The 122,431-nt window shown below is 51.3% G+C and overlaps 4 protein-coding genes and 1 non-coding gene across 18 annotated transcripts; 1 reads left to right on the forward strand and 4 right to left on the reverse strand.

Moving 5' to 3' along the window:
• Positions 1-7,900: 7,900 nt before the first annotated feature.
• On the reverse strand, positions 7,901-8,007 carry LOC115831110. Its single transcript, XR_004026644.1, has one exon. It is a non-coding gene; the product is annotated as a U6 spliceosomal RNA (small nuclear RNA).
• Positions 8,008-17,211: 9,204 nt separating this feature from the next.
• On the reverse strand, positions 17,212-60,722 carry C17H19orf47 (chromosome 17 C19orf47 homolog). Of its 7 annotated transcripts, XR_004026538.1 has the most exons (11): positions 60,545-60,624; positions 53,743-53,794; positions 48,302-48,389; positions 48,092-48,206; positions 45,918-45,996; positions 40,532-40,669; positions 38,601-38,753; positions 36,262-36,332; positions 33,910-34,664; positions 19,214-19,217; positions 17,212-17,222 (listed from the first exon to the last, which is right to left on the reverse strand). XR_004026538.1 is itself a non-coding variant. In XM_030797427.1 (10 exons), the coding sequence occupies exons 2-10, from the start codon at positions 53,759-53,761 to the stop codon at positions 33,550-33,552; spliced, it is 1,101 nt and encodes a 366-aa protein (XP_030653287.1). In that variant the 5' UTR covers positions 53,762-53,794; positions 60,545-60,624; the 3' UTR covers positions 33,349-33,549. The 7 variants fall into 7 exon arrangements, 6 of the variants coding, with proteins under 6 accessions (XP_030653287.1, XP_030653285.1, XP_030653286.1 ...); XM_030797427.1 differs by lacking the exons at positions 17,212-17,222; positions 19,214-19,217 and adding an exon at positions 33,349-33,638 and having other exon boundaries at positions 34,316-34,664; XM_030797425.1 differs by lacking the exons at positions 17,212-17,222; positions 19,214-19,217; positions 60,545-60,624 and adding an exon at positions 60,678-60,722 and having other exon boundaries at positions 33,349-34,664.
• Positions 60,723-60,758: 36 nt separating this feature from the next.
• On the forward strand, positions 60,759-88,341 carry PLD3 (phospholipase D family member 3). Of its 8 annotated transcripts, none has more exons than XM_030797420.1 (13): positions 60,759-60,990; positions 75,800-76,176; positions 76,666-76,757; positions 76,857-76,931; positions 77,019-77,161; positions 77,945-78,128; positions 80,137-80,257; positions 80,339-80,466; positions 81,872-82,072; positions 84,668-84,807; positions 86,466-86,631; positions 87,640-87,739; positions 87,840-88,341. In XM_030797420.1, exons 3-13 carry the CDS (start codon positions 76,731-76,733, stop codon positions 88,025-88,027), a joined length of 1,473 nt encoding a protein of 490 aa, XP_030653280.1. In that variant the 5' UTR covers positions 60,759-60,990; positions 75,800-76,176; positions 76,666-76,730; the 3' UTR covers positions 88,028-88,341. The 8 variants fall into 8 exon arrangements, with proteins under 8 accessions (XP_030653280.1, XP_030653275.1, XP_030653276.1 ...); XM_030797415.1 differs by having other exon boundaries at positions 76,626-76,757; positions 87,840-88,339; XM_030797416.1 differs by having other exon boundaries at positions 76,631-76,757; positions 87,840-88,339.
• A 783-nt stretch (positions 88,342-89,124) lies between these two features.
• HIPK4 (homeodomain interacting protein kinase 4) lies at positions 89,125-100,253 on the reverse strand. The gene is made up of 4 exons (XM_030797428.1): positions 99,475-100,253; positions 93,818-94,174; positions 90,323-91,165; positions 89,125-89,623 (listed from the first exon to the last, which is right to left on the reverse strand). The coding sequence occupies exons 1-4, from the start codon at positions 100,192-100,194 to the stop codon at positions 89,441-89,443; spliced, it is 2,103 nt and encodes a 700-aa protein (XP_030653288.1). The 5' UTR covers positions 100,195-100,253; the 3' UTR covers positions 89,125-89,440.
• Positions 100,254-103,344: 3,091 nt separating this feature from the next.
• Positions 103,345-120,996, reverse strand: PRX (periaxin). Its single transcript, XM_030796897.1, has 7 exons — positions 120,962-120,996; positions 115,999-116,042; positions 115,817-115,915; positions 115,565-115,690; positions 111,358-111,514; positions 108,200-108,396; positions 103,345-107,544 (listed from the first exon to the last, which is right to left on the reverse strand). The coding sequence occupies exons 4-7, from the start codon at positions 115,589-115,591 to the stop codon at positions 103,546-103,548; spliced, it is 4,380 nt and encodes a 1,459-aa protein (XP_030652757.1). The 5' UTR covers positions 115,592-115,690; positions 115,817-115,915; positions 115,999-116,042; positions 120,962-120,996; the 3' UTR covers positions 103,345-103,545.
• Positions 120,997-122,431: the final 1,435 nt, after the last annotated feature.

Genomic DNA, 122,431 nt, shown 5'->3' on the forward strand with positions numbered 1-122,431 from the left:
CCGGCCAACATGGTGAAACAAAAAAATACAAAAATTTTTTGTAGCTGTCTCTACAAAAAAATACAAAAATTAGCTAGGCATAATGGTGGGTGCCTGTAATACCAGCTACTTGGGAGGCTGAAGTGGGAGAATCGCTTCAACCCGGGAGGCAGAGGTTGCACTGAGCTGAAATGGTGCCACTGCATTCCAGCCTGGGCAACTGAGCAAGACTCCGTCTGAAAAAAGAAAGAAACAAACAAAAAACCCAAATCTCACCTCCTTAGTGCTTTCCTTGGCCACTCCGAGTCTAAAAGGGCCATGCTGTCATTATCTTTGTAAGCATATTTGAATCCTCTACCTAGGACTTAACACTAAAATATTTTTGTTGTTTATTTTGTGTCCTCCTCCAAGCCAGAATATATATTTGCTCATGAGGACAAGGACTATTGGGTACCACTGTATTCCCAGCCCATGGAAGAATGCCTGTGAAAGAGTTCAGGACACACCACCCCAATATATGCCCATTTGATATGCTGATTACTTCAAATGGAGGGAATTCAGGGGAACAGTAAGTGCAGCGATTTTCTCTGACCTTCCCTTACCTGTCTGTACACAGATCCTCCAAAAGGAACTCCATTGTCATGAATCCCCTCTCCAGGAATCTTCTCAATCAGAGAAGATGAGCTCAGATCACAGGAGAGGAGACTGGAGGTTGACATGATGCCCAGACTGTCACCTATTCTTCTGGGAAAACTTTTCTTAACTCATAGACAATCTGCATAACAACTTTTATTTACCATATACTTCCTCCCTGCACCCTCCCATAACTTATGTCACCACCACCCCCCAGAAGACCCAAGCCCCTCTTCTTTTCTGCAGGTCAGGATGCCGTATAATAAGCTTCAATCCTCTGACACTTCTTTGAATCTTATATTTTGTGGGACTCTCATGTCTAAGTATGTAATTTTTTTTTCTTGAGATGGAGTCTCACTCTGTTGCCCAAGCTGGAGTACAGTGGTGCGATCTCGGCTCACTGCAACCTCTGCCTCCCAGGTTCAAGCAATTCTCCTGCCTCAGCCTTCCGAGTAGCTGGGATTACAGGTGCCCACCATGCCACCACACCTGGCCAATTTTTTTATTTTTAGTAGAGATGAGATTTCGCTATGTTGGTCAGGCTAGTCTCGAACTCCTGACCTCAAGTGATCCACCCGCCTCAGCCTCCCAAAGTGCTGGGATTACAGGCATGAGCCACTGTGCCCAGCAATTTTTTGCTACTGTTTTTTGTTTGTTTGTTTGTTTGTTTGTTTTCTGAGACAGAGTCTCACTCTGTCGCCCAGGCTGGAGTGCAATGATGCGATCTTGGCTCACTGCAACCTCCACTTCCCGGGTTCAAGCGATTCTCCTGCCTCAGCCTCCTGAGTAGCTGGGATTACAGGCAAGCGCCACCACGCCAGGCTAATTTTTGTATTTTTAGTAGAGACAGGGTTTCACCATGTTGGCGAGGCTGGTCTCGAGCTCCTGACCTCATGATCCGCTTGCCTCAGCCTCCCAAAGTGCTGGGATTTACAGGTGTGAGCCACCATGCTCGGCCTTTTGCTACTGTTAATCTGCCTTATATTGGTTTAATGTGTAAGCCAGCCAAAGAACTTAGAAGCATAGCAGGAGGGGCCAGGCACAGCGGCTCATGCCTATAATCCTAGCATTTTGGGTGGCCAAGGCGGGCAGATCACGAGATCAGAAGTTAGTAGACCAGCCTAATTAACATGGTAAAACCCCGTCTCTATTAAAAATACAAAAATTAGTAAAGCGTGGTGGCGCGTGCTTAAGAGGCTACTTAAGAGGCTGAGGCAGGAGAATCATTTGAACCTGTGAGGCGGAGGTTGCAGTGAACCGAGATGGCGCCACTGCACTCCAGCCTGGGCGACAGAGCAATAATCCGTCTCCAAAAAAAAAAAGAAAAGAAAAAAAACGGGTAGCGAGAAGCCATTTTTCACTCCCTTCCAGTTTCTGGTGCCCAATGTGGGGCATCTTTCACTTTCTACTCTAGGACTGCTTCAGCAGCAGGCTCCTGGCATGCCTGACCAAACACTGGCCACAGATAAGATTTCCTACCACATTAGCCCCCCAGATCTCTGCCTGTAGAGTCCAGCGGAAGCAAGACAGGTAAGTGTCTCTTTGTCTTTTTCCCTTTTCTAAGTTTGGATTAGCAGGAGAAAATGTGTGCGAACTAGTTCTTGTATAATAACTCTGGTTTTTTTGTTTGGTTATTTTTTTTGGTGGTGAGGGGTGGTATTCTTGTTTTCTGATTCCTCCCCTCCCAGAGATGGTCATTATTTTCCCATGTCTGTGTCTTTTGTGTCGTGTCATACAGAAGAGAATCACAGGGCAAGAACACAGGCCTCAAAGACTGGTGAGTTCACAGTTCTCAGCAGACCAATGTCTGTTCAGACTAATTTTGCTGTGGGTCCCCAAGACAAAAACCAGATGAGGTGCTCCTTGGGTCTTGTTTTATGTCTTGAGAGCTTGGCTTTTCCATCAGTGAGAACACTCTGGCCTCTGCCAGCTGAGGGTGCAAGTGTCGGCTTGTGTCAGCCAGCCAGTCAAATAGGCTGGAAGCCCACGATGCAGTGACAGCGGCATTCTCTTTGTCCACTTGTGCCAGCTCTCAGGAGAGTTTGGTCCCAATAACCGTCCCAGTCCATAAGGGCTTTGTTGTCTCAACCTTCAATTGGACAGTGCTGGGAAAGTCCAATCCCAGTAGTGCTTGCCTGGTGTCACAGATTAGCGGGTCAGTGAGTGTCGTGGGAGACCGGAGACACCATTTACACAAACTATCCTTAATGCCTGTGGCAACAAAGGTCTTTGCTTTCTTTTTTTCTTTTTTGAGACGGAGTCTCGCCCTGTCGCCCAGGCTGGAGTGCAGTGGCTTAATCTTGCCTCACTGCAACCTCCGCCTCCTGGGTTCAAATGATTCTACTGCCTCAGCCTCCCGAGTAGCTGGGATTACAGGTGCCTGCTACTATGCCCAGCTAATTTTTGTATTTTTAGTAGAGACAGGGTTTTACCATGTTGGCCAGGCTGGTCTTGAACTCCTGACCTCATGATCCGCCTGCCTCAGTCTCCCAAAGTGCTGGGATTACAGGCGTGAGCCACCATGCCTGGCCTAAATGGCTGTCTTATCGGTACCTATGGAAAGATCAAGAAAAGAGGACAGAAAGGGGTATAACAGCTAGTCTTAGAGACTCCTCTAGCAAGATTAAAAAGCAGAAATCAGATTACTTTTTTTGTTTGTTTGAGACTGAGTCTCTGTTGCCCAGGCTGGAGTGCATTAACATGATCTCAGCTCACTGCAACCTCCGCCTCCCAGGTTCAAGCGACTGTCCCTGCCTCAGCCTCCTGAGTAGCTGACATTACAGGCGCCCGCCACCGTACCCGGATAATTTTTGTATTTTTAGTAGAGATAAGGTTTCGCCATGTTTGTCAGGCTGGTCTCGAACTCCTGACCTCAGGTGATCTGCCCGCCTCAGCCTCCCAAAGTGCTGGGATTACATGCATGAGCCACCGCGCCTGGCCCAGATTACTTATTTACGTATTTATTTATTGAGACAGGGTCTCACTCTGTCACCCAGGCTGGAGTGCAGCGTCACAATCACCACTCACTGCAGCCTCTGCCTCCTGGACTCAAGTGATCCTCCCACCTCAACCTCCCGAGTAGCTGGGACTACAGGCATGTGCCACCACTCCTGGCTAATATTTTTAGTTTTGTAGAGACAGGGTCTTGCCATGTTGCCCAGGCTGCTCTTAAACTCCTGGTCTCAAGTGATCCTCCTGCCCTGGCCTCCCAAAGTGCTGGGATTACAGGCATGAACCAACATGCCTGACCCACTCATGTAAATTAAATACAGTCACGTGTCACTTAATGATGAGAATATGTTCTGAGAAATTCCTTCATTAGGCAATTTTGTCATTATGTGAACATCATAGAGTGTATTTAAGCAAAGCTAGATCATATAGCCTACTATATACCTAGGCTATAAGTTATAGTCTATTGCTATAAACTTGTACCGCATGTTATTGTACTGAATACTGAAGGCAATTGCCGTTTGTTTGTTTTTATTTTTTTTGAGACCAAGTTTTGCTCTGTCGCCCAGGCTGGAGTGAGTGGCACCATTTTGGCTCACTGCAACCTCTGCCTCCTGGATTCAAGCAATTCTCCTGCCTCAGCCTCCCGAGTAGCTGGGATTACAGGTGCACACCAGCATGCCTGGCTAATTTTTTGTATTTTTAGTAGAGATGGGGTTTCGCCACATTGACCAGGCTGGTCTCGAACTCCTGACCTCAAGCAATCTGCCTGCCTCGGCCTCCCAAAATGCTAGGATCACAGGCATGAGCCGTTGTGCCTGGCCAAGTGTTCGTATATCTAAACATAGAAAAGGTACAATAAAAGATAAAAGTGGGCCAGCCGCAGTGGCTCACACCTGTAATCCCAGCACTTCGGGAGGCTGAGACAGGTGAATCACCTGAGGTCAGGAGTTCAAGATCAGCCTGGCCAACATGGTGAAACCCCATCTCTACTAAAAATACAAAAATTAGCTGGGCATGGTGGCGGGCATTTGTAATCCCAGCTACTTGGGAGGCTGAGGCAAGAGAATTGCTTGAACCCAGGAGGCAGAGGTTGCAGTGAGCTGAGATCGCACCATTGCACTCCAGCCTGGGCCACAGAGCGAGACCCTGTCTCCAAAAAAAAAAAAAAAAAAAAAGATAAAAGTGGTGCACTTGCAGAGGGCATCTCCATTATAACCTTATGGGACCACCATTATCTATGTGGTGCATTGCTCATTAAACATCATTATGCAGGAGATGACTATATGCCTAAAACTGCTAGAAATATAGGAAGTAATCCAAATGCTTTCCAAGTTCACATGACTTGGGTACATCTTTGGTAAATAAAACTAGTTTAATATTGTTGGTTTAATGAAAAACAGCTCTGTCTTCTGACTTACAAAAACAAAACCCAAAAAACCTTATATATGTATTTCACATTATGGTCCTTGCTTAGATGATGGCTGCCTGACACGCATTTGATGTAAAAATGGTGAATAGTGGGGACAGGCACAGTGGCTCATGCCTGTAATCCCAGCACTTTGGGAGGCCGTGGGCAGATTACTTGAAGTCAGGAGTACAGGACCAGCCCGGCTAACATAGTGAAACCCAGTCTCTACTAAAAATACAAAAAAAATTAGCTGGGTGCGGTGGCTCACGCCTATAATCCCAACACTTTGGGAGGCCGAGGTGAGTGGATCACAAGGTCAGGAGTTCAAGATCAGCCTGGCCAAGATGGTGAAAACCCGTCTTTACTAAAAATACAAAAATTGGTTGGGCGTGGTGGCGGGCATCTGTAATCCCAGCTACTCTGGAGGCTGAGGCAGAGAATTGCTTGAACCCAGGAGGCAGAGGTTGCAGTGAGGCGAGATTGCACCACTGCACGCCAGCCTGGGCAACAGAGCGAGACTCTGTCTCAAAAAACAAACAAACAAACAAAAAAATTAGCTGGGCATGGTGGCGGGCACCTGTAGTCCCAGCTACTCAGAAGAGGTGGGAGAATCGCTTGAACCTGAGAGGCGGAGGTTGCAGTGAGCTGAGATCGTGCCACTGCATTCAGGCCGAGCAACAGAGGTGACTCCATCTCAAAAAAAAAAAAAAAAAAAATAGCTGGGTTTGGTGGTACACACCTGTAATCCCAGCTACTTGGGAGGCTGAGGCAGGAGAATGGCTTGAACCCAGAGGCAGAGGTTGCAGTGAGCCGAGATAGAGTCACTACACTCCAGCTTGGGTGACAGAGTGAGACTCTGTCTCAAAAAAAAAAAAAAAAAGTGGCGAATAGGGAAATGACTTGGGAGAGCTGACTTTGTCTAATGTCTCATGAAACTTCCATGACTAATCTAAGCATAATTGTTAAGAACATGTGAAATAAATAAAAGTAGGATAGAAGTTTATAAATGAACTTTTCAACAACAATCGTGCTTTATGCTTTAACCTGGGAGGCGGAGGTTGCAGTGAGCCGAGATCATGCCATTGCACTCCAGCCTCGGCTATAAGAGTGAAACGCTGTCTCAAAAAAAAATAAATAAATAAAAATAAAAATAATTGTGGTTTATAAATAGCTCTTTTTTTTTTTTTTTTTTTTTTTGAGACGGAGTCTCGCTCTGTCGCCCAGGCTGGAGTGCAGTGGCACAATCTCAGCTCACTGCAAGCTCCGCCTCCTGGGTTCACACCATTCTCCTGCCTCAGCCTCTCCGAGTAGCTGGGACTACAGGCGCCCGCCACCACGCCCGGCTAATTTTTTGTATTTTTAGTAGAGACGGGGTTTCACCGTGGTCTCGATCTCCTGACCTCATGATCCGCCCGCCTCGGCCTCCCAAAGTGCTGGGATTACAAGCGTGAGCCACCGCGCCCGGCCTATAAATAGCTCTTTAAAAAGGTTTCCCAACCTCTTTGGTAACTACACCCTTGGATGGTGGATATTCATTAAATATCCAGGTCATTTCCAAATAAAACAAAATACTAAAGCATTCATTGCTGAACACAGGCACAAGTTTATTTACCTTTGGCTTCTTAAAATTTATAGAAAGAAATAATATATTTGGGTCCATAGGTAAACATGTCCTGTTTCATACTGAAAAACTATTCTGCGAGAAAACACGTTTCTAGAAATTATGTGTCTTCACAAAATGTTAGCACATGACAGTTCAAAATCGCTTACTTCCTAGGTTTTCACTATAGAGTTGCTAAGACTTAAAATTCTAATATGTAATTATATAACTACTATAAGTGACTCTGTATGCAAAGTGTACAAGGAAAGTAAGACGTTATGAGGTATGAAGATGTGGGAGGGTTTTGTTGAGGAAAAATCACTTAGTCTAGTTTATAAGTTGTTGCAGAATGAAGGAAGGAAGAAAAGATACAGGTAAAACTGAATGCATGTAAAAGTTGGAAAGAGAGAATCTTTTGTGGTCAAACTGACCAAAATTGACTGAATTTATTATGTCTTAAAAATGAGCCTTAGCCAGGCGCGGTGGCTCACGCCTGTAATCCCAGCACTTTGGGAGGCTGAGGCGGGTGGATCACGAGGTCAGGAGATCGAGACCATCCTGGCTAACACAGTGAAACCCTGTCTCTACTAAAAATACAAAAAAAAAATTAGCCGGGCGTAGTGGTGGGCGCCTGTAGTCCCAGCTACTCGGGAGGCTGAGGCAGGAGAATGGTGTGAATCCGGGAGGCGGAGCTTGCAGTGAGCCGAGATCGTGCCACTGCACTCCAGCCTGGGTGACAAAGCGAGACTCCGTCTCAAAACAAACAAACAAACAAACAAAAAAAAGTAGTTTAAAAAAAAAAAAGAGCCTTAATATCAAGGGTACATTGATGCAAAACTAGAATTTGGCATTATCTTTTAAAATGCAAGATTTTCTTGTAGTATTGATAAGAAAGAGTGAAAGATTTTCTTTTTCACCTTTTAAGTAATCTGCCTTAAAAAAATTATGTCTTATCAAAATAATTTTCTGTTTATGTTATCTTTTATCAGGCCTTCAATTACTTTCCAAGAAAATAAAATCCTCTCTATTAAGAGAGCTAATATATATATTTTTACAACTATGTAACTTTCTCTATTTGCCTTCGAAGCCTTTTAATAATTACCCTGGTGATTATGAAATGAATATTAATAAATATTAAATGCTCATTAAATACTTAAATTATAAAATATTAAATGATTATAAAATGAACAGTTGATTAAATAGGATCCCAGATCACTATATAACTCAATAATCACTCTGGTAACCAGACTCATTATTAGCGACCTAAATTAATAGTTACCTGAGATCCTATTTAATCAAATTTTTCCTTTTTTCTTTTCTTAATTTCAAAAAATATGGAAGGCCGCATGAATTTGTGAGTTATCCTTGCACAGGGGCCATGCAAATCTTCTCTGTATCGTTCCAGCTTTAGTATATGTGCTGCCAAAGCAAGCACTAATTAAGTGTTTTAAACCTTTTTTTTTTTTAGTTTTAATATTTAAATTTATTTTATTTTTTTTGCACACAAAACAATAAACATTTTCTAAAAGTACATACGAACAAAAAGATGCATATCAAACATATTAGGAAGGTTGCACATGGGAAGACGGGGAATAGAAATGGGGGGTGGGAATTAAAGAAAATAAATGAGAGAGGGACTTTGTATGGATCAATGATAATAACTCAATCCTCTATTTGACAAAGAAGAAGAAGGAAGAGGAAGAAAAAGGAAGTGGGATAAAGGATCAGAAAGGGAGGAAAATAGAAAAAATTAGAGTATGACTCCAGGGTAGACCTGTTTTGTTGTCGCTTGGTTGGTTGGTTTGTCAGTTGTATTTTTCATATGTTTCGCCATGTTGGCCAGGCTGGTCTCGAACTCCTAGCCTCAAGTGATCAACCCGCCTCGGCCTCCCAGAGTGCTGAGACTACAGACTACAGGCGTGAGCCACCACGTCCAGCCCCCACAGGCTTCTGGCCTCTGTGGTAGACCTCCCAGACGGCGGCCGGGCAGAGGCGCTCCTCACATCCCAGACGATGGGTGGCCAGGCAGAGGCGCTCCTCACTTCCCAGACGGGGCGGCCGGGCAGAGGCGCTCCTCACTTCCCAGACGGGGCGGCCGGGCAGAGGCGCTCCTCACTTCCCAGACGGGGCGGCCGGGCCGAGGCGCTCCTCACTTCCCAGAAGGGGCGGCCGGGCAGAGGCGCTCCTCACTTCCCAGAAGGGGCGGCCGGGCAGAGACGGTCCTCACTTCCTAGACGGGGTGGCGGCTGGGCAGAGGTGCTCCTCACCTCCCAGACGGGGCGGCCAGGAAAAGGAGCTCCTCATAACCCAGACGATGGGCGGCCAGACAGAGACGCTCCCCACCTCCCAGACGGGGCGGCGGCCGGGCAGAGGCTGCAATCCCAGCACCCTGGGAGGCCAAGGCAGGCAGCTGGGAGGCGGAGGCTGCAGCGAGCCAAGACCACGCCACCGCACTCCAGCCCGGGCAACACCGAGCACCGAGTGAGCGAGCCTCCGTCTGCAGTCCCAGCACCTCGGGAGGCTGAGGCGGGCAGAGCACTCGGGGTCAGGAGCTGGAGACCAGCCTGGCCGACATGGCGAAACCGCGCCTTCAGCCAAAGGAGAAAAACCAGGGAGGGGTGGTGGCGCGCGCCGGCAATGCCAGGCAGCCCGCAGGCCAGGGCAGGAGAATCACGGGAGCCGGACGCAGGGAGTGTGCAGCAAGTCGAGTATACTCCAGTCTGGGCCACAGAGGGAAGAACGAAAGAGAGAGAGAGAGAGAGAGAAAGAGAGAGAGAGAGAGAGAGAGAGAGAGAGAAAGAAAGAAAGAAAGAAAGAAAGAGAAAGAGAGAAAGAAAAAGAGAGAGAGGGAGGGAGGGAAGGAAGGAGTTTTAAACCATTTTTTACATTTTTGACAAACTTCCTAAAATCAAATTCTAAATTCAGTCTTTTGATCTTGAATTAACTTTGGAATTTGCCAGTTGAGCCCCTGGGAAAGCTCAAAAGATGTGTTTCTCACCTTGAAAAAGAGAGACATTAGCCAGGCACGGTGGCTCACGTCTGTAATCCCAGTACTTTGGGAGGCTGAGGCAGGTGGATCACCTGAAGTCAGGAGTTTAAGACCAGCCTGGCCGACATGGCGAAACCCTGTCTCTACTAAAAAACAAACAAAAAAGCCAGGCGTGGTGATGGGCACCTATAATCCCAGCTACTTGGGAAGCTGAGGCAGGAGAATCGCTTGAACCCGGCGGTCGGAGGTTGCAGAGAGCCGAGATCACACCATTGCACTCCAGCCTGGGTAACAGAGCAAAACTCCATCTCAAAAAAAAAGAGAGACATGGCTGGGCGCGGTGGCTCACGCTTGTAATCCCAGCACTTTGGGAGGCCGAGGCGGGTGAATCACGAGGTCAGGAGATCGAGACCACGGTGAAACCCCGTCTCTACTAAAAATACAAAAAATTTAGCCGGGCGTGGTGGCGGGCGCCTGTAGTCCCAGCTACTCGGCGACGCTGAGGCAGGAGAATGGCATGAACCCGGGAGGTGGAGCTTGCAGTGAGCCGAGATCGCGCCACTGCACTCCAGCCTGGGCGACAGAGCGAGACTCCGTCTCAAAAAAAAAAAAAAAAAAAAGAGACATTAGACTAATTAGGCTTATTTGAAATGTTAAATTAAATGGGAAACATTGTCACATAACAAGTGATGCTAAATGTTAAGTTATATTTATGAACCCAGGGTAGGAGGTGATTAGGGTGATAAAAAACATTTTTTTAAATAAGTTATATGGCTGGGTGCAATGGCTCATGCTTGTAATCCCAGCACTTTGGGAGGCCATGGTGGGCGGATCACGAGGTCAGGACTTCGAGACCAGCCTAGACAACACGGTGAAACCCCGCCTCTACTAAAAATACAAAAATTAGCTGGGTGTGGTGGTGGGCACCTGTAATCCCAGCTACTTGGGAGGGTGAGGCAGGAAAATTGCTTGAACCCGGGAGGCGGAGGTTGCAGTGAGCCAAGATCGCACCACTGCATTCCAGCCTGGCTGACACAGCTAGACACCATCTCAAAAAAAAAAAAAAGTTATATTTCTGGATATGTTACTGATATGAATGTTCTAAAAATCATGAGATTCCTAGAAATCTAATGTTATAAGTCATAATTTTGTTACTATGTTAACATGATATATGCCACAGAAATAACCAGGTTTCCTTGTCAATTGCTGGTTATAATGAACTCTCATCAGATTTTTTAACCATGGCCATTCTGTCTTGCTCATCAATAGTGTCTTGGTTCTTCTCTAAAAGCATTTGCAATCAGCTATTGCCCCAAATTGCTTCTTCAAGATTCATGGAAATGACTCTGACAAGTAGTCTGAAATAGAAGGTCCTAATAAACTTAAGATTATAACATTGGACTGGGTAAGAATTTCCAAAACTCTAGTGGAAAAACTGGACTCAGAAAACTGCTGACTCGGCTAGGTGTGGTGGCTCATGCCTGTAATACCAGCACTTTGGGAGGCCCAGGCAGGCGGTTCATTTGAGGCCAGGAGTTCGAGACCAGCCTGGCCAACGTAGAGAAACCTGGTCTCTACTAAAAAACAACAACAAAAAAATTAGTTGAGTGTGGTGGTGCACACCTGTAATCCCAGCTACTCCAGAGGCTGAAGCACGAGAATCGCTTGAACCCAGGAGGTGGAGGTTACACTGAGCCGAGGCACTCCAGCCTGAGTAACAGAGGGAGACTCTGTCTCAGAAAGAAAAAAAGAAAAAGAAACCCTGCTAACAACATCAGGAAGAATAAGAATTGCATGGGACTGAGCTGACGGATTGTAATTTTTTTTAATACCTACAGTATTATAGTGCCATAGGCATAGTTTGATGGCAAGTCCCTGGCTTCATAACCTTGAGAGGCATTTATTTATTTATTTATTTATTTATTTATTTATTTATTTATTTTTGAGACAGAGTCTCGCTCTGTCACCCAGGCTGGAGTGCAGTGGCGCAATCTCGGCTCACTGCAACCTCCGCCTCCCAGGTTCAAGAGATTCTCCCTGCCTCAGCCTCCCGAGTAGCTAGGATTACAGGCACCCACCACCATGCCTGGCTAATTTTTGTATTTTTGGTAGAGACGAGGTTTCGCCATGTTGGTCAGGCTGGTCTTGAACTCCTGACCTCGTGATCCACCTGCCTCGGCCTCCCAAAGTGCTGGGGTTGCAGGTGTGAGCCACCGCGCCTAGCCTGAGAGGCTTTGCCTGGTCAACATAGAGAAACCCATCTCTACTAAAAATACAAAAATTAGCTGGGCATGGTGGCGCACGCCTGTCGTCCCAGCTACTTGGGAGGCTGAGACAGGAGAATCACTCGAACCTGGGAGGCAGAGGTTGCAGTGAGCCGAGATCGCTCCACTGCACTCCAGCCTGGGTGACAGAGCGAGACTCTGTCTAGGAAAAAAAGGAAAAAAAAAGGTCCAATCTGGGCCAGGCACAGTGGCTCACGCCTATAATCCCAGCACTTTGGAAGGCCAAGGCAGGTGGATCACTTGAGGTCAGGAGTTGGAAAACAGCCTGGTCAACATGGAGAAACCCCATCTCTACTAAAAATACAAAACATTAGCCGGGTATGGTGGTGGGCCCCTGTAATCCCAGCTACTCAGGAGGCTGAGGCAGGAGAATCGCTTGAACCCGGGAGGCAGAGGTTGCAGTGAGCCAAGAATGCGCCACTGCACTCCAGCCTAGGCGACAGAGCAAGACTCCATCTCCAAAAAAATAAAAAAGAACCTTTACAATCAATCATTATTCTTACTGCTCTTACATAAATAATCAGGCCAAGTTTAATAAGAGACCAACCTTATTTTGCAACAAATTGATATTTTTTTCTTTGAAACAGGGTCTTGCTCTATCACCCAGGCTGGAGTACAGTGGTAGGATCACGGCTCACTGTAGCCTCCACCTCCCAGGCTCAGATGATCCTTCTGAGGTCAGCCTCCTGAGTAGTCGGGACTACAGGCATGCACCAACATGTCTAATTTTTTTGTATTTCGTGTGCCACCACGTCTGATTTTTTTTGTATTTTTTGTAGAGATGGGGTTTTGCCATGTTGCCCAGGCTGGTCTCCTAGACTAAAGCAATCTGCTCCTGCCTCAACTCTCAAAGTGCTGGGATTACAGGCATGAGCCACCACTCCTGGCAACAAATTGATCTCACTGTGATTGTGTTTGGCAGAAATGGGGGTGAATGTACAAAGAAAAATTATGTTTCAGAAGAAAACTATAGTGTATCCATTATTAGATTCTAGTTCATTGTTGTGGAGGGTTTGTTATTTACCTGGAAACTTGAGTGGATCCTGAATTCTTCCAGTTTCCTCAAATGTCTGGCTATGACTCTCCAAACTAACATTTCCAGTTTTTCTCCCTTCTGACTTGGAGTTACTGAAATTAAGACTTCCTTTCCTGAAGCCCTGCAAGCTAAAACTAGAAGACTTGATAGAGACTTCAGATAAATCACCACAAACACTTAGGTATACACCACCTTCATGCCTACCGATATACAAACTAATCAGAAAGTTCACTGGGCTCACACCTGTAATCCCAGCATTTTGGGAGGCCGGGGTGGGAAGACCACCTGAGGTCAGGAGTTCAAGCCCAGCAACATGGTGAAACCCCATACAAAAATTAGCCGGGTTGGGTGGCGGGCACCTGTAATCCCAGCTACTTGGGAGGCTGAGGCAGCAGAATTGCTTGAACCCAGGAGGCGGAGGCTGCAGTGAGCCAAGATTGTGCCATTGCACTCCAGCCTGGGCAACGAGAGCAAAACTCCATCTAAAAAAAAAAAAAAAAGGCCAGGCACAGTAGCTCACACCTGTAATCCCAGCACTTTGGGAGGCCGAGGCGGGTGGATCACGAGGTCAGGAGATTGAGACCATCCTGGCTAACACAGTGAAACCCCGTCTCTACTAAAAATACAAAAAATTAGCTGGGCGTGGTGGTGGGCACCTGTAGTCCCAGCTACTCGGAAGGCTGAGGCAGGAGAATGGCATGAACCCGGAGGCGGAGCTTGCAGTGAGCGGAGGTCATGCCACTGACTCCAGCCTGGGCAACACAGCGAGACTCCGTCTGAAAAAAAAAAAAAAAAAAAAAGCCAGCACAGTGGCTCATGCCTGTAATCCCAGCACTTTGGGAGGCCGAGGCAGGTGGATCACAAGGTCATCAAGACCATCCTGGCTAACATGGTGAAACCCCGTCTCTACTAAAATACAAAAAATTAGCTGGGCGTGGTGGCATGTGCCTGTAGTCCCAGCTACTCGGGAGGCTGAGGCAGGAGAATCGCTTGAACCTGGCAGGCAGAGGTTGCAATGAGCCGAGATCGCATCACTGCACTCCAGCCTGGGCGACAGAACGAGACTTTGTCTGAGAAAAAAAAAAAAAGTTCACTGGAACCTCTGATGCAAATTGCAACCAGGAAAATCTGTGTCAAATTATCACTGCCTGCCCCTGCTCCAACTGAAGATGCTTTGACCCAACATCTAGAAATCATGTCAATTGGCTGCCCTCCAGGCTCAGAAACTAGTTTACAGATTGCTCCAAACATTAACCTTATTCTTTTGTTTCCTCTTATTAAATACCTGTTTGCTTGTGCCATACAGAGGCCTGACCTTGATGGGAGGCCACCTGCCACACCACCTCCTGGAATGAGACAGAACTGATTAATTGGACTGACCTAGTCCCAGGTCTCATACTGTTCAAACACTAATCTGATTTTTCTGTCATCCACCACCAAATCAACTTTTAGCATGTGGAACTTCTAGAGAAGTTTCAGATAGGAGAAATGAAGAAGTTCGAGAAATGCCAATCCCAAAATACGCCCCTTTGATTCACTGATTACTTCAAATGGAGGGAACCTGGGGAACAGCAAGGGCAGGGAGGACTTTCTTTGACCTTCCCTTATCTACCTAAACACGGATCCTCCAAAGGGAACTCCAGTGTCATGAATCCCTTCCCCACGAATCTTCTCAATCAGGGAAGATGAGCTCAGATCACAGGAGATGAGACTGGAGGTTGGCACCACGCCCAGATCTATTCTTCTGGGACAACTTTTCTTAACTAAGAGACTTATAATCTGCATAACAAGACAACTTTTATTCACCATACACTTCCTCCCGCACCCTCCCATAATTTAGGTCACCACCACCTCCCAGAAGCCGCAAGCCCCTCTTCTTTTCTGTAGCTCAGGATGCTATATAAGCTTCAATCATCTGGCCCTTCTTTGAATCTCATATATTGTGGGGCTCCTGTGCATACTTACATAATTAAAATGAGTTTTTTCTCCTGTTAATCTGCCTTATGTCAATTTAATATGTAGCCCAGTCAAAGAACCTAGAAGGGTAGAGGGAAGCCATTTTTTGCTCCCCTACACCAGGCACATAGTTGGGACTTGGGGATCAAAAAAGATTTGTTTACCAAATGCGGTTTTGATTAGGAAGGTTAAAGCTCTGTACTAGGCTGATTTTTATTCCACGTCTGAACGTGCCTATTTACTGAGTTGGCCAGGCGCAGTGGCTCATGCCTGTCATCCCAGCACTTTGGAAAGCTGAGGCGGGCGGATCACTTGAAGCCAGGAGTTCAAGACCAGCCTGCTACTAAAAATATAAAAAATTAGGTCAGGCGTGGTGGTTCATGCCTGTAATCCTAGCACTTTGGGAGGCCGAGGAGAGCAGATCACCTGAGGTCAGGAGTTCAAGACCAGCCTGGCCAACATGGCGAAACCCCGTCTCTACTAAAAATACAAAAATTAGCCGGGCATAGTGGTGGGCACCTGTAATCCCAGCTAATCAGGAGGCTGAGAGAGGAGAATCGCTTGAACCTGGGAGGCAGAGGTTCCAGTGAGCCAAGATCGTGCCACTGTACTCCAGCCTGGGCAACACAGTCAGACTCTGTCTCAAAAAAAAAAAAGGTAGATTTGAAATAGCAAAATCCTTACAACACAGCCTCCCACATTATTAAGAAAAACTGAAATAATATTAACACCACCTGATCTTTTTTTAGGTCATCAAGAAAAGAAAAATTTCACAGCTGCCCAGTGGATTTATAAACTCTATTCACACTTGCCACAAGATGGCGGCACATGAGCTGGCCATCCCTGCAGAAACCCAGCTATGTCCTGCAGGCATCAAGTCTTCCTAGAGCAATTTGGGGGTCCATTCTATTTGAACATTCACTGTCTAAAAGGAAGCTCTTACACGACCCCTAAATGCAACATGTTAAGTCACCAGGGTGTCTCGGAAAAGCTAAATAAATAAATGCAACGTGTGATCCTGAATTGGTTCCAAGCCAGGAGAAAAAACAGCAATAAGGAACGTTATTGGGACAATTGATGAAATTGGAACATGAATTGTGCATTAGATAAAAGTATCATGTCCATGTTAAATTTCTTGATTTCGATAGTTGTACTGTGCTTATGAAAGAGAATATTCGGGCCGGGCGCGGTGGCTCACGCTTGTAATCCCAGCACTTTGGGAGGCCGAGGCGGGCGGATCACGAGGTCAGGAGATCGAGACCACGGTGAAACCTCGTCTCTACTAAAAATACACAAAAAAAATTAGCCGGGCGTGGTGGCGGGCGCCTGTAGTCCCAGCTACTCGGAGAGGTTGAGGCAGGAGAATGGCGTGAACCCGGAGGCGGAGCTTGCAGTGAGCCGAGATTGCGCCACTGCACTCCACCTGGGCGAAAGAGCGAGACTCCGTCTCAAAAAAAAAAAAAAAAACAGCCGGGCGCGGTGGCTCACGCCTGTAATCCAGCACTTGGGAGGCCGAGCGGACGGATCACGTGGTCAGGAGATCGAGACCATCCTGGCTAACACGGTGAAACCCCGTCTCCACTAAAAAAAAATACAAAAAATTAGCCGGGCGAGGTGGCGGGCGCCTGTAGTCCAGCTACGCGGGAGGCTGAGGCAGGAGAATGGCGTGAACCCTGGGGCGGAGCCTGCAGTGAGCCGAGATCGCGCCACTGCACTCCAGCCTGGGTGAAAGAGCGAGAGACTCCGTCTCAAAAAAAAAAAAAAAAAAAAAAAAAAAAAAGAGAATATTCGGCCAGGCATGGTGACCCGCGCCTGGAATCCCAGCACTTTGGGAGGCTGAGGCAGGTGGATCACCTGAGGTCAGGAGTTCAAAGACCAGCCAGCCCAACATGGTGAAACCCCATCTCTACTAAAGAATACAAAAATTAGCCGGACGTGGTGGTGGGCGCCTGTAATCCCAGCTACTGGGGAAGCTGAGGCAGGAGAATCGCTTGAACCCAGGTGAAGGAGGTTGCAGTGAGCCAAGATCACGCCATTGCACTCCAGCCTGGGCGACAAGAGCAAAACTCTGTCTCAAAAAAAAAAAAAAAGGAAAGAGAATGTTCTTGATCTTAGGAACTACACACAAGTGTCCTGAGGTAAAGAAAGACACATGATGTTCTCCAACCTAATTCTCAAATGGCTCATAACACAATAGATATAGATGATGCATGTATCCTTATGGAGGGGAGAAGAGGGAACAGTAAGACAGAGGGAACAGTAAGACAAATGGAACAAATTGTAAACAATTGGCAAATCTGGGTAAAGCCTATACAGAAATCCTTTGTACTCTTCTTGTTACTTTTTTTTTTTTTCTGAGACCAAGTCTCACTCTGCTGCCCAGGCTGGAGCGCAGTGGCAAGATCTCAGCTTACTGCAACCTCCGCCTCCCGGGTTCAAGCGATTCTCCTGCCTCAGCCTCCTGAGTAGCTGGGACTACAGGCACCCACCATCACGCCCAGCTGATTTTTGTATTTTTAATAGAGACGGGATTTCACCATGTTGGTCAGGCTGGTCTTGAACTCCTGACCTCAGGTGATCCACCTGCCTCGGCCTTCCAAAGTGCTGGGATTACAGGTGTGAGCCACTGCACCAGGCTTCTTGTTACTTTTCTAAAAGTTTACAATTATACTAAAATAAAGCATTACCAAAAAAGTTATTTTATAGCCTGTAAGAATGTCATTAAAGTTTTTTGTTTTTTTGTTTTTTTGTTTTTTTTTTTTTGAGACGAAGTCCTGCTCTGTCACAGGCTACAGCCCAGTGGTGCAATCCTGGCTCACTGCAACCTCTGCCTCCCCAGTTCAAGCGATTCTCGTGCCTCAGCCTCCTGAGTAGCTGGGATTACAGGTGCATGCCACCATGCCCAGCTAACTTTTGTATTTAAGTAGACTCCGTGTTTCATCATGTTGGCCAGACTGGTCTCAAACTCTTGTTTTCAAGTGATCCACCCACCTCTGCCTCCCAAAGTGCTGGGATTACAGGCATAAGCCACCATACCCGAGCAGGTGTGTTTGTTTGTTTGTTTGGAGACAGGGTCTCGTTCTGTCACCCAGACTGGAATGCAGTGGCACGATCTCGGCTCACTGCAACCCCTGCCTCCTGGGCTCAAGGGATCCTCTTGCCTTAGCCTCCCTAGTAGCTGCCATACCTGGCTAATTTTTGTAATTTTTGTAGAGACAGGGTTTTGCCATGTTGCCCAGGCTGGTATTGAACTCCTGAGCTCAAGCAATCCACCTGCCTCTGCCTCCCAAAGTACTGGGATTACAGGAAATTTCAGAGATAAAATTAGGTATCAACACTGTATGCCAGGTACTGTTTTAAGCCTTTCACACTAATCGACTCATTTAATCCCCAAAACCATTCCATGGGATAGGTGCTATTATTACTCTCATCTTGGTTTTTTTGTTTTTGTGGTTTTTTTTTTTTTTTTTTTTTTTTTGAGACAGTGTCTTGCTCTATCACCCAGGCTGGAGTGCAGTGATGCGATTTTAGCTCACTGCAACTCCACCTCCCAAGTTCAAGCAATTCTCCTGCCTCAGCCTCCCAGGCAGCTGGGATTACAGTCACCCGCCACCATGCCCGGCCCATTATTACTCTCATCTTAGTGAAGAGGAAACTGGAGAGAGGTTGAGTAACCTGTGGATCACACAGCTGTTAAGATCAAGCTCTTCATAATAACACACAATCAAGAAGGTTTAAGGATGGCCAGGATATGCTCTACTGATAATGTAGGACCAAGTACTCTGTAAAATGTCCGGGGGGAGGAAAGGCAACTTTATTTATTTATTTATTTATTTATTTAGAGACGAAGTCTCACTCTGTCGCCAGGCTGGAGTGCAGTGGTGCAATCTCGGCTCACAGCAACCTCCGCCTCCCAGGTTCAAGCAATTCTCCTGCCTCAGCCTCCCAAATAGCTGGGATTACAGGCGCGTGCCACCACACCCGGCTAATTTTTTGTATTTTTAGTAGAGATGGGGTTTCACCATGTTAGCCAGGATGGTCTCGCTCTCCTGACCTCGTGATCTGCCTGCCTCAGCCTCCCAAAGTGCTGGGATTACAGGTGTGAGCCACCGCACCCAGCCAGAAAGTCAACTTTTTTTTTTTTTTTTTTGAGATAGAGTCTTGCTCTGTCACCCAGGCTGGAGTGCAGTGGCGCAATCTTGGCTCACTGCAAACTCCGCCTCCCAGGTTCAAGCAATTCTCCTGCCTCAGCCTCCCAAGTAGCTGGGATCACAGGCGCCCACCACCATGCCAGGCTAATTTCTGTATTTTTAGTGGAGACAGGGTTTCACCATATTGGCCAGGCTGGTCTCTAACTCCTGACCTTGCGATCCACCCGCCTCGGCCTACCAAAGTGCTGGGATTACAGGCATGAGCCACGGCGCCCAGCCTCAGAAAGGCAACATTAAAGGACAACTTTGCTGTGATGAATTTAGGTGTTTTTGTTTTTGTTTTGAGATGGGAGTCTCACTCTGTCACCCAGGCTGGAGTGTAGTGGCGTGATCTCAGCTCACTGCAATCTCCGCCTCCCGGGTTCAAGTGATTCTCCTGCCTCAGCCTCCCTAATAGCTGGGATTAACAGGCATGCACCACCACACCCGGCTAATTTTTGTATTTTTAGTAGAGATGGGGTTTCCCCATGTTGGCCAGGCTGGTCTTGAACTCCTGACCTCAGGTGATCCATCTGCCTCAGCCTCCCAAAGTGCTAGGATTATAGGCATGAGCCACCGCATCTGGCCAAATTTAAGTGCTCTGAGCCCACTGCCTCAACCTGACACTGAAACTGATGCAAAACTCAGTCCTGAATTATGCAGTTTAACCAAAATAAAAGAGAGACATAAAGTGGCTGCTGATTATGTGGCTGAACCTACCAGCCATTATCACTGGAGGAAAAATCAGAATGTTCTTTAAACAAACCTGATTATTCTCAATACCCACTTTTATTTATTTGTTATTTGTTTGAAACAAGCAAATAAATAAAACAGGGTCTCACTCTGGCTCCCAGGCTGAAGTTCAGTAGCATGATCAGGGTTCACTGCAGCCTCAAACTCTTGGGCTCAGTCAATCCTCCCACCTCAGCTTCCCGAGTAGCTGGGACTACAGGTGTGCACTACCATGCCTGGCTAATTTCTTGTATTTTTTGTAGAGAATGGTTTCACCATGTTGCCCTGGCTGGTTTCAAACTCCTGGGCTCAAGGGATCTGCCCACCTCAGCTTCCCAGGGGGCTGGGATTACAGGCATGAGCCACTGTGGCTGGCCTCAATATCTGCTTTTAAATACACAAACGTTATAAATTCAAACATATAAAACATAGAGACATTCCCTGTAACCCTGCAATTTTACTCCTAGGTATTTACCCTATGGATATGTTCACAGATGAGCAAAATACGGTATATACAAGAGGACCATTTGTGATAGAAAAGGTCTTGGAAAACACCTAAGTGTCCATAATTATAAGACTGGTTAAATACATCATGATATAGCCACATAGGAATAGAACAGATTTTTTTTTTTTTTTTTTTGAGACAGAATCTCACTCTGTCACCCAGGTTGGAGTGCAGTGGCACGACCTTGGCTCACTGCAACCTCCGCCTCCCAGGTTCAAGCAATTCTCATGCCTCAGCCTCCCAAATAGCTGGGATTACAGGCATATGCCACTACACCTGACAAATTTTTGTTTTTAGTATAGACAAGTTTTCGCCATGTTGGCCAGGCTGGTCTCAAACTCCTCACCTCAAGTGATCCGCCCACCTCAGCCTCCCAAAGTGTTGGGATTACAGGCGTGAGCCACCACACCCAGAATAGAACATTTTATAATAAGAATACGCAACAAAAGCACAGTGGCTCACGCCTGTAATCCCAGCACTTTGGGAGGCCAAGGCAAGCAGATTGCTTGGGCCCAGGAGTTTGAGACTAGCCTGGGCAACATGGCCAGACCCTGTCTCTACAAAAAATTAAAAAATTAGCCGGGCATGTGCCTGTAGTCCCAGCTACTTAGGAGGCTGAAGCAAGAGGATCGCGTGAGCCCAGAAGGTCAAGGCTGCAGTAAGCTATGATCACGCCACCGCACTCCAGCCTAGGCAGCAGAGTGAGACCATGTTTCAAACAAATAAATAAAAGTGGATACTGAAAATGATCAGGTTTGTTTGAAGAATATTCTGATTTCTCCTCCAGTGATAATGGCTAGTAGGTTCAGCTACGTAATCAGCAGCCACTTCATTTCTCTCTTTTTTTTTTTTTTTTGAGACAGTCTTGCTCTGTTGCCCAGGCTAGAGTACAGTGGCTCGGTCTCAGCTCTCTACAACCTCCAGCTCCGAGGTTCAAGCGATTCTCCTGCCTCAGCCTCCTGAGTAGCTGGGATTACAGGCATGCACCACCACGCCTGGCTAATTTTTGTGTTTTTAGTAGAGACGGGGTTTCTCCATGTTGGTCAGGCTGGTTTCGAACTTCTGACCTCAGGTGATCTGCCGGCCTCAGCCTCCCAAAGTGCTGGAATTACAGACGTGAGCCACCACGCCTGGCCTATTTCTCTCCTTTATTTTTGTTAAACCTTGCATAATTCAGGACTGATTTTTGCATCATTTGAGTGTTAAATTGACGCAGGGGCTCAGAGCACTTAAACCTAAATTCATCATAGGAAAGTTCTCCCTTGAAGTTGCCTTTCCTCCCCCTGAACATTTTACAGAGTACTTGCTCCTGGGTGGCAGAGCGACCTTATCTCAAAAAAAAAAAAAAAGAATATGCAACAAAATATGCAGTTACTTTAAAAGGAGCTTTTTCCAATAAGGACACTAAATAAAATCTGCTTAACATCATTAGCTATCAGGAAATGCAAATCAACACCACAGTAAGATGCCATTTAACACCCACTAGGACAACTAGAATCAGAAAATCAGATACTAGTAAGTGTTGGTGAGAATGTGGAGAAAATCGGACCCTCATATACTGCTGGTGGAAATGTAAGATGATACAGCTGATGGAAAAGAGTCTGGCAGTTCTTCAGATGGTTAAAAATGGAATTATCATATGACCCAACAATTCTACTCTGAGGGTATATACCCAAGAGAATTGAAAACATGTCTATACAGAATACTTGTACATGAATGTTGATAGCAGCATTATTCACAATAGCCCAAAAGTATAAAAAACCCAAATGTCCATCAACTCATGGATAAACAAATGTAATACATCCATACAATGGAATATTATTTAGCTGATAAGGGAATGAAACTCTGATACATGCCTAGTGACAGAGCGAGACTCTGTCTCAAAAAAAAAAAAAAAAATACAGGCCAGGCATGGTGGCTCACATGTATAATCCCAGCACTTTCGGAGGCTGAGGCAGGAGGATCACTTGGGCACAGGAGTTCAAGACCAGCCTGGGCTGGAGTGCAGTGATGCGATCTCGGGTTCAAGCGATTCTCATGCCTCAGCCTCCCAAGTACCTGGGTTCACAGGCCTGTGCCACCACACCCCGCTAATTTTTATATTTTTAGTAGAGACGGAGTTTCACCATGTTGGCCAGGGTGGTCTCGAAATCCTGACCTGAGGTGATCCGCCCGCCTCGGCCTTCCAAAAGTGCTGGGATTAAACGTGTGAGCCACCGCACCCAGCCGAATTGTTCACTTTAAATGAGTGAATTGTCTGATACATGAATTATATCTCAATAGAGCTGTTTTTCTGAAAGCTCTTTATGTACTAATATAAAACAATCTCCCAGGTATATTAAGTGAAAAAAGTAAAGTGTAAAACTATTAGATATGTGGCCGGGTGCGGTGGCTCACGCTTGTAATCCCAGCACTTTGGGAGGCCGAGGCGGGCGGATCACGAGGTCAGGAGATCGAGACCACGGTGAAACCCCGTCTCTACTAAAAATACAAAATTAGCTGGGCGTGGTGGCGGGCGCCTGTAGTCCCAGCTACTCGGAGAGGCTGAGGCAGGAGAATGGCGTGAACCCGGGAGGCGGAGCTTGCAGTGAGCCGAGATCGCGCCACTGCACTCCAGCCTGGGCGACAGAAAGAGACTCCGTCTCAAAAAAAAAAAAAAAAAAAAAAAACTATTAGATATGTAATCATCTGATTAAGAAAATATAACTATGTTTGTAAATATACAGATATTTCTGGGGGAACTCATAAAACTCCGGTAACACTGACTGCCTCTGGAGAGGGGAACTGGATGACTGAGGGACCCAGAGTAGAAGCAGAATTGTTATTTTTAAAATAAGAGATGCCCAAAAATACATAAAAATTAACACAATGAACACCATGTGCCCACTGCCCAGCTTTAAAAACTATTATGCCAGGCACAGTGGCTCACACCTATAATCCCAGCACTTTGGAAGGCCGAGGTGAGCGGATTGCTTGAGTCCAGGATTTCAAGACCAGCCTGGGCAACATAGCAAGCCCCCTTCTCTACAAAAAAACTGCAAAAATTGGGCCGGGCGCAGTGGCTCACACCTGTAATCCCAGCGCTTTGGGAGGCCGAGGCGGGCGGATCACCTGAGGTCAGGAGTTCGAGACCAGCCTGACTAACATGGAGAAACCTCGTCTCTACTAAAAATACAAAAAAATTAGCCGGTCATGGTGGCGCATGCCTGTAATCTCAGCTACTCGGGAGGCTGAGGCAGGAGAATCACTTGAACCTGGGAGGCAGAGGTTGTGGTGAGCCAAAATCACGCCACTGCACTCCAGCCTGGGCAACAAGAGCAAAACTCGGTCTCAAAAAAAAAAAAAAAAAAAAATTAGCCAAGCATGGTGGCACATACCTGTAGTCCCAGATACTCAGGAGGCTGAGGTGGGAAGATCACTTGAGCCCGAGAGGCGGAGAGTGCAGTGAGTCGAGATCGCACCACTGCAGTCTAGCCCGGGCGACAGAGCGAGACCCTGTCTCAAAAAATAATAATAATAAATAAAAATAAAAAATAAACACAAGAAACCCCACTGTCTCACCCCACACCTTGCACTTTCACAAACTCACACTTCCTTCAGGTGGTAGAGTCCCTCACATGATGCAATGAAGGGAGATGTGGAGTCTTGCTGGGTCGCCCAGGCTGGAGTGCCAGTGGCATGATCTCGGCTCACTGCAATGTCTGCCTCCTGGGTTCAAGCGACTCTCCTGCCTCAGCCTCCTGAGCAGCTGGGACTACAGGCCTATTATACCATCATGCCTGGCTAAGTTTTTGTATTTTTAGTAGAGACAGGGTTTCACCATGTTGGCCAGGCTGGTCTGGAACTCCTGACCTCAAGTGATCCACCCACTTTGGCCTCCCAAAGTGCAGGGATTACAGGCGTGAGCCACCATGCCCAGCCCAATTTGCTTTTTTCACTCAGTGTTTTAGTTTATTCATATTGATATGTGCAACATTAGTTCATTTTCATTGATGTACACTATCCCACATCCAATATGCATAATGCATCCAACATTGGTGTCTTATTTTCCAACATGACCACAATGCGAGTTTGCATCCCGCGTGCTCTTCTTACAAGGAGATGTTGACTTCCTCTTATTGAAAAGTGGGATCTATCATGCCTCCTCCTGAATCTGATGGGCCAGTGACTGTGGCAGAAGTGAAGCCCTGTGGCTTCCAATACTAGGTTAGAAAAGGCCATACAGGGCCGGGCGTGGTGGCTCACGCCTGTAATCCCAGCACTTTGGGAGGCCGAGGTGGGTGGATCACGAGGTCAGGAGATCGAGACCATCCTGGCCAACATGGTGAAAACCCATCTCTACTAAAAATACAAAAAATTAGCCGGGCGTGGTGGCACGCACCTGTGGTCCCAGCTACTTGGGAAGCTGAGGCAGGAGAATGGCGTGAACCCGGGAGGCGAAGCTTGCAGTGAGCCGAGATCGCGCCACTGCACTCCAGCCTGGGCGACAGAGCAGGACTCCATCTCAAAAAAAAAGAAAAGGCCATACAGTTTTCTCTGGTTCTTGAGAAGCTCCTTCTTGAAACCCAGCTGCCATGTTGTAAGGAAGCGCAGGCCCACAGGGAGAATCATGTGTAGGCATTCTGGCTGGCAGCCCAAGCTGGGCCCCAGGTAAGTGCCAGTACTGGTTAACCACCAGGTATCTGAGGAAGTTTTAAGAAGACACCAACCTCAGCCAACATCTTACTAAAATCACATGAGTGCCCCCAAGTGATAAGAGCCTAATTGAGTCCAGTCAACCCATGGGACTATAAGAGATAATAAAATGATTGTTAATTTAAGCCACGAAGTTTTGGGGTGATTAGTGATGCATTAGGTAACTGGAACAACTATGCCACAATCTGTCCATTCTCCAGTTGCTAGATATTTGTTTCCACATTTATGCTATTACAAACAGCACTTCTGTGAGCATCACATACATGTCTTTTGCGTGTACGTGGAAGTTTCTCCAGGGTTATATTTGCTAGGAGATTAACTGCTCGGTTGGAAAGTGTGTCACCTTCAACTTTACCACAACCTGCCAAACTATTTTCCAAGATGGCTGGTACCAGCTTACATTCCATCAGCAAAGTATATCCTCCCATTACTCCAAATCTTCCCTAACACTTGAGACTTAAGGCTTTTGCCAGTCTACTGGGTGCACAATGGTCTTATTTCATATCCTTTTAAGGACTGGAATTTTGTACTGTTTGCATGAATTAATCCAAAGTAAGTGCTTAAACCTATAGTAATAAGTTGCTTTTTTTTTATTTTTTATTTTATCGAGACAGGGTCTCACTCTGTTGCCCAGGCTAGAATGCAGTGTCATGATCACAGCTCACTGCAGCTTCTGCTTGTTGCACTCAAGTGATGCTCCCACCTCAGCCACCCAAGCAGCTGGGATTACAGCCATGCACCACCACGCCCAGCTAATTTTTAAATTTTTTGTAGAGATGGAGTTTCACCATGTTGCCCAGTCTGGTCTGGAACTCTTGGGCTGAAGAGATCTGCCTGCCTTGGCCTCCACGAGTGTTGGGATTACAGGCATGAGCCACCATGCCCAGCCCGCTTTTCCTTTTTAAGAATGATTTACACGTTGGGGTTCCATATTAAGGCTTCATTTTCTAAAATGGAGTTGTCACTGGGTATGATGGCTCATGCCTGTAATTCCTACAATTACAGGCAAGAGGCAGGAGGATCATTTGAGTCCAGGAGTTCAAGGCTGTAGTAAGCTATGATTGTGCCTCTGCAATCTAGCCTGGGTGACAGAGCAAGACCCTGTCTCCATAATCCCAGCTACTTGGGAGGGTGAGGCATGAGAATGACTTAAATCCAGGAGGCAGAGGCTGCAGTGAGCTGAGATTACACCACTGCACTCCAGCCTGGGCAATAGAGGGAGACTCTGTCTCAAAAAAAAAAAAAAAAAAAAAAAGGTATAAAAAAAAAAGAAGGGAGGCTCCAGTAGCAGCCAAGCACATCTCATGCCTAGATCTTGGTTTCCACCACTGTTCTGCAATTAAAAGGACCAGGCTCCTTGGAAAAATGGTTGGCTTCAGGACTGGGGCAGGAAATATACAAGATGAGCCTGCAGCATATCTACAGCCTGAAAGTAAGGACACAGTAAAAACAAAAACAAGGCCGGGTGCAGTGGTTCACACCTATAATCCCAGGACTTTGGGAGGCTGAGGCAGGCGGATCAGCTGGGGTCAGGAGTTCAAGACCAGCCTGAACAATATGATGAAACCCCATCTCTATTAAAAATACAAAAATTAGCCAGGCATCGTGGCATGCGCCTGTAATCCCAGCTACTCAGGAGGCTAAGGCAGGAGAATCGCTTGAACCCAGGAGGCAGAGGTTGTGGTGAGCTGAGATTGCACCATTGCACTCCAGCCTGGGCAACAAGAGCGAAACTCCGTCTCAAAAACAAAAACAATGGGGGTATAACAAGTCAAAGGGACTCTGGAACCAATTGAAAGAGCTCCCCATGGCCAAAGTCAGACTAATAAGAGTGACAAAATAAAGAAAGTAACATTGGATGATAATCTCAAATACAAAGTAAATATCCCTGAGTCCAAACTCATAAAAATAAATGACTAAGTTACTAAATGAGAAGAGACACCTTTCCTTTGCAGAAGAATTCCAAATAATTTATGTAAATCCCTTGCCCCCAAGAAGATGGAGCATAAACACCCCCAACTCCTTACATGCAGGCTGTGCAGTGAATTCCTTCCAAAGAGGACAAGGTGTAAAGGGAGAAAGAAGAGTAGCTTTACAAAGTGGAGAAACTTGACAAACAGGTGATCAAGATGAACAAAAACAGTGGTGAATCATGTGGACAGTGTGTACCCTTGATATGTGACGAAATGACACTTCCCCTTTGAGGTCTTCCTCCAAAAAACACGTAACTCCAGTGTAATCATGAGAAAAATATCAGACAAATCCCAGCTGAGGGGCATCCTATAACATGTCTGACCTGAACTCTTCAAAACTATCAAAGTAGGCATCAAAACCAAAGAAAGTCTGAGCAACTGCCCCAGCCAAGAGGAACCTAAGGAGACATGACAACTCCTTACTTGTCGATATAAATGTCTGGAGCTAGAATGTTATCAAATTTGACAACATAATGTCATATGAGATCCTGGAACAGTAAAATACATTAGGTAAAACTAAGGCAATCTGAATAAACTATAGACTTTCGTTAATACTAATGGATAGATAATTGTTTCATTAATTGTGACAAACGTACCACCCCAATGTCAGATGTCATTAATATTAGGAGTAACTAAGCGTGGGGTATACGGCAGCTCTCTGCACTATCTTCTCAATTTTTTCTGCAACTCTAAAACTATTCTAAGGCCAGGTGCGGTGGCTCATGCCTGTAATCCCAACATTTTGGGAGGCTGAGGTGAGTACATCATTTGAGCTCAGGAATTTGAGACCAGCTAGGGCAATACAGTGAGACCTCGTCTCTACAAGAAAAAAAACAACTGGCCAGGCATGGTGGCTCATGCCTGTAATCCCAGCACTTTGGGAGGCTAAAGTGAGCAAATCACTTGAGGTCAGGAGTTCGAGACCAGCCTGGTTAACATGTTGAAACCCCATATCTACTAAAAATAAAAAAATTAGCCAGGCGTGGTGGCACACACCTGTAATCCCAGCTACTCAGAAGGCTGGGGCAGAATTGCTTGAACCCGGCAGGCGGAGGTTGCAGTGAGCCGAGATTGCCCTACTGCACTCCAGCCTGGGCGAGAGAGTGACACTCCATCTCAAAAAAAAAAAAAAAAATTAAATTAAAAAATTAGCTGAACATGGTGGCATGTGCCCGTAGCCCCAGGTACTCAGGAGGCTGAGGCAAGAGGATCACTTGAGCCTGGTAGATGGAGGCTACAGTGAACTGGGATCATACCACTGCACTCCAGTCTGGGTGACAGAGCAAGCCCCTGTCTATAAATGAATAAATAAAGCTATTCTAAAAATAAAGTCTATTACAAAAAAAAAAAAAAATGAGGGAGAGAGAGGGAGAGATTTAGCCCTGATTTTGCAAAGGGAAATGTCTCCTCTGCTCCAGGACCCCGACAGGCCTTCAAAGTTGGGTCTATAGTTGCAGCACTTGCCAAACTAAGTCAGGTCAGATGCCCAAACGAGGGATGGAGGTGGCTGCAGCTCAACTCTTGGCTCATCTCAGCAGCAGGGGGCTTGGGCACTGGAGAAAGGGGTGCTGGGGCTGGCCCAGGCCTTGGCCACTTGCCACAGATACTGCTAGTTGGCATCTGGCTTTAGTATCCACTGATGTGGGCTACCAGACGAAGGGATGTGTCCAGAGGTGGCCTTGTCTCAGGGCGACCATCCACACGGAATCACTCTGCTGGGCTGCTGCAGGTCTGGTTCTGCAATTCAGCATGAGCCCTGGGCTCGCTGCACCACCATTTCCTCATCTGTTTATGGGATGAGAATAGGAAGACCCTGCCTTTTATGGTGTTGCCTTCAGGATTCGACAAGTCCAACAACTTAGCCGAGCGTTGATTTAGTACTTCCTGGCACACAGGTGGTAGTCAACGTTAGCTCTCAGCATCCCCTGACCCGATTCCTCCAGCAGTCTGCAACTGGAAGAGTCCAACTGCTCTTCATTCCTTTATGAAATGGGGTGGTCACTGTGTAAATAAATCACCTGAAGGATGCCAATCATCTTGGAGGAGAGGCTAGTTCAGATCTGCAAGGGACTCATTACCAGTATTTGCACTTAAATAATGTAATGTAATAATGTGTTCTTCAAAGTCACCCCTGAATTGATCCCATGTGTAAGGGAAGTTGTTCATTCTAGGACTATTTGTAACAGTACGAGGTAGGAAACAACCTGAATTTCCTTCAAAAAGGAACTGGTTAAATAAATTAGACTACTAAGACACGTGTATACTTGTACATGGGTCCTATATGCTCCTCTGCTGTGTGTGTGTGTGTACACCTCACTGAAAAGATTACACAAGAAATTGGTAACATTTGTAGCCTCTGAGGAAGGGACTAGGGGGCTAGGAGACATGGGAAGATACTTTTCACCGTAGAGACTTTTGTATCTTTTGCATTTTGAACAATGTGAATGTATTCTTTTTCCTTTTTTTTCCGAGACAGTCTTGCTCTGTTGCCCAGGTGGAGTGCAGTGGTGTGATCACAGCTCACTGCAGCCTCAACCTCCTGGGCTCAAGGGATCCTCCCACCTCAGCCTTACAAGTAGCTGGGAATACAGGCATAAGCCACCAAACGTGGCTGTGAATGTATTATTTATGTTCAAAAATGCCTAACAGACAGGGCATGGTGGCTCATGCCTGTAATCCCAACATTTTGGAAGGCTGAGATGGGAGGATCTCTTGAGACTAGGAGTTTGAGACCAGCCTGGGCAACATAGAAAGACCCTGTCTCTAAACAACTAAAAGTAAAAAGTGCTTAATAGAATCAGGGGAAAAAAAAAACTATCCCTGTGGGTCATGGCTGTTGGGGCGGGCTTGGGAGAACTGCCAAGTCAAATGTATAACAGGAGGGCCACTGTGACTCTGGAGCAGCTGGGAGGTGGAGGCAGCATTGGCTCAGGTCACAAGGATGTGGCTCTCAAGGCGAGCAGCATCCTAGCTGCAAATGCTTCCTAGGACAAGCCAATAAGGTTGGTGCAGACATCTACACATGGACAACTCTAGAGAGTCCAAATCCACTGTCTTTTTTTTTTTTTTTTTGAGACAGTCTCACTCTGTCACCCAGGCTGGAGTGTAGTGGTGTGATCTCTGCTCACTGCAACCTCCACCTCCCAGGTTCAAGTGATTCTCGTGTCTCAGCCTCCTAAGTAGCTGTGATTACAGGCGTGCACCAACACACCGGCTAATTTTTGTATTTTTAGTAGAGATGGGGTTTTGCCATGTTGGCCAGGCTGGTCCCGAACTCCTGACTTCCAAGTGATCCACCTGCCTCAGCCTCCCGAAGTGCTGGGATTACAGGCGTGAGCCACCATGCCAGGTCCAAAATCGCTGTCTTAAGACCCCCGCCTTGCCCCTTCTCCAAAAGGGCTATGTTTCAAATCTGCAATCAAGGCAGCACAGGTGGCTGGGTGCAGTGGCTCACGTCTGTAATCCCAGCACTTTGGGAGGTCGGGGAGAGAGGATCACTTGAGCCCAAGAGTTCGAGCCCAGCATGGGGTACATAGCGAGACCTCGTCTCCATAAAATATAAAATAAAATAAAAATTTTTTAAAGGCAGCCCAGGGTAGGGATTAAGGGGCAAGGATCCTGAAGTCTGCTCCCTGGGGTCAAACCCAGTCCTGCCACCCGCCGGCTGGGTGAGGCCTTCAGCAGTTAACTCCCCTCTCTGTGCCTCTGTAAAGCGCAACAATAAGAGAATCTCCCTGGCACAGCTAAGCCCTGTGTGGTAAATTACCTATATATGTTTTTATATCATTGCAGTTCCTATTACACATTGAGAAATTACCATGGCTCTTAAATTTAGCAACTGGAACTCTTCCAGTTCACCCCAGCAGTTGTTAAAATTACCCATGAAGTGGAATCAGAGGAAATTATTAGGAAACAAAGAAGGCTGAAGCTCAGCAGGGAAAGTGCGCATGTGTGAGCTCCTCCTGGTGGCCATGACCTGAAGGGGCGGCCCCTGGAATCTGAGGGCCAGCATCTGCCGTCCTTTGAGGTCAGGCCTCAGCCAGTCTCAGGAGGGTCTAGCCTGGGCCCCTACAGGGAAAGGTGTCTATTACTGCTCTCTACAGCTGTCCCTCATCCTAAAGTCAGGCCCTTCACACCCCATCCCCAGTGCCTGGGACACTGTGACACACAGTCGGCCCCCAATATGACATAACTGAAAAACTGAAAATAATGGATTCAGGGAAGATGAAAGAAGTTCTGGAGATGGATGGTGATGAAGGGTACACAACAGTGTGAAAGTACTTAATGCCACTGAATGGTACAGTTTAAAATAGTTAAAATGGGCCAGGTGCGGTGGCTCACACCTGTAATCCCAGCACTTTGGGAGGCTGAGGCGGGCGGATCACCTAAGGTCAGGAGTTCGAGACCAGCCTGGCCAACGTGGTGAAATCCCATCTACTAAAAATATGAAAATTAGCTGGGAGTGGTGGCAGGCGCCTGTAATCCCAGCTACCAGGGAGGCTGAGGCAGGAGAATAGCTTGAACCCAGCAGGCGGAGGTTTCGGTGAGCCAAGATCATGACATTGTCCTCCAGCCTGGGCAACAAGAGCAAAACTCTATCTCAAAAAAAAAAATTAACAATAAAAATAAAATAAAATGGTTAAAATGGTACATTTCACATGATGTATATTTTCCCACAATGAAAATAAATAAACGGATGACACCTAGTCTCATCTTTACCTGCTCTCTCATTAATTCTCCTCCAACCCCCCGACCTCTCCTAGGCTGTCTCTTTTTGTCAGTTTCTGTTCTCTAAACAGGGAAAGGGCCCCAGATTCCCTCCTGGGTCCCCTCCAATCTCTATGCTTCCTTTCCAGATACTATTACCAGGCCCTTGGCATTTTTTTTTTTTTTTTTTTTTGAGATGGAGTCTCGCTCTTATTGCCTAGGCTGGAGTGCAGTGGCATGATCTCAGCTCACTGCAACCTCCACCTCCCGGGTTCAAGTGATTCTTCTGCCTCAGCCTCCTAAGTAGCTGGGATTACAGGGACCTGTCACCACACCCGGCTAATTTTTGTATTTTTAGTAGAGACGGGGTTTCACCATCTTGGCCAGGCTGGTCTCGAACTCCTGACCTCGTGATCCACCTGCCTCGGCCTCCCAAAGTGCTGGGATTACAAGCATAAGCCACCACGCCCAGCCAAGGCCCTTGGCTTTGATTCCAGCTGTACCCTGCGCACTGTCAGCGGCCATGAACCCCCAGCCCAGGTGTCCCCCTGAGCCCCAGCGGGGACCCTAACAGGCACAATGCAGTCAGAACACAGCTCCCTCATCCTTGACCTGCTCCTTCCTCCTGTCTCCCCTTCTCTGTTAACAGCCGTTCCTCCAGATGCTCAGGTCTAACATCTAGGCGGGCCCTGTGATTCTCATCTTCTCTGGCCCCAACTTCCAACCCATCAGCACATCCCACAGCTCTTCCTCCAAAGCACACCCTAAGCAGCCCAATCGGCCCTCTTCCCTGCTCCCCACTGCCATGCCCTCGCAGCCACCCTGGCTTCCTGCCCAGACTGCTGCAGTGGCATCCACCCCAGCCCTCCCGGCCATTCCTTCTCCCCACAGAAGCCAGAGCGATGATCCTAAACGAAACTCAGCTCAGCACATCCCAGCTCCAAATCCTCCCGATCCAGCACTCCCGGGTCACCGTGCACATTCCTTCTCCTTGATCACAACACCCCCAGCCACCTAGCCCCTGCCCACCCACCTCTGCCTCATGCTGGACGCAGTGCTCGCCCTCACTAACAGCCACCAGCCTTCTTCCTGTTCCTTGTCCCACCTCAGCACCTCTGCCCCTGGCTGTCCCTCTGCTTGAAAGCTCTCCTACTGAACTTCATGAAGCCACGTTCCTAGCTCAGCCTCCATGTCACCCCTTCTGAAAGGCCTTCCTATCTGCAACCCCTGAAGCGGCCCTAGCCACTTTCTCCCACTCCTCGGATTCCTTGGCCAGCACCACCGCTTTACCTACACCCCATCCCTGGAGAGGCCCTGCTCACTGCCTGCTACCAGCTCCTAGGACAGGCCTGGCTCAGGGGCGCTGTGCAGCAGGGAGGGGTGAGCAACCAAACCAGTGGAAACTCATGATCTCACAAACGGAGCCCATCATTTGGAAAGGCGCCAACAGGTAGGTGAAATCCATGGGAGGAGGGGATAGAGTGACAGAACCACTACGGCTTATTGGGGGCAGGGGGCAGCTTAACTGAATGGTGACTGTGGCCATTACTCCCCTTGACTCAGGGCTTGCAGCAGGGACATGGACCATGTGGGTGCAGGAAGCCTGACCTTCAGAGACACAGCCCAATCCTTTGCCAGCACCCCCAGCCTGCACTGCGCATAGTGTGAAACAGTCCTGCAACTAACCCTGAAGCAGGAGGGGAAATGATTTGAAAGTCACAAAAATATATTAAAACAGCAGCTGTCTTCACTGTAGGCACTGGCCTCCCTTCCCAGTGCCCCTTGCCCACCACCCGCCATAGACTTTCAGAGACAAAGACGCCCAGGGCAGGAAAACGGATGTGCCTCGGCCGCAGCCCAGGGTCTGGAGAGGTCCCTCCAGCCTGGGAGTGGAGGGCGGCTAACAGTCTCAACAGGCTCGACGCCACCGCCGACGAGGGGGCCGCTGGGAGGCCGGAGGTACAGGAGGGTCGGGCAGGACGCAGCGGACAGTCGGGCCTTGCCACGGGGACAGAAAACAGAAGAGAAATGAACAAAGTGAAGACAGGGAGAGAGAGAAGTCACAGCAGTTGGGGGAGGCGCAGAGGAGTGAGGGAGGTCAGTGGGGAGTGGGCGAAGGGAGGCCCACCAGGTGACACCCACTCAGTTGAGGGGGACAGGGAGGCTGATGAGCTGGGGTCTGAGGCAGCAGACCCTGCTCAGGGGAGGAAGGGGAATGTAGGAGAGGAAGAGGCCCCCTGGCACTTGGGAGAGGTAGAAAAGTGGGTACTGCCAAGGCCACAGCCAGAGAAGAAAACACAGAGGACATGAGAGAAGGGGAGTCCTGGAGCGGGCCGGGCCAGCTGCGACGACCATCCCAGGCTAGGAGAAATGGGGTGATCCCCCGAATGCTCGGGCCTAGCTCTAGAGCCCGAGGGAGACAAGCTGTGTCATCCAGGAGCTGGTGGGAGGCGTGATGAAGCCAGGAGCCTGGGGCGGCCAGGGCAGATGCCTGCAGGCTCTGCTGCCTGCACCCCGCCCACAGGTGGGCTAGAAGGTCCTGCGGCCCAGTCTTTTGAACACGCTCACAGTGCCTGCGTGGTCCATCTGGGCACCAAGGCCCTCGCTGGAGCTGCTCCCCCGGGGCCCCACCAGAGTCCTCTTAATGGTGACCTTGACCTCGGCTGAGGACTTACTCTTGGTGCTGGTGACCTGGCTGTCCTGGGCCTCAGGCACAAGGGCAGCTGTGCCCAGTCTCTTGATGATGCTGACTTTAGACAAGGACTCCGGCTTCCTCTCAAGCCCCGACCGTGAGGAAAGTGCCAGGCGCCGCAGTGTTGGGGCAGCGGCCGTTGTCGCTGAGCTTGTGGCCTTGGCTTTGACAGTCAGTGCTGGCTGGGGACTGGCCTTGGCTGGGCCCCGCCCTAGCTTCTTCAGGACCCCGGCATACTGCAAGACAGAGCTGCTGCTGTCATTGTCGCTGTCCCAAGCCAGATCCTCATCTGTTTCTGGGGTGGCCCCCAGGCGGCTGAAGACTCCTGTGGGCTGTTGAGGTCAGAGACAGGATGAATGAGTCACTGAGTCACTCAACACACATTCATGGAGAGCTGCTTCCTCTGTGCCTGGCCTCCTGGGACTCATAGTTAATGGCAAGAGCCATGATGGGGGAGTCCAGGGGACTGGAGGAGCCCAGAGCAAGTACCTGACCTTCCTAGAAGTTCAGGGAGGGCTCCCTGAGAGAGGGGACATCTGAGCTGGAAGTAGGTCTGTCTAATAAAGAGGGAAGAGGACGGGAGTGCGCACAAAGGGAATGTCATTTTCAAGGTCAATAGGTGGGCATGAGTGGAGTGGAGAGATTTAATCTGGTCATTCACTCCACGAATATTTTGAGTCCCAACTCTATATTGTACCTGGTCCTAAGCCGGCAGTGCTAGGGACACAGTGATGACCAAGACAGCCTCAGTTCTGCCCTCATGGGGCTCACAGTCCAGTGGGGAAGACAGGCTTGGCATCAGAAATGATACAAATAATTCTGCAAGAATGACAGTAACGCATTCTTACTGTCCGGAGAAGGACAGCTGGGGGGCAGAAGACAGGGGTGGCTCCTCATCAGTCCAGAGGAACTTTCCCTGAGGCACCAACTTTGAAGCCAGGCCCTCCAGGATGAATTAGCAAAGAAAAGAGCATGTGCTACGCCCTGAAGGCAGGAAGCATAATCCTATGTATGGAGCACTCACTATGTGCCCAGCTCTTCACAGGGCTGGAACTTCCAGCCACATGATCCCAAGTGTTCCCATCCCCCTCAAGGTAAGATTCTTGGAAGTTAGCAAGCCCGAGTTGCGGCACCGTGCGGAGCGGGACACTGGCAGGCAGGAAACGCAGCCGGGGAGCTCTGCAACAGTTCACCAACAGGCACCGCACACCCCAGCACCATGCGGGGATGATCTTAACCCTACAGCCATCCTTGGAGGTGGGTCTATACAGATGAGGAGGCTGAGGTACAAAGGACTTAAGTGACATGGCCAATGCCACGCAGTCAGGCCCCTGTGGGCTTCAGGGTGTACGCTGAACTACACACCACGCCTGGGGCCTGCAGGCCGTGGCAGGAAGTGCAGGCTGCATCATGGGCACAGTGAAAAGTCTCTGCAGGGCTTCCAGTGAGGGGACGGGGCCTGTCCTGTGGGCCGCACACACTGCTGCCGTGGGGATAGGGGCTGGGGTCCATGGTAGCTGTGCGAGATCATTCAGGAGGCTATCGTCCTATCCTGACAGGGAGAGGTGGCAGAGGAGGGAGAGACAGTAGAGTCATCAGACCCACTGACACACTGCAATGGGGAGGGCAGGCAGCCCTCAGATGGGGGCCCAGGAGAGGGCTGACTTGGGGAAAGACACTAAGACCAGTTGGGGACATGGTGGGTGGGAGGCATCCAGGAGTACTGGACCCCCAGGGCTGGAAATTGGGAGAGAAGCCAGCGCAGAAGACAGATGGGAAAGCCGCCAGTGCAAAGCCAAGAACTGAGGCTGGAAAGGTGGGTTAGACGGCCCTGGGCCGAGTGAGGTCGAGATGTGTTAAGAGTCAGGAGCACCACTCAGGGAGGACAACAGCTCGCATGCCCAGGATTGCTCCCCCATCCCCACTCACTTTACTCCCTGTCGTGGTGTCTGCCTTGGTCTCAGCGCCGAGGCGGTCAAACACAGACGTCCTATGGAGACCTGGGAGGGAAGTGAAGCCATCAGGGAGAGGCCCCGGTGGGCCAGGCCTAGGCTGAGCTCCGTACAGGTACCAAGGCAGCCCAGACACCAGTAGCTCTGGGACAGGCAGGGCCAGACTGTGCTGAGCTGGATGTTATGTCTACACTGTTGGCTCACACTGACCCTAACCCACCCCTATCTGGCTAGAGCCAAATGTGGGAAAGACCAGCTACAACTGGCAGATTCCCTACACCTCAGCACTAGCTCATGAACTGTGTGCACGGGAAGAGTTCTTAGTCCCTGCATGTTCCTTTCACTTCTTGGGGTCAGGGACCTCTGAGAGAATCTGATGAGTGGTAGTGCATCCTCCCCTAAATTATAACCTAATAGCCATCAATAGAATGGTTACTAAATTATGGTATACAAATACTCTGGAAATAATAAACGACCATTAAAAAAAGAATGAAGAAGATCTACCTGCATTAATATGAGAAGATCTCAACAAAAAAGTTATAGAACATGGGCCAGGCGTGGCAGGGTGCACCTGTAATCCCTTTGGGAGGCTGAGGCAGGTGGATCGCCTGAGCCCAGGAGTTTGGGAACAACCTGGGTAATATAGTGAGACCCCATCTCTAAATATATATATATGAACAAAAAAGTTATAGAACATGCCAGGAGTGGTGGCTCATGTCTGTAATCCCAACATGGTGGGAGGCGGTGGTGGGCAGATCGCATGAGCCTAGGAGTTAGAAACCAGAATTTAAAAATTAGCTGGGCATGGTGGCCCACATCTATAGTCCCTGCTACTGGGGAGGTAAGGTAGGAACCCAGGAGGTCGAGGCTTCAGTGAGCCGTGTTCGTACCACAGCACTCCAGCCCAGGCAACAGAGCAAGACTCTGTCTCAAAAAAAAAAAAAAAAAAAAAAAAGAAAAGAAAAGAAAAGTTAGGTCCAGGCACAGTGGCTCACGCCTGTAATCCCAGCACTTTGGGAGGCTGAGGCAGGTGGATCACCCAAGGTCAGGAATTTGAGACCAGCCTGGCCAACATGATGAAACCCCATCTCTACTAAAAATATAAAAATTAGCTGGGCATGGTGGCGTGCACCTGTAATCCCAGATGCTTGGGAGATTGAGGCAGGAGAATCGCTTGAACCCAGGAAGCGGAAATTGCAGTGAACCAAGATTGTGCCACTGCACTCCGGCCTGAGTAACAGAGCAAGACTCCGTCTCAAAAATAAAAAAAGTTATAGAACAATACTTACATTTTAAACACAAATACTATTTGTGTTTAAAAAAGAAAAACTAGGCTGAGTGTGGTGGCTCACACCCGTAATCCTACCAATTTGGAAAGGTGAAGCAGGCAGATCACTTGAGCTCAGGAGTTTGAGACCAGCCTGGGCAACATGGCAAAACCCTGTCTCTACAAAAAATACAAAAATTAGGTGGGCATGGTGGCATGTGCCTGTAGTCCCAGCTACTAGGGAGGCTGAGGCAGGACTGCTTGAACCTGGGAGGTCGAGGAGACTGCAGTGAGTCAACAAGGTGCCACTGCACCCCAGCCTGGGTGATGGAAGTGAGACCCTGTCTCAAAAAAATAAAAATTAAAACTAAAAAACAAAAAACTGCCTATATATGTGTTATGTACGTACACGGAAAGGTGAAAGGTTAACAAGAGACCGGGATATGGGAGTGAGGGAAAAGAGTTTGTTTTCACTGAATATGTTTCTGTATCATCTGAAATTGCTGGAGTTACAGGCATGGGCCACTGCGCCCAGCCTTTTTAATACAGACAGGGGCTCACTATGTTGCACGCTTGAACTACTAGGCTCAAGCAATCTTCCCACCTCAGCCTCCCAAAGTGCTGGAATTACAGGTGTCCGTCACCACGCCCGACCAAGAGATCATCTCTGTACTCCAAGTCACAAGGCCTAGCTTTGGACTGTATCTCCACTCATCTCCTCTGGTTCATAATAACAGTGCCACTTTGGGGTATTTGCCCTTGGCCAAGCACAGCCACTCATTTTACAGCAGGCCATTGCTCTATCCTTGCTCCTGCCCCTTAGGGAAGAGGCGCCAAAGAGCCCAGCTACACTAACTGCAGGATCAGAGGGCAGAGGTGATGTGTTTCCCTCCTCTGCGGCCACCATCACTGTCCCCTTCGCCTACGGCTCCTGCATCCCTGTTAGAGCCTGCTTCTCAGCCGCCATCTGCAGGATATGATGGGCCCTGTGTGATGCAGAGGGAGGGACATGGACCCTGCGGGGAAGCGTGCCCCTGATAGGCCAGTACCTTTTGCAGCCTGCTGCTGCTCCAGGATCTTGCGGGTGCGGGGTGTGGTGCCTTTGGGCATGTTGATGACGTACTTCCCCTCCATCTCAGCAGTGACCCGGCGCCGCTTGGCAGGAACAGCCAGGCTCTCCTCCTCCCGGCGGGCCAGGGCTGCTGGGGGAAGAAAGCAGGGGTATCAGCACTCTCTAAGACAGAACGTTCTCCCAGGATGGAAGCTGGACACTAGGTGTCCTTTATCTCCACACATTCACGACTGGAATCCCTTACCTTCCCAACCACTCACATCACCACTGACCGAACCACAGAGAAACTCAGATCTGTGTAACACTAGGTCACAGAAGGTGCTCAGAATCCCCAGGCTGTGGCAGGCCTCCCAGGCTTTCTGTGGCTCTGTCCCTATTCCAAGCAGGCTTCTGGCCCAGCCCAGCCCACATCCCCTCGGATGGGGAACCTGCTGGGTGGTGGAAAGGTTCTAGAGCTCCAAGCAGGCAGTGCTTTATGGCTGCACTCACTTGTCAACAAGCACTTGAGCTGTGTACACTTATGAGTGGTGGATTGTGCGTAAGTTACACCTCAATTTAAAAAATGAATCCCCTCAAATGTGTTAAGGGTTAAAAGAGCCAGTTGCTCCCAGGCTCACCATCTTCGCAACACTTTGTTACACTGATATTAACTTTTTTTTTTTTTTTTTTTTTGAGATGGAGTTTTCATTCTTGTTGCCCAGTCTGGAGTGCAATGGCACGATCTCAGGTCACTACAACCTCCGCCTCCTAGGTTCAATCGATTCTCCTGCCTCAGCCTCCCAAGTAGCTGGGATTACAGGCATGCGCCACCATGCCCAGCTAATTTTTGTATTTTTGGTAGACACGGGGTTTCACCATGTTGGTCAGGCTCCTCTTGAACTCCTGACCTCAGGTGATCCGCCCGCCTCGGCCTCCCAAAGTTCTGGGATTACAGGTGTGAGCCATCACGCCTGGCCTGATTTTAACTTTTTTGCTCGTGGCACACAAATCAAAGGCCAGAAGAGGGTGAGGCACTTCCAAGCCTGCAGGACAAAGGGGAGACTTTGTCATGGAGGTGGATGGGGCGTGATAGGAGTGGGTGTCAGAAACATGAAGCGCCCTGGGCCTCAGTTTCCACATTTGCCTTATGACACCATGAGGTCACTGCTGTGGGGATGGGTCCAGCAAAGACATAAGAGCATGGTGGATGGGAAGGCCTGGGAGCCCAGGGACTGCAGGCCCATTCCCAGCTCTCAAGCTGAGACCTGGAGGAGAACAGAGGCCAACATGGAGCAGTCTGGGGAGGAAGAGTGCCCAGGCCAAGGGGTCACCAGGGGCAAAGGCCCCATGATGGGAAGGAGGCTGGAGGGGAGCAAGCGAGCATGCAAAGTGGGACGATGCAAGAGATGAATCTACATGATGCAGGGCCCTAGAGACCATGTGGGGAAGATGCCCTTTATTAATGGAATGGGGAGCCCCGGAGAGTTACAGCCCAGGGGGTTACAGGATCAGACTGAAGGTTTTCAAGGATCCCTTGGCTGCTAAGAGGAGGCAAGAGGTTCTTTACCTACGACCCCAGGCATCAAGCACAGAGCTGGGCACAAGTAGGGGGCTCGGTGAACACCTGTTCACAAAGCCTGAACCCCTGAGTGAGAAGGCAATGCACACATGCCTCAACACACCAACTCAGGTGCTTCTGTCCGTCCTCCTGGGTGGGGTATTGCCACCCCCCATGCTACAGATGAAGAAAGTGAGGCCCACAGATGTATGGCAACTTGACCAAGTTTACAGAGGTGATTCAGGTTCAAATGTTTTGTACACCTTGTGGCCTTCAAAGCACCTTACAATACTGGAACCATGACCCCCAACACCTCCTACCAACCCACGTTCCCCTCCAGCTCCTCCTACCACCTGCCCATGTTCCCTCACCAGTGGCCTTGGCACTCTTTGCTGCCATCTTGTTGGACACAGTGACCGAGATCTTGGAGGTGCTGGTGTCCGGGCGCCTGGGGGGTGTGCTGGGTGGGGAGTCATGGTTCAGGCTGTTGGTGATCATTCGGGAGGCAGCTGTGGGGAGAAAAGAGAGTCCGGTCAGGTGGGATCCTGGAAGACAGGCCTCAATCCAGCAGTCTCAGGGTCAGGATGGAGAAGGTGAGGCTTGAGACTGAATGAGAAGGTCAGCGGGTGTCACCCTGTAACTGCACAGTCCTCGTGATGGGGATGCTTGGGGGCACGGTGGGCTGCATCTCCCCAGGAACTAGCCCATCCCTCCCTATCCTGGGAGCCTTTCCTGAGGCTCTAGACCACACTAGTTCTGATCACACCTCACCCATCAGTCACCCAGCCTCGTGCTGAGTTTGCTTCGCCTCTCCCGGAGCTGCTTCAGCCATGCTGGTCTCCAGGATCTTCCTCACCCAGCAAGTAGGCACTTCCTCAGGGTCCCTGCTGTTCCTTCTGCCTGGCATGCAGTTCCCCAAGCACAGCGGAATTGCTGTGTCTCATCATTCAAGCCTCCTCTCTGACGGCAACTCCTCAGAGGAAACTTCCCTGACCACCCCATCAAAAACAGCACCTCCTCAACCTCTATCACCCTTACCCACTTTCATTTTCTTCACAGCCCTTACAACTGCTTGACATTAAACTCTATTTGTTTACTGGTAAACTCACTCACAAGAACACAAGCTCCATGAGGAGGCTGTGTCTGTTTACTGCTGTATCCCAGTGCCTAAAGTGGTTTCTGAGGACAGGCACAGGGCGCATGCTTATAATCCCTGCACTTTGGGAGGCTGAGGCGCGTGGATCACTTGAACCCAGTTCAAGACCAGCCTGGGCAACATGGCAAAATCCCGTCTCTACCAAAAATACAAAAAATCAGCCGGGCATGGTGGCATGTGCCTGTAGTCCCAGATACTCAGGAGGCTGAGGCAAGAGGATCACTTGAGCCCAGGAAGTCAAGACTGCAGTGAGCTGTGATCGCACCACTGCACTCCAGACTGGGCAACAGAGTGAAACCCAGTCTCAAAAACAGGGGGAAAAGAAAAAGAAAACTACATTAAACCATCACAGACCATTTAACAAAACGTGACCCCAAAGCACCCATCACCCAGGTCAGGCATCAGGACATTATTGGTACCCAGAAGTCCCAGGACAGATCCTTCCCCATCAGACCTCCTCCCTCTCTGCAGGAAGAAATTCTTGGTTTTCAGGCCTGCTCTTTCTCCTCTGTTAATAATATACCCCAGCACTTCTTCAGACATTTCTCAGGTTGGATGGGTGGCTTTATGTCTAATGGCTGCAAACTCTCTGGCTATGCAGAATCTGTCCTGTGAGAGCCTCCATTCACAACACTCTTTACCTAGCTGAGTGCAATAGGATCAGGATTTTCTGCTATAAAAGGCAAGCTGTTAAGAGGGCCCTACCTCTCGTGCTATACTCAGAGGGAAATATGCAGCTGAAAAGATGTCAGGAATGTGATGCTTTATCGTCATGAGAGGCAAGCCCCATTTGGGTGGCGGTTAAGCAACCAACTCTGTCTTTACTCTCTTGCATTTGCGTTGCAGTCAGGATATGACAGTACAAAGAACTGTTCTCTTTCTCCCTCCTGACAGACACACGTTCGATGTTCTAAAGTGTGTAAAAGTGATCATCTCAGGAATGTTGTTTTTGGAGCATTCTTCCCACCCCTTTCTTTCTTTGCCTGTTTCCCCTTCTCTTTTTATTTATTTATTTTCATTTGTTTTCTCTTTTTTTTCTTTTTTTTTGAGACAGAGTCTCGCTCTGTCGTTCAGGCTGGAGTGCAGTGGTGCGATCTTGACTCACTGCAAGCTCTGCCTCCCAGGTTCACGCCACTCTCCTGCCTCAGCCTCCCGAGTAGCTGGGACTACAGGCACCCATCACCATGCCCAGCTAATTTTTTTGTGTATTTTTAGTAGAGACAGGGTTTCACCATGTTAGCCAGGATGGTCTCGATCTCCTGACCTCGTGATCTGCCCACCTTGGCCTCCCAAAATGCTGGGATTACAGGCGTGAGCCACCGCACCCGGACCTTTTTTTTTTTTTTTTTTTGAGACAGGGTCTCACTCTGTCACCCACGTTGATGGAGTACAGTGGTGCCATCATAACTCACTGCAGCCTCAAAGTCCTGGGCTCAAGCAATCCTTCCACCTCAGCCTCCCAAGCCTCCCACAGCTAATTTACTAATTTTTGTAGAGACAGGGTCTCACTATGTTGCCCAGGCTGGTCTCAAATGCCTAGCATCAAGTGATCTTCCCACCTGGGCCTCCCAAAGTGCTGGGATTAAAGGCATGGGCCACCATACCCAATTGAACATTTCATTTATAAAGATTTGAAAGACTGGTAAAACTAATGTGTGCTGTTAGCAATCAGGGTAGTGGGTACCCTGGAGATGATGTGGGAGGGGGCACAGGGGGATTCTGGCAAGCTGGTCATGTTTCCATTGCTGGATTTAGGTGCTGGCTACATGGGTGTCCCATCTGTGAATGGCACCCCACTGTACTATTATGATTGAATGCTTTTCTGAATGTATGTTATGGGGGAGTGTTGCAGAAACGAACCCTAATTTGCTCAGCCTCTTTGCATCCACATCTTTGGGTAGGCCCTGCCCACATGACTCTGGACTTAGCCATGTAACTTGCTTTGGCCAATAGGACAAGAGCAAATGTTGTGCAAGCAGTGGCTTAAGAGGTGCTTTGCATACTGGGGCCAGCCCTCTTCTGCTGCTTTTAGGAACCCTGCAACCACCACTGTGAACAAGCCCAGGCTAGCCAGCTAGATAATTATGGACATGTAGCCAAGTCACCCTGTGGGCCCAGATAACATCAGGACAACCATCAGATATGTGAATGCGGCCGTCAACCTGGCTTCAACCTAGCTGCCAGGTGACCACTAAAATCAGCTGAGCTGGCCTAGAGCAGAACTGACTAGCCAACCCACAAAATCATGAGAAATAAACACCCATGTTTTAGCAAGGCATGGTGGCTTACGCTTGTAATCCCAGCTATTCAGGAGGCTGAGGCAGGAGGATCACTTGAGCCCAGGACTTTGAGGCTACAGTGAGCTATGATTGCACCACTACACTCCAGCCTGGGCAACAGAGCGAGACTCCCATCTCAAAAAATGAAAATACATGTCTGTGTTTTAAAGCACAGTTTTGGGCAGCTTAGTTATCGGCAAAGGGAAGCTAATGTGTATATTAAAATTTTCAAGTTTATTTTTAAAAAAGGTATCGGCCGGGTGTGGTGGCTAATGGCTGTAATCCCAACACTTTTGGGGGCCGAGGTGGGTGGATCACCTACGGTCAGGAGTTCGAGACCAGCCTGGCCAACATGGTAAAACCTCATCTCTACTAAAAATAACAAAAATTGGCTGGGCATGGTGGCAGGCACCTATAATGCCAGCAACTCAGGAGGCTGAGGCAGGAGAATCGCTTGAACCCAGGAGGCGGAGGTTGCAGTGAGCCAAGATCACGCCATTGCACTCCAGCCTGAGCCACAAAAGCGAAACTCCATCTCAAAAAAAAAAAAAAAAAAGGTATCATACAGCTTTTAAAAACCAAAAATAGCCAGGTACAGTGGCTCATGCCTGCACTTTGGGAGGCTGAGGCAGGTGGATCGTTTGAAGTCAAGAGTTCAAGACTAGCCTGGCAAATGTGGCAAAACTCTGTCTCTACTAAAAATACAAAAATTGGCTGGGGATGGTGGCACATACATGTAATCCCAGATACTTGGGTGACTGAGGCACAAGAATCACTTAATCTGGGAGGCAGAGTTTGCAGTTAGCTAAGCGTGCCATTGCACTCCACCATAGGCAACACAGCGAAACTCTTATCTCAAGAAAAAAAAAAAAAAGGCGCAGTGGTGGCTCATACCTACAATCCCAGCACTTTGGGAGGCTGAGGCAGGAGGTGTTCAAAACCAGCCTGGCCAACAGGGTGAAATTCTGTCTACTAAAAATACAAAAATTAGCTGGGCGTGGTGGCAGGCACCTGTAATCCCAGCTACTCAGGAGGCTGAGGCAGGAGAACTGCTTGAACTCGGGAGGCGGAGGTTGCAGTGAGCCGAGATCACACCACTGTACTCCAGCCTGGGCAACAGAGGGAGACTCCATCTCAAAAAAAAAAGAAAAAGAAAAAATATAAATACAGTCAATACTCATCATTCATAGATTCCATATTTGCAAATTTGCCTACTCATTCAAATGTATTTGTAACCCCAAAATCAATACAGGCAGTGCTTTCACTGTCATTCACAGACACACACAGAGAACATTTTGAGTTGCTCCAGACACGTTCCCAAATGAGGACAAAGATGGCATTCTCACCCTCTTGTTTCAGGTCCCACTCTGTAAACAAGTGTCCTTTGCCCAGTCTACTTGATGTCATGAATGTGAACATTTTTCACATTTTTGTTGGTGATTTTGCTGTTTAAAATAGCCCCCTGGATGGGAGCGGTGGCTCACGCCTATAATCCCAGTACTTTGGGAGGCCGAAGCAGGCAGATCACTTGAAGTCAGGAGATCAAGACCAGCCTGGCCAACATGGCAAAACCATGTCTCTACTAAAAATAAAAAAATTAGCCGGGCGTGGTGGCAGGTACCTGTAATCCCAGTTACTAGGGAGACTGAGGCAAGAGAATTGCTTGAACCTGGGAGGCAGAAGTTGCAGTGAGCCGAGATCGTGCCACTGTACTCCAGCCTGGGCAACAGAGACTCCATCTCAAAAAAATAAATAAATAAGTAAATAAATAAATAAATAAAACGGCCCTCAAAGCATAGTGTTGAAGTGCTGTCTGGCTTCCTAAATGTAAGAAGGGTATGATGTACCGGATCAAAAAAATGTGTGTGTGAGATAAGCATCGTGCAGGAATGAGTTACAGTGTTGTTGGCTATGAGTTCCCGGTTAATGAAATCAACACTATGTATTAACTACAGTGCCTTTAAGAGGAGACACACATAAAATAAAGCTATATATTTGACTACAGGCTTGCAGGACCCTAACCTAGTATTTCCCATAGGAGCAATGGATTCTCCATTGCTCTGTATTTCTTCTAGGAGCTAAGAATTCACTAAGTATACATATTAACTTTACAGAACTTAATGACCACAGATGACAATTGACTGTGTATACAGCCATTCACTACCCAGTTTATTTTTTCCCCTAAAAGAAGAGTAAGAATGCCCCCACTGGCTTTGTTTCTACCTTTGCAAATTACAGGTGGGGATGGGATGGCCAGACGTGTCCCCTTCACTGACAGGGTATAAAAATCAAGGAAAAGGGGCCTGAATAGTTAGGACTCACCACTAGTGCCACGGCGAATTTCGCCTGCAAGGGGGCTAGGGCTGCAGGGCACTGACTCAGTGGCAGCTTTGCACATGTCCTGTAAAAAAAGAACAGGCACCTGGGTCACCACAGAAGAATCATGCACGAACCTAGAGATCTAAGCAACACCACGAGGATCAACACCTGACTGCTAGAGAAGATTCTAACACATTTTACTCCTAACCATAAGAAAGCATCAGATACCTCCAAACTGAAGGACACTCTATAAAATATCTGACCAGTATATTCAGATATATATATCTGAAGTTCAGCCTCCTCACCTATTGAAAAAAATAGGCCAGGTGCGGTGGTTCATTCCTGTAATCCCAGCACTTCGGGAGGCTGAAGTGGGTGGAACACCTGAGGTCAGGAGTTTGAGACCAGCCTGGCCAACACAGTGGGACGCTTATCTCTAGAAAAAATTTAAAAACTAGCCAAGCATGGTGTCATACACCTGTAGTCCCAATTATTCAGGGGCTGAGGTGGTAGGATTGCTTGAGCCCAGGAGTTTGAGGCTGCAGTAAGCTGTGATTGTACCACTGCATTCTAGCCTAGGCAACAGAGTGAGACCCTGTCTCAAAAATAGGTGAAAGATGGTCAGGTACAGTGGCTCACACCTGTAATCCCAGCCCTTTGGGAGGTCGGGGCAGGTGGATCACCTGAGGCCAGGAGTTCAAGACCAGGCTGGGCAACATGGCAAAACCCCATCTCTACTAAAATTACAAAAACTAGCTGGGCATGGTAGCGCACGCCTGTAATCCCAATCACTCGGGTGGCTGAGGTACGAGAATCTCTTGAACTTGGGAGGTGGAAACTGCACTGAGCCAAGACAGCACCACTACACTCCAGCCTGGGCAACAGGGCGGGATTCTGTCTCAATTAAATAAAATAAAGAGGCCAGGCACAGGGGCACATGCCTGTTATCCCAGTTACTCAGGAGGCTGAGGTAGGAGAATCACTTGAACCAGGGAGACAGAGGTTGCAGTGAGCCGAGATAGTGCCACTGCACTCCAGCCTGGGCGATGGAGTGAGACCCTGTCTCAAAAATAAATAAAATAAAAATAAATAATAAACAAGTGAAGAAAGGAAGGAAGGAAGTGGGGGAGGGAGGGAGGGAGGGAGACAGTGCCTGGCAGGCCACAGCAAATGCTTGGTAAGTGTTAGCTATTATATTAATCACTTAATGAGTACAACACTCCAGGTCTGGTGCTCAAGGCCACATATACCATCTGGTAGGTGGCCACAGCCACACTAGCATCAGGGCTGTGTGAGAAGCCCATTTCAAAGAGATCCAGGAAGGTAGGTCACTATAAGTGGAGGGGTCAAGACTGGAATGTCCAGGTTGTGAGCCAGGTTGCCATCTGGGTCCCACATAGGAAGCTGCTGTCCTGGAAATAATAATTATCACAAGGAAAATGTGAAGCAGCAATAATAGTTATTACAGAGGGACCCGAATACAGGCAGTTTCCACTGTGCTAGTGCTTCACATAGCTTAATACTCACAACCAGGGCTGGGAGCAGCAGCTTACGCCTGAAATCCCAGTATTTTGGGAGACCGAGGCAGGAGGATGGCCTGAGCCCAGGAGTTCGACACCAGCTTGGGCAACATGGCGAGACACCGTCTCAAAAAAATATATACAACCACCCTTCAAGATTTATTTATTTTTTTTTCCTTGAGAGAGTCTTGCTCGTCACCCAGGCTGGAGTGCAGTGGCGCGATCTCGACTCACTGCAAGCTCTGCCTCCCGGGTTCACGCCATTCTCCTGCCTCAGCCTCCCAAGTAGCTGGGACTACAGGCGCTGCCACCACACCCGGCTAATTTTTTGTATTTTTAGTAGTGACGGGGTTTCACTGTGTTAGCCAGGATGGTCTCAATCTCCTGACCTCGTGATCCACCCGCCTTGGCCTCCCGAAGTGCTGAGATTACAGGCGTGAGCCACCGCACCCGACCAGGTTTGCCTCTCTTTCACAGATGCAGAAAATACAGCTCAGAGAGGTTGGGCAATGTGCCCAGCGTCACACAGCAAATGGCCGAACCAGCCCTGGAACCCAGGTCAGCCTGCCTCTGCTGCCAGGCCTCCCATTGGCTCTGCAACTGACCCTCCACCTCCATGCCAAACCCAGAGACAGAGGGGCTGGGCACAGCACCCACCTGACGGTGCACCACTTTGGCATGCTTGAGAATGGCGATGATGTCGCCCACCACGGTCACGCCCAGCTCATTCATGATCTCCTTATTGAGATCCAACAGCATGCTCTTCTGAATCCTGCAGGGAAAGGTCAGTGGTGAGGCCCCAGGTGGGCCAGAGCGGGTGGGCCAGCCAGCTCCCCACCACCCCATCCCCAAGTTCAGCCTCCTCACCTATTATCCACAAACATCACGGCATAATTGACGGCAGGTCCTGGAGGAATGCCGGCTTCCTTGAAGAACTGGATCCACTCGGAAGTGGCTGTGGGGTTGGACAGGGCTCATTACTCACGCTATCCTCTTTAGAGAATAGCATTAGCAAAACCACAATCACAGCACCTCCCACAAATTAAATGCTCATCACATGCCAGGCCCTGCATGGAGTGCTCCACACACACGATGGAACCGAGCATTCCTGACCCTGTGAGTTAAGCAGTATTAAGACTCCCGAGTTGCCGATGAGGAAAATGAGGCAGGGAAAGGTTGGGCAACCCACCCCAAGCCACAGCGCTAAACAAGGGGCAGAGCCCCCAAGCCCTTACCACAGCCTTTCTCCTTACAGCTCTAGCCCGCCCCAGTGCTGGCTCTCTGCATCACTATACATGCTGGGCCCATGACTGATTTAGGGTAACTGGGACTCTGGGTTCTCTGCCCTAGTCCCCATCAGCCAGCCTAGGCCCAGAGGATGATAGGATCCACAGGTGGCTGGAAAGAAGCATCATAGAGCCAGCCCATGAGCCTTGGCAAGCCCCTACCCACCACAGTAGCAAACCTCCCTCAGAGAGAGGCATGGAAGTTACTAACACGGGCTTCGGAGCTTGGGTTCGAATCCTAACCCTGCGATTTCCCTATGGAGGGACTTTGGGTAAGTTAACTCTTGGTGCCTTGGTTTCCTCATCTGTAACCTGGGATAACAGATCTGACAAGTGTTTACCCAGCATTTGGCAAAGGACAGGTCCTGTCCTACGCACAGGGGATACCACAAGGCACAAGATGAAATCCCAGTCCTTGTGGAGCTCAGATTTTAGTGATAACAGCACCAATGTCCTTGGGTCACTGTGCAGACTCAATGAGAACCTCCACATAAAAGGCTTTAAATGATGCTTGACCCAGAGGACACCCTCAAACCATGTCAGCTATTATTATTATTATTATTACTATTACTCCCATCACCACTAAACATAGAGGCATGGCCAAGACCAGGCAGACCCCACCTATGAAACTTTATTCTTTCTAAATTTTCTTGGCTTCTTGGTGGGTGTGACCCTCAAACTGACCCCAACCTGCCAGGCCAGGTGGTAGCTAAGATCACTGATTTGAAGTAGAACTTTTTTTCACATTCTGACATCTCTGAAACTAGGAGCTACTCCATGACTGCCGGTGTGCCACGGTTTAATTAGCAAACTGCTTTTCTTTCTCAGTACATCCAACAGTCCATGCTATTTTAGATGAGAAGAAATCTGTTATTACCTCACCCATTTTGCTTTTAAGACAATAGAGACTCAGAGCAGGGAAACAGACACACAGGTGTTACATGAGTGGCAGTGCGGGGCTCAGGTGAAACCCCATGGGCCACATCTCCAAGGAGGCCCCTGCCCAGCCAGCCACAGGCTGGTTACCCAGGGTGCTGACTGGCCCTTGGGGACTGAGGCTGGCGAGGAGCTCATGTCCTTAGGATTTCCTCCGTCAGGCCCTGGGTCCCACTGGCCAGAAGCAGGCACCTCTAACTACCAAAAAGCACCACATAATGATTCCATGTATATGAAATGTCTAGAACAGGCAAATCTAAAGAGAAAGTAGATTAGTGGTTGCTAGGCGGACAGGGGAAGTGACTGCTAATGGGTATGGGGTTTTAATTTTTTTGAGACAGGGTATCCCTCTGTCGCCTAGGCCAGAGTGCAGTGGCGCAATCATAGTTCACTGCTGTCTCAACCTCCTGGGCTCAAGCGATCTTCCCACCTCAGCTTCTCAAGTAGTTAAACTACAGGCGCATGCCACCAGGCCAAGCTAATTTTTTTTATGTATATATATGTATTTTTTAATGTGTACATATATATATATACATAAAAAATATATACACACACAAATATATATATACACATATATAAACACAAATATATATATACACACACACAAAAATACATATATATATATATATATATATATTTTTTTTTTAGATGCAGTCTCACTGTCACCCAGACTGGAGTGCAGTGGCGCAATCTCGGCTGACTGCAACCTCCACCTCCGGGTTCAAGCGATTCTCCTGCCTCAGCCTCCTGAGTAGCTGGGATTACAGGCACACGCCACCATGACCAGCTAATTTTTGTATTTTTAGTAAAGACGGGGTTTCACCATGTTGGTCAGGCTGGTCTCAAACTCCTGACCTTGTGATCCACCTGCCTTGGCCTCCCAAAGTGATGAGATTACAGGCGTGAGCCACCGCCCCCAGCAATTTTTTGTATTTTTTATAGAGACAGAGTTTTGCCATGTTGCCTAGGCTGGTCTCAAACTCCTGGACTCAAGCGATCCACCTGTCTCGGCCTCCCAAAGTGCTGGGATTACAAGCATGCACCACAACACCCTGCTAAGGTATGGGGTTTCAAGAGAGAGTGATAAAGATGTTTTAAAATTGATTATGGTGATGGCTGCACAACTCCGTGAACAGATAATATAAAAACCATCAAATTATACGCCTTAACCAGGTAAAATGTATGATAAATGAATTATATCTAAACTAAGCTGTTATTAAGGGGAGAAAAAAGTACCACGTAGGTTGGGGGTAGCTCTCTGAGCCAAAGCCTGTGATTGATTAATTGACTGATGGACTTTAAGGCTAGTCAAGTGAAGCAGTGGGGAGGGAGAAGGAACAAAGAAATCTGTAACTGGTTGTGATCAATTAGTTGTAAAGACCAATCAGTTCATAGGGACCAGCCAACGCCTGTGAATTTAACCAAGAGATTACTGGAACCCAGTGTTTGAGGAATTGAAAGAGTCCCCACATTAAGCACACACCATCATTTCATGTACTGCTAAGGAAGGAAAATATGCAGCCAATTAAACTGTCATAAGGCACCGGCTGTAAGATATACCCCTACTTCAGAAATATTAAGTTGTGCAATGATGTGAGTCTTGGAATCAATGAGATGTGGCTTGTTGCACACACCAGGAGACACGTACAAGAATATTCACAGCAGTTTGTCTGTGATAGCTCCAACCCAGTAATAATGCAATATCCATTGACAGCAGCATTGATAAACACACGGTGGTCACTCTCAAGGTGAAAGACTATACAGCAGTGAAAAGAAAGTCAACATAGATGACCCTTAGATATTATGTTGAGCAAAAGAAGCCAGATACAAAAGAACACAAGGTATGATTTCATTCATGTAAATTCAAAACCAAAGTCTATAGAATAGGAATGTCCCATTGGTAATACAACTATAAAGAAAGGCAAGGAAGGCCGGGAGCGGTGGCTTACACCTGTAATCCCAGCACTTTGGGAGGCCGAGACGGACGGATCGCCTGAGGTCAGGAGTTCAAGACCAGCCTGACCAACATAGAGAAACCCCATCTCTACTAAAAATACAAAATTAGCCAGGCATGGTGGCACATGCCTGTAATCCCAGCTACTCGATCTGGAGGCTGAGGCAGGAGAATTGCTTGAACCCAGGAGGCAGAGGTTGCAGTGAGCCGAGATAACACCATTGCATTCCAGCTTAGGCAACAAAAGCGAAACTCCATCTCAAAACAAAAACAAAAACAAAAACAAAAAAAAGAAAGGTAAGGCAAGAAAAGATGTTCACAAAATGATTTATTCCATACGGGGAATGGAGAAGAGAGGGGAGTGTGATTGGGGTAGGACTCTCAGGGGGCTGACAATATTCTCTTTTTCTGACCTGGACGGGTAATAGGGTTTGGATTTTTCAATCTTTTTATGGAACTATAATGTACATGCAAAAAAGTGCACAAGTCAATAGATCTTCCTAAACCAGACACACCTATGTAATCTGCACCCAAATCAAGAAATGAGATATTTCTAACACCTCAGAACCCTTTATATTACCTTTGGAGTCTCTACTCACTCCTTCCCAGAGGCAACCACCACCTTCTAACAAAATAGATTGATTTTGCCTGCTTCTATGCTTTATATAAATGGAATTATAAAGAATACAGGCGGCCAGGCGCGGTGGCTCACGTCTGTAATCCCAGCACTTTGGGAGGCCAAGGCAGGTGGATCACAAGGTCAAGAGATCGAGACCATCCTGGCTAACATGGTAAAACCCCGTCTCTACTAAAAAATACAAAAATTAGCTGGGCGTGGTGGCACGTGCCTGTAGTCCCAGCTACTCGGGAGGCTGAGGCAGGAAAATCACTTGAACCCGGAAGGCAGAGGTTGCAGTGAGCCAAGACCGTGCCACTGCACTCCAGCCTGGCAACAGAGCAAGACTCTGTCTCAAATAAAAAGGAATACAGGCCAGGCGCAATGGCTCACATGTGTAATCCCAGCACTTTGGGAAGCTGAAGCAGGAGGATCTCTTGAGCATAGGAGTTCAAGACCAGCCCGGGCAACATGGCGAAACCCCATCTCTACAAAACATACAAAAATTAGCCAGGCGTGATGGTGTGTGACTATAGTCCCAGCTACTCGGATGCTGAGATGGGAGGATCACCTAAGCCTGGGAGGCAGAGGGTGCAGTGAGCCGAGATTGCACCACTGCACTCCAGCCTGGGCAACAGAGTGTGAGCCTGTCTCAAAACAAAACAAAACAAAAGGATATACTCAGACTTTGCTTTTTAATAACTCTTAAAACTATACAAATATATTTTATGGGCCAGGCGTGGTGGCTCATGCCTGTAATCCCAGCACTTAGGGAGGCCAAAGAGGGAAGATCACCTGAGGTCAGGAGTTCGAGACCAGCCTGGCCAACATGGTGAAACCCTGTCTCTACTAAAAATACAAAAATTAGCTGGGCGTGGTGGCACACGCTTGTAATCCCAGCTACTTGGGAGGCTGAGGCAGGAGAATCACTTGAACCCGGGAGGTGGAGGCTGCAGTGAGCCGAGATCGTGCCACTGCACTCCAGCCTGAGCAACAAGAGTGAAACTCCATCTCAACAAATATATATATATTATATATAATATAGTTTTCTATATTATAATGAATGTCAAAATTTTTCAAAGCCACCAACTAATCTCTGTGCCTTAGCAATCCCCAAATACAGAGCTTAAGGCTTGTGATAATAACAACACCTAAGGTTTGTTTAGGACTATGCCCAAGCTTTTACATGCTATAATCTCCTTAATAACAGGATGTGTGAATATCATTTCCATTTCACAGGTGAGAAAACCAAGGCTCTGTGAGGCCACGTGGGAGACCTGCTGGACTTCATAACCCACGTTCTTCACAGCTAAACTATACAGTCAGGAGACAGATCCAGTGAGGAGGTGGGCAGGCCTCAAGCAGTTCCAGCCCCACCCTGCCACGGTCCTCAGAGTACAGCTGTTCCTGCCAGTGACCCAGTCCTCCCTCCCCCACCCCATCGTCCCCCACCAAGGCCATACCTCAAAAAGGGCAGTGGGGAGAGGGGGCCCTGGAGAGAAGGCCACAGACTCACCCATAGTCACGGAGACCATCGTCTCCCTGGCCCTGACACTGCTCCCTGGAGCCTGAAAGAGAAGAGAGGAGAGAGCCCATGAGTTGCTGCCGGCTGTGAGTGTTTGTCCCTCTCCTGTGCCTGTCTGTCTGCATGCCAGAGGAATGTTCCTAGGCTAGGGGCTCACCACCCAGGAATAGCCTGGAGCAGCTGGCAGGAAGTCAGCCTGGGACAGAGCTGCCACCACCATCATCGCTTGTGCCTGAGACAAGGCCCAGGGACAGCAAATGTCCACAGCTCCATTCCCACACACCCCAAAAGGTTGGCTGGAAAAGGAGTGCAACAGAAATAAGACACTTCTGGCCAAGACTTTAACAATAAATACCAGCCAAGCATGCTGGCTCATGCCTGTAATCCCAGCACTTTGGGAGGCCAAGATGGGAGGAACACTTGAAGCCAGGAGTTCAAGACCAGCCTGGACAACATAGCAACACCCTGTCTCAAAAAAAAAAGGCTGGTCCGAAGGTAGTGAATTATCTCAATTGACTGTTCATAGTCCTTTATAGATGGAACTCCTTATTCTACTCTTTCTCCGTTTCTCACTACTGCACTTGACTAGTCTTCAAACAAACAAACAAACAAACCCAAAACCCTATTCACTGAGAACCTACTATGTGTAAGGCACTTAGGCATACCAAGTTGAACGAAGCCACGGAACTTAGCAGCTAGTTGGGTACAGGGGACAGGGGAGACAGAGAGTAAACAAGCCAAACAGTTAATATAGTACGTTAGGAAGCCTTTCGTGCCACGGAGAAGACATGGAGGACCTGGGAAGGGAGGGGTTGTAGTTTTCAACAGAGTGATCAGGGAAGACCTAAAGCAACATTTAGAGACCTAAAGGGAGGGAAGCAATGAGCCATGTGGTTTTACAGACAAAAAGTGTTCCAGAAGAAGGTACAGCAAGTCCAGCGCCCTGAGCCAGTGGCTCACCTGGCATGCTGGAGGGAAAGCAAGGAGCCAGTGTGGCTGCAGTGGAGCGAGGAGGGAGGACACTGGGAGGAGACAGGTCACAGAAGTGGTGACCTGATCATGAGACGTCCCAGAGAAGACATGGAAAAACAATTTTCCCTTACATTAGCAGATGGTAGAAAGATGGTGTTAAAGACATATTAGCACCAATGGAGACTGTCTCCATTAAAAGCAGTGTTGAATGGGAACTAAAGGAAATAACTTTTTCATGTGCTGATTCAACGCTATCCAACTCCAGGATCACGGGGCCCACATTTCCCTGGCCCAAACTTCCTTCCTACTTAGCCCTCTGCCTCTTTCCTTTTTTTTTTTTTTTTTTTTTTTTTTGAGACGGAGTCTTTCTCTGTCCCCCAGGCTGGAGTGCGGTGGCGCGATCTCGGCTCACTGCAACCTCCATCTCCTGGGTTCACGCCATTCTCCTGCCTCAGCCTCCCGAGTAGCTGGGACCACAGGCGCCCACCAACACGCCCGGCTAATTTTTTTGTATTTTTTAGTAGAGACGGGGTTTCACCGTGTTAGCCAGGATGGTCTCGATCTCCTGACCTCGTGATCCGCCCACCTCGGCCTCCCAAAGTGCTGGGATTACAGGCTTGAGCCACCGCGCCCGGCCGCTCTTTCCTGACCCGGCTCCTCTGCCCTCTTCCCTCACTCTGCTCCCTTCTATCTACCACAGCCCCCAGTACTGATCCTCCCTCACCCCTCCATGGGGTGCAGAAGCCCTCTGTCCCAGAACCTTCCTGTTTACCACCCAATATGATCTGTCCCATCCCCTAACAGATTTTGATGGTATAATAGAGTAGTCAAGAGTAACAACTTTGCAACCAGACTGTACAGTTCGAATCCAGCTCTACCACTTATTAGCTGTGTGATATCGGCAAGTGACTTCACCAGTCAGGCCGCGGTGTCCTCATTTGTGAATTGGGAGGGTGCAAACATGACTTACCTTAGAGGACTGCTGTAAGGGCTGGATGAGTTTCTATGAATAAAAGCACTTGAGACAGTGCTTGGTACCTACTAAGCACCCTGGAGGTGTTGTGCCTGGTCTCATCCTCCAGGCCTCCTTCCCCACACAGGTGCTTTGCCGGCCTCCCAGTTTTTAGAGGATGTCACCTGTGCCTGGAATGCCTGTCTCCTCCTGGCAACCTATCCTTCCTTCTGCTCCACTGCCATCTACTTTGTGACACTTTCCCTAAGTCCCCATATATGAGACTCTCTTCTCTATCCTCACTAGGGTTAATCTTGCCCTTCTCTGGCTTCTGCTCAATTTTTTTTTTTTTTTGAGACAAAGTCTCGCTCTGTCGCCCAGGCTGGAGTGCAGTGGCACGATCTCGGCTCACTGCAACCTTTGCCTCCTGGGTTCAAGCGGTTCTCCTGCCTCAGCCTCCCGAGTAGCTGGGACCACAGGCACTCGCCACCACACCCGGCTAATTTTTGTATTTTTAGTAGAGATGGGGTTTCACCATGTTGGCCAGGCTGGTCTCGAACTCCTGACCTCAAGTGATCTGCCCACATCAGTTTCCCAAAGTGCTGGGATTACAGGCACTTGGCCTTCTGCTCAATCTCTTATTGATGAGTATGACTACAGACATCACTCTGTCCTGTACTCAACACTCTTAGATCCAATTTCCCTCCTGAATTTTACCACTGGCCAAAGACAATACAGGCCAGGCGCAGTGGCTCATGCCTGTAATCCCAGCACTTTGGGAGGTCAAGGCGGGTGGATCACCTGAGGTCAGGAGTTTGAGACCAGCCTGGCCAACATGGTGAAACCCCATCTCTACTAAAAATACAAAAATTAGTCAGGCGTGGTGGTTGGCGCCTGTAATCCCAGCTACTCGGCAGGCTGAGGCAGGAGAATCACTTGAACCCAGGAGGCAGAGGTTGCAGTGAGCCAAGATCGCGCCACTGCACTCTAGCCTGAGTGACAGAGCAAGACTCTGTCTCAAAAATAATAATAAAATAAAATACAGTACAACATGCATCTCTCAAAGAACAGCACGGAGAGGTCTCAGTAAGTCAGACAGAACATCTCACAAACCAAGCACTAACTATGCTTCAGGACCAGGGCCAAGCATCATGCAGATGCATCCCAACAGCTCAGCGAGTGAGGACTATTATTAGCCCTGTTTTTATTGATGAAAAACCCCGACTCATTGAGGTGCAGTCATTTGTCAAACAGCACATCTAGCAACTGACCTTACTGGGATTCAAAAACAAGTTCTTTCTGATTCAAATGTCCAGGAAATAGCTCCCATTGAGTGTTTACTATGTACCAGGAACTGAGCATATACATATCTCAGTGACTCCTCACAACCACCCTCGGAAAAAAGGAAAAACGGGTCCCAAGTTACAGATGAGAATGGCAGGTCCAAGATCACACAGCAAAAGGCTGGGCACAGTGGCTCAGGCCTGTCATCCCAGCACTTTAGGGGCAGGAGGATCCCTTGAGCCTAGGAGTTCAAGATCATACAGCAAGTAAAGGAAGCAGCAGGACTTGGACCCCAGGCAGTCCAATGGCTATGGTTCATGCTGATTGAGGGATTACTACGAGCCAGGTACTATGGTCTGTTTTTCAATGTCTCAGTTAGTGCTAACCAGAATCCTTTAAGTATTGGTATTCTCCCCCAAGTGCTACAGACCCTACTGGCTTCAATTTCCTCTCTCCACAATCTTAAAAGCCCATCTCCAGCACTGACCTTCCGAATAGTGAAAATTATAATAGTGATTTGAAAGATGGCAGCTCCCAAAACTTAAGGGATTACCACATACCAGACTCCATGTGCTAAGCCCTTAGAAGACCTGTATCCAAATCCCAATTTTACCATGTCCTAATCCTGACTCTGGACAAGTAGCTTAACCTTTCTGACCTCACTTCCCTCAACTGCACAATAAGAATGGTAAGGCCGGGTGTAGTAACTCACACCTGTAGTCCCAGCACTTTGGGAGGCCAAAGCAGGAGGATCTCTGGAGCCCAGGATTTTGAGGCCAGCCTGGGCAATATAGCGAGACCCTGTCACTGTTAAAAAAAAAAAAAAAGAACAAAAAACTGGGCGTGGTGGCTCATGCTTGTAATCCCAGCACTTTGGGAGGCCGAGGCGGGTGGATCACCTGAAGTCAGGAGTTTGAGACCAGCCTGGCCAATATGGTGAAACCCCATCTCTACCAAAAATACAAAAATTAGCCGGGCATGGTGGCGTATGCCTGTGATCCCAGCTACTCAGTAGGCTAAGGTGGGAGAATTACTTCAACCTGGGGGTGGGGGGGGCAGAGGTTGCAGTGAGCCAAGATTACACCACTTCACTCCAGCCTGGGCAACAGAGCGAGACTCTGTCTCAAAAAAAAAAAAAAAAGGAAAGGTGGCTGGGCACAGTGGCTCATGCCTGTAATCCCAACGCTTTGGGAGGCCAAGGCGGGTGGATCACAAGGTCAGGAGTTTGAGACCAGCCTGGCCAACATGGTGAAACTCTGCCTCTACTAAAAATACAAAAAATTAGCCGGGCATGGTGGCAGGCACCTGTAATCCCAGCTACTCGGGAGGCTGAGGCAGGAGAATCACTTGAACCCAGGAGGCAGAGGTTGCAGTGAGCCGAAACTGTACCACTACACTCCAGCCTGGGCAACAGAGTGAGACTCCATCTCAAAAAAAAAAAAAAAAAAAAAAAAAAAAAGTAAGAGTACCAATTCTCGGCCAGCACCCTGGGAGGCCGAGGCAGGTGGATAACCTGAGGTCAGGAATTCAAGACTAGCCTGGCCAACATAGTGAAACCTCATCTCTACTAAAAATACAAAAATTAGCTGGGCATGGTGGTGGGCACCTGTAATCCTAGCTACTCAGGAGGCTGAGGCAGGAGAATTGCTTAAGCCTGGGAGGCAGAGGTTGCAGTGATCCAAGATCGCACAACTGCACTCCAGCCTGGGCAACAGAGCGAGACCTTGTCTCAAATAAATAAATAAATAAATAAAAATAAAAAAACACCATCTTAAAAAAAAAAAAAAGAGGACCCTTTTTTTTTTTTTTTTTTTTTTGAGATGCAGTCCCACTCTGTCGCCCAGGCTGGAGTGCAGTGGCATGATCTCGGCTCACTGCAACCTCTGCCTCCCAGGTTCAAGCAATTCTCCTGCCTCGGCCTCCCAAGTGGCTGGGATTACAGGCCCCCACCACCATGCCCGGCTAATTTTCTGTATTTTTAGTAGAGACGGGGTTTCACCGTGTTAGCCAGGATTGTCTCGATCTCCTGACCTCGTGATCCGCCCGCCTCGGCCTCCCAAAGTGCTAGGATTACAGGCATGAGCCACCGCACCCAGCCAAGGACCCATTCTTAACGGTGTTACAAGGATTAAACGAGTTAATAAACAGAGTCCTTAGAACAAAGATGCATGGCAGGTGGTTAAGTGCGATGCCAAGTATGCATCAAATAAAACAAATCTTCAGTAAGCTAGGGAAACAGTGGGACAGTCACTGACAATGCTAGTTGTATACGAAGCGTGAGCTGGGAACAAGTATAAGGACAACTTGATGGGGGTCCATGGGATCTGACAACAGACAATGACATGGTACAGGCTCTGAACAGTATCCCTATTCAAAGGGAATACGTAGTATTCCTTTTTCAATTATCTTTCCATTTCAGTGTACAATATAATGGGCTGTTCAGTTTCCATTGTATTTTACCTGAACTTTTCCTTTCTCTCATGGCCAGCAATGCTAGTTTTCCATTGAAGACAGCAATGCGCTGGGCACGGTGGCTCACGCCTGTAATCCCAGCACTTTGGGAGGCCGAGGCGGGCAGATCACCTGAAGTCAGAAGTTCGAGACCAGCCTGACCAACATGCAGAAACCCCATCTCTACTAAAATACAAAAAATAGCCGGGCGTGGTGGCGCATGCCTGTAATCCCAGCTACTCGGGAGGTTGAGGCAGGAGAATCTCTTGAACCCGGGAAGCGGAGGTTGCGGTGAGACGAAATCGCACCATTGCACTCCAGCCTGGGCCACAAGAGCGAAACTCCGTCTCAAAAAAAAAAAAAAAGACAGCAATGCAAATTTGCCTTCTCAAATTAATTTACTGGGGGAAAAAATGCACTAGTCATTATCAAGAAAAAGAAAAAAACTAGTAATTCAGGACTCAGCAAAATTGGTCAAACAGTAAGTGGCAGGATGTCGATTTCCCCGGCTCCAATTCTAAGTTTTTCCTATTGCTGTCTCTGAGCTTTCTCCCCCAACTTCCCTGGAATTCCCAGCTACACCAATGACTCTCAGAATCATTATCATTATCGTCCCAATCCACGAGCTCTCACTGTGCCAGCCCCTCTGCTTAAAATCTTTACACACACACATTTCATTAGAATCCTCAAGACGACCCTATTATATTGGGACTATCTGCTCTCATTGTACAGACGAGAAAAAACGGAGTTCAAGGAGGCGAACACACAGGCCCCACTGCCGCACAGTGGGGCGGGACTTGAACCAAAATCCGACGGCTTCCAAACCCAACAATTTTTCATACTAAGCGCAAACATCAATACTAATAATAATAGTACAGTAACGAAGTGAGCGTTATGCGGAGGCGCTGAGCTAAGGGATCCAACGTACACGACCTAACTTCTCACTCCCATTTATAAAGCCGGTGATACATTCGAATTCTAAACCCCATTCCACAGGGGAGGAAACTGAGGCTCAAAGAAACAAATCGTACGTCCGAAGCCGTACAGCGGAGCCCGAACTGAGTCCAGACCCCTGGACGCCACCCGTCCCTACCGCAACCGGCCCAGTCCCACCACCCCCGGACCGAGCCTCACCTGGCCCACCGGGCCCGCGCCCACTCGCGCCGCCCGCCCTCCCTCCCGGCGGCGCCAACTGTCAGACACTCCTCCCCCGGCCCGGGCTGCCCGCCCCGGAAGCACCCCCCTCACCGCCGGAAGCTGAACTGACTTGCCCGTGGCCGCTCTACCCGACCAGGCCGCCACCAGAGAGAGTGCGGCCATAACCGTCACGTGACCGCCTACCGTCACCAGCGAGAGTGCGGGCGTAACCGTCACGTGACCGCCCACCGTCGGCCGGGCGCTCCCCTCCGCCCGTCGCTAGCGAGCGGCGCGGCCAATGAGAAAGGCGCATGCCTGGCCCCCGCCGGCCCGCAGTCTAGCCGTAGTGCGCCTGCGTGCGACTAGGCGGGGCGGTCAGGCGGGGATACAGCCTGGAAGGTGCGTGTGGGTCTGGGTCTCGGAGTGGGAGACGTGGAGTGCAGGTACTGTGCGATCTGGGGCCGCGGCGCCTCGGCTACCCTCCTCCTGTCGTCCTCCACGCTATAATGCATCGCCTGCTTTATGTCGTCTTCGGTCCCTTTATGTCACCATTCCTCTCCTGTTTCATCCCACTTAAATCCTCACAACTCCTTCTGTCGCCATCACCCTCTTTAAAGTCGCCATCAGCTCCCTTAACTCGCTTTCGTTCCCCTTAAGCCCTCTTTGCCACCATAGGTCGTAATCGCTCCCTTTAAATTCGTCATCGCCATAGGTTACCTGCATCCCGCTTTTGTTGCCATTTCTCCTTTATAAAATCCTCATTTCTCTTAAACCCTCATCATACCCCCAAGTCACCTTCGCATGGCTACTGTCCCCATCGCTCTTCTTAAATCGCGCTAATGCAACCCTTATGTCATCATTACCCCTTATGTCTTTGTCCCTCCCTGGGCATCACCATCTCTGACCAGTCACCATCCACTCCTCATGTTTCCCGTTTTCCCCATAAGGAGCCACCCAGCCTTACAGTTATTTTTCTTCCCTCCGTGTCTCCGTCATTTCCCCGTGTTACATCTCACATGACATACGGGGTACTGCAGCCCATTACCTGGGGTTTGTCAGAATCCCAGCCCCACCAGTACACTTCTGGATACTTTGACTACCTTATGGCACCTTTCCAATCCCAGCTTCATCTGCAAAATGCACTCGGGGACATCCACATCAGGGCTGAGTGTTACGATTCTGTGAGTTTATTCTTGTGGTAGGCTCAGCTTGACATGGTGTTTTTGACTAATATTGTTATTAACCATGTCACCCTCGGCCGGGTGCGGTGGCTCATTCCTGTAATCCCAGCACTTTGGGAGGCCAAGGTGGGCGGATCACCTGATGTCGGGAGTTCGAGACCAGCCTGATCAACATGGAGAAACCCCGTCTCTACTAAAAACACAAAATTAGCCGGGCGTGGTGGCGCATGTCTATAATCCCAGCTACTCGGGAGGCTGAGGCAGGAAAATGGCGTGAACCCAGGAGGCAGAGCTTGCAGTGAGCCGAGATGGTGCCACTGCACTCCAGCCTGGGTGACAGAGCGAGACTCCGTCTCAAAAAAAAAGAAATTATAATAATAATAATAAACCATGTCACCGTCATCCTCATCCAGTCATCTTCATCATATCCTCATGGTCACTCTCCCCATCTCCCCAGCTGCCCTCGTCATCCCCGGGGTGTCGTCACAGACCTCGTATCAGGATAGATACTCTGCCACAGCAGCCACACCACCTCACAGTCTCCATGTTGCCCTCACCTCTGCCACGTCACCACACCTGTGGCAGTGGACCATTGGCCATTGCGAACCTTGCTTCTGTAAATACTTAATCCCTATCTCATTATCTTGTTGGATTGAGTGCTTCCCTCCACCCCCAAAAATGAGAGCATTTAGCTATTGCCTCGAGGGTTGAGGAAGGCTTGGTGAGGGGGAGACTATAGGTAGCTTAGGCCCAGAGTTCCCTGGGCTTTTAGAATTGGGGCTATGGAGAGATGAGGCCTGTTTCTCCCGCATTTAAGTCAAACCTCATCAGTCTTAGGCCGGATGAGGTGGCTTATGCCTGTAATCCCAGCATTTTGGGAGGCTGAGATGGGCGGATCACTTGAGGCAAGGAGTTCGAGACCAGCCTGGCCAACATGGTGAAACCCCGTCTCAACTAAAAATAAAAAAAGTTAGCCAGATGTGATGGCACATGCCTGTACTCCCAGCTACTCAGGAAGCTAAGGCAGGAGAATCCCTTGAAGCCTGGAGGTGGAGGCTGCAGTGAGCCGAGATCGCCCTACTGCATTCCAGACTGGGCGACAGAGCGAGACTGTCTCCAAAAAAAGAAAAATGAAGCAAAAAACAAAACAATACAAAAACAGACCTGCCTGGGCAAATAGCAAGACCGCATCTCTACAAAAAATTTTTTAAAAAAATTAAGTGGACACGGTGTACACCTGTAGTCGCAGCTATTCAGGAGGCTGAGGTGGGAGGATCACTTAAGCCCAGGAGTTTAAGGCTGCAGTGAGCTATGATTGTGCTACTGCACTCCAACCTGGGTGACAGAGTGAGACGCCATCTCTAAAAAACATTTTTTTTTTAAGTGGTTGGGTGCAGTGATTGGCTCACACCTGTAATCCCAAAACTTTGAGAGGTCAAGATGGGAGGATTGCTTGAGGTTGTGAGTTCAAGACCTGCCTGGGCAACATAGCAAAACCCCATCTCTACAAAAAAAAAGAAAATTTCTCAAAAAAAATTTTTTAACTCAAAAAAAAAAAAAAAAAAAAAAAAGCCCGGACATGGTTGCTCACGCTTATAATTCCAACACTTTGGGAGGCCAAGGCAGGTGGATCACTTGAGGCCAGGAGTTTGAGACCAGCCTGGCCAACGTGGTTAAATCCCATCTCTACTAAAAATAAAAAATTAGCCGAGCATGGTGGCACTCACCTGTAGTCCCAGCTATTTGGGAGGCTGAGGCAGGAGAATCACTTGAACCCAGGAAGTGGAGGTTGCAGCGAACCGAGATTGCGCCACTGCACTCCAGCCAGGATAACTGAGCGAGACTCCATCTCAAAAAAAAAGTGGCCGGGCACAGTGGCTCATGCCTGTAATCCCAGAGCTTTGGGAGGCCGAGGCGGGCAGATCACCTCAGGTCGGAAATTCAAGACCAGCCTGACCAACATGGAGAAACCCCATCCCTATTGAAAATACAAAAGTAGCCAGGCATGGTGGCACATGCCTGTAATCCCAGCTACTCGGGAGGCTGAGACAGGAGAATCATTTGAATCCGGGAGGCAGAGGTTGCAGTGAGCCGAGATCGCGCCATTGCACTGTAGCCTGGGCAACAAGAGCGAGACTCCGTCTCAAAAAAAAAAAAAAAAAAAGCTGCATGATCTTGGGCAACTGCCTTAACTTCCCTGTGCCTCAGTTACTGCATCTGCAATATGGGAATGAAAACACAAATTTATCATTCTGCACATAATTCTTACGCATGTACTATATATGTGCCCAACACTGCTAGGCACTGGGGATACCTCAATGAACAATACAGACAAAAATATCTCGGCCAGGCGCAATGGCTCACACCTGTAATCCAAGCACTTTGGGAGGCAAAGCGGGTGGATCACCTGAGGTCAGGAGTTTGAGACCAGCCTGGACAACATGGTGAAGCCCCATATCTACTAAAAATGCAAAAATTAGCCAGGCATGGTGGCACGCCCCTATAATCCGAGCAACTCGGGAGGCTGAGGTGAGAGGATTGCTTGAACCCGGGAGGCGGAGGCTGCAGTGAGTTGAGATCGCACCACTGCACTACAGCCTGGGTGACAGAGTGAGACCCCGTCTCAAAAAAAAAAAAATCTGGCTTTATGGACTGTACTACACTCTAGTGGGGGTAAGAGGCAATGGGTAAATAGGTAAGTAGATTATTGGATGTATTAGATGGGGCATGGGGAATGTGGGGTCAAGGTTGTAGTTTTAAATAGGGGAAAGCTTTCTGAGAAGGTGACATTTGAACCAAAGACTTGAAGGAGAAGAGAGTGGGGCCGGGCACGGTGGCTCATGCCTGTGATCACAGCACTTTGGGAGGCTGAGGAAGGTGGATTGCTGGAGCTTAGGAGTTTGAGATCAGCCTGGGCAACATAGCAAAACTCCATCTCTACAAAAATTAGCCAGGTATGGTGGTGTGCACCTGTGGTCCTAGCTATTTGGGAGGCTGAGAGGTGGGGGGATCGATTGAGCCTGAGAGTTCGAGGCTGCAGTGAGCCATGATTTTGCCACTACACACCAGCCTGGGCAACAGAGGAACCTGTTCAAAAAAAAAAAAAAAAAAAAAAGGCGGGTGGCTAGCTATAATCCAGCATTGGAAGCTGGAGATACTGAGTAGAGTTGAGACACCGAAACATGGAAACTGTCTATAAAAAAAAAAATAGGCAGCGTATGGCAGACACTTAATCCAGCTATCGGGAGGCTGAGAGGAGAATCATTGAACCGGGAGGCGGAGTTGAGTGACCGGATGCACATTGCACTCACTGGCAACAGCAAGAATCCGTCTCAAAAAAAAAGAAAGAAAGAGTGACATGGCCTTCTGGGGGAAGAGCATGCTGGGCAAAGAGAACAGCAAAAGCAAAGGTCTTGAGGTAGGAGCAAGCTTGGAATATTTAAGGAATAGCAAGGAGGTCAGCGAGAGAGGAGAGGGGCAAGAGACGATGTTGGAGGGGTGATGGGGCACATCGTGGAATGCCTTGTGAGCCATGCAGAAGACTGGCTTTTACTCCAAGTGAGGTGGGAGCCACAGGAGGACGTGCAGCCGAGGAGGGATGCGGTCCAGTGTAACATGAAGCCATCACCCTGAGCTGTGGCAGCTCCAGAACTTCTACCCAGGATCGACTAGTGAGAGGCAGCCTTATTGGAAAGAGAGCCAGAATCTTCTTCAGTCCGCAGTCACATATCCTTTATGTTGGGAGAAAGTTTCAAATATCCCTGTCAAAGATCGAGGCCGGGCGTGGTAGCTCACGCCTGTAATCCCAGCACTTTGGGAGGCTGAGGCAGGGATCACTTGAGTCAGGAGTTCAGACCAGCCTGACCAACATGTGAACCCATCTTACAACATTATAAAAAATAGTGGCGTTGTGGCAGGGCTGTAATCCAGTACTCAGGAGCTGAAGCAGGAAAATCGCTTGAACCCGGGAGGCAGAGATTGCAGTGAGCCGAGATCACACACTTCACTCCAGCCTGGGCAACAGAGCAAGACTCCATCTCAAATAAATAAATAAATAGTCATAAAATTTGAGGGCAGGCCAGGGAAATGCTAATGGAGTTTTTGAGAGGCCGGCACCACCACGGGGTTCAGCTGCTGCCCCAGATGGTGGGGGGCAGGCAGCAGGGGATCTACAGATGATGAACAACAGGGAGGCAGCTGTCATGTGGCATCTGTCCCTAGAAGCGTGAGGCAGCTTGGGTTCAAATCCTTGCTCCATTTCCTCTCTCTTTTTTTTTTAACCAAAGTCCAGGTTCCAGGCTTACACCATATCCTCTCTATTTCTCTTTATACCTGTGACTTCACCTCTCTGGATCCTTAATTCCCTAAATGGGATTTTTAAGAGGACTGTTGTGAAAATTAAATATATTAAGTCCAATTTAAAAAAATAAAACAAATATATTAAGTGCTTTGAGGCCAGGCACAGTGGCTTACACCTGTAATCCCAGCACTTTGAGAGGCTGAGGTAGGCAGATCACTTGAGCCCAGCAGTTCAATAGCAGCCTGGGCAACGTGGTGAGATCCCAACTCTACAAAAAAAAAAAAAAAAAAACTAGCTGGGCATGGTGGCACACACCTGTGGTCCCAGCTACTCGGGAGGCTGAGGCGAGAGGATCACTTGAGCCTAGGAGTTCCAGGCTGCAGTGAGATGTGTTCCCACTACTGCATTCCAGCCTGGGCAACAGAGCGAGGAGACCCTGTCTCAAAAACAAATCAAAAATATGGCCGGGCGCGGTGGCTCACGCTTGTAATCCCAGCACTTTGGGAGGCCGAGGCGGGCGGATCACGAGGTCAGGAGATCGAGACCACGGTGAAACCCTGTCTCTACTAAAAATACAAAAAAATTAGCCGGGCGTAGTGGCGGGCGCCTGTAGTCCCAGCTACTCGGAGAGGCTGAGGCAGGAGAATGGCGTGAACCCGGGAGGTGGAGCTTGCAGTGAGCCGAGATCGCGCCACTGCACTCCAGCCTGGGCGACAGAGCGAGACTCCGTCTCAAAAAAAAAAAAAAAAAAAATCAAAAATAAATGCAAGAAGCCCCATTGTCTCACTCCACACCCTGCACTTTTGCAGGCTCATGCCTCCCTCAGGCCGCAGGGTCCCTCATCTGATGTGATGAAGGGAGATTTTGCATTATTTGTTCATGAATTAGTTCAACCGTACACTGCCCTGGAATACAGCTGAGCTCTGGGTTCAAATTCCCGGCTGATCCCTATAATCCCAGCACTTTGGGAGGCTGAGGTGGGCAGATCACTTGAGGTCAGGAGTTCGAGACCAGCCTGGCCAATGTGGTGAAACACTGTCTTTACAAAAAATACAAAAATTAGCCAGGTGTGGTGGCAGGCACCTGTAATCCCACCTACTCAGGAGGTTGAGACACGAGAATCGCTTGAACCTGGAAGATGGAGGTTACTTTGAGCCGAGATCCTGCCACTGCACTCCAGTCTTGGCAACAGAGTGAGACACTGTCTCAAAAAACAAACAAATTTCCAACTGACAAACCCAATGCTGTGCAACCTAAGCAGGTAATTTCCCTGAGCCCTGCCACCTCATCTGAAAAACAGAGATGGTAACACTGCTTTGCCCTAAACTTACCATGTTATTATTTTTCTTTTCTTTTCTTTTCTTTTTTCTTTTTTCTTTCTTTTTTTTTTTTTTTTTTTTTTTTTATTTGAGATGGAGTCTTGCTCTGTCACCCAGGCTGGAGTGCAGTGGTGTGATCTCGGCTCACTTCAAACTCTGCCTCCCAGGTTCACACCATCCTCCTGCCTCAGCCTCCTGAGTAGCTGGGACTACAGGTGCCCGCCACCACGCCTGGCTAATTTTTTGTATTTTTAGTAGAGATGGGGTTTCACCGTGTTAGCCAGGATGGTCTCAATCTCCTGACCTCGTGATCCACCCACCTCGGCTTCCCAAAGTGCTGGGATTACAGGCGTGAGCCACCGCGCCCGGCCTCACCATATTATTATTTTTCTTTCTTTATCTTTTTGAGACAGGGTCTTGCTCTCTCACCCAGGCTGGAGTGCAGTGGCGCAGTCATGGCTCACTGCAGACCAAGCTCCCAGGCTTAAGCCATCCTTCTGCTTCAGCCTCCCATGTAGCTAGGGCTACAGGCGCATACCACCATCCCCAGCTATTTTTTAGCCTTTTTTTTTTTTTTTTTTTTTTTTTTTTGAGACAGAGTCTCACTCTCTCTCCCAGGCTGGAGTGCAGTGGCGTGATCTCGGCTCACTGCAACCTCCACCTTCTGGGTTCAAGCGATTCCCCTGCCTCAGCCTCCTGAGTAGCTAGGATTACAGGCGCATGCCACCAGGCCCAGCTAATTTTTGTATTTTTAGTAGAGACAGGGTTTCACCATGTTGGCCAGGCTAGTCTTGAACTCCTGACCTCAGGTGATCTGCCCATCTTGGCCTCCCAAAGTGCTGGGATTACAGGCATAAGCCACCGTGCCCATCCGCCTAGCCAATTTTTTAAGTTTTTGTAGAGATGGGGTCTCACCTTGTTGCCCCAGCTGGTCTCAAACTCCTGAGCTCAAGCCATCCTCCCGCCTTGGCCTCCCAAAGTGCTGGGATTATAGGCATAAGCCACTGCGCCCTGCCAGTATGGCTAATACCAGTTTATAGACGAGGCCAGCAGGGCTCAGAAATAAACCCCATGCCCAGCATCACTCAGCAAGAAAGTGGCAGAGGCGGCCGGGCGCGGTGGCTCAAGCCTGTAATCCCAGCACTTTGGGAGGCCGAGGCGGGCGGATCACGAGGTCAGGAGATCGAGACCATCCTGGCTAACAGGGTGAAACCCCGTCTCTACTAAAAATACAAAAAATTAGCCGGGCGTGTTGGCGGGCGCCTGTAGTCCCAGCTACTCGGGAGGCTGAGGCAGGAGAATGGCGTGAACCCCGGGAGGCGGAGCTTGCAGTGAGCCGAGATCGCGCCACTGCACTCCAGCCTGGGGGACAGAGCAAGACTCCGTCTCAAAAAAAAAAAAAAAAAAAAAGAAAGTGGCAGAGGTGTGATCTGAACCATGAGCTCTCCAATTTAAAGGGCTGCTGTAGAGGAGGAATCAAATCTCCCACTGCCATCCTTCCCTGGGGGTGGGGTGTTCAGGGATCTGTGAGCCAGTGGGTTTTACTTCCTCCTTTTTGTGGGCTGTGGTGTCATACTTCAAGGGGGGCAGGACCACAAGGCAATGGGACTGGGGGGTATTCTGTGGGCTGGGAGAGGGCATGCTTCCTGGCAGTGCCCTCTGCCAGATGAGACCTGATCTTCTCTTTTTTTTTTTTTTTTTTTTTTTGAGACAGAGTTTTGCTCTTGTTGCCCAGGCTGGAGTACAGTGGCGCAATCTTGGCTCACTGCAACCTCCGCCTCCCAGGTTCAAGCGATTCTCCTGCCTCAGCCTCCTGAGTAGCTGGGATTACAGGCATGTGCCACCACGCCCGGCTAATTTTATATTTTTAGTAGAGACAGGGTTTCACCATGTTGGTCAGGCTGGTCTCGAACTCCTGACCTCAGGTGATTTGCCCGCTCAGCCTTCCAAAGTGCTGGATTACAGGTGTGAGCCACTGCGCCCGACCGAGACCTGATTTCATCTCATGTCATACCAGCGAGGAGGCAGAGCATAAGTACCAACCTGGATGAGGCACGCTGGGAGCCCCATGGAGGTTCTAGGGTCCTGAGAACACAGGCATTGAGACGGGCTGAGGAGGCACTCCAGCATCCGGCTGCCCGTGCCCACCTTCAGTTTCACCCTGCCCTGCTCCCACAAGGATCTGAGCAGGGAGGGGGCCTGATATCCTTCTCCAGCTGAGGCCATAGTCCTTTGGAGGCTAGGATCTGGTGATGGGACACCCTAGCCAGGAGCCTGAGCCTCTTTATAATTTAGTTTCCATAGAAGTTATATGTGCATTTTAAAAAATTCAATGTAAGTAAAGACCTACAATGAAAAGCAACCGTCTTGTCTCTGGGGGTGGGATGGGGGATGCCTTTGCGTGGGGAACTGTTAGGAGCTTTGACAATCACCTTTGCTGAGAGCCTCCTAAATGTCAGTGGCTCTTCTATGCACATTATATATGTGCTAATTCCTTTTTTAAAACTTTACTTTTTGTAGAGATGAGTCCTGCTGTGTTGTGTAGGCTGGTCTTGAACTCCTGGCCTCACCAATCCACCCCCAACCTTAGCCTCCCGGAGTGCAGGGATTACAGGTGTGAGCCACCTTTCCCAGCCTGTTGACTCCTTTAGTTCGGAGGAGCCAGTCAGATTTTAGACATCTCAAGTGTTGTATGTTCAAAACCAAACTCCTGGTCTTTTCCCCAAACTTGTGCCTCCCTGTCTTGCCCAATCAGCTATTGACACCTCCAATCCTTGCAGTTGCTGCAGCCAAAACTCAGTATCCCTGACTCCTTTACTGCTCTCAAACCCACATCCAGCCTAGAAATGCCATCCCCTCCACCTTCAAAATGCATCCAGACCCCGCCCTTTCTTCAACACTTGGCTGACCACACCCTGGTCCTGTCCACCCTTGGCTCCTGTCTGTATGCTCCCAGCAGCCTCCTCCCTGGGCTCCCTTGCCCTGCCCCAGTCTGTTCCCCACACACAGCTGCCGGGGGATCCTGTAACACCTGTGTTTGTTTCTTCAGGCTGCTGTAACAAATTGCCACCAAGTTGGTGGCTTAACACAATAGAATGTATGGCCAGGCGCAGTGGTTCCTGCCTGTAATCCCAGCACTTTGGGAGGCCGAGACAGGGGATCACTTGAGGTTGTGCCACTGCACTCCAGCCTGGATAACAAAGCGAGACTCCATCTTAAAAAATAAAAATAAAAAAAAGACAACAAATTCATTCTCTCAGTTTTGGAGCCAGAAGTCCAAACTCATGGTGTAGCAGGGCCATGCGCCTCCAGAAGCTGGAGGGGAGGTTCCATTCCTCACCTCTCCCAGCTTCTAGTGGCTCCAGGCATTGCTGATTTTATGGCCACATCACTCTAATGTCAGCCTCCCTGTTCACATGACCTTCTGCCTGTTCTGTCTCTGAGCACAGTTGTGATTGGATTTAGGGCCCATCCAGATAGTCCAGGATGATCTCATCTCAAGATCCTAAATCTGATTACAATTGCAAAGATCCTTTTTCCAAATAAGGTCACATGCACATAAGTTCCGGGGATTATGCTTGCGGGACATATCCTTTTTGAGGCCACCATTCAACCCACTACAAAATCCAACTGAAGCCCAGCGAAGTGGCTTATACCTGAAATCCCCACACTGTGCGAGGCCAAGGCGGGAGGTTTGCCTGAGGCCAGGAGTTCAAGACTAGCCTGGGCAGCATAGGGAGATCCTCATCTCTCTCTCTTTTTTTTTTTTTTTTTTTTGAGACGGAGTTTCGTTCTTGCTACTCAGGCTGGAGTGCAATGGCGCAATCTTGGCTCGATACAACCTCCTCCTCTTGGGTTCAAGCAATTCTCCTGTCTCAGCCTCCTGAGTAGCTGGGATTATAGGCATGTGCCACCACGCCCGGCTAATTTTGCATTTTTAGTAGAGACAGGGTTTCTCCATGTTGGTCAGGCTGGTCTCCAACTCCCAACCTCAGGTGATCTGCCCACCTTGGCCTCCCAAAATGCTGGGATTACAGGCATGAGCCATCACGCCTGGTGGAGATCCCCATCTCTTAAAAAAATTCTGAAGCAGATCACATCATCCTTCCCTGCTGGGAACCCACGCGTGATCCTGTCCTACCCATCACAGTCCAGGCAGCCCTGCAGGATCTGGCCCTGTCACCTCTGTGACATCTCCTCTCCCACTCCCCCAGCCCAATTCACTGCAGACACACTGGCATCCTCACTCTCCATCCACACCAGGCACATTCCTCCCTCAGGGCCTTTGTACTGATCATTTTTCCCACAGATGTCCATCTCACCCTCCTTGAAGTTTTTCTTCAGGTATCCCCTTCTCAGTGAGGCCTTTTCTGACCTCCTTATTAAATATCACAAACAATTCCACCCCCACCCCCTTCCCTGATCCTCTGTGGCACTTACTACCTTCTAGCATTGTATCATTTATTTATTATCTTGTTTGTTATCTCCTTTTTTTTTTTTATTTTTTGAGACGGAGTTTCCTCTGTTGCCCACGCTGGAGTGCAGTGGCGCCAACTCACTGCAACCTCCACCTCCCTGGTTCGAGCAGTTCGCCCACCTTAGCCTCCCAAGTAGCTGAGATTACAGGCGCCCTCCACCACGCCTGGCTAATTTTTGTATTTTTAGTAGAGATGGGATTTCGTTATGTTGGCCAGACTGGTCTCGAATGCCAGACCTCAGGTGATCCACCCACATCGGCCTCCCAAAGTGCTGGCATTATAGGCGTGAGCCACCGTGCCTGGCCTCTTTTTCCCTCGTGTCTATTTTGTTCACAGCTGTATCCCAGTGCCTAAAACAATACCTGATGCACACAAGGCAACCAGTAAATGTGTGTAAAATTTTTTTTTTTTTTTTTTTTTTTGAGATGGAGTCTCACTCTGTCGCCCAGGTTGGAGTGCGGTGGCGCAATCTCAGCTCACTGCAAGCTCCGCCTCCCGGGTTCACGCCATTCTCCTGCCTCAGCCTCTCGGAGTAGCTGGGACTACAGGCGCCCGCTACCACGCCTGGCTAATTTTTTGTATTTTTAGTAGAGACGGGGTTTCACCGTGGTCTCGATCTCCTGACCTCGTGATCTGCCCGCCTCGGCCTCCCAAAGTGCTGGGATTACAAGCGTGAGCCACGGTGCCCGGCCGTGTGTAAAATTAATGAACAGCAAATGCTATGGTTACCATGCCCATTTTGCAGATGGAGAAACCAAGAGCACAGAGGCGTTATCACTTCTCCAAGGTCAAACAGTCACTAAGTGCTGAAGCTCAGATTCAAACACAGGTATCTGGCTCTGGCACTTACTGTATTGTCTTGCCAGTCTCATCCAATCTAAATCGCTTCTCTAGTACTAGTTTTTATTTGTTTGTTTTTTATGAGACAGGCTCTCACTGTCAGCTGGGCTGGAGTGCAGTGGTGTGATCACTGCTCACTGCAGCCTCCACCTCCCAGATTCAAGCAATTCTCCTGCCTCAGCCTTCCAAATAGTTGGAACTGCACGTCCATGCCACCATACCAGGCTAGTTTTCTTTCATTTGTTGTAGAGATTAGGTCTCACTATGTTGCCCAGGCTGGTCTCAAACTCCTGGGCTCAAGCAATCCTCCCACCTTGGCCTCCCAAAGTGCTGGGATTACACGTGCAAACCACCGTGCCTGGCCCTCCAATATTTACTTTTTAATCAAAAGTTAACACAATAAGAAAAATAATACAATTAAAACATCAAAAGTTAAAATTAAACTAATCATTACAGACCTGTAATCACTGTGCAATTTGGAAGCCAAACCATCACTGACAATTTGAACGAAGTCCATCTATTTTCTTCCTATTTTTATTTTGGTTTTGTTTTTATTTTTTATTTTCTTGTAGAGACTGGGCCTTGCTATGTTGCCGAGGCTAGTCTGGAACTCCTGAGCTCAAGCAGTCCTCTCACCTCAGCCTCCCAAAGTGCTGAGATTACAGGTGTGAGCCACAGTGCCTGGCCTTTCTCCCTATTTTTGGTTTATTAGTGACCATCCCAGTTCTCCAGCCCTGACGCTGCCAGTCCTGTTACTTCAGATCTCCATGCCCCACCTCGCCTTCGGTTTTGTTTTTATTCATCTTGGCTTCCCTAATTTCACATTGCCTGCTGTTCCAACTCCATATTCTTCAATAAAAATATGTCTCACCAAGGCCTTCAAAGAAAACTGAAGGCAAGCGTTTCCTGCACTCCCTCCTGCCTCCTCCACCCACAATGCTGTGGTCAACCGCCTCTAAGACTGATGTTATCTTCTGCTTCTCCTAGTGACCTCTGGAGTTTCAAATAACCTTAGACTGTTGCTGTTTCTTGCTAGATTTGTTTGTTTGTTTGAGACGGAGTCTTGCTCTGTTGTAACCCAGGCTGGAGTGCAGTGGCGCAATCTCAGCTCACTGCAACCTCCGCCTCCCAGGTTCAAGCAATTCTCCTGCCTCAGTCTCCCGAGTAGCTGGGATTACAAGCGCCCGCCACCACGCCCAGCTAACTTTTACATTTTTGGTAGAGAGAGGGTTTCACCACATTGGCCAGGCTGGTCTCGAACTCCTGACCTCAGGTGATCCACCCACCTCGGCCTCCCAAAGTGCTGGGATTACAGGCGTGAGCCGCCACACCCGACCTGCTAATCCTTTTTAGGCATCCCGTTTGTCTTCCTGCCATGAAAAGAGGGGATCTAGCATGTTCTACCCTCGCCAATCTGGGATCTGACATTGGTAGGGAGGAGTTTGCAAGTTATCCCTACAAATCTAGGTTGGATCTTGGAGTAAGGGGAGCACCTAGCTCTGAGAGTTTTCTTTTTCTTCTTTTTCAAAAAAAAGTAATGCACGCCCCTGATTTTTTAAAAGGTGATGAAACTGGCGACGTCTGTGTTTGCTTTATAATTATTTCTCAACCTACACCAAGATATTTTCTATACTTCTCTGAAAATAGCTTATGTTTCACAATTTTAAAAAAGAAAATAGGCCAGGCATGGTGGCTCATGCCTGTAATCCCAGCACTTTGGGAGGCCAAGGCAGGCGGATCACGAGGTCAGGAGTTCGAGACCAGCCTGGCCAACATGGTGAAACCCTGTCTCTACTAAAAATACAAAAATTAGCTGGTCGTGGTGGCGGGCGCCTGTAATCCCAGCTACTAGGGAAGCTGAGGCAGGAGAATCACTTGAAACCGCAAGGCGGAGGTTGCAGTGAGGCAAGATTGTGCCACTGCACTCCAGCCTGGGCGAAAGAGTGAAACTCCGTCTCAGAAAAAAGAAAATAGGGGCCAGATGTGGTGGCTCATGCCTGTAATCTCAGAACTTTGGGAGGCCAAGGTAGGAGGATCACTTGAGTCCAGGAGTCCAACCTGGGCAATAAGCAAGACCCTGTCTATACAAAATTAAAAAAAAAAAATTAGCTGCGGCCGGGTGCGATGGCTCATGCCTGTAATCCCAGCACTTTTGGGGGCTGAGACCGGTGGATCACGAGGTCAGGAGATCAAGACCATCCTGGCTAACACGGTGAAACCCCGTCTCTACTAAAAAATACAAAAAAAAAAAAAAAAAATTAGCCGGGCATGGTGGTGGGCACCTGTAGTCCAAGCTACTCAGGAGGCTGAGGTGGGCGAATTGCTCAAACCAGGGAGGTGGAGGTTGCAGTGAGCCGAGATGGCGCCACTGCACTCCAGCGTGGGAGAGACAGAGCGAGACTCCGTCTCCAAAAAAAAAAAAATTAGCTAGGCATGGTGGCAAGTGCCTGTAGTCCCAGCTACTTGGGAGGCTGAGGCAGGAGGATTGCTTGAGCCTGGGAAGTTGAGGCTGCAGTGAGCTATGATCATGCTGCTGCACTCCAACCTAGGGAACAGAACTCTGGCACTAAAAAAAAAAAAAGAAAAGAGAATAGGCTTACAATAAAAAGCAATCTTGACCTACCCCAAAATCCCACTCCCTTGAAGACAACCACTTCTGCCCTGTTGCTTCTCTCAGTAATACTCCTTTTCTGCAGTTATCTCTTGACTTCCTGCCATGTGTGTTTGGGGGAGCTTGAGGGAAGAGGGTGTCCCTGTCTCATTGAGAGAGGTGCCACCCTCTCTCAATTAGGAGAGGAGGGATGAGAGAGGAAAGGGGTCTCCAGTGTGTTTCTCCAGCCAGGGCCTTAAATCCCTCTTGGGAGATACGGGATGGGATGGATCGGAAAATAAATTTTTAAAAATCCCTACCAAAATATCAGCTGGCTTCTTTTAAAAAATCAAATACCGAAATCCAAATAGACTCCAATAGAAAATTCACCATCTCCTCTGCCCTTTTCTTCCCATCTCATGCTGTGAACTGTCTTCTGTTGACTTTATCGCTACATTTCTTCATTCTATTATTCAACCTTGATCTCTCCGTTTCATTTTATAAGCGTTTTATTAATTTCATTTATGTATTTATTTTTGACTAGGTAATGCATGTCCATGGTACACAAATTCACAAGGTTTGTAAACGAGAAAAGACGTGAGGTTCCTTTTGTTCTTTACCTGTGGCGTCCCTGCCCTACACAGGGACTCTAGGGTGGAATGTAGCAAAGCCCATCCACCCGCTATGTACTACCCCCAAACCTGGCCAGGTTGGAGCGACCGTGTCTGGGGACCGGGGCCCCCCTTCTCGCTGCGGTGAGCCCGGACTGAGGCCGCACTGCGCAGACTCCCCGCTGCAGTGGGCGGAGCTCCCGCAGGCCCCGCCCCCTCCTCCCGCCCCCGTTCAGCCTGTCCAGGCAGAAGCTGGGGCCCAGCGGAGGTAGCAGCAGACGCCTGAGAGCGAGGCCGAGGCCCCTCAGGGGTAGGTGGGGGGAGGCTGGCTGGGGGGATGGGAAGCGGGGTGGCAGGGAGGCCCCGATGATCCCTGGCTGAGCTGTGTGGTGTGGGGGCACCTGAGAGTGGAGGAGCCACCTAGAATATACTCGCTGTCCCAGGGCTGAGAAGAGCCAGGCACAAAGACCTGGGGCTCCGCTGACCTCATCCAGCGCTGCTTTTCTGGGGGTGTCTAGAGGTTGGAGGAGGGAGAAGGGGGCTGCTAGAGAGGAGCTGCGTGGGTGCTGATGGGGGCAGGGTGGGCACTGCAGAGCGATGAGCAGGCAGCAGAGCTGTTGGATTTTGAGGGATTTCGAAATCCTGCTGACCAGTGACCAGCTTCCTCTTTTTGGGGTGGTGGGCAGTGTGCCAGTGGCCCCCATGATTATGAATAGCCCCAAGACTAATCACCCTTCTGTGATGTCTGTCCCTCGAAAGCGTAGAACACCCCACACAGTGCCCACTTTTGTTCTGCCAGTTTGGAGACCCTGACACACCCACCTTCTCACCTGGGCTCTGCGTATCCCCCAGCCTTGAGGGAAGATGAAGCCTAAACTGATGTACCAGGAGGTAGGTGGATTGAGGGGCTCAGCAGGGTGGAGCTGAGTGCAGTGGGGGTGGGGGTTCCCAAGAGCCACCTGTCACCCCGGTTGTTGTCCCCATCCCCAGCTGAAGGTGCCTGCAGAGGAGCCCGCCAATGAGCTGCCTATGAATGAGATTGAGGCGTGGAAGGCTGCGGAAAAGGTAGGAGCCCTCTGCCACCCTCGCTCTGTCTCAGAGACAGGCTGGGCTGCCCCCTTGGGCTGGCTGACCTCCTCCTCCTCCCCACAGAAAGCCCGCTGGGTCCTGCTGGTCCTCATTCTGGCGGTTGTGGGCTTCGGAGCCCTGATGACTCAGCTGTTTCTATGGGAATACGGCGACTTGCATCTCTTTGGGCCCAACCAGCGCCCAGCCCCCTGCTATGACCCTTGCGAGTAAGTGGGGGGTGCCGCAGGTGGTGGGGGAGGGGCCTGCCAGACCAGGGACACTTAAGCACACACTCAGCAGGGCCTGCACTCAGCCCTACCCAGCGCTTGCGACAAGTGAGGAGGTTGCAGCCTCCCAAGTGCTCGCCCGCCCCCTCCTCCTCCACACACATAGTTTCTATGGCAGCCACAGCGTCATCTTCTATCTGGCCCATGAACAGACACAGCATCTTCCACCCACATCTGTGGACACACACACACATCTAAATACACGACCTTCCTTCCACATCTCTAGACAGACACACAGAGGATCATGAGTCCAGGCACGCATTCAAATACACACAGTTTTAAAAAATGTTTTAAAAAGAAAAGAAAAACTCAAATACAGTTTAGCTGGGCTTGGTGGCTCACGCCTGTAATTGCACACTTTGCAGGGCTGAGGCGGGAGGATTGCTTGAGCCCAGGAGTTCCAGACCAGCCTGGGCAACGTAGTGAGGCTCCATCTCTACTAAAAGTAAAAAAACAGCCAGGCATACTGATGCACACCTGTAGTCCCAGCTACTCAAGAGGTTGAGGTGGGAGGATCGTTTGAGCCCAGGGGTTCGAGGCTGCAGTGAGCCGAGATCACGCCACTGCATTTCCAGCCTGGGGGACAGGGCAAGACTCTGTCTCTGAAAAAAAAAAAAAAAAAATACAGTCTGTCCAACACACCCATGGACAGACAGCTGAGCACTCACCTCCCAGCCCTTGCTCTCCTGCACCGTATGGCTGATAGCATCCCCCAACCCCCAGAGCAGTGCTGGTGGAAAGCATTCCTGAGGGCCTGGACTTCCCCAATGCCTCCACGGGGAACCCTTCCACCAGCCAGGCCTGGCTGGGCCTGCTCGCCGGTGCGCACAGCAGCCTGGACATCGCCTCCTTCTACTGGACCCTCACCAACAATGACACCCACACGCAGGAGCCCTCTGCCCAGCAGGTACTTGCAACCTTGGCCCTGGCCAGCAGCAGGGGCAGGGGGTGGGAGGCAGCGGGGGCTGTGGGGGATGAAGGGGTTTCTCCTGCAGCCCAGGAGACAGAGGGGCGTGTCTCACACAGCAGATTGGACACAGGTGTTTGCAAGCAGCTGTTGTCACATGGCTCTCTGGACTGGGGGCCTTTGTCACCGTCATCTGTAGGCCTCTGAATGTCAGGGTGCGGGTTTGGTTACAAGGGGTTATTAGGCTGGCATATGTCACTCACCCACAAGCTGCCCTGACCCCGTCACACAAAGAAATGGAAGAGTGGAGTAATTAACAGCCCAGCCTCAAGACAGGGGCCACCTCCCAGCTGTGTGACCCCAGGCAGGTCACCTCTTCTCTCTGGCTTCAGTTTCTTTATCTGTAAAATTGGGCCAATTTATAGCACCTGCTTCTTAGGGCTCTTCTGAGGATGAAATGGACTAATCCATGCAAATTTTAGCACAATGCCTGGCACAGGGTCAAGCTTTGTGAGTCTGCTGTTACTGTATCCTGGTATGGTCTGCAGACAAACTTAAAGAACGTAAAAGCTTCACAATTTGAAAAGGAACAGCCTACATGGATAACCTCTTCCATTGAAAAACCATGAATTTGTTCCTTCTGTTTTCTTCTCCCTACTGTTTCTCTTTGTGAGCAGCTGTCTTAAAACTTAACTAAAATTACAAGGCTCCTTAAGAACTGCCTGAAAAAAAATAATTATGGCCAGGTGTGGTGATTCACACCTGTAATCCCAGCACTTTGGGAGGCCTAGACAGGAGGATCACTGGAGCCGAAGAGTTCGAGACTAGCCTGAGCAACATAGTGAGACCCCCCCCCTCCCCCATCTCTACTAAAAATAAAAAAAAATTAGCAGGGTGTTATGGTGCATGCCTGCAGTCTCAGATACTCAGGAGATGGAAGGAAGAGGATGGCTTGAGCCCAGGAGTTGGAGGCTGCAGTGAGCCATGATCATGCCACTACACTCCAGCCCAGGCAACATAGCAAGACCCTGTCTCAAAAAAAAGAAAAAGTAATGATAATAATTACAAAAGTCAAAAACCAAAGCCAGGCATAGTGGTACACACCTGTGGTCCCAGCTACTTGGGAGGCTGAAGCAGGAGGATGACTTGAGCCTAGGAATTGGAGGCTGCAGTGAGCCATGATCATGCCACTGCACTCTAGCCTGGGCAACATAGTGAAACTCTGTCTCTAAAAAAATTGTTTTTATGTTAAAAAACTGTATGAGCTCCCACTCCCTGCTGGCTCCCTCTGAAGTGGTTTAAAACACAGATGTAGGAAGCAGATGGTCTGGGTTCAAATCCTGCTCCATAGCTGGATGTGGTGGTGCACTCCTGAGGTACTGGCTACTTGGGAGACTGAGGCAGGAGGAATGCTTGAGCCCAAGAATTGAATATCAGCCTGGGCAACATAGCAAGACCCTGTCTCAACAAACAAACAAAAACAAAAACAACGAAATCCCACTCCACTACTGAGTTCTCTGTGGGGATTATAATTAAACCGGCCGCACCGGGTTGTGAGAATTCAGTGAGTTCGCTGAGAAGGGGCCTAGAACAGGGCCTGGCACACAGTAGGTTCCAGGGCATCCTTGACTGTTGCTGTTGTTGGCATCATCATGCCTCACCCGATACCTTCCAGGACCCCCTGCCTGAGCCTCGCCCCCACCATCCTGGGAGATGCCTGGAGGCCCTGCCTTGATGCTGAATTTTGAGAAAGTGCCTGGAGGGGCAGGAGGGGTCAGGAGGCCTTGGAGGGGGATCACAGGGCAACTAATTATTAAAGCAGATAAAGATGTTTAAAACAGATAAGGAAGTCTTTTAATATTTTAATCTGTAAAGTCTTTAATCTATGCAGGCTAATGTAAAGCCTGTTTACTCCTAATCATGTCTCAAAATAACTCCACCTGGTATTACCTTGTGGGGTTGGAGAGCTGGCTGGTCCAGCCCCTCAGAAGCTCTCCCCTCCCCGCAGGGTGAGGAGGTCCTCCGGCAGCTGCAGACCCTGGCACCAAAGGGCGTGAACGTCCGCATCGCTGTGAGCAAGCCCAACGGGCCCCAGCCACAGGTGGACCTGCAGACCCTGCTGCAGAGCGGTGAGCTGGGGCCCAACTGGGGCTGGTCTGGGCCTGGGGGTACCCAGCCTGGCCCCTGATCACTGCCCTTGCTGGTCACAGGTGCCCAGGTCCGCATGGTGGACATGCAGAAGCTGACCCATGGCGTCCTGCATACCAAGTTCTGGGTGGTGGACCAGACCCACTTCTACCTGGGCAGTGCCAACATGGACTGGCGTTCACTGACCCAGGTCTGCCTGCACCCTGTCTACCTTCCTTCCAGGCCACTCCCTGCCCCACAGGGTACCCAGCCTCCGACTGCACCCTTCACTCAATCCAGAGTCGTCTCCACCCATTCTCTGCAATGGCTTCCTTCTTGCCTCCTACCAGGCCTCCCTAATCCAAGCCATGCACGGTGGCTCACACCTGTAATCCCAACACTTTGGGAGGCCAAGGTGGGAGGATTGCTTGAGCCCAGGAGTTGGAGACCAGCCTGGGCAACATAGTGAGACCCCATCTCTACCAAAAAAAAAAAAAAATTAGCCAGGTGTGGTGGCACACACCTGTGGTCCCAGCTCCTTGGGAGGCTGAGGTGGGAGGATCACTTGAGTCCAAGAGTTTGAGGCTACAGTGGGTTGTATTCATGCCACTGCACTCCAGCCTGAACGACAGAGTGAGATCCTGTTAAAAAACAAAGAATCCCCAAATGGAGCCCTCTACTGCCCTCCCCCTGCTCCTGGAAGCGTGGGGCTCCCTCTGATCCCCAGTTGCAGGTACCAGCCCCTCTACAGGGCATTCAAGGACCTGCGCACCCATTTGATCTTCATTGTACATCTCTGTGTGCCTGCTCTAAGTCCAGCCCTGTCCTGGGTAATGTTGGGAACATAGTGGTAACAGATGGACGTCATGGAACTCCCAGTCCAGTGCAGACTGGAGGGGTCAGGGCCGGGGTTGGGGAGACACAGGCAGAGGGTCAGGGCCAGGATGGAGGGACCAGAGGGCTGTGGAAGCTCAGAGACCCCAATCTGGGGTATTGGAGGGTTTCCCAAAGGAGGTATAACTAATCTGATCCCTGAAGGATAGGGAGGAATTAGCCCAAGATGGAACAGGAAACAGCTTGGGCAATGAGGTAAAGATAAGACAGGACAATAACTCGTGAATTCTTTTCCTCAACAGATAGTTCGCCTAACCTTTAATCTCAGCAATTATGCAGGGAGATGCCGCAGATATAGCTGTGACTGAGACATCCCTGGTGCCTGTCCTCCCAGCCCAATGGGAAGACCAATTTGTCACCAGAGAGAATGAGGAGGGAATCCCAAGGGACTATGGGAGCCCAGAGGAATGCCTGGCACAGGCTGGGTAGTCATGGGAGGCTTCCTGAAGGAGGCAACATGTCAGCCTAGACCTAAGAATGAGTAGAAGCTAGCTCAGTGGAGGGTAGAAGCAATAGCAGATGGCTAACGTTCAGGAAACCTGGAGCTTTGGAATAACTGATTTTCATCAAAACTTAAGTTGATAATAATTCTAGGACTTTAGCTATTGGAGTTGGGGTGGAGGGGGTACTGAGGGACAGGGGGATAGACAGACTGGGGAGTGTCCCTGTCATCTGTGAGCACCAGGCCGCTATCCCTGAGCTCAGCACTGCCCTACCTACAGGTCAAGGAGTTGGGCGTGGTCATGTACAACTGCAGCTGCCTGGCTCGAGACCTGACCAAGATCTTTGAGGCCTACTGGTTCCTGGGCCAGGCAGGCAGCTCCATCCCATCAACTTGGCCCCGGTTCTATGACACCCGCTACAACCAAGAGACACCAATGGAGATCTGCCTCAATGGAACCCCTGCTCTGGCCTACCTGGCGGTGAGTCTGGGGCAAGTGGGGCCTGTCATGTCCCAGCCCCATGCTGTCACTCACAGCCTCCCTCTGTCCCTGTTTGGTGATGATAGGGAGGGCGTATCCTGACCATCAGTTCTCACCCCAGCTCATTCTGCTTGGTCAGGGGCCTGGAGTGGTTCCCAACATCCCTCGGCCTCTATTTCAGTTAGAAAATGGGTATCGTTTCCAACCTGTTAGGGCTGCTGGGAGAGGTACCCTGGGTTCATGCGCACCAAACTTTTGGTGCTCTGTGTCATCCAGTATAGCCACAGGTGGCTCTTTCAGTTTAAGTTAATTAAATGCAATTAACAATTCAGGCCAGGTGGGGTGGCTTATGCCTGTAATCCCAATACTTTGGGAGGTTGAGGTGACAGGATCGCTTGAGGCCAGGAGTTTGAGACCAGCCTGGACAACATAGCAAGACTCCATCTTTACCAAAAAAAAAAAAAAGAAAAAAAAAAACTAGCTGGGTTGGGTGGTGCATGCATGTAGTCCCAGCTACTCGGGAGGCTGAGGCAGGGGGATCACTTGAGCCCAGGAAATCGAGGCTGCAGTGAGCCATGATCACACCACTGTACTCCAGCCTGGGTGAGAGCCTGTTTCAAAAAAAAATTTTTCTCAAGCCAGGCATGGTTTCTCATCCCTGTAATCCCAGCACTTTGGGAGGCCAAGGCCAAGATGGGAGGATCACTTGAGGCCAGGAGTTCAAGACCAGCCTGGGCAACATAGGGAGACATCATTTCTTTCTGGTTTTTTTTTTTTTTTTTGGTCTTATTATTTATTGTTCTAGACAGGATACCCAAGAACTAGGGAGACACCATTTCTACAAAAACATAATATTAATTAAAATTAGCCAGGTGTGGTTGCGTGTACCTGTAGTCCCTGGGGAGGCTAAGGCAGGAGGATCACTTGAGCCTAGGAGTTCGAGGCTGCAGTGAGCTGATTGTACCACCACACTCCAGCCTGGGCAAGAGGCTGTTGCACTGTCTCTAAAAAAAAAGAAAATTCAGTTCCTCATGCAGTAGCCACATTTCATATGCTCAGCAGCACCTGTAGCAAGTGACCACCATATTGGACATTTCCATCACTGTGACAGGCTCTATTGGACAACACTGGCTCTCGCCCATGGCAGATACTGATCACTCTGGACAAGGCACTGATGTTTCTAGCTCTTGATAGTTTCACTAGCTGAGGCAGGCAACCCAGGTCTCCCTAGGTCCCCCTGAGCAAGTCACCTGTCCAAGCCCAGAGTCATCATGGAAGGCACGACCCTAAGGCATGGACGCAGGGAAGTGTAACTCATTGGGGTCTTTCACTACAAGGGCCTCCCACAAGGGATCAAGGCTCTCCTCATTACCACTTCCCCTTTTAGAGCCTCAGTTTCCTTGTCTATTGAGCATTAAGGGAGATGGGGGGCCAGGCACAGTGGCTCATGCCTGTAATCCTAGCACTTTGGGAGTCCAGGATGGGCAGATCACTTGAGCTCAGGGATTGGAGACCAGCCTAGGAAACGTGGTGAAACCCCATCTCTACCAAAAATACAAAAATTAGCCTGGAGGGGTGGCGGGCACCTGTAATCCCAGCTACTCAGGAGGCTGAGGCAGGAGAATCACTTGAACCCAGGAGGTGGAGGTTGCAGGGAGCCGAGATTGCATCCTTGCACTCCAGGCTGGGCGACAGAGTGAGACTCCACTTCAAAAAAAAAAAAGGGGGGGGGGGCGGGGGAGCTGGGAAGAGGGCCTGGTGTGGCACTGGGCACCCGAGGGATTCCCAGTCAAGGCAGGCTGTGAGCAAATCAGGGAAGAAAGTGACTTGAGACTGGGCACAGTGGCTCAGGCCTGTAATCCCAGCACTTTGGGAGGCCTAGGCAGGTGGATTGCTTGAGGTCAGGAGTTCGAGACCAGCCTGGCCAACATGGTGAAATCCCATCTCCACTAAAAATACAAAAAAATTAGCTGGCTGTGGTGATACGCGCCTGTAATCCCAGCTACTCGGGAGGCTGAGGCAGGAGAATTGCTTGAACCCGAGAGGCAGAGGTTGAAATGAGCTGAGATCATGCCACTGCACTCCAGCCTGGGAGACAGAGCAAGACTCCATCTCAAAAAAAAAAAACACTTGAGCAGATGTCCTCAAACTGAGCATGCCCCAGAATCAGCTGGGGGGGCTTGTTAAAACCCAGATTCCTGGACCCCACCCCAGCACTCTGCTTCAGTAGGCCATGTGCAGTGAGGCCCAGGAATTTGCATTTCTAACAAGTTCCCAGGTGATGCTGTTGCCACTGGGTCAGGGACCTTACGTTGAGAAGCACTGGGTTAGAGCATAAATTCTGGAACCAGACAGCCTGGGTTCGAATCCTGGCTCCATTTATCTGCTGTGTGACCTTAAGTAAGTCACTTACCCTCTCTGAGCCTCAGTTTCCTCACATGTGAAATGGATGTGGTGATTGACCCTCTTCTTCATGGAGGCTGAGGATTTGGTGAGATCCACAGTACCTGGCTTGTGGTGAGCTGTCCGTATGTGGGGTCCATTGTGACCATGCCCCTGGCAGGGCACGTGTCTTGACTGTCCCCTCGCCCTCAGAGTGCGCCCCCACCCCTGTGTCCAAGTGGCCGCACTCCAGACCTGAAGGCTCTACTCAACGTGGTGGACAATGCCCGGAGTTTCATCTACGTCGCTGTCATGAACTACCTGCCCACTCTGGAGTTCTCCCACCCTCGCAGGTACTGCTGGGTGTGGAGATAGGGAGCCGCTGCAGGTGGCCAGGAGAGGGGAGAGGGAATCATGGGGACCAGAAAGCTGGTGGGGGCTCCAGGCAAGGGGACAGATGGAAGAGAAGCCTCAGGGAGAGAGAGTCACCAGGAGGTGACCGGAAGAAGGTATCCAGGCACTTGAGACAGGAGAAAGAGAGATTACGGAGGAGACAGGGATGAGGTGTCAGGACAAGGTTTGAGGGAACAGAGAAAAGGATGAGAGGGCCGGGCGTGGTGGCTCACGCCTGTAATCCCAACATTTTGGGGGGCCAAGGTGGGTGGATCACTTGAGGTTAGGAGTTCAAGACCAGCCTGGCTAACATGGTGAAATCCCATCTCTCCTAAAAATACAAAAATTAGCCGGGCATGGTGGCATGTGCTTGTAATCCCAGCTACTTGAGAGGCTGAGGCAGGAGAATTGCTTGAACCTGGGAGGTGGAGGTTGCAGTGAGTTGAGATCGCACCACTGCTCTCCAACCTGTGCAACAGACAGAGCGAGACTCTGTCTCAAAAAAACAACAAAAAAAGAGAAGGCTCAGAATATTGGGGTTGAGGGCAGGAAGCCTGAGGCAGGGGTGCAGGATGTGGGATTTGGGGACGTAGGAGGCATGGGCTGGAAACAGGATGAGGGGCTTGGGGGGTGGGGACTAAAAGTGTTTGGGTTTAGGGTAGCAAGCTTGGGGATTTGTGATCCTGGGATAAGGATAACAACCATACCCACTGCAACATCCAGGTGGATGATGGCACTTGTGGGGCTCAAAGAAGGTATTCTAGGGGCAGTAGATAAGACAATGGGTCCGGGCATGGTGGCTCACGCCTGTAATCCCAACACTTTGGGAGGCTGAGGCGGAAGGATCACTAGGAGTTTGAGACCAGCCTGGGCAACATAATGAGACCCCGTCTCTATAGAAAAATTGGAAGATTAGCCCAGTGCGGTGACACTCACCTGCAGTCCCAGCTACTCAGGAGACTGAGGCAGGAGGATCGCTTGAGCCCAGGAGTTGGAGGCTGCATTGAGCTATGGTCGTGCCACTGCACTCCACCCTGGGTGATAGAGCAAGAACCTGTCTCAAAAAGAAAAAAAGAGGATGGACCAGGCGCGGTGGCTCACGCTTGTAATTCCAGCACATTGGGAGGCCAAGGCAGGCAGATCACCTGAGGTCGGGAGTTCGAGACCAGCCTGACAAACATGGAGAAACTCCATCTCTACTAAAAATACAAAATTAGCCAGGCGTGGTAGCGCATGCCTATACTCCTAGCTACCCAGGAGGCTGAGGCAGGAGAATCGCTTGAACCTGGGAGGCAGAGGTTGCAGCGAGCCGAGATCGCGCCATTGCACTCCAGCCTGGGCAACAAGAGTGAAATTCCATCTCAAAAAAAAAGAAAGAAAGAAAAAAAGAGGATGACAACACTGGGTTTTGAGGAGCAGGAATGGGAGCCACAGCCAGGAAGAGGAAATAGGGATGTGGGATTTATGGAGACAGGAACAGGGTCTGGGAGCCAGCGATGAGGAAGTCCTCTCAATAGCTAAAGCAGGGCCCAGGCTTGGTTCCCCAAAGCTGAGGGCAAAGCCTGTGGACACAGCCGCCCTCTGCATCCTGCCCCACCTCCTATACACCCGTCCTCAGGTTCTGGCCTGCCATTGACGATGGGCTGCGGCGGGCCGCCTACGAGCGTGGCATCAAGGTGCGCCTACTCGTCAGCTGCTGGGGACACTCGGAGCCATCCATGCGGGCCTTCCTGCTCTCCCTGGCTGCCCTGCGTGACAACCATACCCACTCTGACATCCAGGTGGTAAGCACCGCCCCAAGCCACCCCTCGGCCCATGTGTGGGGCAGTCCTAGGGACACAGCCCTCATGGGACTCGTCTCTTAACTGACAAGGACAGTCCAGAGTGAGCCCTGTCACGGTGGGGAAACCATGGGTCAGGGCCAGGGTGGTGGGGCACAGGGAGAGGGGCCAGGGCTGGGATGAGGAGGCACAGGCAGAGGGGTTGGGGCCAGGATGGGGGTGCAGAGAGAGAGGTGTTGGGACCAGGAATGGGGACATGGGCAGGTAGAGGGGTCGGGGCTGGGATTGGGAGCACAGGCAGAGGGGTCAGGGCTGGGATGGGGAGGCACAGCAGAAGGGTCGGGGCCGGGGTCGGGGGCACAGAGAGAGGGGTTAGGGCCAGGGTGGGGGGCACAGGCAGAGGGGTCAGGGCCAGGATGGAGGAGGCCCAGGCAGAGGGGTGAGGGCTGGGGTGGAGGGCACAGAGAGAGGGTTTGGGACCAGGACTGGGGGAGTGGGCAGGTAGAGGGGTTGGGGCTGGAGATGGGGGCACAGACAGAGGGGTCAGGGCTGGGATGGAGGAGGCACAGGCAGAGGGGTCAGGGCTGGGATGGGGGGGCACAGGCAGAGGGGTCAGGGCCAGGGTGGGGGGCACAGGCAGAGGGGTCAGGACCAGGGTGGAGGCACAGGCAGAGGGGTCAGGGCTGGGGTGGGGATGCCCAGAGGAAGCCTCTGCCCTAGCGGGAAGGGCCAAGGAAGATGTTCTAGAAATGGGGGCATCTGAGATGAGGCCTCAGGAATGAACAGGAGCCATTCTGCAGGGAACAGTGTTTTGCAAATGAGACACCGGGGCCTCCCTTTCAGCTTTCATTCTCAGAGTGCCCCTCTGCCTGGCCCTGTTCTGGCCCCCAAGGATTCTATGGGAAGCAGTGGAGTCCCACAGATCTGGCTCCACACCCCACTCCCTGATCCCGGGGCTCCTCCGACTCCCCATGCCCCTCACACTCCTTCCCATCCTCCCGTCACACTCAGAAACTCTTTGTGGTCCCCACGGATGAGGCCCAGGCACGAATCCCATATGCCCGTGTCAACCACAACAAGTACATGGTGACTGAACGTGCCACCTACATCGGTGAGTGTCTTGAGCACCAAGGGGCACTGAAGAAGAGGGGGTTCAGACACCAGGGGCGGCCCCCCGAGGGTGCCCTTATGCTTGACCCACTCCTCTCTAGGAACCTCCAACTGGTCTGGCAACTACTTCACGGAGACGGCGGGCACCTCACTGCTGGTGACACAGAATGGGAGGGGCGGCCTGCGGAGCCAGCTGGAGGCCATTTTCCTGAGGGACTGGGACTCCCCTTACAGCCATGACCTTGACACCTCAGCTGACAGCGTGGGCAACGCCTGCCGCCTGCTCTGAGGCCCGATCCAGCGGACAGGCCAAGGCCTGCTAGGCCCCCGCGGACCCAGATGCTCTGGGTCACGGTCCCTGTCCCCGTGCCCCCGCTTCTGTTGCCCCATTGTGGCTCCTCAGGCTCTCTCCCCTGCTGTCCCACCTCTACCTCTGCCCCCACCGGCCTGACGCTGTGGCCCCGGGACCCAGCAGAGCTGGGGGAGGGATCAGCCCCCAAAGAAGTGGGGGTGCATGCTGGGCCTGGCCCCCTGGCCCACCCCCACTTTCCAGGACAAAAAGGGCCCAGGGTTATAATAAGTAAATAACTTGTCTGTACAGCCTGTGCCTGACTGAGTGGTGTGAGATGGGGTACAGGGGTAGGGGACAGCTGGCATGGGCCTCTGGTGGGGACATCTTTTTGTGCTGAGCCCTCAACATGTCACTGGCATGTGCTGAGCCCTCAGTGTGTGACTGGTGTGGGTTAGCATGTACTGAGCCCTCAGCATGTGCTGGCATGGGTTGGCATGTGCTGAGCCCTTAACATGTAGTAGACATGGGCTGACCTGTGCTGAGCATGCAGTGTGCCACCCTGTGGCCTGGCATGGACTTAACACTCATGTAGGCAGCATGGGGTATGTGCTGCACAGAAGCATGTTCCCAGAGTGATCAGCAGGGACCAAACCATTGCCACATCCCAAGGCTGAACAAGCATGGCTGAGCACCAGAGTGTGCACCAAGTGTGAATTTAGGCCTGCCAAGTGGATTTACACCCAGCATGTCCCAAATGTGGATGAGTGCATGCCAACCCTGTAGACGTGTAGGAAGGACAGGTCAACAGACAAGGAGGCCCCAGCATCTGGCAAACTTGATGAACACGTACTGAACACAGCATGTTCTGAGGGTGGATTCCCCACATGCCAAACAAATAGCGTATTTAGGACATGGGTTAGTCAACCAAGCACAGCTTTTCCCTCCTAGTGTGACAGCAGCCCAGGCTCCAGCCTGAGCCAGTGGTCAACTGGGCCCAGCATCGCAGAGCGAGTCGCTGGGAGCCAGCCTGGAGCCCCCATTCCCTCCAGGGCCAGTCCAAGCCCCAGGCAGTGAGAGCAGGCTTGAAGCAGGACTGCCGAACAGTTCTATATTGAAATAGACAAGAGGCGGCAGGGCTGAGGGCAGGCACAGGGCCAGCGGGGTGCAGCCCCCTTTCCTGCTGTCCTTCTGGCCAAGGAGCATGGGCCAGACTCCAAAGCCCTGCTGTGTTTAGGAGAGGTGTGCAGGCACGCACGCACCACAGACGGGGAATGAGAATTTCTAGGTAACTATCTTTCTGTAAGAATAGTTTGTGGGTTCGGGAGGTGGCTCTGAGGAGCAGTTCAGGTTGGGAGGGAATGCCAGCCCAGCTAGCGCAGCCTCCAGTGATGGGCAGGGGTGGAATCACCATCAGTGGTGCCCGGTGACATGCTGGAGGAAGCTGGTGGCCCCCCTGGGTGGACCATGCTGGTGGGAGCGGCGGGGTGGGAGCCCCTGAGCCCGTGGGCCCCTGACGCTCTCCAGGGTCCAGTCTGGCTCACTTAGCCATTCTCCAGGACAGCTGCTGGGGTTGAAGAGCTCAGGGTCTGGCCTCTGTGGGGGAAGAGGAGAGAGGGGCATCAGCCAAGCAGTGTTAGTGTATTAGTGTCTGCTGAGCCTCTGTCACCTCCTCCTGATGAGGGTGAGCATATGCTAGGGTCTTACCAGTGCTGGGCCATTGTTGCCTCTTTGTAGTGATGTGATGACAGCTCACCGCAGCCTCGACCTCCCTGGCTCAAGTAATCCTCCCACCTCAGCCTCCTGAGTAGCTGGGACTACAGGTGCATGCCACCAAAACCAGCTAATATTTCTAATTTTTTGGTGCAGACGGGATCTCACTATGTTGCCCAGGCTCTTTATCACTTCTTATAAGTAGATTACTGTGCCCTGAGTTTTTGTCACAGCCTGGAAGTAGCTGAGTAAGTGCTGAGCCTTATCATATCTTGACAGTATTAGGTGTATGCTGAGCCTCCTCAGACTCTAATTGTATCCTGAGCGCGGGTGAGTGTGTGCTGAGCCTCCTCACACCCTAATCATATCCTGAGCGCGGGTGAGTGTGTGCTGAGCCTCCTCCTACCCCAGTCGTATCCTGAGCATGGGTGAGTGTGTGCTGAGCCTCCTCATACCCTAATCATATCCTGAATGTGGGTTGAATGTGCTGAGCCTCCTCACATCCTAATCTTATCCTAAGGTGAGTGAGTGTGTGCTGAGCCTCCTCACACCCTAATCGTATCCTGAACGCACCCGGCTCACCTCAGCTTCCGTGGTCATATTGTCAATGTTGGGCCCATCCCCGTCTCGCTGCAGGATGGCCGGTGGCTCAGCAGAGGCCCCGAGATGCTCTCCTTCCTCCCAGCTGCTGCCCCGGCAGGGCCTGTCGTCCTCAGGCGAGACCTGGCTCAGCCGGATGAGGTTGCTGAAGTCGGAGTCGGACTTGGAACCTGCAGGTGGCTTGCGGGCCTTGTGGCGGCCTGCCAGGCGGCTGCTATAGAAGGCCAGGATGGGCTCGGGGCCCGAGTCGGGCATGTGGCGGCCAGTGATGGCTGCCTTGAGGGGGGCCATCATGTTGGAGACCACATCGGTGCAGGTCTCACCCCACAGCCCATGCCCAGCCTCCTGCAGACTCAGGTCATCCAGCTGGTCGATGGCTCTTTGCATACCTGGTGCCTTCTCTCGGAAGAAGGGGCTGCTGCCGGCCGCACTGCCCATACCTGCGGCCTCCTTCTCCTCAGCCAGACGGTAGTAGGGGGTCCCATCTTCTGCGGCCATCACGGGCATGGGGGGCTTGCCCTCCACCTGGAGCGAGAGGCGGTAGCTGCGCAGCGAGAGCTGGTAGTAGTGGGTGGTCTCGTGGGCACTGCGCAGCTGCTGCATGGACACGAAGGGGTGGCGCAGGGCAGCGCTGGGGCTGATGCGTTCATGTGACTCCCAGGTCAGCATGCGCTTGATCAGCTCCACCATGCTCTTGAGGTCGGCGTGCTCCGCCAGTGCCTCCCGGTCGGGGACGGTTAGCTGACTGGCCACACTGCCACTGTTCACTGTCTCAATCTGGTCCAAGGACTTGAGCATATACTTGCGGCGCTCCAGCGGGCGCACCTGGCGGGGCATGGAGAAGGGGGCAGGGTTGACCGTTGTGCAGGGCTAGGGCCCTAGGCACTCCTGCTGTGGCACCCACATGTAGCCCCGACTTCCAGGTCTCCCCATGATCTGCCTTGGAGCTCTCTGGCTGCTAGGAGGGCCACCCTGGATCCGTCACACCCAAGCCCCTCTACTGTAACCCAAATCACTGGCCCAAGTTCCACCCCTTGCCCCAGACCTCCAGTCCCCCTCAGCACCATGGATGCAGCCCCTACCAGCAGCTAGCAGAAGGGCTGCTCGGAATCTCTAGTCCTCCCTGGAATCAAATCCAGGTCCCTCTTACTGCCACAGCTCCACACTTGATCCCAGGCCTCCCGGTGGTCGAACCCAGACCCTTCTTGCTATACTAGTATGTCACCCCCTGCTATTAAACTGCCATTGACTTTTAGTCTCACCTGTGGTCCCATCCATACCCTTCTTGCTGTGAAATCAAGACCTATGACCTCAAACTCCTAGTCCCCTCTGCTGTCTAACCCAGGCTCTTGCTGCACAGATTGGAGGGGCAAAGCCATAGAGGTAGCAGACTGGCTGCTGCCCCAAACCTCTAGACTCACCTGAGGTCTCACTCAAATCCTTTGTGTGTATGTGTGTGTGTGTGTGTGTGTGTGTGCGTGCGTGTGAGACAGAGTTTCACTCTTGTTGCCCAGGCTGGAGTGCAATGGTACAATCTCGGCTCACTGCAACCTCCACTTCCCAGGTTCAAGCGATTCTCCTGCCTCAGCCTCCTGAGCAGCTGGAATTACAGGTGTCCACCACCATGCCCAGCTAATTTTTGTATTTTTAGTAGAGATGGGGTTTCACCATGTTGGCCAGGCTGGTCTCGAACTCCTGACCTCAGGTGATCCACCCACCTTGGCCTCCCAAAGTGCTGGGATTACAGGTGTGAGCCACTGTGCCTGGCCTTAGATCCTTTTTTTTTTTTTTTTTTTTTTTTTTTAAACAGGGTCTTGCTCTGTCGCCCAGACTGGGGTGTAGTGGTGCAATCATAGCTCACTGCAACTGCCAACTCCTGGGTTCAAGTGATCTTCCCACCTCAGCCTCCCAAGTAGCTTGGAACTACACGTGTGTGCCACCATGCCTGGCTAAATTTTAAAAAAAATTTTTTTCTAGAGACGCAGTCTTGCTATGTCGCCCGCAATGGCTTCAAGTGATCCTCCTGCCTTGGCCCCCACCAAAGTGCATGGACTACAGGCATAAGCCACTGCACCTGGCCTCTCTCACAATTCACATAGCCAATCTCAGACCTCATATATTCTCTGTGGTCTAATCCCTCTTGCTACACAAGTTGCTGACCCCAGAGCTGAAGCTGGCAGAGAAGCTGCCCCAATCATCCTGTCACACTTGTAGTATGACCCAGATCCCTCTTGCTAGAGCAGCCCCCACATCTGACTTCCAAATATCTAATTCTCCCTGCAATTTCTCCCCCAGATCTGTCTTGCTGCAGTAGCTGACCAGTCCCACATTTGATCTCACCCAGCTCTTTCTTGCTGTCAAAATGCCCTAGGCTGACCCCCAAGTTCCAGTCCTCCCAGAAATTTTTTTTTCAATTATTAAAAAAATATTTTTTCGGCCGGGCACGGTGGCTCATGCCTGTAATCTCATCGCTTTGGGAGGTCGAGGCAGGTGGATCACGAGGTCAGGTGTCTGAGACCAGCCTGGCCAACATGGTAAAACCCCATCTCTAGTAAAAATACAAAAAATTTGCCGGGTGTGGTGGCGGGTGCCTGTAATCCCAGCTACTCAGGAGGCTGAGGCAGGAGAATCCCTTGAACCCGGGAGGCAGAGGTTGCAGTGAGTTATGACCGCACCACTGCACTCCAGCCTGAGCAACAGATTGAGATTCTGTCTCAAAAAAGAAAAAAATATTTTTCTTTTCTTTTGTTTTTTATTTTTTATTTTTTTATTTTTTTTTTTTTGAGATGGAGTCTCACTCTGTTGCCCAAGCTGGAGTGCAGTGGCGCGATTTCAGCTCGCTGCAACCTCTACCCTCTGGGTTCAAGCGAGTCTTCTGCCTCAGCCCCCCGAGTAACTGGGATTACAGGCGTCTGCCACCACGCCCAGCTAATTTTTTTGTGTTTTTAGTAGAGACCGGGTTTCACCATCTTGGCCAGGCTGGTCCTGAACTCCTGACCTCGTGATCCACCCACTTCAGCCTCCCAAAGTGCTGGGATTACAGGCGTGAGCCACCACACCCGGCCTCTGTTTTTTATTCTTTTCACTCCATTCTTCTGGTCTGATAGATTTTTCTTTTTTTCATTTTGAAACAGGATCTTGCTCTGTCACCCAGGCTCAAGTGTAGTGGCATGATCATAGTTCACTGTAGCCTGGACCTCCCAGGCTCAAGGAATTCTCCTGCCTCAGCCTCCCATGTATCTGGGACAATAGGCCCACACCACCATGCCTGGCTAATTTTTTTTTCCACGTTTTAAAAAGAGGAGGTCTCACTATGTTCCCCAGGCTGGTCTCAAACCCCTGGGCTCAAGGGATCCTCCCACCACAGCCTCCCAAAGTGCTGGAATTACAGGTGTGAGCCTGTAATTCACCCACCCTAGAAATTTTTTTCATGTAACAGCCCCCACACTGATTGCCCTCACCCAACTTTTCCCTTACCTTCGTCTCGGCCAGGTAGTCAGCCAAGGACTTGAGCTGCCAGGGGTTGGCAGCGTCAGGGTGGGGGTTGCGCTTGAAGAAGTAGTGGGCCTTGCGGGCGGCGTGCAACAGGTGCGGCTTGGGCAGGCCCTGAGTTTCGCAGATGTAGCGCACCTGGTCGTACTCGTTGTTGCCCGGGTAGAGGGGCCAGCCCAGGTGCAGCTCAGCCATGACGCAGCCCAGGGACCACACGTCCACCTTCTCGCAGAAGGGCAGCCCCAGCAGGATCTCAGGGGCCCGGTAGAAGCGCGACTGGATGTATGGCTCCTTCACGTAGCGCACCTCGCTGAAAATGCTGGCGGATCCGAAGTCAATTACCTGTCGGGGGTGGGGAAGAGGGCGAGTGGGCAGGTCAAGCTGCAGGGACAGCCGAGCTGGGCCACCCCTGGCATCTTTCACCTGGCATCTTCCTGCATCTGTTATTTGACTCTGGCCGTCTCTGGGTCTGTGATTCTTTAGTTGCTTTGTTGGTTTTTGTTTGCTTGTTTGTTTGAGACAGAGTCTCGCTCTTGTTGCCCAGTCTGGAGTGCAATGGCACGATCTCAGCACAATGCAACCTCCACCTCCCCGGTTCAAGCAATTCTCCTGCCTCAGCCTCCTGTGTAGCTGGGATTGCAGGCTCCCACCACCACGCCCGGCTAATTTTTTGTATTTTTAGTAGAGACGGGGTTTCACTATGTTGGCCAGGCTGGTCTCGAACTCCTGACCTCATGTGACCCACCCGCCTCGGCCTCCCAAAGTGCTGGGATTACAGGCACGAGCCACCGCACCCGGCCTTTGCTGGGTTTTTTTTTTTTTTTTTTTTTTTGAGACCGAGTCTCACTCTGTCGCCCAGGCTGGCATAATCTTGGCTCACTGCAACCTCTGCCTCCTGGGTTCAAGTGATTCTCCTGCCTCAGTCTCCCGAATAGCTGGGTCTACAGGTGCACACCACCATGCCCTGCTAATTTTTGTATTTTTAGTAGAGACGGGGTTTCACCATGTTGGCCAGGCTGGTCTTGAACTCCTGACCTCAGATGCTCTGCCCACCTCAGCCTCCCTAAGTGCTGGAATTACAGGCATGAGCCACTGCACCCGGCTGTGGCCGTAGTTGTTAAGTCCCTATCTCCGTCTCTTCCAGCCTTTGTGTCTGGTTCGAGTAACTGACTCTGTCTCTGTTTCTCTCCACTAGAACTATGCAAAGGAGGGTTAGGACCCTACTCTTCCTCTTGCACCCCACACCTTGTCCATCAGCCAACAGATCTAGAATCTGCTCCCTCTGCATGCCATCCACAGCCCCCACCCTGGTCCTATCCCGCATCCTCTCCAACCTAGACTAACGCAGGGGCCTCCTCGCTGGTCTCCCTGCTCCTCTCCTCTGCCCCCTAGTCTGTCTGTCACAAACATCCCAGGGGATCCTGTGGCCGCCTGGGATAGATTGGGTCCTCCCCTGCTCACAGCCACATCCCGTGACAAAAGCCAAAGTCCTCACCGTGGCCCACAGGTCTCCAACGTCTGCTCTGTCACCCCTCTGCCACATCTCCCACTCTCCCTGTCACTCACCCTCCTCCAGCCACAAGGGCCTCCTCACTATTCCTTGAACAAGTCAGACATTCCCAGCTCAGGGCTTTGCACTGGCTGTTCCCTCTGCCTGGAATGCTCTTCCCTGCATGAGCACAGGGCTCCCTGCCTCACCTCCTTCAGGTCTTTACTCAAATGTCACCTTTCTATCAAAAAGTGAAAGGGGGGACAAAAAAAAATGATCACCTTCTCAGTGAGGCCTCCCCTAATCATTCTGTGAAAGCATCAGCCATCAGCCCCTACCCTTCCTATCCCCCTGCCAGGCCCCTGTTTTTCTTTTTCTTTTCTTTTCCTTTTTTTTTTTTTTTGAGATGGAGATTTTTGAGACAGAGTTTTGCTCTTGCCGCCCAGGCTGGAGTGCAATGGTGCAATGGCTCACTGCAACCTCCTCCTCCCAGGTTCAAGTGATTCTCCTGCCTCAGCCTCCCAAGTAGCTGGGATTACAGGCGTATGCCACCACACACTGCTAATTTTTATATTTTTAGTAGAGACGGGGTTTCGTGATGATGGCCAGGCTGGTCTCGAACTCCTGACCGCAGGTGATCCACTCGCCTCGGCCTCCCAAAGTGCTAGGACAGGCGTGAGCCACCGCACGCGGGTCCACCATTGCTCTTAATGCCATTTCACACACTATATCTCTTAATTTTTTATTTTAATTTTATTTTTTAATTATTTATTTTTTGTGACGGAGTCTCGCTCTGTTGGCCAGGCTGGAGAGCAGTGGTGTGATCTTGGCTCACTGCAACCTCCACCTACTGGATTCAAGTGATTCTCCTGCCTCAGCCTCCTGAGTAGCTGGGATTACAAGCACTAATCTTTTGCATTTTTGGTAGAGACAGGCGGGGTTTCATCATGTTAGCCAGGCTGGTCTCAAACTCCTGACTCAGATGATCTGCCCGCCTCAGCCTCCCAAAGTGTTGGGATTACAGGCGTAAGCCACGGTGCCCAGCCCTTTTTTCCTTTTTAGAGACAGGGTCTTGCTCTATCACCCAGGCTGGAGTGCAGTGGCACCATCATAGCTCACTGCAGCCGTGAACTCCAGGGCTCACAAGATCCTCCCGCCTCAGCCTCCTGAGTAGCTGGGACCACAGGCATGCACCACCATACCCAGCTAATTTTTTAACTTTTTTGTAGAGATAGAGATGGGTCTCACTACGTTGCCCAGGATGGCTCCTGGGCTCAAGTGATCCTCCTGCCTCAGCCCCCCAACATGCTGAGATTATAGGCATGAGGCCCTGCACCTGGCCCTAATCTACTTCCTTATCAAGTTCAGCACTTCTCTCCCCAGCTAGGATGTCAGTCCCACGAGGGCAAAGAATTTATCCATTTTGTTCAATATTGTATCCCTAGATGCCTAGAACAGGGCTTGGCACACAGCAGGGGCTCAGTAAATAATGAGTGAATGAATGAATGTATGTATGGGCCTTGAGTTCCTTCATTCTCTTTCCATCTCTTGCTTGTATCTCTCTCTCTCTGTCTCGCATTTGAGACAGTGGCTCACCCTGTCACCCAGGCTGGAGTGCAGTGGCGCAATCTCGGCTCAAGGCAACCTCCACCTTCCAGGTTCAAGCGATTCTCCTGCCTCAGCCTCCCAAGTAGCTGGGACTACAGGCACGTGCCACCATGCCCAGCTAATTTTTGTATTTTTAGTAGAGATGGGTTTTCACCATGTTACCCAGGCTGGTCTTGAACTCCTGGGCTCCAGCAATCCTCCCATCTCAGCCTCCCAAAGTGCTGAGATTCTAGGCATGAGCCACTGTGCCTGGCCATTTGTACCTCTCGTTCTTTCTTTGCAACTGCCTCTCCATCACTTGCCTGTCTCTTGTCTCTCAGTGTCTCTCTCTCTCTTTCCATCTCTGTCTCTGTGTCGTCCACTAGGAAGACACCTCCCTGAAGTCCAGGTCCTCTTCTGTCTTCCTCATCAGGCACTGTTCACACCTGTCACAGGCCTTTGACACATGACAGGTGTTGGCCAACAGCTGTGGAACCAACATTACGAATGGCCGAAAGCCTTTGTCTCTCCCCATGCCTCTGGTGGAGCTGTCTGCCATTTTCACTCTGAATCTCCGTGACTCTCTCTTGGCCTGTTTCTTTTTCTTTTTCAGGTAGTTTCACTCTTTTGTCCAAGCTGGAGTGCAGCGGCATGATCTCGGCTCACTGCAACCTCCGCCCCCACCTGGGTTCAAGCGATTCTCCTGCATCAGCCTCCCAAGTAGCTGGGATTGCAGGTGCACCCCACCACACCTGGCTAAGTTTTGTATTTTTAGTAGAGATGGGATTTCACCATGTTGGCCAGGCTGGTCTTGAACTTCTGACCTCAGGTGATCCACCCGCCTCAGCCTCCCAAAGTGCTGGGATTACAGGCTTGGGCCACCACACCTGGCCAGCCTCAGTTTCCTTCTCTGAGTTTTTCTGCTTTTCATTCAGCCATTTCTCAGTTTTTTGTTTTTGTTTTTGTTTTGTGGTGAGACTGAGTCTCGCTCTGTCGCCCAGGCTGGAGTGCAGTGGCATGATCTCAGCTCACTGCAAAACCTCTGCCTCCCAAGTTCAAGTAAGTCTCCTGCCTCTGCCCCCCAACTAACTGGGATTCCAGGTATGTGCCACCATGCCTGGCTAATTTTAGTTTTAGTTTTTTTTTTCTGAGACAGAGGGACTTCCTCTGTCGCCCAGGCTGGAGTGCAGTGGCGTAATCTCAGCTCACCGCAACCTCTGCCCCCCAGGTTCTAAGCGATTCTCCTGCTTCAGCCTCTGGAGTAGCCAGGATTACAGGTGCCCGCCACCACGCCTGGCTAATTTGTATACTTTTAGCAGAGACGAGGTTTCACCATATTGGTCAGGCTGTTCTCGAACTCCTGACCTCAGGTGATCCACCCGCCTCCGCCTCCCAAAGTGCTGGGATTACAGGCGTGAGCCACCGCACCTGGCCATCCTCACCTTTCACTTGCAGAAAGCAGTATCATGAAATGGTTATTAATTGCGATTCTGATCCCAGAGTGCTAGGGCTTCAGTACCCAAGAGGCTGAGTGACCCTGGGCACTTAGTCTATGTTTGTGGAATTCATTCATTCATTCATTCATTCATTCATTTCACAGAGACGGTGGGGGTGATAATGCCGGCCAGGTGCTGTGGATCCGTCCTGTCTGTTCCCTGCTGTGTTTGTGGAAGTCCCTGCTTCCCTGGGTCTCTGTCCTTCCACCTCTTGGGGCAGAATAATCCACCTTTTTCTGTCTCTGTGTCTCTGGCAAGCATTCATTTAGCACTGGCTCCGGACTGCAGTGCTGGGAGATGTCAGGGACACAGCGATGACTAAGTCAGCCCCAGGCTTGCCGTCAGGGTGCCCCTGGTTCAGACGCATCCAGACAGTATCAAACTCAAAAGCAGACAGAGGACTGGGCATGGTGGCTCACACTTGTAATTCCAGCACTTTGGGAGGCCAAGGTGGGCAGATTGCTTGAGCTCAGGACTTTGAGACCAGCCTGGGCAACATGATGAAATCCCGTTTCTACCAAAAAACACAAAAATTGGCCGGGTGCGGTGGCTCATGCCTGTAATCCCAGCACTTTGGGAGGCTGAGGCGGGCGGATCACAAGGTCAGGAGTTTGAGACCAGCCTGGCCAACATGGCAAAACCCCATCTCTACTAAAAATACAAAAATTAGCTGGGCGTGGGTGGCGGGCACCTGTATTCCCACCTACTCAGGAGGCTGAGGCAGGAGAATCGCTTGAACCCGGGAGGTGGAGGCAGTGAGCCAAGATCATGCCATCATCACCCTGTCTCTAATAAGGACAAAAAAAAATTAGCTGGGCGTGGTGGCGCATCCCTGTAATCCCAGCTACTCGGGAGGCTGAGGCAGGAGAATCACTAGAACCCAGGAGATGGAGGTTGCAGTGAGCTGAGGTCGCGCCACTGCACTCAAGCCTGGGTAACAGAATGAAACTCCGTCTCAAAAATAATAATAATAATAATTTTACAAAGTTAAAAAAAAATCTAGGGCTGGAAGAAGCTGGGAAAAAGACAAGGAACTAGGGACGCAGCCACCCCAGACGACCCCTACTCACCTTGACCCTGAAGGGGCAGCGGGTCTGGTCCACCAGCATGATGTTCTCAGGCTTGAGATCAGCGTGGATGATCGCCAGCTCCTTGAGCCGGGCCAGGGCTCTGAGCACCTGCAGGGTGACTGTACGGATGTGGCGGGCAGGGAGGGGCACGAAATTGTTCTCCTTCTGGAACTCGAAAAGGTTTTGCTCCAGCAGCTCGAAGACCAGGTAGAACTTGAGGGCATCGTGGAAGAACTCAAGGAAGCGGACGACATGGGCCTCCTCAGGGTCTAGGCCTCGCATGCAATGCAGCAGCTTCAGCTCGTTCTTGATGGTGCAGTTGCGGTAGGCGTCGTTCTTGAGGATCTTGATGGCCACCATCTCGCCCGTGCTCCGCCGCCAGCCCTTGGCTACCTCCCCAAAGGTCCCCTTGCCCAAGACCTCGATGATGTCGTAGCAGTCGGTCTCCGACTGGATGGTGGCCATGGTGCCGCTGCTGCCAGACACTGCCCTGCCCAGGCCCCTGTGCCACTGGCTCTGCCGCCCAGGCCTCCCGCCTGGCCGCCGACACAGCAGGCCCACCAGTGGGGGAAAGAGAACCGCACTCGTGCCTCCTCCTATGAGGTTGGCCCCTGCTTCCCTGGCACCCCCAAGCCCCCAGGCCACACTGTCAGTCTGTGAGGGGCTGCAGCCCTCCCCAAAAGCCCTCCTGGTTTGGGATGAGGGGCCCCAGGCCCTCATCGCTGGGTTCCAGCGCTGTTGAGTGGCTCTGGTTCTGTTGTTGGAGACCTGAGCCCTGGCTGGAGTGGGGGTGGGGTGCCAGGCTGGGCCCCCTCCCCCGCCCAGTGGCAGAACCTTGCAAAGACCAAACAGGTGAAGTGTTGACAGAGGGGAGTCTAATCGTGGGCCTTGGGCATACAGGAATGGGGATAAGGCAGGAGTGAGGAAAGGTGGGCTTCTTGAGCTTGGGAGATGTGATGCGTGTGTGTCTGTGTTCAGAAAACTCCTGTCCCAGCCTGAGGCTACTGCAGGGTAAGGTTGTAAAAGGCCCTGAATGCCAGGCTAAGGAGTTTGGACTGTGTTCTGAGGGCACTTGGGAGCCACAGAAGGGCTTTGAGCAGGGGACGGCAGGGCCAGATATGAGTGTCAGAAAGTTACTGTATGAAAAAGGATAGGTTGGAGCGGGTAAGAGTGGAAGCCCCAAGCCAGGGAAAGAGTCCAGGACAGGGCACAGATGGGAGAGGTTGGGGAGGGGAGGGCAAGGCCAATGGATAAGACACTCAGAAGGCCAGGAGGAGCAGCCGGGAGACCGACAGTTTAGGGGAAAGGCGGGAGCTAAGACCAGGCCTAGGGCTCTGGCATGAAGGGGCAGTCCCCGAGAAATGGACATGGATAAGAAGCAGCTTGGGGGAGATGTTGAGGCCAAATTACAAAATGTATTTATTTTTGGCTGGGTGCGGTGGGTCATGCCTGTAATCCCAGCACTTTAGGAGGCCAAGGAGGGCAGATCATAAGGCAGGAGATCGAGACCATCCTGGCTAACACGGTGAAACTCCCTACTAAAAATACTAAAAATTAGCCAGGCGTAGTGGAGGGCGCCTGTAGTCCCAGCTACTTGGGAGGCTAAGGCAGAAGAATAGCTTGAACCCGGGAGGTGGAGGTTGCAGTGAGCCGAGATTGCACCACTGCACTCCAGCCTGGGTGACAGAGCGAGACTCTGTCTCAAAAAAAAAAAAAACAAAAGTATTCATTTTTATTTATCTTTTTAATTTTTTGTAGAAATGGGGTCTCACTATGTTGTCCAGGCTGGTCTCAAGTGATCCTCCTGGGCTCAAGTGATCCTCCTGCCTCGACCTTCCAAAGTGCTGGGATTGTAGGCATGAGCCACCACTCCAGCCGGATTAGAATATTTGACATCGGGCCAGGCTCGGAGGCTCATGCCTGTAATCCCAGCACTTTGGGAGGCCGAGGCCGGTGGATCAACTGAGGTCGGGAGTGAGACCAGCCTGACCAACATGGAGAAACCCCGTCTCTACTAAAAATACAAAATTAGCCGGGTGTAGTGGCACATGCCTGTAGTCCCAGCTACTCGGGAGGCTGAGGTCAGGAGGCTGAGGTATGAGAATCGCTTGAACCTAGGAGGCAGAGGTTGCTGTGAGCCAAGAGTGCACCACTGCACTCCAGCATGGGTGACAGAGTGAGACTCTGTCTCAAAAAATAAAAATAAATAAATAAATAATAAAATAAAATGCCTAAGGTCACCCGAGTGACTGCCAGAGACAGCCTCTGACCCTAAGCAGCCTGGCTCCAGCGCCAAGCTCTGAACCACCACCCACACAACCTCCTAAAAACCAGGAGACCTGGGGAAGGTGTGCAGAAGCTGCTGGGTCCCCAAGGGGATGCAGGAGAGAGTTTGGGAGTTGTCAGCACAGAAAGGAGGCGTGGAAGCCATGGGGGAGGGTGATGTACCCTAGGGAGGGTGTGGGGGTGGACAAGGGCCCGGGAGGAACCTCTAGTGCCCAAGGAGCACGGGGAGAGAGAGGTGTGGGGAAGAGGAGCAAGTGTCAGGAAGATCGAAGGGGCCTTGAAGAGTCAGGACAAGAGAGACAAAGGAAACCCTCAGGCGTGGCCACGGGGCGGTCACTGCTGACACAGATAAGGTAGGAGGAAAACCCCAAATGCTAGGGTCTTGGAAATGGGGGTGCACCATGAGTGTAGATAACTCCTGCCATGTTTGGTGGGGGCAAAGAAAAAGTGTGTGGTGAGAGTGACCTGAGGAGGGCCGGCTTGAAGGGACAAGGTAGTCAAGTGAGTGAGGGATTCTGCCAGGCCCCTCATCCACTGAGACAGGATAGGGAGATGTGAGGAGAGTGGGGGGCTGTCAGGGCGAGACTTGGGACCAGATATTGAGTCTCCTTAGTCCAGTGTGGGACATCACAGAGAGACGTGGAGGAGGCTGGAGGCCCTGCTGGGAGCCTCAGGACTTAGATCCTGAATTGGGATGGCAGGGATGGATGGCCCATGGCCCCTGGGAGCTGAGACCAGCACTGACAGGTGCTGAGGACCCTGGGACCTAGTTCCAAGAGGCGGCTGTGTTTTTGAGGTAGAGGCTTTGAGGGGACCAGGATCGGCCTTCCTGGGTGGGGCCAGAGTGGACAGGGCAGTCAAACCAGCCAGACAGGAAAGAGAAGGCCAGGATGTGTAGAAGTGCCCTCACCGGCAGAGGGCAGGTGGGGAGCAACCAGCCTGGTAGAAGTGGGTCCCCCAGGACAGGCGGGCTTCCTGGCAGAGGGGTCCCGAAGCTGTGCTCTGCCAGGGAACATCCCAGAGTCCTCTTTAACAACCCCTGGGAATTCTCAAGGGCTAGGGACGTCTCCCCTCCCACCACGGCCTGCCCCAAGGCCATCTTGAGTCTTTGTTGTTGTTTTTGTTGAAACAGTCTGACTCTGTTGCCCAGGCTGGAATGCAGGGGCGCCTCATGGCTCACTGCAGCCTCGACCTCCCGGGCTCAAGTGATCCTCCCACCTCAGCCTCCCGAGTAGCTGGGATTACAGGCATGGGCCACCATGCCTGGATATTTTTTGTATTTTTTTTGTACAGATGAGGTATCCCTATGTTTCCCAGGCTGGTCTTAAACTCCCGGGCTCAAGCAATCCTCCTGCTTTGGCCTCCCAAGTGCTGGGCTTACAGGCATAAGCCACTGCGCCCAACCCACCCTGACTCTTCTCAGACCAGGTATGACCTGTTTCTCCCCTCACACCAGAGGTTCCCCTCAGGCCAGGCTCAGGTGACCCCTAGAACCTCCTCTTTGGAGACTGCCTTCTCTGCATCTCCCCTATACCCACTCCTGCCCCTCCCGGCCCCCTATGCACACAGAGAAGACAAATACAGGGCTACTTCCAGATTATTTTATTCACATGGCTTGGTGGGGTACAGGCACTCCTGCCAGAGAGACAGGAGCAGGCCTCCCCACCAGCCCTGGTCAGTCACCCACCTCCCGGCCCTCTTAGGGTTAGTGCTAGTTATCACACACACGACAGCGAGGGGGTAGAGAAAGGAAGGCAAGAAGGGATCCCCATCTGACCAGGGGCTTCAGACAGCCGCAGCCTGAGTCCCCTCCATCCTGGCCGGGCCTGAAGCCCCTGTCTCTGAAAACCCCACGCTGGGCAGCCGCACCCGGAATCCACCCTCTTCCTGGTCCCCACTCCCACTCCGGGCCTTGGGGCTTAGGGACACCCTGGGGAAGCGGAACTTGGGTGACTTCTCTCTGACGGGGGACTTGGGGGCTGCATTGCCCTCCTGCCCCCGAGAGGCTTTAGAAGGGGCCGCCAGGCCTACACGTGGCAAGCGGACCCGGCCCCGGCCCCGGCGACCCAAGGCCCCTTCCCCACTGCCCTCTTCCTCTTCCTCCTCCTCGGGGCTGGGGGAGCCTTCCCCAGTGACCATCTCACTTTGGCTGAAGCCCACTCGGGGCAGCCTGAGTTTGGGGCTCTTGGCCTTCTCACCCTCCTCGGCCCCCTCCTTGGCCCGCGCCAGGCCAAACCGGGGAAGCCGCACCTTGAGCTTGTGTCCGGCCTCTCCCTCCCCCTCTGCCACCTGGTACTCGGCATGGTTGCCCCCGGGTGGCGAGAGCTCCACGTCGGGCAGTGAGAGGCGGAAGGTACGCTCGGCCCCTGGGGGCTGTTCCTCAGCACCCTCGCCCCCCACCCTAGCTCCGGCCCCCAGTGTGGGCAACTTCAGCCTCAGCCCACCCTCGCCTGTGGCCGCCTCGCCCGCCTGCACCTCTCGGCTTAGCCCCACGTCCAGCTCAAGCTGGGGCACTGTCACGGTGGGCATCTTGAAGACACCCTCACCCACCAGCAGCTCCCCACCTGCAACCTGGGCTCCAGGCAGAGACAGGGTCACCTGGGGCACCTGAACCCTGCAGCCTGCTGTGCCCTCTGCTGAAGGGGCTGTACTCTCAGCCTGCTGCCCTGGGGTACGTGCCTCCCCAAAGCCGGTCAGCTCCACCTGCGGCAGGGAGATGCCCAGCGGAGGCATCCTCGGCCCTGCCTCATGGCCCTCAGTGACCACCTGCCTGGCTGTGGACACCTTCAGGCCTGACAGCTGCATTCCACTGGCAGCCACAGCCCCCTCTGCCCTCCCTTCCTCCTGGGTGCCCAGCGTGACCAGCTCCACCTCGGGGATCTTAAGCTGCACATCGGTGGACTCAGCCTTTTCCCCCGGGCTGGCACGCTCACCTTGAACTTCTGCTTCCTTCCCTCGAGCCAGCCCAAAGGAGGGCATTTTCAGCTTGGGCATCTTCACCCTCCCATCCCAGCCCCAGCCCTTGCCCTCCAACTCAGTCACCCCTGGCACTAGTTCTGCTGCCTCAGTGTCCCGGCCTCTGACCCCAAACTTGGGCAGAGCAAACCTGGGCCCCTTGAACTTGAGGTCAGCCCCTGCCACCTCTACCTTGCCCGAGGGCAGGTGGGCATCCAGGCTGAGCTGTGGGATGGACAGATCGAGGGCAGGCAGCAGGCCTCCCTCCCCGGCCCCTTTGGCCTCAGCCTCAGCCCCCACCCGAGCCTTGGGGAGTGAGATGGCAAATTTGGATACCTTCAGCTTGGTAGCTCGCCCAGCCCCCTCAGCCTCTGCCTTAGCCACCTTTGGCCCCGAGAGTCCAAACTTAGGTAAGGAGAACTTGGAAGAGGGCTTGACTTTCATCTCCATCATCTCCAGCCGCCCTTCCTCCATTTCCACGGCGGGCAGCTGTGGAGTGACAATTTCAACAGAGGGCACTCGGAAGCCCACTTCCCTGACCCCTGCTGCCACCTCAGGGCCCTCCGCCCGCTCTATCTTGCCCATTTTAGCGGCTGGGACCTGCCCCTGCAGGCCAAGTGCTCCTGGCAGGTCTAGCTCCACTGAGGGCAGAGTGAGAGAGGGGACACCCACATGAGCCTCACCATCCACCTCTGGCTGCAGACAGGGAAGTGTTACCAGCTTCCCTGAGACGTCAGCACCCGCCTCGCCTGGCTTGCCACGTGATGGGGACTCTGCCCTCCCTAGCTTGGGCATGGTCATCTTGGGCATGGTCATCTTGGGCATCTTGAAGCCAAATTCCATCCCTTCTGCCTGTTCTGCCTTGGCGGCCTTTAGCTGCACCTCTGCAGCCCTGGGCAGCTTCACCTCTGGTGCCTTCGGAAGATGCACGTCGGGAAGCTTCGGCACTTGCATTTCCGGCAGCCGAATCTCTGACACTTTCGGCAGCTGCACCTCAGGGAGGTGCACGTCGGGCACAGCCATCTCAGGCACCTTGGGGAGTTTTATCTCTGGGAGCTTCATGTCAGGGACTTTCATTTCGGAGACTTTGGGCAGCTGCACCTCTGGGAGGTGTACATCGGGCACAGCCATTTCAGGCACCTTGGGGAGTTTCATCTCTGAGACTTTTGGCAGCTGCACCTCGGGGAGTTGAACCTCTGGCACAGCCATCTCGGGCATTTTAGGGAGTTTCATCTCTGGGACTTTCAGGAGCTGCACTTCCGGGAGGTGCACATCCGGCACGGCCATCTCGGGCACCTTCGGGAGTTTCACTTCAGGGAGCTTCATCTCTGGGACTTTTGGGAGCTGCACTTCCGGGAGGTGCACATCCGGCACCGCCATCTCGGGCACTTTCGGGAGTTGCACTTCAGGGAGTTTCATCTCAGGAAGTTTCATCTCAGGCACCTTTGGAAGCTTCATCTCAGGGACTTTCATCTCTGGCACTTTCGGCAGCTGCACCTCTGGAAGCCGCACCTCTGGCACAGCCACCTCTGACACCTCTGGGAGTTTCATCTCTGACACTTTGGGCAGCTGCACCTCTGGAAGCCGCACCTCCGGCACAGCCATCTCTGGCATCTTTGGGAGTTTCATCTCTGACACTTTGGGCAGCTGCACCTCTGGAAGCCGCACCTCCGGCACAGCCATCTCTGGCACCTTTGGGAGTTTCATCTCTGACACTTTGGGCAGCTGTACCTCTGGAAGCCGCACCTCCGGCAGAGCCATCTCTGGCACCTTTGGGAGTTTCATCTCTGACACCTTGGGGAGCTCCACCTCTGGGAGTCGAACCTCTGGAAGGGCTGCCTCGGGCACTTTTGGAAGCTTGACCTCAGGAGGCTTGGGGAGCTTCACTTCAGGTCCCTTGGGCACCTTGACCTCGGGTCCTGACACTCCGATGCCAAGGGAGGGCATTTTGATGGTGGGCAGCTTCAGCTTGCTCTCTACAACTTCAGGAGCAGCGGGCCGGGGCTCCAAGAGGGAAAGCCCAAAGGTGGGCATTCGAAGTCTGGGACCTTTCACCCTGGCCTCAGGGCTGACCTTGGCTGCCTTGGCCTCAGCAACTTCCTTGGCTCGAGCCCCAAATCGGGGGAAACTAAGGCGGGGCATCTTCAGGGCCACCTCAGGTGCCTCTCCCCGGGCCTCCACCTCTGCACCCGGCAAGGCCAGGTCCACCCCCACAGTCGGTGCTGCCACATCCAGGGTGGGCACCACTACCGACACAGCCCCTTCCCGGGTCTCTAGGCAGGGAAGTGTGGGCAGAGTGGGCAGTGAGGGCAAGGCAGGCAGCTCCACCTGGGGGACCTGGATCCCCACGGCTGGGGCCTCCACAGCAGGCGGAGCCGGGGCTCCAAGCCCAAGGGTTGGCAGGTGGAGGGCAAAGCCACCAGCTGCCTCTGCTGAGGGGGCAGCCTTGGGGGCTGAGACCTGGGGGACACCCACCTCGGCCCCTGGCAGCCGGGGCCCAACCAGCTCCACCTGAGGGGCTGGGAAACGAGCTCCTGTGGCCACCTCGGCCTCCACCTTGGCCTTCCTAGGGGGAGGAGCGGCGGCGGCCAGCCGGGCTGCCTGAGCCTCTTCAGCCACTTCTCGTACACGCAGCCGAGGCAGCTGGAGGCGCCGGCGGGCAGGGGCGGCCGGGACAGGACCCTTGACAGCCTCGGCTTTGAGGCCCCGACGCAGGCGGGAGAACTTGGGAAAGGAGAACTCGACGTCAACAGGGGCCAGGTCAGCGGGGACCCCCAGAGCCCCAGGCACCATCTTCTTCTTCTTCACAGGGGACAGACTCTGGATGTTCTGGGGAGAGAGGAGAGAGGCGGGAGGCGGTGGGACAGTGGGAGGCTGGGAGTGGACAGGAAGAGCCCCACCTGGTATTGGACCAGGCTGGGGATGCGCTGGGTCAAGTATCTTGTTCCCCAAACATCATCCTGACTTCTTGCCTGTCATTTCACCATGAGTGCCCAGGAAAGCAGGCAGCCATTTAGAATCTCCAAATGAGTCAACAGGAGTGTAGGGACTGGGACCCAAGATTTCTAGATCCTGATCCGGGATTTTCCCCAACAACCTCATTCTAGAGATGGGGAAACTGAGGCCCAGGGAGGAAAATAAATTTGTCCAGGGCCACTCAGCAGTAATTGGGCCGGCACTCAGGCTGGAATCTGGCTTCCCTGGCTCCAAATAGCCTGGTTCAGGACCCCTAGCAAGCCTGGATCCTTTGGTGGGCACGCCTCTGCGAGGTGGGTGAGGGCCCTGGGCTGGGGTGGGTCTGTCCCCCTTCCCGGGAAAGAGTTTGGGGCAGACAGGAAGGGGCAGAGGGTGGAATTAGCTTGGGTTAGTGACAAGACAGAGGGCAAGGTTGGCCCACGATGGCGGGGAATGGGGCTCACGGCGCAGAGACCGGATCGCTGGGGCAGTCCAGGGCCGGGGCCGGGGCCGGGCTAAGCACGCGTACCAGCTTGGCCACCTTGGCCCGCGGGCCCTTGATCTCGTAGCCAGACACGGTCCCGGGCCGCAGCGCCAGGTCCCCGGTGGGCACAGTGCGCTTCAGGCAGAAGGAGACTTTGTAAGGCTCGGCGCATTGCAGCAGGCGTAGTGCGTCCTCGTACTTGAAGTTCTCGAAGAACACTCGGGCACTCAGCAGCTGGTCCCCTGCGGGCGAAGTGGAGGTGCGCAGCACGTGGGCATCTCCCGGCTGCGCCCGGGCCTAGTTCTGCCCACTTGCACGGAGCCCCCGCGGTGAGGACCCGCCCCAAATTTTAGTCTCTCCAATCCCCAGCGCAGGATTGAGTCGCAGTTACGCTAGTCCCCGCCCCATGACCTTATCCCCACCCCCTGCAATGAACAAGGCCGCACCCACTCAGGTCACGCCTGCACCTTGTCGCTCCCCTACCCATCCTTACGTTTCAGATACTGACTTTGCTTCTTTTACCGAGAGAACAGAATCAGAAGGGAACTTCCAGAAGCTCCCACACTGTCTGTTCACCCCCTTTCTCCTGCGGCGACTTACTCCACTCGCCTTCCTGTTCCTGGGGATGAACTAACCCCACTCCTAGCTCAGGGCAATCCCTCCACCGCCTTCTCAGGGACATCCTCCAGCAATTCTCTCCTCTTCCCACATCATCAATTGTCCTTCTCGTCTACATTATTCCCATCAGCATACAAACATATTATTATTTCTCGCATAAGAAAGGTTGTCACTCCCCCGGAGCTCCTGCCCTATTGATCTGTTCACCTTAATAGGCAAAAGGTATTGAGTTCTCCAGTGGCATTATTACCAGTTCTCCAATCACACCTCTGACCCTGCTTTCCAACACGCACATCTGAACTGCTCCTCTCAAGGTCCCAGGCAGTGACCTCTGTATAGTAAGTCCAAGGGTCAAGTCCCAGGCCTCATCTGCTTAAACCACTCAGCATCTGATCTAACCTCACTCTCTCTTTCATACCCTTGCTTCCCTTGGCTTCCAAGGTGCCACACCCTCTGGAGCATCTCTGGGAGTTCCTTGTCAGTCTCCATAGATGTTTGCTTTCCCTCTCCCTGATTTCTTTCTCTTTTCTAAATAGTCTCACTATGTTGCCCAGGCTAATGTTGCCCAGTCCAGTCTCAAATTCCTAGGCTCAACTGATCCTCCCACCCCAGCCTCCCAAAATGTTGATATTACAGGCGTGAGCCACTACACCCAGCTTTCTTTTTATTTCTTTTTTTGTTTGAGAAGGAGTCTTTCTCTGTCCCCCAGGCTGGAGTGCAGTGGCGCGATCTCGGCTCATTGTAAGCTCCGCCTCCCGGGTTTACGCCATTCTCCTGCCTCGGCCTCCCGAGTAGCTGGGACTACGGGCGCCCACCAACACGTCCGGCTAATTTTTTTTTGTATTTTTAGTAGAGACAGGGTTTCACCGTGTTAGCCAGGATGGTCTTGATCTCATGACCTCATGATCCTTCCGCCTTGGCCTCCCAAAGTGCTGGGATTACAGGCTTGAGCCACCGCACCCGGCCACTACACCCAGCTTTTTTTTTTTTTTTTTTTTTTTTTTTAGATGTAGTTTTGCTCTTGTTGCCCAGGCTGGAGTGCAATGGCGCGATCTTGGCTCACCGCAACCTCTGCCTCCTGGGTTCAAGCGACCCTCCTGCCTCAGCCTCCCGAGTAGCTGGGACCACAGCCATGCGCCACCACGCCCAGCTAATTTTGTATTTTTAGTATAGACGGGGTTTTTCCATGTTGGTCAGGCTGGTCTCGAACTCCCGACATCAGGTGATCTGCCCGCCTTGGCCTCTCAAAGTGCTGGCATTACAGGCGTGAGCCACCGTGCCCAGCCCCCCCCCCTTTTTTTTTAAAGACAAGATCTCGCCAGGTGCGGTGCTTAAATATGTCTTTCCCGGGCTGGGCGCGGTGGCTCACGCCTGTAATCCCAGCACTTTGGGAGGCCGAGGTGGGTAGATCACAAGGTCAGGAGATCGAGACCATCCTGGCTAACACGGTGAAACCCCGTCTCTACTAAAAATACAAAAAATTAGCCGGGCGTGGTGGTGGGCGCCTGTAGTCCTAGCTACTAGGGAGGCTGAGGCAGGAGAATGGTGTGAACCCAGGAAGCGGAGCTTGCAGTGAGCCGAGACTGCACCACTGCACTCCAGCCTGGGCAACAGAGCGAGACTCTGTTTCAAAAAAAAAAAAAAAGTCTCTCCCCACTGGAATGTAAGCTCCATAAGTGCAGGGACTGTTGTTCACTGTTTTGTTCACAGCTGTAGCCCAAGCAGCTAAGATAATGTCTGAAATAGGGTGGGGCACGGTGGCTCACGCCTGTAATCCCAACACTTTGGGAGACTGAGGCCGATGGATCACCTGAGGTCGGGAGTTCGAGACCAGCCTGGCCAACATGGTGAAACCCCGTCTCTACTAAAAATACAAAAATTAGCCGGGCGTGGTGGAGGGCACCTGTAATCCCAGCTACTCAGGAGGCTGAGGCAGGAGAATCGCTTGAACCAGGGAGTCGGAGGTGGCAGTGAGCCGAGATCGTGCCATTGCACTCCAGCCTGGGCAACAAGAGAGAAACTCCGTATCAAAATAAATAAATAAATAAATAAATAAAGTGAAATAGAAGGCACTAATAAATAGTTGTTGCATGAATAAATCACGTCAGCTTCATCCGTTTCCTAAAACATCCTTTACTTACAAAGCTCCTCTTCCCAACCCCTCTAAGTGGCTCACTCCACCCGTTTCTCCTGCCCCAAGAACAAAAACATTTCCTAGCACTCACGTAGTTAAGCACTATGTGCCACTTAGCTATGTGCTAAGTGTTTTCACATACTGACTCGTTAAATCCTCAATACATAATAACCCCATACTAGAATAAGTCCCATTTCAGAGATGAGAAAACTGAGGCACAGAAAGATCACAAGCTAGTAAACGGGGGAATGTGGAATTCGCACCCAGACAGTGAACCTCCGGAGTTTGCTGTGAACGGTCAGCAAAGCTCCGCCCCAAGCCCTTAACCCCGCCTCCTGGTCGCCGGTCACGCCCCCATACCCCGGTGAGTTTCGGCCTCTCTTTGGACCCAAGGCTGATTCCTAACCCCGCCCCGCAGTTCGACCCCGCCCCACACCCCGGGCCGGCCCACCTTCCTGCAGGCTGAGGCTCCTGGCGGCGGGTGAGTCCTCGCGCAACTCCCGAACGAAGATTCCCTCTTTGCCGCCGCCCGCTACGTTGATGCCGCTGACCCCGGTCTGCGCCTCCGTCTCCACGATAATTTCCACCAACTCCGCCCGCCTCAGCTCCTGCAGAGGGAGGCGAGGTGTCGCATTGGGGCTCTAGGGCCGGACCTCGCCCAGAGCCCGCCATTGCGCTCAACAGTGGCTCATATACATATATATACATATATATTTATATATATTTAGAGACGGGGGTTGGGGGCGGTCTCGCCACATTGCCCAGGCTGGTCTCGAACTCCTCCTGGGCCCAAGCGATCTTCCCGCCTCGGCCTCCCAAAGTGCTGGGATTACAGGCGTGAGCCACCGCGCCCGGCCAAAAGCAGCTGTTCAGCGGGTCTTCAGGGCACACGCCCCTCGGCGCTGCCCTCGCAGGACGTCGGGGCACACCCATTCCGGCGTCTCCCCTTTAAGCAAGCCCGCGGGCGGCTGGCTTTCTAGGACCCGCGGAACGGTTAAACAGCTCTGCGGGCCGGCTGGCTTCTCCAAGGCCCTAGAGCGGAAGTCGAAAGGGGTTAGGGGAGGAGACGGGGTTGTAAGGGGAGGGACTGCGTCAGAGTGGGCTGGAGAGAACTTGAGTTGTGATTGAGAGGCGGGACAAGGATCGTGGGGGCGTGGTCAGGTTGGGGGGCGGGGCTGGGGGGTTGGTGCGGGTAGGAGGGGTAAGAGAGCACAGGCCTGGGAGGAAGAGCCAAATGGGGTATAGAAGCGTCCAAAAGATAGGAGAGGAATGTGGCCAGAGTTTATGGGGGGTTATTTGGAGCTGGGGTGGAGACCCCTATTATTTTTTTGTGGGGGGAGACAGGGTCTCTCACTCTGTCCCCAGGCTTGAGTGCGGTGGTGTGATCATAGCTCACTGCAGCCTCCACCTCCTAAACTCAAGCAGACCTTCCGCTCCGGTCTCCCAAGTAGTTGAGAACACAGGCACGCGCCACCACGCCCAGCTAATTTTTAATTTTTTTTTTTTTAAGAGACAGGGGTATCACTGTGTTGCCCAGGCTGGTCTCAAACTCCTGGCCTCAAGAGATCCTCCTGTCTCAGCCTCCCAAAGCCCTGGGATTACAGGCATGAGCCACTGCATCTGGCCCCGAGACCCATATTCTACCAGCTGAATTTAACTATGGGGGAGGGGCTTTAATTACAGCAGAACAAGAGAATAGTTGAGGATGGGATTCTGAGGAAGGGGCTGCTGGCTGGACCTTCAAGCCGTCTGGGATTCGGGGGACAGGGAGTGGGATTTGCCTCCCTGCAGGCTTGAATGTGTGTGAGAATGTGCTCTATTGTAAATTCAATGACCCGAAGACCTGTGAAACGCCCACAGGAGAGGGAATCCAGTGAAGGGGGTCTGCGTGGGTAATGAATGGGACTGGCAGACATGGCATTCCCGGTATTTACTGTAAATGATGCAGATTGGACCTGGCCCAGAAGCCACTATGGGATTCACAATAGGGCTTCCCAGAAGAGGCAGTGACAAACCTGGATCCTGTCTAGGAATCCAATCTGCTGTGTGTCTTAGGAAGAATCTTGCCCTCTCTGGACCCACTTCCCTGCTGCAAAATAGGGTAAACATAGGCATACTGGAAGGAGGTTGCAGTAGGGATCTGAGAGGATGCTGTCATGGCCAGCGCACTGGGGCCAGCACAGACTGGAATTGAGCCCAGGACTTGGAGGGAGAGCAGGTCTAGGCCAGATGCCCCACAGCAGTGGCCCCAAGGGACTAGGGGGCTGAGCAGGGCAGTGTGGGTAAGAAGAGTTGTGGCTGGGGCTGTAGGGAACAGCATGACCACCAATACCACCCTTTGGCTCAGCAGGCCCTGGGCTCAGCATTTTATGTGCAGGATCTCTCTCTCTTTTTTTTTTTTTTTTTTTTTGAGGTGGAATCTCGCTCTGTCACCCAGGCTGGGAGTGCAGTGGCACAATCTTGGCTCACTGCAACCTCCGCCTCCCGGGTCAAGCGATTCTCCTACCTCAGCCTCTCGAGTAGCTGGGACTACAGGTGCGCGCCACCACACCCAGCTAATTTTTGTATTTTTAGTACAGATGGAGTTTCACCATGTTGGCCAGGATGGTCTCGATCTCTTGACTTCATGATCCACCCGCTTCAGCCTCCCAGAGTGCTGAGAGGCATGAGCCACCGCGCCCGGCCTCTTTTTTTTTTTAAGAGTCGGAGTCAGGCCGGGTGCGGTAGCTCACACCTATAATCCCAGCACTTTGGGAGGCCGAGGCAGGAGGATCACCTGAGGTCAGGAGTTCGCGACCAGCCTGGCCAACATGGCGAAACTCCATCTCTACTAAAAGTCCTAAAATTAGCCAGGCGTGGTGGTGGGCACCTGTAATCCCAGCTACTCGGGAGGCTGAGGCAGGAGAATCGCTTGAACCTGGGAGGCGGAGGTTGCAGTGAGCTGAAATCACACCACTGCACTCTAGCCTGGGTGACAAGACCAAGACTCCATCTCAAAAAAAAAAAAAAAAAATAGAGTCGGAGTCTTGTTGTTTTGCCCAGGCTGGTCTCCAACTCCTAGGCTCAAGGGATCCTCTGGCCTCAGCCTCCCAGAGTGTTGGGATTACAGGTATGAGCCACTGAACACAGCCTGCAGGATCTCATTTCATCTTCTCCCCAGAGCCTTGGGCAGTCACAGAGGAGGACACTAAGGCCCAGAGAGATAAAGTGTCTTGCCTAATGCCCTGTAGCAAGTTAAGTGGCTGGGCCTCAACCTTAAGTCTGTGACCCCAGAACCCATAGGCCATCCTATGGGCAGAAAACTCCTGGCGCTCTACCCACTGCCTCTCACCCCCAGTAGCAGCTTGGCCCCTGTAACAGTAGACCCGCTCTGTGCCTGGTATACAGTAAGACACGGTCGATGCCAGTCCACCATCTCAGTAACAGTGACAGCAGCTGCCATTCAAAGAGGCTTCCTCAGCACCGGACTCTGCAAATGGCTCAAGCGTGAGTTCTCAGAGGTGGAGATCATTACCTCCACTTCTTTTTTTTTTTTTTTTTTTGGGACAGAGTCTCAGGCTGGAGTGCAATGGTGTGATCTCGGCTCACTGCAACCTCTGCCTCCTGGGTTCAAGCGATTCTTCTGCCTCAGCCTCCTGAGTAGCTGGGACTACAGGCGTGCGCCATCATGCCTGGCTAATTTTTGTATTTTTAGCAGAGATGGGGTTTCACCGTATTGGTCAGGCTGGTCCTGAACTCCTAACCTCAAGTGATCCGCCTGCCTTGGCCTCCCAAAGTGCTGGGATTATAGGCGTGAGCCACTGCGCCCGGCCCCATTACCTCCATTTCACTGGGAAACTGAGGCTCAAAGAGGTGAGATCATCTGCCCAGGGCCACACAGCTGAAGTGGTAGGGTTGGGATTTGAGCCATGGGTCCAAGCCCATGTCCTTAATAACCCTTACATTATATGCCCTTGTGTGTGTGTGTGTGTGTGTGTGTGTGTGTGTGTGTGTGTGTGTTTAGACAGGGTCTTTTTTTTTTTTTTTTTACTTTGTTTTTCTTATTTATTCTTTCCACACAGGAGACTTAATGAGACAGGATCTTGCTCTTTCACCCAGGCTGGCGTGCAGTGGTTCAATCATATCTCACTGCAACCTCAACCTCCTGGGTTCAGGTGATCCTCCCACCTCAGCCTCCTGAGGAACTGGGACTACAGGAATGCACCACCAAACCTGGCTAATTTTTTTTTTTCCGGTAGAGATAGGGTCTCCCTATGTTGCCCAGGCTCGTCTCAAACTCCTAGGCTTTAGCGATCCTCCTGCCTCGGCCTCCCAAAGTGCTGGAATTCCAGGCCTGAGCCACTGCACCTGGCATATACTGCCTCTTCTGATGAAGGGTTTCTGCTGGATTTTCTTCAGCTCCTTATTAATTTAGCTCCTTTATGCGCCAGTGAATTCACTGCTTTGAGTCTTAGCCTGTGCCAGACACTGCACTAAGGACATTACATATGTTAATTTTCTTCCCCTCACAGTGACCCATAAAATAGACCCTGTTATTATTTCCATTTCACAGATGGAGGGAATGAGGCACAGAGAGGCCAGAAAGTGTCTCCTTGCTGCCCTAGTCTGTGCCTCCCCATTGCCCTCAAGTGCGCCTTGCAGGACATGTGGGCACTCACCTCGGCACTCCGGCTCCTGGCCTCCATGGCGTTGCTGGGAGGCACCTGCACCCCAGGCTCCTGTGTCCTCTCCCCTTTCTGCTGCAGAACCAGCTTCAGTTCTGCATGGAGCAGCTGCCTCTGAGCCTGCGGGAGGACAGCAGTGGAGGCTTGAGGCCAGGAGAGGATGAGAGGTGGAGGCCATGCTTACAGGGAGAGAGCAGGGTGGGTATTGGAAGGGGAGAAGGGCCCCCACCCCAGCTGTCCTCTCACCGCTGCCTGGGCGCAGGCACTTCCTCCTAATAGGAGCCCAGCCCGAGGTGCCACACAGCTGTCTGCAGGGCTCACACCCTTCCGCGGGGTTCTTGCTGCCTGCCAGGGAAAGACCAGGATGTGAAGCTCCAGGCAGGCGAGGAAGGGGTGGGGAGGGGCATGTGGCACCAGCCTGCGCTCACCTGAGGGTCACCTCCAGCTCCTTGGGCCTCCTGGGTCCGGGGCTCTAGGAAGAATAATGTGAGCCGTGTTATTGGCTAACACCCACCGATGACTTCCTGCGTGCCTGACCCTGCTGCGTTCTGCTGATACCCTATCCCCATCATGCAGGTGGGAAGCTGAGCCTCAGAAGACCTTTACCCAGGATGACTCAGCTGGACAACACACGGTAAAGCCAAAACTGACTCCGAGGCCTGTCTGGCAGCAGAGCCCCCATGCCAAAGATCTTGGCCAACTGAGGGGGCCAAATTCACTGAAAAATAATTGCTATTTGAGACAGGGTCTAGCTCTACTGCCCAGGCTGGAGTGCAGTGGTGCAATCACAGCACACTGCTGCCTCGGTCTCTGGGCTCAGGCGATCCTCCCACCTTGGCCTCCTGAGTAGCTGGGACCACAGGTGCATGCCACAACACCCGGCTACGGATTTTTTGTTTGTTTGTTTGTTTTTGTGTGTGTGTGAGAGAGAGAGTTTCGCTCTGTCACCCAGGCTGGAGTGCAATGGCGTGATCTTGGCTCACTGCAGCCTCCAACTCTTGGGTTCAAGAGATTCTCCTGCCTCAGCCTCCCGAGTAGTTGGGACTACAGGCATGCACCTTGGGCCTACAGGTACGCACCACCATACCCGGCTAATTGTTGTATTTTTAGTAGAGACGGAGTTTCACCATGCTGACCAGGCTGGTCTCGAACTGCTGACTGCAAGTGATCTGCCCACCTTGGCCTCCCAAAGTGCTGGAATTACAGGCATGAGCCACCACACCCGGCAACACCAGGTTAATTTTTTAAATTAATTTGTAGAGATGGAGTCTCCTTAGGTTGCCCAAACTGATCTCCAACTCCTGGGCTCATGTTATCCTCCTGCCTCAGCCTCTCGAAGCTATAAAATAATTATAGCCACTCCCATGTACTCCCAGTGAGCAAATCACAGTGCCTCTCTGTGCTTCAGTTACCTTGTCTATAAAATGAGAAGAATAAGAGCTCTTACCTCGCAGGGCTGTTCCGAGGATCAAATGAGTTAATAAGTGTAAAGTGCCAGGCACCTGGCAGGTGCTTTATAAATACTTGCTATTATTATTATTATTATTATTATTTTGAGACAGAGTCTCACTCTGTTGTCCAAGCTGGAGTGAAGTGGTGCGAATTCGGCTTACTACAACCTCTGCCTCCTGGGTTCAAGTGATTCTCCTGCCTCAGCCTCCTATGTAGCTGGGATTACAGGTGCCCGCCACCACGCCTGGCTACTTTTCGTATTTTTAGTAGAGATGGGGTTTCACCATGTTGGCCAGGCTGGTCTCAAACTCCTGACCTCAGGTGATCCACCTGCCTCGGCCTCCCGAAGTGCTGGGATTACAGGCATGAGCCACTGCACCTGTCAGGCCATTATTATTACTAAGAACTTCCTATGGCCCTGACCTTGTGTCGAGCGCCCCACATGCTCCACTGCACATGGCCCTCAGCACAGCCTTGTGCAATCAGCTACTACTGAGCCCATTACAGAGGAGACACCTGAGGCTGGGGGAAGGGATGTCACTAGCCCAGGTCACAAATGGTCGAGCCAGGACTTGAATTTGTCTGAAGGCTCCAGCCCTTTATCTGGGTAGTAATAATACCTGATGGGTACTGAGTGGTTAGTATTTGCTGGTCCCCGTGCTAAGACCTTCACTTTCTACCTCACCTTGGAAAACCGCATTTCCTGAGAGGCCAAAAGAACTTGCTCAAGGCCTCATAGCACAGCCAGAAGGGGGCAAAGCTGAAATTCCCATGCAGCCACACGCCAGGCCCATCTGGGGAAATGGAGATGAATACTGTCTCCCCCAACCCCCGACTCTGGACTTGTCCTCACAGCCCCCACCTGGCATGCCAACCCGCCAACCCCTATTGCACAGGGAAAGGTCAGGCCTCACGCGGCACATTCCCTCACACAATGGCCCGTCTGCTGTGCTCAGTTGCATTCCGCCCCTGCCCACCCACCCTGGCCACACAATGGCCTTTCATAGCTCATCACTGGCCAGGACAGAGGACATGGGGACCCCTTAACACTCCCACAGCACCCACGCCCCCCACAGTGTAAGAGGGCTTCTTTCTGCATCTGCTAGGGGTCCTGGTCTCTGTGGCCTTCCCTGGGATCCCCTGTGAGCCCCCTGCCCCTTCCAGGCTGTGCCAGGACTTGAACTTGTCTAAAAACTCCAGCACGGCCTGGGCACGTGGCTTAGGCCTGTAATCCCAACACTTTAGGAGGCCGAGGTGGGTGGATCATGAGGTCAGGGGTTCGAGACCAGCCTGGCCAACATGGTGAAACCCCGTTTCTACTAAAAATACAAAAGTTAGCCAGGCGTGGCAGCGCGCGCCTGTAATCCCAGCTACTTGGGAGGCTGAGGCAGGAAAACCACTTGAGCCCGGGAAGCGGAGTTTGCGGTGAGCTGAGAATGCACCACTGCACTCCAGCCTGTGCGACAGAGCGAGACTCCATCTCAAAAAATAAAATAAAATAAAAAAAGCTCCAGCGCTTTAGCTGGACAATCATCATAACAACTGATGGGTGCTGAGTGGTTAGTATTAACATTAGCTAGTCCCTGCACTGAGACCTTGTCTGCCATGTCTGGGGCACTTCCTCTGAATTGGGTCCTGTGCTAGCACCCATAGGCCTCAAAATCACCTTAGATGTTATGGCTGTTACAGGGGTGGAAACTGAGGCTCACAGAGGGGTCACCCAGCCAGAAAGGGGCAGAGCTAGGACCTGTGCCTGCCCTTCACCCCTGCTTCACCTTAATTTGCACTGGTGGCTCTGCGCACTGGGGCAGGAGCTGGGTTGGGCAGGAGGGGGCCAACGGTGCTAGAAACACACCCAGGCCAGCTGCCGGGCCTGGGCCGGGCAGGCACTTTACATACTTGACCTTGTGGGACCCCATTTAACTGATGAGTCAATGAGAGTTAGGAGACCTGTGATCACAGTGACAGAGTTGAGACTTGAGCCCAGGTGTGAAAGCGAACTCAGTTCCCTTACCCAGGACTGAGATACAGACACAGAGTCCTGAGCTGGGGACACTAGAAGCCTGAACCTTGTAGGTGGTAGTGGAGGGGGTCTCCTGGGTCCCAAGCTCTCTGTCCCAGGCCCATGGCTGTGAGGGTCATGCCCGGAGCCTGGCACAGGAAGTTCAGGCGGGGCAGGGACAAGAGAGAGTGCCCTCCTTCTTCGTCCCTGCCTCGGACGGGCACCAAGCCCAGGTTATATTTAGCCCAACTGTGCTCTTCCTGAGCCACGTACCCAGCCCCTGGGGTAAGGTGGGGGCAGCTTCGGAAGGAAACCCACAGAGAGGACTCTGTGTTCCCAGCTCTGCCTATCCCACTAGGCAGGGGAAGGAGGGGTGGGGAAGGTCCCTGCCTTGTGTTAGAGGCAGATCTACTGGGACCAGGCAGACACTCCAGATGCCAGTAACCTATTTCTTGGGTGGTTACTGTGGCGTGACCCTGGCACATGCCAGAGCTTTCAGAATCCCCAGGGTCCCCATTTCTTGAGCACCTACTGTGTGCTAAGTAAGATCCTTCCTGTCTTGGCTCCTTAAATCTTTGTAAAATCTCCCTGGAGTGGGTACAACAGAGATATCCATTTCAGATGCGACTCATGCCCTTCAGAGCAGCTGGGAGCAAGGGGTTTTCATTTGGAGGCTGCTGAGGGATTGGCTGAGGGCATTGCCCTTCTGGCCCTCTTTCCCTGGGGAATGCCACCAACTTCACTTGGGAACCCTGCCTGCTCAGAGCCTCAGCTTTCCCCAGCCACCAGCGTGATCTCCCATAGTAATGGGGGTCGGGGGTTGAGCTGACTCATCCAGACCTCTAAACATTATCCAAGGCCACCTAGGGGGTCAGGGGGAGTTAAGGCAGTGGCCTCTGGCTGCCTCGGTTAGTCCCTGCTCCAGCACTTCCCAGGTGTGAGGACTTGGGCAAGATCCTTAATCTCTGGGGCCTCAGTTTCTCCGTCTGCAAAATGGAGCCAATAAGAATGGCTTTGAAGATTTGTGAGAGAACAGCAGGTGCTTAGAATATCCCTCGTATATAGTAAATGCTTAATTAATATAAACTCGTCTCTGACAGCAACACGGAGAGTATGGAGGGAGGGAGCTGTGCATCTCACAGTGTTGCACCTCCAACCTTTGCTCCTCGGTGGCCCCCACTTTCTCTGCTACCAAAGTGGGGCTTTGGCTGAGAGACAAAACCCAGCTCAGGCACCAGCCTCCCACCAACAGGATCCATGCTGCCTCCCTAACACCCTACTCCAGGGATCCACCCCAGGCATCCTGCCCCAGCTCTAGTGTTTGTTAGTTTGTTTTTTGGAGACAGGGTCTCCCTCTGTCACTGAGACTGGAGTGCAGAGGTGTGATCACGGCTCACTGCAGCCCCGACCTCCTGGGCCCAACCCAATTTCCCATCTCAGCCTCCAGAGTAGCTGGGACCACAGGCATGCACCACCATGCCCAGCTAATTTAAAAAAATTTTTTTTGTAGAGATAGGGCCTCTCTATGTGGCCCAGGCTGGTCTCGAACTCCTGGGCTTAAGCAGTCCTGCCGCCTCAGCCTCCCAAAGTGCTGGGATTATAGGCATGAGCCACCATGCCTGGCTGCCCTAGCTCTTTAAAAGCAGCGACTCATTTACTCTGGCACCAGCCCTGTGAGGTAGCCTCCAGACATCAGCCCATTTTAGAGATGGGGAAACAGAGGCACAAAGGATGAAGCATCTTGCCCAAGGCTGCACAGCCAGAAAGGAGTGGAAAGGGGATTTGAACCACTAGCTCCAAAGTCTGTACCTTTAACACCTACACCACACAGCTTCCTGAGCCCCCAGGCCCCCTCCCAGCACCTCCTGGGACCCTGAACCTCATTCCCACAGTGTCTCAGCCTGGCCAGGGAAGGGACCGGCCAGCTGATCTCTTACCGCTGAGCCTCCAGACACCTCGAGAGCTCCTGGTCCCGTCTGTCAGCCCTAGCCCTAGGCTGGGGGGGAAAAGGAATGGGGAGGGGGAGGAGAGAGAGACCCCAGCCATTGGCTGCGGGGGTGTGACGTCACCAGAGGGTGGGTGGTGGAGAAACAAACATCCCCCTCCCCCAGCTACATCCATCTGCAAGGGGTGGGGGCCACGAGACAGCCACCAGCCGCCTCTCTCTTGCCTGGACCGAGATCTCTGCCATGAGCTCAGCTTCAAGGATTTGCACGTTGGCTTCCTCGACTTGGAGAATCAGGACCCCACCCCAGCCCCACTGTTTCCTGGCTCCAGGACCCAGGCCTGGCCAACCACCTCTACTGTAAACTCCTTTCACTCCCTCTCCCTGTCAACTTGGGTTCAAATCACAACGCGACCACTTCCTGGCTGGGTGACCTGCTGCCAATCACAGCTTCTCTTTGCGGATAGTAAGAGTACCCACCTTATGGGGTTGTGGTGAAGATTAAATGAGTTAAAAGAGACTGAAAATGTAAGACAATGCCGGGCACAGAATGAGGGTTACTAATAAGTATTTGGTATTATTTTTCACACAAATTAGGTGGCTGGCTCATCTTGCTGGGGGGTTTTGGCCCCTTTTCAGTAAGACTGGGCACAGGGGACTCCCAGTTCTCTGTCTAATGGAGTTACTGTTTAGGGGGACACCTATCATATACTAAGTACCATGCTCAGTGCTGAAGCCCTGGTTTTGAATCAAGGGTGTAAAATGAGCTCTTTATGCTCCCCACCCTTTTTTTTTTGAGACAAGGTCTCACTCTGTTGCCCCGGTTGGAGTGCAGTGGTGTGATCATGGCTCACTGCAGCCTCAACCTCCTGGGCTCAAGCAATCCTCCCGACTGAGCCCCCTCAAATAGCTGGGACCACAGGTATGCATCACCATGCCCAGCTAATTTTTGTATTTTTTGTAGAGGCGAAGTTTCACCATGTTGCCCAGGCTGGTCTCAAACTCCTGGGCTCAAGTGATCTTCCCACTTCGGCCTCCCAAAGTTCTGGGATTACAGGCGTGAGCCACCGCGTCCAGCTATGCCCAATTTATAGCTATGTGGCCAGGAGGTGGTGGAGCTGAGGTCCAACCCCTGTTCTCCTGGACCACAAAAACCCTGCTATGCTCTTCTGCCCCTTCCACTTTGCAGACAAGAAGGCTCAGAGAAGGTAAGTGACTCTCCCAATATCACCATAGCAGGTCATTGGCAGGGGTCCAGATTTGAACCCAGACCTGCCAGACTCTCAAGCCAAGGCTACCAGGCCTCACCCCCAACCCCTGGACCCTGGTCCAGCCCCCAGCCTGCCCTGACTCACCAGACCCCGGGGGGCGGCACAGGGAGCACAGGTACCCCCACATGCCACTTGAACCCACCCGGCTGCTGCCTCGGAAGCTCGTCGCTCTCTGAACCCAGGCCCCAAGC

The sequence above is a fragment of the Nomascus leucogenys genome, chromosome 17, assembly GCF_006542625.1.
Source record: "Nomascus leucogenys isolate Asia chromosome 17, Asia_NLE_v1, whole genome shotgun sequence".
In the NCBI taxonomy this organism is placed as follows: Eukaryota; Metazoa; Chordata; class Mammalia; order Primates; family Hylobatidae; genus Nomascus; species Nomascus leucogenys.

What these genes read in the sequence shown, in the direction of transcription:
- C17H19orf47 (XM_030797425.1), bottom strand. An exon ending in CCAAAGTGGTGCACCGTCAG is followed by an intron (nt 45,997 to 48,091) that starts GTGGGTGCTGTG and finishes CTTTTTTTACAG; the next exon opens with GACATGTGCAAAGCTGCCAC. An exon ending in GCAGCAGCAGGCTGCAAAAG is followed by an intron (nt 36,333 to 38,600) that starts GTACTGGCCTAT and finishes CTTCCCTCCCAG; the next exon opens with GTCTCCATAGGACGTCTGTG.
- PLD3 (XM_030797420.1), top strand. Translation starts at nt 76,731, where the DNA reads ATGAAGCCTAAACTGATGTACCAGGAG. An exon ending in ACTGGCGTTCACTGACCCAG is followed by an intron (nt 80,467 to 81,871) that starts GTCTGCCTGCAC and finishes CCCTACCTACAG; the next exon opens with GTCAAGGAGTTGGGCGTGGT. An exon ending in CTGCTCTGGCCTACCTGGCG is followed by an intron (nt 82,073 to 84,667) that starts GTGAGTCTGGGG and finishes CCTCGCCCTCAG; the next exon opens with AGTGCGCCCCCACCCCTGTG.
- PRX (XM_030796897.1), bottom strand. Translation starts at nt 115,591, where the DNA reads ATGGAGGCCAGGAGCCGGAGTGCCGAG. An exon ending in CCAGGAGCCGGAGTGCCGAG is followed by an intron (nt 111,515 to 115,564) that starts GTGAGTGCCCAC and finishes CTCCCTCTGCAG; the next exon opens with GAGCTGAGGCGGGCGGAGTT. An exon ending in GGGCCAAGGTGGCCAAGCTG is followed by an intron (nt 107,545 to 108,199) that starts GTACGCGTGCTT and finishes CTCTCTCCCCAG; the next exon opens with AACATCCAGAGTCTGTCCCC.
- HIPK4 (XM_030797428.1), bottom strand. Translation starts at nt 100,194, where the DNA reads ATGAGGGCCTGGGGCCCCTCATCCCAAACCAGGAGGGCTTTTGGGGAG. An exon ending in GCTGCCCCTTCAGGGTCAAG is followed by an intron (nt 94,175 to 99,474) that starts GTGAGTAGGGGT and finishes CACCCCCGACAG; the next exon opens with GTAATTGACTTCGGATCCGC. An exon ending in ACTACCTGGCCGAGACGAAG is followed by an intron (nt 91,166 to 93,817) that starts GTAAGGGAAAAG and finishes ATGCCCCGCCAG; the next exon opens with GTGCGCCCGCTGGAGCGCCG.